General features: G+C 39.2%; 1 protein-coding gene across 1 annotated transcript; it reads left to right on the forward strand.

Moving 5' to 3' along the window:
- The first annotated feature begins 9,149 nt into the window (after positions 1 to 9,149).
- Positions 9,150 to 89,926, forward strand: SERPINB5 (serpin family B member 5). The gene is made up of 7 exons (XM_053713087.1): positions 9,150 to 9,301; positions 47,601 to 47,770; positions 67,854 to 67,991; positions 72,229 to 72,346; positions 74,281 to 74,423; positions 86,633 to 86,800; positions 89,305 to 89,926. Exons 2-7 carry the CDS (start codon positions 47,603 to 47,605, stop codon positions 89,707 to 89,709), a joined length of 1,140 nt encoding a protein of 379 aa, XP_053569062.1. The 5' UTR covers positions 9,150 to 9,301; positions 47,601 to 47,602; the 3' UTR covers positions 89,710 to 89,926.
- The last annotated feature ends 54,253 nt before the right edge of the window (positions 89,927 to 144,179 follow it).

Raw genomic sequence — 144,179 nt, forward strand, 5'->3', positions numbered from 1 at the left:
AAATAAATTAAATTAGCTAAATCACAAAACAAACAAACACTAAATTACAGAAAATAAAAAACAAATTTCAGATCTTTAAACTAATTACACCTAATCTAAGCCCTATCAAAATAAACCCCCCCCCAAAATAAAAAACCCTAGCCTAAACTAAACTATCAATAGCCCTTAAAAGGGCCTTTTGCAGGGCATTGCCCCAAAGTTATCAGCTCTTTTACAAAAAAAATACAAACAACCCCCAACAGTAAAACCCACCACCCACACAACCAACCCCCCAAATAAAATACTAACTAAAAAACCTAAGCTCCCCATTGCCCTGAAAAGGACATTTGTATGGTCATTGCCCTTAAAAGAGCATTTAGCTCTTTTGCAGGCCCAAAGCCCTAACCTAAAAAAATAAACCCACCCAATACACCCTTAAAAAAATCCTAATACTAAGCCCCGAAAATTCACTTACCGGGAGAATTCTTCATCCCAGTTGCAAGATGTCCTCAATGAAGCCGGCAGAAGTGGTCCTCCAGACGGGCAGAAGTCTTCATCCAGACGGCATCTTCTATCTTCATCCTTCTGGCGCGGAGCAGGTCCATCTTCAAGACATCCGACGCGGTACATCCTCTTCAAATGACGGCTTCTTCTGTTTAAGTGATGTCATCCAAGATGGGGTGCCTTAGATTCCAATTGGCTGATTAATTCTATCAGCCAATCAGAATTAAGGTAGAAAAAATCCTATTGGCTGATTGTATCAGCCACTACGATTGAACTTCAATCCTATTGGCTGATTGCATCAGCCAATAGGATTTTTTCTACCTTAATTCCGATTCTATCAGCCAATTCTATCAGCCAATCAGAATCTAAGGGACGCCATTTTGGATGACGTCACTTAAAGAGATATTCATTACGAAGAAGTCGTCGTTTGAAGAGGATGCTCCGCGTCGGATGTCTTGAAGATGGACCCACTCGGCACCGGAAGATGAAGATAGAAGATGCCGTCTGGATGAAGACTTCTGCCTGTGTGGAGGACCACTTCTGCCCGTCTGAAGGACCACTTCTGCCGGCTTCGTTGAGGACATCTTGCCACTTGGATGAAGACTTCTCCCGGTAAGTGAATCTTCGGGGGTTAGTGTTAGGATTTTTTTAAGGGTGTATTGGGTGGGTTTATTTTTTAGGTGGGTTTATTTTTTAGGTTAGTTCTTTGGGCCTGCAAAAGAGCTAAATGCCCTTTTAGGGGCAATGCATATCCAAATGCCCTTTTCAGGGCAATGGGGAGCTTAGGTTTTTTTAGTTAGTATTTTATTTGGGGGTTGGTTGTGTGGGTGGCTTTTACTGTTGGGGGGTTGTTTGTATTTTTTTTTTACAGGTAAAAGATCTGATTACTTAGGGGCAATTCCCCCGCAAAAGGCCCTTTTAAGGGCTATTGATAGTTTAGTTTAGGCTAGGTTTTTTTTTTATTTTGGGGTCCTTTTTTATTTTGATAGGGCTCTTAGATTAGGTGTAATTAGTTTAAAGATCTTTAATTTGTTTATTATTTTCTGTAATTTAGTGTTTTTTTTTGTAATTTAGCTAATTTAATTTATTTAATTGTATTTAATGTAGGGAATTTATTTAATTGTAGTGTAGTGTTAGGTGTTAGTGTAACATAGGTTAGGTTTTATTTTACAGGTAAATTTGTATATATTTTAGCTAGGTAGGTATTAAATAGTTAATAACTATTTAATAACTATTCTACCTAGTTAAAATAAATACAAACTTGCCTGTAAAATAAAAATAAATCATAAGATAGCTACAATGTAACTATTAGTTATATTGTAGCTAGCTTAGGGTTTATTTTATAGGTATTTAGTTTTAAATAGGAATAATTAAGTTAATGATAGTAATATTATTTAGATTTAGTTAAATTATATTTAAATTAGGGGGTGTTAGGGTTAGGGTTAGACTTAGGTTTAGTGGTTAATAAATTTAATATAGTGGCAGCGACGTTGGGGACGGGAGATTAGGGGTTAATATATATATAATGTAGGTGGCGGTGATGTTAGGGGCAGCAGATTAGGGGTTAATAATATTTAACTAGTGTTTGCGAGGTGGGAGTGCGGCGGTTTAGGGGTTAATATGTTTATTCTAGTGGCTGCGATGTCCGGAACAGCAGATTAGGGGTTAAAATTTTTTATTTTAGTGTTTGCAATGCGGGAGGGCCTCGGTTTAGGGGTTAATAGGTAGTTTATGGGTGTTAGTGTACTTTTTAGCACTTTAGTTATGAGTTTTATGCTACGGTGTTGTAGTGTAAAACTCATAACTACTGACTTTAGAATGCGTTACGGATCTTGGAGATAGAGGGTGTACCGCTCAGTTTTTGGCCTCCTAGGACAGACTCGTAATACCGGCGCTTTGGAAGTCCCATAGAAAAAAGGGTTTACAAAGTTTACGTAAGTTGGTTTGCGCTAAGGCCAAAAAAGTGTGCGGGGCCCCTAAACCTGCAAGACTCGTAATAGCAGCGGTAGTGAAAAAGCAGCGTTAGGACCTATTAACGCTGCTTTTTCAGCTTAACGCAAAACTCGTAATCTAGCCGATTGTTCTTTAAAATGGACATAAAACCAACATTTCTTTCTAATGGCAGTGAGAGACCACAATTACATTTATTACCTGTGGGAATTCAACACCTGGCCACCAGGAGGAGGCAAAGACACCCCAGTTAAAGCTTTAAATATCGCTCCCACTTCCCCTACCCTCCCAGTAATTCTTTGCCTCGTCTACTAGGAGGTAGGCAGAGAGTGGTGCTTAAGAAGATGGATATTTCCTTTGATGGATTGTTTCCTGCAAGAAAGGACTGGGGTAAAGTGGTAGCCATGTAAACCTCTAAGTAAGAGACTTTGGTGAGAGTTAGTCTCTGGATGTCGCAGGGAAGGTTTCCATGCCTCCTTACCAATATCGGTTCCTCCGATCAATAGTGGAGGTACTTAGAACACTACACGCCACTTATTGGGACTAATCTGTGTGTATATGCGTCACAAAGAAGATGGGCTCAGCCTTTATTTAAATCTTTTTTTTATGCTACAAGTTTTTCTTTTACTTTATGGGCGCAATTGCCATGACAGGTGCTTGAGGCCTGAAGTTGGACCTAATAGCAGAATTTTTTTTAAGCGATTCGATAGTGCTGTAGCAGGGGGTAGAGTCAGCTCGGGAATCACCTGACATGCAGCTCGCATTGTTGCTATCTTCTCAGGAGCGACAGTCGTCCGGATCATTTTAGTCTTCTTCATGGTATACCGGGAGGTGGTGAGTCACTCCGGTATTAGCTTTGGGGGTCGGAGTGTGCCTTGAAGAATTTGTTTTCTTTAGTTATTACTTAAGGTCCTTATCCACAGCATGGAGGACCCAGAATTTTCTATCTCCTCTGAGGAGGTTAATATTTCAATTATGTTGGACTCAAACAAATGTATGTTATGCAAGGTTACCAAAGTATGCCCCCCTGCTCAACTGTGTGCCACTTGTTTAGGTTCTGTGCTGCAGTTTCATTCTGTGTCCAACCCTAGCACTCCTTTATTTTCTTCTCAGGACTCTGCTAGTACTGAAATGCCAACGCTTGTCCCCCAGTACCCTCTCCTGAAATTTCACAAGCAGTGCCCTGGGGCACAACCTCCAACTCAACTGCTGGGATGGTTTGTCTCCCTACTGATTTTGCATGCAGCTCCAATCTGCAGTATCTGTTGCACTTAAATAACTGTGAAATATAGAACATTTCAGAATAAAAATAAAATAATCTATTAAAATGACATGCTGCCATGGGTAATCCCCTGGATACTGCTATGGTCAGCCATGTCCCTCTTTCTGATGGTGAACATTCCTCTGTGGCATCTGAGGGGGAGCTGTCTTCCTCTGATGAATCTATAGAACCTTCTACTGAAACGGAGAAGGTTAATTTTAGATTCAGGAACATTTGCGTTTTCTTCTAAAGAAGGTTTTATCTACTTTAGATATTCCAAGTTTGATATGGTTTTTCAGACTAGAGCCAAGGCTCCTCCTGACGTCTTCCCGGTTCCTGCGCGAATGGTGGACATAATTTCTAAGGAATGGGAAAATACAGGAGTTCCTTCATCTCCAAGTTTTAAAAAGATGTTTCTGATTCTTATCTGGAGTTGTGGAGTACAATTCCTAAAGTGGATGGTGCTATATCTACTTTGGCTAAGAGAACTACTATTCCTTTAGCGGATAGTACTTCAAGCTCCCTCTTTAGCAAGATCTTACATGGAGAGATTTTTGTGGCTCCTTCGATTTCACGGATAGAAAATCAATCTAGGAAAGAGCTCTCTCCTTCCCAGCACAAGAGTGTGCTTCCTGGGAATCATTGTAGATGACAAGCTTCAAGTTGCCTGCTGTTTGTTACAGCCTTCTCCTCTACCCTGAGTGACTCATGGAGGTAGTCTGACTTATGGTAGCGGCTATGGACATGATTTCTTTTGCTTGTTTCCATCTGCGGCCTCTTCAACTGTAATCTCTGGCAATGGAACAGCAATCACTCCAACCTGTCTTAGTTAATCCATTTGGATCCCTAAGTAAGGGAGTTCCTGTCTTGGTGGATTTCTCAGGAATATCTGTCTCAAGGGGTTTGACTACAGATGCAAGTTTGATAGGCTGGGAAGCTGTATGGGGGTCCCCTCAGAATCTAGAGGAATCCTCCTTTCCTATCAAAATTCTGGAACTGAGAGCCATCTTCAATGCTCTGATGGCGTGGCCTCAGCTTCATTCTGTCCGCTTTATTCAATTCCAGTCGGACAACATCACTACAGTGGCCTATATAAATCATCAGGAAGGGACTCTGAGCCCCTTGGTGATGAAAGAAGTCTTGCGTATCCTTCTATGGGCTGAATCTTTCAATTGTCACATATCTGCCATTCAAATTCCGGGAGTTGACAATTGGGAAGCGGATTTCCTAAACAGACAAACCTTTCATTTCGGAGAATGGTCTCTTCACCAGGGAGTGTTTTCTTTGATAACCCTCAGATGGGAATTCCAGAGATAGACCTTATGGCTTCTCGTCTAAATGCCAAGCTACCCAGATATGGGTCGAGATTGAGGGAGTCTCGGGTGGAGCTGGTGGACGCATTAGCAGTTCTGTGGAGGTACAGTCTTGTTTATCTTTTTCCTCCTCTTGCTGTTCTTCCTCGTGTGATCGCACAAATAAAGCAGGAAGGTGTCTCCGCAATTCTGATGATTGCTCTGGCATGGCCACACAGAACTTGATTTGCAGATCTCGAGAAGATGTAATCTGCTCCTCCCTGGAGACTTCCTCAGAGAACAGACCTTCTACATCAGGGTCCCTTTCTTCATAAAAACCTAGATTCTCTGAGGCTGACTGCATGGAGATTGAACGCCTAGTGTTGTCCAAGAGAGATTTATCTGACAAGGTCATTGATACTTATAAATTCAGGCTTGTAAACCTGTGACTAGCATTTATCACAGGATGTGGCGTACCTACTTATCCTGGTGTGATGCTCAAGGTTTTCCCTGGCAAAAGGGGAATGTTCCTCATATCCTTTTGTTTCTCCAAGAAGGATTGGAGAAAGGCCTATGGGCTAGGATCTCTGCCCTTTCTGTTTTACTTCATAAAAAGTTGGCTAGGTTGCCAGATGTTTTGTCTTTTGTTCAGGCTATTGCGAGAACTAGGCCTGTGTTTAAATTTGTTACTTCTCTATAGAGCCATAATTTTGTTCTCCAAGTTCTTCAGCAGGCTTCATTTGAGCATGCATTTTATTGACATTAAGCTTTTGTTGTGGAAAGTTTTGTTTTTGTTGGTTATTTCTTCTGTTTAAGAGTTTCTAAGTTATCTGCTTTGCAGTGTGATCCGCCATATCTTGTTTTTCATGCTGACAAGACGGTTTTGTTGACTAATTTGGGTTTTCTTTCTAAGATTATTTCTACCCTTAACATTAATCAAGAAATTGTAGTGCCTTCTTTTTGTCCCAGCCCTTCCTCCCAGAAGGATCGTTTGTTACAAAATTTGGATTTTGACAGAACTTTAAAGTTCTACCTTCATGCTATCAAGGATTTTCGTCAATCCTCTTCCCCGTTTATTATGTATGCTGGGAAGCACAGGGGTCAAAAGGTCACTGTGCCATTCCTTTCATTTTGGTTATGAAGTGTAATTGTATGGCCCATGTGGAGGCAGGCCAACAGCCTCCTTCTAGGATCACAGATCATTTTACCCATGCAGTGTCTTCATCTTGGCCCTTCAAGAATGAGGCTTCAGTGGAACAAATCTGTAAGGTGGCTATGTGATCTTCTTTACATACCGTTACCAAATTTTATAAATTTTATGTGTTTGCCCCAGCTGAGGCTGCCTTTGGAAGAAAAGTGCTTCAAGCAGTGGTACCTTCGGTTTAGGACTGGCTCTTGTTTTTTCTTTCCCTCCCTATTCATTCTGTGAAAATTAAATCATGGACTCTCACTGCCATTAGAAAGAAAACAAACTTTATGCTGATAAATTATTTTATTTCTTGGCAGTGAGAGTCCAAGATCCCTCGCTGATATTTTTGTAATGGCGGAAGTGTTTTGTCCTTCCTGCACCTCTATACCTCTTGTCTCTCTTTACTTTTCATTATCCTCTACTTGAATTACTGAGGGTAGGGAAAGTGGGAGGGATACATAAAGATTTTACTGGGGTGCCTTTGTGTCCTCCTGGTGGCCAGGTGTTGAATTCCCACAGTAATGAATGAAATTTTTGACTCTAACTGCCAAGAAAGAAAATAGTTTATCAGGTAAGCATACATTTAGTTTTTTCTTTCATGATTCAGATTGAGCAGGGGTCGCCAACCTTTCGAACCTCAGGGACCACTAAACTCACAAATTTGAATCCCGTGGACCACTAACATTATTTTTTTTTTAAAGATACAAACCTCTATAATGTGTGTGTGTGTATATATATATATATATATATATATATATATATATATATATTATACACACACACACACATATTATACATAACTAGTATAGCCATAGCTACGTTTACATTATGTATACACAGTATTAACACATTTTTAAGAATTATTTTTTGGAGTTAACTGAATGACAGAAATGAGAGAATACTTCCAAATGACAGATGAAGGGTGAGTGCCAACTTTTGAGCTGGAAACAGAGAGGTAGAACATGGGAAAAAAGAATTATGTTTAATAGGACCCCAAGACTTCCAATTTACCTCCCCAGTTAGGAATTATTAAAAACTACTTAAGATCATGGACAGACATTGGAGTCATAAATTAATGTTTATATAAGAAAGCTCTCAATATGGATGTGAGCTAACCACGACTGATGTTACTGGCAATTACTATAATACTGGTGGGATATGGCTGATCTGCTGGATGGCAATTACTGGAATTCAGGTGGAATGGCTTTGTGCGCGGGAAAATTATTAGAATGAAAAATAATTCATATTTAATAAAAAAAAAAAAGAAGATGGAGGGGAGGAAGACAAATATTGATGTAAGTCCATCTGAAGGAATTAGGAAAACTACTACAAAGAGACAGGTAAAGGGAAGAAAATAAATGAAATACAAGAGAGATTTTTTTTTTAGATTTTCTTTTTTTTATATACTTTAATTTTACTATTTCAAGCCAAGACTATACCAACCTCTGCTGGCTTTAGAATGGAAGTATTACTCAATGTGCGTAGGGAGATTGTAATTTAACTCCTCCTCCGTCGGTTTTCACTGATGTCCAGACAGGCACTGTAGGGAGTTGCGCTGCGACAGGGGAGGGGGGGGCAGAGGAAATTAATTTCTGCTTGATGGTGTCACGGACCACCAACATCTTTTTGGACCACCAGTTGGCGACCACTGAGATAGAGCATACAAATGTGAAAAACATTCAAATGTACTTCTTTTATCAAATTTTCTTGGTATTCTTTGTTGAAAGCAGGAAGGTAAACAGGAAGAAGCAGTTTAAAAAGAACGTTATACATTGGCAAGAGCACTAGATGGCAGCACTATTTCCTGTTTTGTAGGGCCCCAGATATGTGCATGCTACCTATCTAGATATCTCTTCATCAAAAAATAACACAAGATCAAAGCAAGTTTAAAGGGACATTAAACACTAAATACATGCTAGATAGAATGATGCATTCAAAGAAAAGATTAGTCCATGACTAACATGTAGATGTATTTTTTAAAGTTTCATTAGTTGTTTAAAAAGTGACAAAATAAGTGTAAAGTTTTAGTTTCTATAAAACACTGGGTGCTGCCATGTTGTAACTTGTGTTACCTTCTCTGCTGTAGCCAATTAGGGACAGTTATACATAGGTCACTAGAGTGTGCAGCCAATGGTTGTGCTGGATTTAACAGTGTTCTGCACTTCCATTTCTAACAGGAACTGAAAAGCTCACAATTTCAGAATGGAATTATATTGCAGAGTTGTTTTATATAAACAATTTATCATTTTATATTACCATCTCAAAGTGTTTAATGTCCCTTTAATAATAGAGGTACAATGGAAACTTTTTTTTTTAAATTGTATGCTCTATCTGAATCATGAAAGAAAAATGTTGGGTTTCATGCCCTTTTAATATATTCGTTTCTTACTGAAACTTTGGTGACTTGTTGTTCAATAAAATATTAGTACACTGTATTAAAACGTTCATGATGCAGACAGAGCATGCAATTTTTCACAACTTTCTAATTTACTTCTATTATCAAGTTTGCTTTTTACTGTTAGTATCCTTTATGGAAAAGCATACCTAGGTAGGCTCAGAGCAGCAATGCACTACTGGGAGCTAGCTTTATTTGCTTATTGTTATTGACTCACCTGATATGTACATCTAGCTCACAGTAGTGCATTGCTGATCCTCCAACAAAGGATACCAAGAGACTGAAGCAAATTTGACAATAGAAATAATCTGGAACGTTGTATAAAATTGTATGTTCTATCTGAGTCATGAGAGAAATAAATGGGTTTCATGTCCTTTTAAAATGTTCATATGCAATGGAAAGAGTCAAAAATCTGATTTGATGCAAAAACTATGTTTCAGATGATTGTTGCCAAAAGCAACAACCTTCTTGCTTGAGCATGTTCTCTTACTCAGGACTGAATCAACGTTAAGCCACTACCCTAGTGTTGTCGTATATGAGCTGCCAAAACTGTCATATTTTGAGGGCAGGAAAAGAACTGATTCATACATGCTTTCATACAGTCAAGTGGGAGTGGCATGTCTGCTTTGGTACAATCACAGATTATTTCACCTCTTAAGGGCATCAGGAAAATTCCACTTTTCCTTCTTCTCTCTTTTAGTTTTGGACTGCTGCTTCTCTTCAAATACAAGGTAAGCACTACTGTTAAATAAATCACTGTTTTTGTATCATCAATTAAAGTCAAAAGCTTTCTAGTTAGCAGTGTAGCAATTATAATATTAATACTATTACAAATAATATTCTCCCCTTACCATTAATAAGAGGGATGATCAGTAAATACTATAATTAGTATGAATGCTGATAACAAATGAATTTAAAAATAAAAAAAATGTGTTGATAAAGATAAATATGTTTAACTAACAATATTAATATTTAGCAGCTTGGGATTGGAGTTGTATTACAAATTGTGTACAAATTTAAGCCAAAGTGCATAAGATAAAACACTAGCTGTGAAATATATATGCATAGATATGAATACATTTATTTATAATATGATCAGTAGTTCTAAACAAGGGAGTCAATGTCTGTAGCTGAGGGGGTCATAGAAAATGAGTAAATTAATGGTAAGAGCCAGGAAAAAAGATGTTCTAGGTATCCTGCCTTGAGCATAAGTTGTGAAAATATTAATGGTTCACACAATCAGAAATACTGTTTCTATACTTCTGAGATCATAGTAGTTTATTTTTGATAATATATTACATTAAAGAAGTCCATGATATGACATAGGTATGCAAAAAAAAACAATGGGGTAATATAAACATTTTATGATTATGCCAAAGATAATGTAATAAAAAAAAAAAAAGATACATAAACTAACGTCAACGAAAGTAAAATTAATCTCTTCGTAATGTGGATAAACAACAAGCCGCGGACAGTATAAAGATGTGATAAATATGGTATGTATGTAGAAAGAATTAATTAATATCCTTATTCTAATATTATAAATTATTAGAATGCATGCATTTTGGTGACATTAAATATTGAGGTATCAAATGTGTTAAATACACGTCCAGTCACATTTAAAAAGCCAAAAACAAAGTGAAACTCATCCAAAGGGATACATTGTTACTAGATAATAAGACCTACACCATGGTTACTCATTTTGAGGGAGTTCATTTTAATTACAAGCTATAGTGTTCAATACGCTAGAATATGCAGCATTATAAAAAAGCATTATCCTCTATTGGCGGCAGATGAACAACTGAAACAAGTTGTCCAAAAAGGTGTACGATGTTCATATAAGAAGTGCTCTACTCTTGGCTCTCTTTTATCTCCTACACAATTAAAGGAATCTGACAGAGTAGGGAGCTCTTGGCTTACCCACATGGGCATGTTCAAATGTGGTTATAGGAAATGCAAGCCCTGTGAATTTGTTTAAATCACTGACACTTTTACCTCAGCTGTGACTGGCAAGTCTTACGATATTAAAGCATGTCTCAATTGTAGCACTTATGTCATATATTTGATCACCTGTGTCAAGTGCCAAATACAATATGTAGGTCTCACCTCAAGAGACATTAACGCAAGAATTAGAGAGCATATCTCTACAATCACCAGAGGCAGATCTACCACCCCTCTGGTTCAGCATTTTGCTACCCAACATGATTCCAAGCTGAATGCCTTCAGATGGGTAGCCATTGAAAAGGTGACTGTGCCTAAGAGGGGTGGGGACATTGATGCTCTATTAGCCAAACATGAGGTGTTCTTGATCTTTTAACATAGAACCAGAACCTCTAGGATTGAACTCCAAATATGATTTGATTATTTTTTGGGAATAATTCGACCTTTGGGAATGATCTAATTATGCTATGCTATATTATACAGCTCTTGTATATGTATTTTTGTATTTATGCTACCTCTGAGTTTAATACGATTTCTGCTCTGACACCCCTTATATACCTTCCTCATTAATAGAAGCAGGTACTATATGACATATGGCTTAAAGATTTGTAGATTATTCATATATATAGCAAGTACCCTTTGTTTTCATATTTATATTATTCTCAGATTTCTGCGTTCTATATTATGTGTGTTTAGGTTGTTACCTATCTTTTTTCCTGTCCATAATATTATCAATATTATTATAATCCTATGGGTTTATTTTGTGTTCCTCTGTACACATGCATACATGCTTCAACAGTGCTTTATGTAGGATTTGTCACTCTTATTTTCTGTTTAGGTTTAGTATGGTAAATAGGTCGTTCTTTGTTCTTAATTGATGGACCAATCAGTGAATTTTACACGCTTTTTAAACATGCTTTGTATGTTTGTAACCTAGGCTATGATTACGGCTTAACTGCCGAAACATGTCAGCTCAGGTATCACACCTGTTGTAAACTAACCTATTCTGGATGCGTTCATGCCTTTTACGCTTTTTTATGCTTTAATCAATAAAGGACTTTTATTTTTATACATTCCGGACCGTCTTCTTTGTTTTATCAAATGTATTAATTCCTACTTAAGAGAATAATATAATAGCCAAGTCTAACTTTTTTAAAACAAATTAACATTTGTTTGACTGCAATTATTTTTCAGTAGCTAAACTCCACCCACCATTTGGAGGAGCCAATCTGGGCTTTAGTCTGCTGACAACAAGGCTAGCCAGTGTCACAAAGTTAGTATAAAGGCAATTATTTTGCAGTTGCTATCTAATACAGTCAATTAGAGACATATATAACAGTGTTTATTTCAATCAAAGCTAAATTACAGGACAAGGGGCAAAATATATAATGAAAATATAGTGCAAAGTTTCATTATCCATAACTAAACATTTATAAAATCTCAAGATGTTTACTGTCCCTTTGACTAACTTCTTGATTTTATAAAACATTTGCTCAGTGCCAGTTCTATAATTTAATATTTAGGGGGCTAACAAAGGTGGTGAAGACACAAAACATAATATATAGATCCCTTTAAAGCTCAATGGGGGTGTTACATGTGCATTTGAAGGTGCATAGCACCCCTCAGCATTCCCATAGAACCGTTACTGCATATACAAGACCTACTTGCAGCCAATATATACTGATGTTGAATAAATTGCAATATTTATCATTTAGCACTTGTTTTAGCTCTTTAGAAACATGTCCTGAGGATGTTTCCTAATGAAAAATCAGATTTGATTAGGGCTAGTTAAGCATTTTAATCATTCTGAGCAGTGTTTAACATCACTAGGGAAGGTTCTGCATTTTAATCACAAGGGTGTGTCAGCTAAATGTAATAAAATACAGATCTGTAGCTTTATCATGGTTGAACTTTAATTAGACATTAACCAAGAATAATACAAATATGACTTATTACAGTTTGTTTGCTTGGCTATTCCAATTATTCTTACTATTAAATGTATTTTAAACACTAAATAAATGCTAGATAGAATAAAGTACTCAAGGAATAGAGTAGCCTGAGAATAATATGCAGGTGTATTTTTTTTAAAATTTTATTAGTTGTTTAAATATTGAAATAAAATGTAGTTTTAGTGTCCATCAAACAATGGATAACTTCAAGTTGTAACCTAAGTTTCCTTCTATGCAGAGGGTAAGTAGGGACAGTTATAAATGGGTCAATAGCGTGTGCAATGACAACATTTACACTTCCATATGCAGCTAGGGTTGCCACCTCAGCAATGTTTTCCTGTACACTTATGAGTTATACATGCTGCAGGGTGTGCAGGTAGGGACATTAATTTCAACCCAGGACAGCATACAAATAGTGACACTGGACAGCACTATTAATGTTCCCCTCTGCACACCTTGCAGTATGTATAACTCATAAGTGTCCAGGAAAACATGGCTGTAGCTGCAGCAGGACATATTAAAATGGGCAGGAGACCAACACTTTTCTTTCATGATTCAGAGTACACAATTGTAATCAACTTTCTAGTTTACTTTTTTTTTTTTTTTTTTTTTTTTTATAAATCAAATTAGCTTCATTCTCTTGGTATCCTTTGTTGAAGGAACATCATTGGAGTAGCTGAACACATTGGATAAGTCAATGCACCTGAGCCTACTTATGTATGGTATTCAACAAAGGATTTGATACCAATGTTTATAGGGATATGAAACCCAGAACATTTATTTTCTGATTCAGATAGACCATACAGTTTTTAAAAAAAAGCTTCCAGTTTACTCTTAGGATTCATTTTGGTTTGCTCCCACAGTATTCTTTGTTGAAGAGATACTTAGGTAGGTGACTAGAGCACTGCATGGCAGGAAATAGTGCTGCCATCTACTGCTCTTGCAAATGGATAACATTCTTGCAAAACTGCTGCCATATAGTGCTCCAGACATGTGCACACTCCTGAGTTTACATTCCTGCTTTTCAACAAAAGATACCAAAAGTACTAGGAAAATTTAATAAAAGAAGTAAATTAGAAATGTTTAAAATGGCATGCTCTATCTGAATTATGAAAGAGAAATGTCGGGGTTCCTTTCCCTTTAAATTGATACTTATACTGCAGAATTGATTTTTACTTCCTACTGGCTGATAAGGACTACTGTCACTGGTGGAGAAGGACACGCCTCTAGAGGTCTGAATAAGGACTACTGTCTTTGGTGGAGAGGGACACGCCTCTAGAGGTCTGAATAAGGACTACTGTCACTGGTGGAGAGGGACACGCCTCTAGATGTCTGAATAAGGACTACTGTCACTGGTGGAGAGGGACACGCCTCTAGAGGTCTGAATAAAGACTACTGTCACTGGTGGAGAGGGACACGCCTCTAGAGGTCTGAATAAGGACTACTGTCTTTGGTGGAGAGGGACACGCCTCTAGAGGTCTGAATAAGGACTACTGTCTTTGGTGGAGAGGGACACACCTCTAGAGGTCTGAATAAGGACTACTGTCTTTGGTGGAGAGGGATACACCTCTAGAGGTCTGAATAAGGACTACTGTCTTTGGTGGAGAGGGACACACCTCTAGAGGTCTGAATAAGGACTACTGTCTTTGGTGGAGAGGGACACACCTCTAGAGGTCTGAATAAGGACTACTGTCTTTGGTGGAGAGGGACACACCTCTAGAGGTCTGAATAAGGACTACTGTCACTGGTGGAGAGGGACACGCCTCTAGAGGTCTGAATAAGGACTACTGTCACTGGTGGAGAGGGACACGCCTCTAGAGGTCTGAATAAAGACTACTGTCACTGGTGGAGAGGGACACGCCTCTAGAGGTCTGAATAAGGACTACTGTCACTGGTGGAGAGGGACACGCCTCTAGAGGTCTGAATAAAGACTACTGTCACTGGTGGAGAGGGACACGCCTCTAGAGGTCTGAATAAAGACTACTGTCACTGGTGGAGAGGGACACGCCTCTAGAGGTCTGAATAAAGACTACTGTCACTGGTGGAGAGGGACACGCCTCTAGAAGTCTGAATAAAGACTACTGTCACTGGTGGAGAGGGACACCCCTCTAGAGCAGTGTTTTTCAACCAGTGTGCCGTGGTAGACTGACAACAGTGTGATATTTTTTTATACATTTTGCTTGTTTTTTATTCTGGGACGTTTTTTTATTTTGAGTGAGATGATGACTATATATACCATAGTCCAGAAGAACCCAGCACACTCATAAAGTACCAACTCCTAGGGTGCCCACCTGATTCGTACATAGAGAAGTTATTTCACAAAAGGCAAGCACTCGCCCGTCCTCAGACATGTCTGAGGACGTGCGGATTCCTGAAAAGGTTTACTGATTTGTTGTACAGTCAATACTGTTGTTTGAAAAAATACCAGCGAGTGCTTGCCTTTTGTGAAGTAACTTTTATATATACAATGTGTGATTTTGTAAAATTTTGGGATGGTGGTGTGCCGCAGGATTTTTTAATGTAAAAAAGTGTGCCACGGCAAAAAAAAGGTTGAAAATCAATGCTCTAGAGGTCTGACAGGAACATGTTTAAAAAAGAAAAACAATAAATGTTAGCCAATACTAAGATGTAGGCATACTTGGCCAGTGTTTTGTGAAGGGACCTAACTTTTCAAAAGAGCGAACCATGTCACTTCCTGTGACGTTTAGTCAGCTATTGCTCTCATTTTGCCCCTAATACGCATGCGTGCCAGCGTCATCACTTACCTGGCCGCATACGTCACGGTAAAACTATTTAGACTTGTGAAATTCTGAAACCATTGTATAGCGCATGCGTGGCATTTTCTATCATAAATGGGGGTGTTTTATTAAACAATGTTTATTCAACACTGTATGTGCATTATGGTGTGAAACAGAAATAAATGTATAGCTATTTAGAAATATTTATTTATATAACCTCAAACGCATACAAACATTCAAAGCACTTCACTTTATGTTTACTTTAAAATACGACATGCAGTGGTGATATCCAAGTGGCTGTTTGTCATGCAGGGAGTCAGGGACCAATAAACATCTTTCCATGTTTGAGGTTATATATAAATAAATATTTTTACAAAATATACATTTATTTCGGTTTCACACCATAATGCACATACAGTGTTGAATAAACATCGTTTAATAAAACACCCCCATGTATGATAGAAAAGGCCACGCATGAGCTATACAATGGTTTCAGAATTTCATAAGTCTACATAGTTTAACCGTGACGTATGCGGCCAGGTAAGTGATGACGCTGGCACCCATGCGTATTAGGGGCAAAATGAGAGCAACAGCTGATGAAACGTCACAGGAAGTGACATGGTTCGCTCTTTTACAAAGTTCGGTCCCTTCACAGAACACCGGCAGTACACTTTGTTTATCAAGTTACTGGTGTACTTATGTTATTTACTTAATCCCAGTCAAGTAGGCACCAATCCCTCTGTATATTGATTTATTTATTAGTATATTTATGCTCTAATCATTACAATAACGTCCCTTACTACATAACAAGCAAACTCAGCTCTACATAATACTAATCCATCAGCTTCTTTTGACTTTCTTATCATACGTCATAATGTCCTACCATTCTATATTATTAGATCATCTCATTTTATAAAATAGTTCCAACAGCTTTTCCCTATACTTCTTTTCATACCAAACGCCTCATCATCTGTACTGAGCCCATATTAAAGGGATATTCCAGCCAAAATTGGAAACCACATGGGTAATGAACAGAAGCAATTTTGTAATATACATGTATTAGCAAAAATGCTTCTAATAAAAGATATAGCTGTTTCAAAAGTGTATTTAACCCTTTCGTGACAGGGTTAAAGTGTCTACATCGGAACACCTGTGCATACGATCGCGAGATTTCAATTATTGGATCGCATCTGGGGGGCGTCCCTACAACCCTAGGAACGCCCTCCAGACCGCGATCAAGTCCTTGAAGCGCAGAAGGCTTCAGGACAGCCGTTTGATATGACGTTCTATTCCGTCATAACGGCTTTAAAGCCCAGTGTAAATATGACGGAATAGAACGGCATAACGGCGTTAAAAGGTTAAGTATGCACCGTGCACCAACATTTTTCGGGGAGCCTAAGGTGCTTGTATCATCTGGAAATTACTCAATTTGTTAATTGCTGATATGATACAAGCCCCCACTGATTATCTGAGCAGCTGCATTATTTAAAATGTGGGTGCACTGAGAATATCTAGCTATGCTTCACATGCACGTGCAGAGAAAAATATTAACACTAAAACAGTGATAACTTTTACTAGAAGCATTTTTGCCAATAGATGTATAGTGCAAATATGTTTCTATTCAAAGATGTAATAAATCTATGTGCATTTATATTTTCACTGGAATGTCCGTTTAAATGTGATCAGGTAATGTCTTCCTCGTGCCATATACTCTATTAACCCTTTCTTTATTAACATACAGGGAGTGCAGAATTATTAGGCAAGTTGTATTTTTGAGGATTAATTTTATTATTGAACAACAACCATGTTCTCAATGAACCCAAAAAACTCATTAATATCAAAGCTGAATAGTTTTGGAAGTAGTTTTTAGTTTGTTTTTAGTTATAGCTATTTTAGGGGGATATCTGTGTGTGCAGCTGACTATTACTGTGCATAATTATTAGGCAACTTAACAAAAAACAAATATATACCCATTTCAATTATTTATTTTTACCAGTGAAACCAATATAACATCTCAACATTCACAAATATACATTTCTGACATTGAAAAACAAAACAAAAACAAATCAGTGACCAATATAGCCACCTTTCTTTGCAAGGACACTCAAAAGCCTGCCATCCATGTATTCTGTCAGTGTTTTGATCTGTTCACCATCAACATTGCGTGCAGCAGCAACCACAGCCTCCCAGACACTGTTCAGAGAGGTGTACTGTTTTCCCTCCTTGTAAATCTCACATTTGATGATGGACCACAGGTTCTCAATGGGGTTCAGATCAGGTGAACAAGGAGGCCATGTCATTAGATTTTCTTCTTTTATACCCTTTCTTGCCAGCCACGCTGTGGAGTACTTGGATGCGTGTGATGGAGCATTGTCCTGCATGAAAATCATGTTTTTCTTGAAGGATGCAGACTTCTTCCTGTACCACTGCTTGAAGAAGGTGTCTTCTAGAAACTGGCAGTAGGACTGGGAGTTGACCTTGACTCCATCCTCAACCCGAAAAGGCCCCACAAGCTCATCTTTAATGATACCAGCCCAAACCAGTACTCCACCTCCACCTTGCTGGCGTCTGAGTTGGACTGGAGCTCTCTGCCCTTTACCAATCCAGCCACGGGCCCATCCATCTGGCCCATCAAGACTCACTCTCATTTCATCAGTCCATTAAACCTTAGAAAAATCAGTCTTGAGATATTTCTTGGCCCAGTCTTGACGTTTCAGCTTGTGTGTCTTGTTCAGTGGTGGTCGTCTTTCAGCCTTTCTTACCTTGGCCATGTCTCTGAGTATTGCACACCTTGTGCTTTTGGGCACTCCAGTGATGTTGCAGCTCTGAAATATGGCCAAACTGGTGGCAAGTGGCATCTTGGCAGCTGCACGCTTGACTTTTCTCAGTTCATGGGCAGTTATTTTGCGCCTTGGTTTTTCCACACGCTTCTTGCGACCCTGTTGACTATTTTGAATGAAATGCTTGATTGTTCGATGATCACGCTTCAGAAGCTTTGCAATTTTAAGAGTGATGCATCCCTCTGCAAGATATCTCACTATTTTTGACTTTTCTGAGCCTGTCAAGTCCTTCTTTTGACCCATTTTGCCAAAGGAAAGGAAGTGGCCTAATAATTATGCACACCTGATATAGGGTGTTGATGTCATTAGACCACACCCCTTCTCATTACAGAGATGCACATCACCTAATATGCTTAATTGGTAGTAGGCTTTCGAGCCTATACAGCTTGGAGTAAGACAACATGCATAAAGAGGATGATGTGGTCAAAATACTAATTTGCCTAATAATTCTGCACTCAGTGTACAGTAACACATCTCATCAGCTATTATCCTTTGTTATACTAAAGCCAAGCTCCATTTTTTGGTAGCTCTAGAATAGAAAATAGGAACAGTGATTACCTTATCTTCATCGTCCTTGGATTTAATGGACAATGTTTCTATGTCGCTGGGTGTAAATACACAGTATGTTTAAAAGTTCTCATGTTTACCTCCCTGTGTAAATTTAATGACAGCTTATGCATGCATGTGTTGCTGTAATTTACACAGTCTTAATAAAGCATTTTTTTAAAAAAAAAAAAAGAAAATTTGAATTACCCCCCCCCCACTCAAATGTAATTATGTCTACTTGAAAATGTTTATTGTTTAAAAAGATAGATAATCCGTGTTTTACCTATTCCCGAGTTTTGCATAACTAACATAACACTGTCATATTTATACAATTTTTGTCTCTGTTATTACCTTATATCTAACCCTCTGAAGACTGCATCCTTATCTCAGTTCTTTTGACAAACTTTTTATCCAATTAGTGCTGACTCATAAATAACTCCATGGGAATGAGCACGTTACCCATATGGCACACATGAACTCGCACTGTCTCACTGTGAAAACCTGTCAAAATGCATTGAGAGAAGAGGCGGATTCATTGGCTTAAAAATCAGTTTATGAGCCTACCTAGGCTTAGCATTCAACAATGAATACCAAGAGAACAAAGCACATTTGATGATAAAAGTAAATTGGAAAGCTGTTTAACATTGCATGCCCTATCTGAATCATGAAAGTTTAATTTTTGATTTGACTGTCCCTTTAGCTATATTTAGACTTATGCTAAATTGCGCCAAATATCTTATTCCAGCTTGATGGAAAAGAGCAGATGTACCCAGATTAATTTATACTGTAATGTTATTAAAATTACAGAGCTGTAGAGCTGGGAAATAAGATTTTGTTTCAATGGTAGAATTCTACTGGGACGCTCTATTATCTATTTATTCTCCAACCCTTGTGAATTGCACCCTAATTATGCTGAGTCGATGGCTGTGAGTTATTATATAATATGGCCTCCGTGTTTTTTCTTATTTTCCAATGCAAAATTATAATTCAGAGTTGAGATTCCTTTGTTATTTTATTAGACTTATATTACTTATATTTTAGTTCATGTAGTCATCCTTACTGTTCAAACTATGGTTTATTTATCTGTTTACACCTTTTCCTTTGTTTTTTTATTTGTATTGAATACTGTTTGAATGAGATATTTTTTCTTGCACTAATTTGCCACTTTACACTGGATTTTTAAATAATGTTATTTCTGAGTCTTGTTTATTTTGTCATCTATCTTCTTGTATTTGATAAATGTAATAAACAAATATTTCACTAAAATAAAAAATATATATAGCTAATGAAAGAAGAGTTATGGTTATACCCTCATGTGGTGTCTTTAACGGAACTGTAACGTCAAAATTAAACTTTTATGATTCAGAACATGTAATTTTAAACAATTTTACAATTTCTATTATCTAATTTGCTCCATTCTCTTGGAAGACTTAGGAGCAGCAGTGCACTACAGGAAGTAAGCTGCTGTTTGGTGGCAACACACATATTCTGCTTGCCATTGGCTCACCCAATGGCCTCTAGTTATCAAGGTCTGGTGGACCTGATCCGACAGTGCGGATCAGGTCCGCCAGACCTCGCTGAATATGGAGAGCAATACGCTCTCCGTATTCAGCATTGCACCAGCAGCTCACAAGAGATGCTGGTGCAACGCCGCCCCCTGAAGACTCGCGGCCAATGGGCCACCAGCAGGGGGGTGTCAATCAACCCGGTCGTACTCGATCGGGTTGATTTCCGGCGATGTCTGTCTGCCTGCTCAGAGCAGGCGGACAGGTTATGGAGCTGCGGTCTTTGTGACCGCTGCTTCATAACTGCTGTTTCTGGCGAGTCTGAAGACTCGCCAGAAACATGGGCCGTCAAGCTCCTTTCGGAGCTTGATAGATAGGCCCCAATGTGTTCAGCTAGCTCCCAGTAGTGTATTGGTGCTCCTTCAACAAAGGATACCAAGAGAATAAAGCAAATGTTTTAAAAAAAGTAAATTGGAAAGTTAATTAAATTGTTCTGTCTGAATCATGAAATAAAATAATTGTGTTTTAAGGTCTCTTTATTGTAGGATTCATTTTATCAGAATGTTTCATAACAAAATTTTTTTGTTAACAAAATGTGTTCCCATTATTTACAAGTGGAAGCAAAATATATAACTCATTTAAAAAAAATCTTATATGTCTTATAAAAACTTGCTTCAGATTTTCTGTAGCATAGATAATGCAGGTTTTAACTGACTCTTCTAAATTTAGGTAAATTTGGGAGTAAGTCTAACAAGTTACATACTAGCAATTTGGCAAAATACCATTTGAAGGGAGCAAAGAAAGAATGGTGAATGACTGGAGCACTCCAGGAGCACACAACTTTTCAGTTTCCATTTGTTCTAGTCAAAGTGATTGAGAATGGTTGGGCTTCCCCTAATCTCCCACCTCCCTTTGCTAGGTTAACGCATGATTGGATAAGCCTGTATGAAGTCAACATTTAGTGCCTGTGTTCTAAAATAAGTTGTCTATTGCGTAGGAATGTGACTACTACGTCACTTCCAGTGACGTAAATCAGCTGCTTGAGGTTTGTGGTGCTCACTGCGCATGCGCTAGAGGCCCAACTTCCTTAAAACAGCTGATGACAGACAGATGACATCGGGTTTCAGCTATGAAGTGTCACTATGAGATGCTTGGTGTTCTCAGGGAATGTATTGATGATGATATCAAGAAGGCCTACAGGAAGCTGGCCCTGAGGTGGCACCCGGGTAAGAGGAAGCTGGGTAGACACTATTATCGCGTAAACCCCTTGGCTGTCTGCTCACCCTGAATTAAGTAACAATAAATTAGCAAACCACAACCTCACAACTATCACTGACGTGGAGGCAATAAACAACAGCCTCATGTTTACCCAAGCCTTACATCTACCTCGGTCATAAGAACAGAATAGATTGCAACCTCACATCTTGTCCACTTTTAGAGAGGCAGTAGAAAATAGTGTCTACCCAGCTTCCTCTTACCCGGGTGCCATCTCAGGGCCAGCTTCCTGTAGGCCTTCTTGAGATCATCATCAATGCATTCCCTGAGAACACTGAGCATCTCATAGTGACACTTCATAGCTGAAACCCGAACCATGTTTCCCACGCTGTGTTTTAAAATAAGTTGTCTACCAATGAGGTAATGCAATTTCTGTTATCTCTGTATCTGTGAAGATGCAGCTCAGTCACCTATTGTGTCTTAAACAAATGTTGTAGGAGGTTGGGCCTCTAGTGCATGAGCAGTGAGCGCCACAAACCTCCAGCAGCTGATTTCACGTCACCGGAAGTGACGTAGGTCGCGCATTCCTATGGTAGACAACTTATTTTAGAACACCTGAATGGATGTCCAAATAATCATTAATTAGTAATACTATGATAGCATTGGATAGCAGAAATTGGACACATGAATGGTCCAACCCCCTGAACATCATTGCAAATGAAGTAACTGATAAGCCAAATTATATCAGTTCCTTCCCCCTTTCCTGACTCTTTGTATGGTGCCTAATTAATAAAGCAAATTGTTCACATATTTGTTCGTTTCATTCACTATTTTGTTAGTTGATTTGTTTTTTGGACGAATACCAATTCAAGCTTAAAGTGAAAGTCAATCCTAGCGTTGTACAAACGCTAGGATTGACTGTTGAAACAAATAAAGGGGACTTTCATTCATGAAGTATAAGATATTTCATGTAGAAAGCTCCTTTATTTGTTTCAACCAATCGCCGTTCTTAGCTGCTACAGCAGCCCACAGTTAAAAAATGTTTTGCTAAGAGGTGACGTTTTCACCTCTTAGCCAATAGCCGTGCGGTAAATCCGGCTTGGCGCCCATGGGAGCCGGATTTACTGCACAGCTATTGGCTAAGAGGTGAAAATGTCACCTCTTAGCAAAAAAATTTGTTAGCCGTGGCTTTGGCGTTGCTTTTTGGTAATTAGAAGGCCGCTAAATGCTGCTGAGAATCACACGTGTATTATGTCTAGCAGTAAAGGGGTTAATTAGGGAGCTTGTAGGGAGCTTGCAAGGTTAATTTTAGCTTTAGTGTAGCGATCAGCCTCCCACCTGAAACATCAGACCTCCTGATCCCTCCCAAACAGCTCTCTTCCCTCCCCCACCCCACAATTGTCCCCGCCATCATAAGTACTGGCAGAAAGTCTGCCAGTACTAAAATAAAAGGTATATTTCTTTTTTCTTTTTTTTTAAGCATATTTACATGCTGCTGTGTAGGATCCCCCCTTAAAGTCACTAAAAATAACAGGCACCTAAGTACTTGTCATCACTGCGAGAAATAACACATACAAACATCAGAGGCACCCAAATGCACAAACCAGACATCCAAAATCATACAAAATAAGAGCCCTTTATGAGGAGCTGCTTCTCTGTGACTGTTTTCCTTTTCTATTGGTTAGTACATGCCAGAAAATATGCATTTGCACAGCCTTCCTGTACAAATATGGTAGACGATTCATTAATTTTCAGTGTCTGTTTTGCAGGGGTGGGGGGCACACGTAGAGGAGTCTGTTTTGCAGGGGTGGGGGGCACACGTAGAGGAGGCCTTCCTGTAGGAATGCTACTACTGACTTAAGGGCCAGAAGAGGCTCTCAGATGTGTTGGCCAGATCTCAATTGAGACCTCTAAGACAACTGTAGTGACAAACCTGTCCAAAGGGCAGTTCACAGGTAAACCCAATATTTTCACAAGGTGATAACACAAAAGGGGCAACATGCAAATATATACTAGAGGACAGAAAACAGGCAGACACTAGGTGACAAGACACATGAAGACCCAAGAACAGTGCTATTTCGATATGAGCAGCAATAATCTATTCATATCCCGTGCCTGCCCTTTTGTTAAGCACCCGATGGACTAACATGGTCAAAATAACCCTTTAACAGGACATCTAAATCTAATCTAAAATCTAATCTAATCTAAAAATGTGAATATAGAATAAAAATAAGGGCACCTCATAGTGCAGAACATCCACCGTGGTGTCCAATAAATGGCAATAGGAGCAATAATACTCACAATCAAAACAGCACCCTATTATGCTGAATGGAGCATGTTGAGATAATTATTATTTTTTTGTTTGCTATTTGAAAGATTAAAGCTTATTTCTGCTGTCTGGGTTTATTATTTTGTGTATATATAATTGTATGGTTTATTTTGGTAATAGTTACACTAGTTTTTTCATGTTTGCTATACTGTTTGTTTCACAACATTTTTTTATGTGATATTTCCCATAAAACTGATCCCCACCCATGCTCTTTGTGGTCTATATAGAAAAACTACCATATTGCACCATTGTGTTAATGTCTGCATTCCAAGCCTTATACATCATAATGGGCTGTGGTCCCACCCCCTATTACTGTTTCCTACCTGTATTTTCAGACAGAAATAAAACATTTGTCAGAATTCTTTAGTAATTGCATAAAATCATATAAATGAATATTATTAAATAAAAGTAATAACATAACAGACACTGTTTTATAAATATGGATTTCCATATTTTAATTTAAAATTTGGAAACCCATATTTATAAAACATATTTTATTTTAGAAGTTTGACCAGGAATTTACCTTTTTGGTATGTGCTACTGTATAAATAGTCATCTACCTTTCTCTCCTTCACAAATATGAAGCAAATAAGTCTGGTAGTTGTGGCTGTAGCCATGTCTACACTTTTCTTCTAAGACTTATAAATGTTCCTTTTTTTAACTTTAAAATTGTAAAAACTAAAAACACTAACAAATGAATTTACTCTAGATTTGTGCCCTTATTATAAGCATTTAAAAACATGGCCTAAGAGTGCAATTTCTGGTAAAACTTAAGCTCTGGGCTACTAGAGAATATTCAAACATGTTGTAAACCAAAACATTATAGTCCTCTCTGTCCTTCAGTAAGACGAATTATTAACGAATAATTATATATCCACAATTTATTTGACTATCCAAATCTGTAAAGAACATTGTGCTCTATGTAATCAAAATAGATACTGTGCAATATGCAGTATTTAAGTGTAAAAATAGGCACTAATCTGAAGCTATTTTCAGGACCACAGCACTTTTCCATTTTCTGTCCGTTTGGGACCAGGGCTATTTTTACATTTTTGCAGTGTTTGTGTTTAGCTGTAATTTTCCTCTTACTCATTTACTGTACCCACACATATTATATACCGTTTTTCTCTCCATTAAATGGACTTTATAAAGATACCATTATTTTCACCCACAAAATCTGTTGCACATCTACAACCACTAAAACCACCCATGCTAAATAGTTTCTAAATGTTTTCCTGAGTTTAGAAATACCCAATGTTTACATGTTCTTTGCTTTTTTTGCAAGATATAGGGCAATAAATACAAGTACAGACATCCCAACCTGCAAAAACTCATTTCAGGGAGGTTCCCCCCCCCCCAGAAAAAAAAAAAAAATTACATATGCAATAAAAAAAAAAGCTGCCATGTTAAAGGGTATTATTTAGACCCAAGTTACATCCTACAGCCCTACACTACCATGCTACTATGCTAAAAGCAAATTATAACAAGAATAACTAGTGTATAAAAGGAGCAGTTATGTACTCATGATTGGCCATTGTAATCAACCTCCCAATTGGCTGCTTTAACATTGAGCTTCCTCGAAAATCATAGCAAATATATCATGGTAATAATATAATTCCAAAGCAAATGCGCTAAACAAACAAAATCTCCATTTGACAGGCTTCTCGAATACATGTGTTTTAAATCGATCTTGCAAACTTTACAATATCTACAGATTCTACACAAATAAAGAACAAATAACAGAATCTGTAGATATTGTAAAGTTTGCGAGATCGATTTAAAACACATGTATTCGAGAAGCCTGTCAAATGGAAATTTTGTTCGTTTAGTGCATTTGCTTTGGAATTATATTACCGTATTTGCTATATTTCGTGGTCGTTTACTACTTACTTCAATCCTCTTAGACAGTAGTATATGATCTGACTATAGGTGGTTTAGGTTACCGCAGCATTTACACTGGAAGTGTGGAACCAGGGGCGAAACTACAGGGGGTGCAGAGGTCGCAGGTGCGACTGGGCCCCTGAGGGTGGGGGCCCAGCTTAAAAAAAAAAAAAAAAAAAAATTTTTATAAAAAAACCTACCACTGCCTGCACTGATATCATGTGAGTGTGACATAACTTCAGGGGTTAGTGTTTCTGTTTTACCCATTGGTGTTTATGTGTGTGTGTATGGTGTGTGTATGTATGTGACTGTGTGTGTATTTATGCATGTATGTGTGTTTGTGAATGTTTGTGGAACCAGCAAATTACAGACCTTGTTACTACAGCATGGGGGGGCAGGGGGTAAACAGTGTCACTATACAGTACCACTATATACAGTATGGGGGGGTGGACCATGTCACTGACTACTGTGGTCACTTTATAAAGTACTGGGGCGGGTAGGGTCAGGCCAGCCATCTCATCGGCAGATTACAGACTACTGTGTCACTAACTTACTATATACAGTACTGGTGGGTGGGTTAAACAGTGTCACTATATACAGTAATAGGTGGTTAGACCATCTCACAGACTCTGGGCACAGGGTATCTCCTTTTGCAGACATGTAATCTGATTCACATTTTTTTCTGTGTTAAATGTAAAAAAAAAAAAAAATATGTATTAAATTCAGCTTTTTTTGGAGGGGGGAGGGGTGATGGGGGGGGCCCTTCTTAGATTTTTGCACCTGGGCCCTGTGGTTTCTAGTTACGCCTCTGTGTGGAACACATGAATGCAAATGAAGCAGCCAGCAGCCAATCACAAAACTGCTGAAGTTCAGAAAGCGATCACAGAGACCAAACAACCAGTTTAGTTACTGCCTAGTAACAGAGCGTGCATAACTATTTGTTTTGTGTGGTCATCACACAAAAAATCATTATGCACGCTCTATTACTAGCTGAAGAAATATTACTATTTAATAGTTAGTTGCCGTAGGTTGAACTTCCGGGATATCCAATTGATTTGCGGGCGTCAGGGAGCAGCTATTTGAATGCGGGAGACTCCCGGAGCTTCCGGGAGACTTGGAATGTCTGCAAGTAGCACTTTGCTATTTCCAAACCACTTTTTTTCAAAATTAGTGCTAGTTACATTGGGACACTGATATCTTTCAGGAATTCCTGAATATCCCTTGACATGTATATATTTTTATTTTTTTAGTAGACAACCCAAAGTATTGATCTAGACCCATTTTGGTATATTTCATGCCACCATTTCACCGCCAAATGCGATCAAATAAAAAAATGTGTTCACTTTTTCACAATTTTTTTCACAAACTTTCGGTTTCTCACTGAAATTATTTACAAACAACTTGTGCAATTATGGCATAAATGGTTGTAAATTCTTCTCTGGGATCCCCTTTGTTCAGAAATAGCAGACATATATGGCTTTGGCGTTGCTTTTTGGTAATTAGAAGGCCGCTAAATGCCACTGCGCACCACACGTGTATTATGCCCAGCAGTGCAGGGGTTAATTAGGGAGCTTGTAGGGAGTTTGTAGGGTTAATTTTAGCTTTAGTGTAGTGTAGTAAACAACCCAAAGTATTGATCTAGGCCCATTTTGGTATATTTCATGCCACCATTTCACTGCCAAATGCAATCAAATAAAAAAAATCGTTCCCTTTTTCACAAACTTTCACAAACTTTAGGTTTCTCACTGAAATTATTTACAAACAGCTTGTGCAATTTTGGCACAAATGATTGTAAATGCTTTTCTGGGATCCCCTTTGTTCAGAAATAGCAGACATATATGGCTTTGGCGTTGCTTTTTGGTAATTAGAAGGCCGCTAAATGCCGCTGCGCATCACACATGTATTATGGCTAGCAGTGAAGGGGTTAATTAGGTAGCTTGTAAGGAGCTTGCAGGGTTTATTTTAGCTTTAGTGTAGAGATCAGCCTCCCACCTGAAACATCAGACCCCCTGATCCCTCCCAATCAACTCTCTTCCCTCCCCTACCCCACAATTGTCCCCGCCATCTTAAGTACTGGCAGAAAGTCTGCCAGTACTAAAATAAAAGGTGTATTTTTTTTTTTTTCATTAGCATATTTACATATACTGCTGTGTAGGATCCCCCTTTAGCCCCCAACCTCACTGATCCTCCACCAAAAAGCTCTCTAACCCTCCCCCTCTACCTTAATGGGCGCCATCTTGGGTACTGGCAGCTGTCTGCCAGTACCCAGTTTAGAAAAAAAATGGGTTTTTTTTAATTATTTTTTTCCTTTTCTGTAGTGTAGCTCCCCCCACCCAAGACCAACCCAACCAAGATCCCTTAGTCCCTTTCTCCCACTATTTTTTTTGTGTGTAGCGTAGCGGTACCCATCCCCCGCCCCCGTACACGTGCGCATGTCCGTGCATGCCCCCGGCGGTCCCGCCCCCGATCCCCCCCTCCACATCACACGGCCCATCGATGGCCGCCTACCCGCCTCCCACATCGGCTCCCACCCATCAACGATACCGGCCATAGATGTCCGGTGCAGAGAGGGCCACAGAGAGGATGCCTCATTGCAATAACCGGAAAGCAGCTGGAAGCGAGCAGGATCGCTTCCAGCTGCTTTCCAGACCTAGGATGTGCAGGGTACGTCCTCAGGCGTTAACTGTCTTTTTTCAGAGGACGTACCCTGTACGTCCTCGGTCATTAAGGGGTTAAAGGAACACGGAACCCAAATTTTTTCTTTTGTGATTCAGATAGAGCATGCAATTTTAAGCAACTTTCTAATTTACTCCTATTATCAATTTTACTTCGTTCTCTTGCTTTATTTGAAAAAAGAAAGTCCAGTACCCTGGACAGCACTTGTTTATTGGTGGATGAATTTTTCCACCAATCAGCAAGAACAACCCAGGTTGTTCACCAAAAATGGGCCGGCATCTAAACTTACATTCTTGCTTTTCAAATAAAGATACAAAGAGAATGAAGAACATTTGCTAATAGCAGTAAATTAGAAAGTTGCTTTAAATTCCATGCTCTATCTGAATCACAAAAGAAAAAACTTGGGTTCAGTGAACTAAGAACTGATACTCTCCTTTAGATCAGACCGCAGCCTTCTTGCAGTCTCTCCTTTGTGACTGTATATAGATAGGTAGTGGTGATAGATGGCGCAGGTCTATTAGGTGATTTTCTCTAGTAAATGAAGAGAAAAAGGCTTGAGGCGTATGTAAAAGCCAATTAATATGGGTGCAGAATACTCACTCCATAAGATGTATCTGTTCAGCTGGTGTAACGTCAGATGACAAGAGTCCACAGGATCCTAGTGTTGAATGCCCAGGGTATCCAAATATAGGACTATAAATAAATGGAAACCCAAGTGACAAAGATATCCAATGTACAATAAAAAGATGTAGTAACTTACTCCATATATAAGAAGATTCCGGCCCGGCACAGCAAAGAAAGATCTTGACAGTCTTTCAAGTAAGGTAAAAAAGGTTTTATTTGCTCAACGCTTTTCAACGCATTATACGTCTTTATCAAGTGCATAAATTAAAACAAGTGATACAAGTAAGTAAAAACAAATGCTGAGTATGTCTGCTGTGACTGAAGAGCCGGTTTATATACAGAATGAACAAACGTTCCAATTTCCTGTTTGACACAAGAAATTGGACTCACAAAGTTTACAATCCTATAAATATGCATCAATATCAAACTATTACTATGATGGAATACAGTCAGTGCATACCTTGGTTTGGGGTACATCTATGACTATTGAAAATCACCATTCCAGGCATATGTGTTTTAAACTATCTGTTATACTGTAAGTCACAACTATGACAAATATGCAATTTAATAAAAAGTTATAGCAAATAAAAACTTGCCAAGCGTACAGAAAACTGTGTATTTGTGATTGTAAAAGATACCTGGAAAGCATATGAATGGCAGCAGAGTATGCCTACAAATCTCTATGAAGTCATTCTATAAAATAATCATGCCAATACATTTATTGAAATAAGACTGCTTGTATAATCTTTATTAAGGGTCATAGTATTAAAAGTTAACTGACATGATCTATATAAAACTACTGCAACGTAGTGCAGCTTCAGTTTAAAGGCAGAACACATACTAGACAAATGGATCTAGACCATTACATTTTAGAGTGCCACAAGCTAACTATCTAGGGTGTATGGGGTACTATATATATATATATATATATACATATACATGCTTTTTAATCTTTCATTGGGAACTCTGCTTTAGCAGTAGTATATTTTTTTGCCTTTGAATTTCCTATTTTTTATTGTACAAAAATTATATGAATTTGTGTACTGTGTGGGTTTAAAGTGTGTGTTTTGCTTGTGCGCGATGTAAGTAGTATGTGTGTGTGTGCACGTGCATATGTTAGCGCTGCGGAATCTGTTGGCACTCTACAAAATAAAGAAGGATGAGAACAGCTCTTCAAATATGCAATTCTTCTGCAGACAAACATATGTAACAGTCTATTTAGTTGTTCCCGGGACTTACCCCAAATGAGCTCTGCCGCCCCTGTAGTTGCGACTTGGCTGTGTAATCTTTACCATATAGAAGCTCTGGATATGCCGAAGGACCTCCGTGGTCAAACCGAAACTTTGTCGGTGGGCTGATAGCTCCAAGTAAACGGCACTCACATGAAACTCCGGCAGCGCTTCTAGCTTGCCATACGGACATTCAGCGTCGAACGTGACGTCACAGGGTTCGCCGGTCGGGGGGCGGTGCTCTCTGTCTTCACCCGGGTTTACAACTGGATACAGATGAACAGGGGCTAAAGCGGATCCCAAGCTGGTGTAGATACGTACAATCACAAAGAAGGCAGGATCCAGCTTTTGTATATAATAAAATCCAAATTTTATTCAGTATAATTTAAAACGCCAAACAGGCTATAGAAACAGCACAAACAAAGTAGGTGTGTGAGCGTGACACCAGGGCTTACATGTTTCGGCCAGCAGCCGTAATCATAGCCATAGGTGCCATGCTCACACACCTACTTTGTTTGTGCTGTTTCTATAGCCTGTTTGGCGTTTTAAATTATACTGAATAAAATTTGGATTTTATTATATACAAAAGCTGGATCCTGCCTTCTTTGTGATGGCACTCTACAAAAAACCGATAATAATAATAATAATAATAATATGTGGCAAATGCTGCTACTGAGCATGATCTAATCCTTAATATTTCAATGATCACTGTAGCATAAAAATTACAATGAAAAGAAAGAAGATAAAGAGGAAACTCATTTGGAAAAGAGGTGAGAACTGTTCTGGCCACCTGACCTGACTGTGCCCTGGGTGCTTGGGATATTAGATCACTCAATAGCAAGCCGGAGATACCTGACCTTTCCACAATAAGCCTGTAATATCTGGATTCTCTACAGAAACCCTGTGTTACTTGGCTTCTCAGCAACAACCCTGTATTACTTGGCTTCTCAGCAACAACCCTGTATTACTTGGCCTCTCAGCAACAACCCTGTGCTATATGGCCTCTCAGCAACAACCCTGTGCTATATGGCCTCTCAGCAACAACCCTGTGCTATATGGCCTCTCAGCAACAACCCTGTGCTACATGGCCTTTTGGCAACAACCCTGTGCTATATGGCCTCTCAGCATCAACCCTGTGCTATATGGCCTCTCAGCAACAACCCTGTGCTATATGGCTTCTAAGCAACAACCCTATGCTACATGGCCTTTTGGCAACAACCTAGTGCTATATGGCCTCTCAGCATCAACCCTGTACTATATTGCATCTCAGCAACAACCCTGTGCTATATGGCCTCTCAACAACAACCCTGTGCTATATGGCCTCTCAGCATCAACCCTGTGCTGTATGGCCTCTCAGCAACAACCCCTGTATTACTTGGCCTCTCAGCAACAACCCTGTGCTACATGGCCTCTCAGTAACAACCCTGTGCTACATGGCCTCTCAGCAACAACCCTGTGCTATATGGCCTTTTGGCAACAACCCTGTGCTATATGGCCTCTCAGCAACAACCCTGTGCTATATGGCCTCTCAGCAACAACCCTGTGCTATATGGCCTCTCAGCAACAACCCTGTGCTATATGGCCTCTCAGCAACAACCCTGTGCTATATGGCCTCTCAGCAACAACTCTGTGCTATATGGCCTCTCAGTAACAACCCTGTGCTATATGGCCTCTCAGCAACAACCCTGTGCTACATGGCCTCTCAGCAACAACCCTGTGCTACATGGCCTCTCAGCAACAACCCTGTGCTATATTGCCTCTCAGCAACAACCCTGTGCTATATTGCCTCTCAGCAACAACCCTGTGCTATATGGTCTTTTGGCAACAACCCTGTGCTATATGGCCTCTCAGCATCAACCCTGTACTATATTGCCTCTAAGCAACAACCCTGTGCTATATGGCCTCTCAACTACAACCCTGTGCTATATGGCCTCTCAGCATCAATCCTGTGCTGTATGGCCTCTCAGCAACAACCCTGTATTACTTGGCCTCTCAGCAACAACCCTGTGCTATATGGCCTCTCAGCAACAATCCTGTGCTATATGGCCTCTCAGCAACAATCCTGTGCTATATGGCCTCTCAGCATCAACCCTGTACTATATTGCCTCTCAGCATCAACCCTGTACTATATTGCCTCTCAGCAACAACCCTGTGCTACATGGCCTCTCAGCAACAACCCTGTGCTATATGGCCATATCGAGGCATCATTGCAATAACCGGAAAGCAGCTGGAAGTGAGCAGGATCGCTTCCAGCTGCTTTCCAGACATAGGTTGTGCAGGGTACGTCCTCAGGCGTTAACTGTCTTTTTTCAGAGGACGTACCCTGCACGTCCTCGGTCATTAAGGGGTTAAAGGAACACGGAACCCAAATTTTTTCTTTTGTGATTCAGATAGAGCATGCAATTTTCTAATTTACTCCTATTATCAATTTTACTTTGTTTTCTTGCTTTATTTGAAAAAAGAAAGTCCAGTACCCTGGACAGCACTTGTTTATTGGTGGATGAATTTTTCCACCAATCAGCAAGAACAACCCAGGTTGTTCAACAAAAATGGGCCGGCATCTAAACTTACATTCTTGCTTTTCAAATAAAGATACAAAGAGAATGAAGAACATTTGCTAATAAATTCCATGCTCTATCTGAATCACAAAAGAAAAAACTTGGGTTCAGTGTCCCTTTAAGTATTGACAACGAGTGCTACTCAGTGTATGGTACAAGCAATATACAGAGGTGCTAGATGGAATAAACACAATATTGGAAAAAACACAATATTCTGTAATGGATGAACTAAGAACTGATACTCTCCTTTAGATCAGACTGCAGCCTTCTTGCAGTCTCTCCTTTGTGACTGTATATAGATAGGTAGTGGTTATAGATGGCGCAGGTCTATTAGGTGATTTTCTCTAGTAAATGAAGATTAAAAGGCTTGAGGCGTATGTAAAAGCCAATTGATATGGGTGCAGAATACTCACTCCATAAGATGTATCTGTTCAGCTGGTGTAACGTCAGATGACAAGAATCCACAGGATCCTAGTGTTGAATGCCCAGGGTATCCAAATATAGGACTATAAATGAATGGAAACCCAAGTGACAAAGATATCCAATGTACAATAAAAAGATGTAGTAACTAACTCCATATATAAGAAGATTCCGTCCCGGCACAGCAAAGAAAGATCTTGACAGTCTTTCAAGTAAGGTAAGAAAGGTTTTATTTGCTCAACGCGTTTCAACGCATTATACGTCTTTATCAAGTGCATAAATTAAAACAAGTGATACAAGTAAGTAAAAACAAATGCTGAGTATGTCTGCTGTGACTGAAGAGCCGGTTTATATACAGAATGAACAAACGTTCCAATTTCCTGTTTGACACAAGAAATTGGACTCACAAAGTTTACAATCCTATAAATATGCATCAATATCAAACTATTACTATGATGGAATACAGTCAGTGCATACCTTGGTTTGGGGTACATCTATGACTATTGAAAATCACCATTCCAGGCATATGTGTTTTAAACAACCCTGTGCTACATGGCCTCTCAGCAACAACCCTGTGCTATATGGTCTTTTGGCAACAACCCTGTGCTATATGGCCTCAGCATCAACCCTGTGCTATATGGCCTCTAAGCAACAACCCTGTGCTATATGGCCTCTCAATTACAACCCTGTGCTATATGGCCTCTCAGCATCAATCCTGTGCTGTATGGCCTCTCAGCAACAACCCTGTATTACTTGGCCTCTCAGCAACAACCCTGTGCTATATGGCCTCTCAGCATCAATCCTGTGCTATATGGCCTCTTAGCAACAACCCTGTACTATATGGCCTCTCAGCAACAACCCTGTACTATATGGCCTCTCAGCATCAACCCTGTGCTATATTGCCTCTCAGCATCAACCCTGTGCTATATTGCCTCTCAGCATCAACCCTGTGCTATATTGCCTCTCAGCATCAACCCTGTGCTATATTGCCTCTCAGCATCAACCCTGTGCTATATTGCCTCTCAGCATCAACCCTGTGCTATATTGCCTCTCAGCATCAACCCTGTGCTATATTGCCTCTCAGCATCAACCCTGTGCTATATTGCCTCTCAGCATCAACCCTGTGCTATATTGCCTCTCAGCATCAACCCTGTGCTATATTGCCTCTCAGCATCAACCCTGTGCTATATTGCCTCTCAGCATCAACCCTGTGCTATATTGCCTCTCAGCATCAACCCTGTGCTATATTGCCTCTCAGCATCAACCCTGTGCTATATTGCCTCTCAGCATCAACCCTGTGCTATATTGCCTCTCAGCAACATCCCTGTGCTATATGGCCTCTCAGTAACAACCCTTTGCTATATGGCCTTTTGGCAACAACCCTGTGCTATATGGTCTCTCAGCTTCAACCCTGTGCTATATTGCCTCTCAGCAACAACCATGTGCTATATGGCCTCTCAGCAACAACCATGTGCTATATGGCCTCTCAGCAACAACCATGTGCTATATGGCCTCTCAGCAACAACCATGTGCTATATGGCCTCTCAGCAACAACCCTGTGCTATATGGCCTCTCAGCAACAACCCTGTGCTATATGGCCTCTCAGCAACAATCCTGTGCTATATGGCCTCTCAGCAACAATCCTGTGCTATATGGCCTCTCAGCAACAACCCTGTGCTATATGGCCTCTCAGCAACAACCCTGTGCTATATGGCCTCTCAGCAACAACCCTGTGCTATATGGCCTCTCAGCATCAACCCTGTACTATATGGCCTCTCAGCAACAACCCTGTGCTATATGGCCTCTCAGCAACAACCCTGTGCTATATGGCCTCTCAGTAACAATCCTGTGCTATATGGCCTCTCAGCAACAACCCTGTGCTACATGGCCTTTGTATGGGCATTGCCCTTATAAGGGCAATCAGCTCTTTTGCTGCTCATTAAAAAATAAAAAAAAGCCCTAATCTAAAAAATAAACCCTGCCAAAATAATAATAAAAAAAAACAAACACTAACCCCGACATAGGTACTCACCATTCCTGAAGTCTGGGGGTGAAGGTCTTCTTCCAGACGGCTCCATCTTCAATCTTCATCCTGGTGTCGCAGAGCCATCTTCCATCTTTATCCAGGGGTCGCGGAGCAGGCGGTAATAGGTTTTAAAATCAAACACCTTATACATGACAATCAGCATAAACACTATGAATGGTTCTTAACCATTCACAGTGTTTATGCTGATTGTCATTTATAAAGTGTTTGATTTTAAAATCCACTGCAGTCTGCAATACATGGTCTATACAGACGTTTGGTTACTGCAATCAAGCAACACTGAGATCCACCTGTCTGCAGTTCAGCTGAGGCCGCCCAGTGTGCTAACCACTGAGAGTGTTAGTCTGCCTGATAGCACCGGTCATAGAGCGGTGCAGAGCCATTTGGTAAGCCTTTTTGAATATTCTGCCTTCTGATTTTACAACAACAGAATCACGCTATGTGGCGTCCTCTTTTTCACTTATAATCTATTTAAAATGCTTGCAAAAAGCCAATATCGCTCACACACAACAGTTTGCACACCATTCTTGTTATTGATTGGTGTGCAGAGTAAATTTGCCATTTGGAAATGGTTTGCGCTACTGAGAATACCAATTACTTCCTCAAAGCTTGCATTATACACCTGCAACCAAGCACTGCATTCTAAACATCACATAAAAAGCATTTGAAACTGTCTGTTTGTTAGCAAAATGTTCCCATTTACTTCTGTTATAATGTTTGCTTTGTTCTCTTGGTATCCTTTGTTAAAGAGTAAATCTTGGTAGGTTTAGAAGCAGTAATGTACTACTGGGAGCTAGCTGAACATATTTAGTGAGCCTATGACAAGATATATATATATGCAGCCACCAATCAACAGCTAGCTCCCAAAAGTGCATTTCTACTCCTGAGCTTATGCTTTCTGATCGAGCATTAATTGTGCTAGAAGTAAGCTTTTTATATATAATTATATATAGTTAATTATACATAGTTACAGGCATAGATATATACAGATACATATAGGAATATATATTTATAAATACATAGAGCATATTCTGCTAGGTGCAGAACATTGGAATGTGAAATATTTACAGTAAATATACACTATAACACTTTGGGCTAGATTAAAAGTGGAGTGCTATTTTGACGTGCACCTGTTAAATAACCAGCTATTACAAGTGGCTGGCTAATGCTCCCAGGAGCTCTCAGGAGCACTTTCCGCTTAGGGCAATTAACCAGAGGTCAGACCTCTGGTTAATTAAAAAAATGTGCTCCAATTGCCCCCCAAATAAAGTGGACAGTTTATTTCTTAAAATAAAAATATGAGCATCTTTATTTTAAAAATCATTAAATAAATAACTGCACAAAGCAGTTATAAGGGGTCAAAGTGAGGGAAAAAGTGCCTTTATATTGAAGTCTATGGGGACTGTGTTGTTACTTAAAACATATATGTATATGCTTACATACATATATACTTATGTGTTTATATGTGTATATATACACATATTAACACACATATATATATATATATATATATATATATATATATATATATATTCATATATATTTTTAATTTGCTGCCGAACGCTGCTTGACATACCCCCTGCACTGCACTAGGTTCTTTACCATGTCTTATGGCATGAGAACGAGGCTCCCATTGGAGCCTATTAAAGCGCGCTATTGTGAGCGCAAGGTTTCCAGGCAATGCGAACACAAGGTCGTAATACCAGAGCACATTTGTCCTCCATTCGTAATCTAAGCCTTTATTAATTATGAATATTGCTTAAATATTTTTTTCAGGTTTTCATCTACTTGACTGCAAAGTGCTCCAATGCACTTATATATATTTATGTGTAAATCTGTAAACACATATAAATACATATGTACATACATATATTTATACATTTTAAAGATGTATGCAGTATATGGGGCCTATCTATCAAGCTCTGAATGGAGCTTGAGGGCCTGTGTTCTCGCCAGAAACAGCAGTTATGACCGCTGCTCCATAACCCTGTCCGAAGGAAACAATGTACAGATATTGTAAGATGGTAAAAAACAACAATCTGTTACAAATGGACTGAGAACTAATACTCTCCTTGTGGTTAGACCGCTACCTTCTTTCAGTCTCTCCCCAGGGACTGTGGTTAAGGTAGAATTTCAGTGGTAGATGGTGCAGATCTTTAGTATTAAATTCAGGCTGGATATATAGTAATCCTTATGATGACAAAGAGAAAAGGGCTTGGTGTGTATGTAAAAGGCAATTAATAAGAGTGCAATATACTCACTCCATAAGTTGCATGATATCTGCTTGTCTGGAGTATGCCACACAGATGTCTAGTAGCAGTGATCCACATTTTTTTACTGGAGTTTTTTTCTTGCTCTCAGTTTGTTAAACCACTATTGTTACAAGACATCTGTGGATCACTGCTACTAGACATCTGTGTGGCATACAGCCAATGGAATGCAAGCTCAATGCATCAGCCAATAGGATTTTGTTAACTTTAATTCCGAATGACTGATAGAATTCTATCAGCCAATTGGAATCTAAGGGACGCCATCTTGGATGATGTCACTTAAAAAAAACCTTCATTCGTCGGGAGTCGTCATAAGAAGAGGATGCTCCGTGCCGGATGTCTTGAAGATGAACCTGCTCTGCGCCGGATGGCTGAAGATAGAAGATGCCGTCTGGATGAAGACTTCTGCCCGTCTGGAGGACCACTTCTCCCGGCTTGGATGAGACTTCTCCCGGCTTTGTTAAGGACTTCTTGCCGCTTCGTTGAGGACATCTCCCGGCTTCGTTGACGATGGATGTCCGGTCTTCAAAACTGTAAGTGGATCTTCGGGGGTTAGTGTTAGGTTTTTTTTAAGGGTTTATTGGGTGGGTTTTAGTTTTAGATTAGGGTTTGGGCAGCAATAGAGCTAAATGCCCTTTTAAGGGCAATGCCCATCCAAATGCCCTTTTCAGGGCAATGGGAGCTTAGGTTTTTTTAGTTAGGGTTTAATTTGAGGGGTTGGTTGTGTGGGTGGTGGGTTTTACTGTTGGGGGGTTGTTTGTACTTTTTTACAGGTAAAAGAGCTGATTTCTTTGGGGCAATGCCCTGCAAAAGGCCCTTTTAAGGGCTATTGGTAGTTTAGTTTAGGCTAGGGTTTTTTTTTATTTTGGGGGGGGGGCTTTTATATTTTGATAGGGCTATTAGATTAGATGTAATTAGTTTAAATATCTTGTAATTTGTTTTTTATTTTGTATAATTTAGTTTTTTTTGTAATTTAGGTATTTGTATTTAATTTAGTTAATTGTATTTAATTTAGGTAATTTATTTAATTGTAGTGTAAGGTTAGGTGTTAGTGTAACTCAGGTTAGGTTTTATTTTACAGGTAAATTTGTATTTATTTTAGCTAGGTAGTTACTATAACTATTCTACCTAGTTAAAATAAATACAAACTTGCCTGTAAAATAAAAATAAACCCTAAGCTAGATACAATGTAACTATTAGTTATATTGTAGCTAGCTTGGGGTTTATTTTATAGGTAAGTATTTAGTTTTAAATAGGAATTATTTAGTTATTAATAGTAGTTTTTCTTTAGATTTATTTTAATTATATTGAAGTTAGTGGGTGTTAGGGTTAGACTTAGGTTTAGGAGTTAATAACTTTAGTACAGTGGTGGCGACGTTGGGGGTGGCAGATTAGGGGTTAATAACTGTAATGTAGGTTGCGGCGATGTTAGGGCCAGCAGATTAGGGGTTAATAATATTTAACTAGTGTTTGCGAGGCGGGAGTGAGGCGGTTTAGTGGTTAATATGTTTATTATAGTGGTGGCGATGTCCGGAGCGGCAGATTAGGGATTAATAATTTTATTTTAGTGTTTGCGATGCGGGAGGGCCTCGGTTTAGGGGTTAATAGGTAGTTTATGGGTGTTAGTGTACTTTTTATCACTTTAGTTATGAGTTTTATGCTACAGCTTTGTAGCGTAAAACTCATAACTACTGATTTTAGAATGCGTTACAAATCTTGCGGGATAGGCTGTACCGCTCACTTTTTGGCCTCCAAAAAAAAGCTTGTATTACCGGCACTATGGAAGTCCAATTGAAAAAAGACTTTACGAAAATTGCGTAAGTTTATTTGCGGCACGGCCAAAAAAGTGTGCAGGACATCTGTACCTACAAGACTCGAAAAAGCAGCAACTCGTAATTTAGCCATAAATGTGTTAATATTTTGTCTGGTAGGTAGTGGAGGCAGGTTCCACTGTGTATAGATCCACAATATAAATATACTGCTGATATATGAACATCAATAAAAAATTTCCAACAAGTGTAGGGTACAACTTTGTAATGACAAAAAAACTTTTAACCTGATAATAGGAATTGGATAAACTGTTCGTATACCAGAAACAGGTTGCAAGCAAAAATTAACAATATCCTTTGACACTAATTTTCCAAATTATCTTTAGACTTCAGACCGCTAAGTCTTCATATAAAGGTCCATTCTTTAGCTAGGCATCACAGAGATTCCTGGTAGGCTGCCTTGGGTGTAAATAGGGACCCAAGGCAGACACAATAGTAGGATAATGTAGGAGCAGCCTATTAATTTGCTCACAGTTTGTCCGATAGGCTGTGACAGTAAGTTTGGCTATATAGAGGGTTGTCAGCCAATTCCCCTTCTATTAGCATCTGGTACAGGATAGATGCCATAGTAAAGAGGATCCAGGAAATAGATATGGAACCTTTTGGTAACCATAGGGCTGTCCCTCCAGTATGTCGCCACAGTGACTGTCTCTGTTATCACTCTCATAAGGCCGGGATTTTCCTTTTTTCTTACATTCATTGCGGCGAGTGCAGGGTCAGTGCTGTACCCGTCGTTAATTGTTGCCATAATAGTGCCTTCCGACCGTGCCACCGACTCAATTCTGCTCTTAGCCTTAGATCGGATTGGTTCTACCTAGTCCAACTGTGTTTGCGATGAACGTAGGTTAGACTGGGCAACTGATAAGTCTTGAGTGGGTAAGTCTCTAATGAATAAAGAATGCCTACAGTCTTACCACGCTCTTCTAGGGTCTGGGTGTCGGTTTTCACTGCCCAGTAGTCAATAGGACTTATCAAATCCAGTGGTAGTTTGGCGCCATCTTGGGGAGCAGGTCGCATAGTTAGCTTCTCAAAACTCTGTGCAATGAATGTCCGGAGCCCAGAAAGATGACTTTTCAGCAGGTCACATAGCTCTTCCTCTAGCAGCATTATCAGGCGTGAGTTTCTTCCACTCAATCCTACTATATAGATGGTGCCCTCAATGCCGGTTACAGACGCCTCATGGTCGATGGAGACTGCTTTCCTGATAATAGCTATAAAGGAAGCTCCTTGGTTATTAGAACCTACAGTATAGGTCCACGATTTGGGATTTAAGAAATAGCCCACAAATATCTCAAGTATAAAACCCCCTAAAAGTTATGTTTAAGCCTGGAGCTCCTTCACTCTGTGTCTGTTCTCTTTGGCAGTCACCACTGCCCCCCAAAAGGATTTAAACTTTTTTAAAGCTGTAAATCATGATCCCACTGCCTTGCTGCATTTTATCTTTCATTTTATCTTTCTAAGAGACCCTTAAACGAGATTGCTCCCTTGTGAATGGGTTTTATACTTGTTCATGACAGTGACTACATTACTAAACTTGTAAACTTGAAAAAACATTTGTGACTGTGAGTTAGTAATATTGTCCTCTTCAGGGGCTTTTTCAGTTGAAATCACGTTCGCGGTGGCAATTTGTTTTTTAACATATAGCGATATAGCATTCTGATCACTCAAGAAACTTGGCTTTCAATTCCATCCGAAAACCAAAAGCTTGTGATCAAGGCCTACTGTAGGTGTTTATCCCCTGCAAATTAGTTAATATTAAAGTTTACGTGAAAACAAACCTGATTACAAACAAATTAGAGAGTCATAGTACTGGATCAATTAGCCTCATGTTATACTTTTCCTGTAGACATCTATCTTTTGCTTTCAAGAAGCTCTGAGGAAACCCCTATAAAAACTACATGGAAAAGCCTCTTTCTTACAGGGTTTTTCTGTGTTAATCTAAATTTATCTGTACACATAGTTCTAGTAGTTTTTCCAATTAATACAATGGGGCCTATCTATCAAGCTCCGAAAGGAGCTTGACGGCCCGTGTTTCTGGCGAGTCTTCAGACTCGCCAGAAACACAAGTTATGGAGCAGCGGTCACAAAGACCGCTGCTCCATAACCCTGTCCGCCTGCTCTGAGCAGGCGGACAGGAATCGCCGGAATTCAACCCGATTGAGTACGATCAGGTTGATTGACACCCCCCTGCTGGCAGCCCATTAGCCGCGATTCTGCAGGGGGCGGCATTGCACCAGCAGCTCTTGTGAGCTGCTGGTGCAATGCTGAATACGGAGATTGCTCTCCGCATTCAGCGGTGTCTTGCGGACCTGATCCGCACTGTCGGATCAGGTCCGCAAGACATTTGTTAAATTGGCCTCAATAGCTCTTATAACAGATAGTTAATGTTTTGAAAATAAAAGTAATTTAATTCTCAAAATTGTAGTGTTTCCACTCCCCTACATAGGCTAGAGTACAATCACGGGAATGCAAAGCCTTAAAGGACCAGTCAACACAGTAAATTTGCATAATCAACAAATGCAAGATAACAAGACAATGCAATAGCACTTAGTCTGAACTTTAAATGAGTAGTAGATTTTTTTTCTGACAATTTTAAAAGTTATGTATTTTTCCACTCCCCCAGTACCATGTGACAGCCATCAGCCAATCACAAATGCATACACATACCATGTGACAGCTATCAGCCATTCACAAATGCATACACACTTATTCTTGCACATGCTCAGAAGGAGCTGGTGATTCAAAAAAATTAAATATTAAAAGACTGTGCACATTTTCTTAATAGAAGTAATTGGAAAGTTGTTTAAAATGGCATGCTCTATCTCAATAATAAAAGTTTAACCCCTTAATGACAACTGACGTACCAGGTACGTCATGCATTAACAATCAGTTAATGACAATAGACGTACCTGGTACGTCAGTTGTCTAACAGAGTGCTGGAAGTGATCACAATCACTTCCAGCAGCTCTGAGGGTATTGCAGTGATGCCTCGATATGGAGGCATCCTGCAATACCCCTTTACAAGATTCCGATGCAGAGAGAGCCACTCTGTGGCCCTCTCTGCACCGGTAGTGATGGTGCCGATGGTGCCTCTGACCGGTGGGAGGAGGGAGCGTGTGCGCGCGCGTGCACGTGCACATTAGCCACACTGACACCAATGAAAAAGTAAGGGGAAAAAAAGTTATTTTATTTTTTTATATTTAAAAGGATCTGTGAGGGGGAGGGGGTGTTGGTATTGTGGGGGGGCTGCTACACTACAGAAATAATTAAACACAAATAACAGTTATAAATACAATTAAAATAAGTTTGGTTTGTGGGGCCAAACTGGGTACTGGCAGACAGCTGCCAGTACCCAGGATGGCGGTAATTAGGTAGGGGAGAGGGTTAGAGAGCTGGAGGGGGGGATCAGGGAGGTTGGTGCTAAGGCAGGGGTCCATCACAACTAAAATATTTTATAATTTTTATTTAAAAAAAAAAAAAAACTCTTTTATTTAGTACTGACAGACTTTCTGCCAGTACTTAAGATGGCGGTAACAATTGTGGGGTGGGGAAGGGAAGAGAGCTGTTTGGGAGGGATCAGGGGGTGGGATGTGTCAGGTGGGAGGCTGATCTCTAAAATTAACCCTGCAAGCTCCCTACAAGCTACCTAATTTAACCCCTTCACTGCTGGGCATAATTCACGTGTGGTGCGCAGCATCATTTATCGGCCTTCTAATTACCAAAAAGCAACGCCAAAGCCATATAAATCTGCTATTTCTGAACAAAGGGGATCCCAGAGAAGCTTTTACAACAATTTCTGCCATAATTGCACAAGCTGTTTGTAAATAATTTCAGTGAGAAACCTAAAATTGTGAAAAATGTAAAGTTTTTTTTTTATTTGCTCGCATTTGGCGGTGAAATGGTGGCATAAAATATACCAAAATGGGCCTAGATCAATACTTTGGGTTGTCTACTACACTACACTAAAGCTAAAATTAACCCTACAAGCTCCCTACAAGCTCCCTAATTAACCCCTTCACTCCTGGGCATAAAACACATGGGGTGCGCAGTGGCATTTAGCGGCCTTCTAATTACCAAAAAGCAACCACAAAGCCATATAAGTCTGTTATTTCTGAAAAGGGGATCCCAGAGATTCATTTACAACCATTTGTGCCATAATTGCAGAAGCTGTTTGTAAATAATTTCAGTGGGAAACCTAAAGTTTGTGACAAAATTTGTGAAAAAGTGAACTTTTTTTTTTTTTTTTTATTGCATTTGGCGGTGAAATGGTGGCATGAAATATACCAAAATGGGCCTAGATCAATACTTTGGGATGTCTTCTAAAACAAAATATATACATGTCAAGGGATATTCAGATATTTCTGACAGATATCAGTATCCCAATGTAACTAGCGCTAATTTTGAAAAAAAGTGGTTTGGAAATAGCAAAGTGCTACTTGTGTTTATTGCCCTATAAATTGCAAAAAAAAGCTAAGAACATGTAAACATTGGGTATTTCTAAACTCAGGACAAAATTTAGAAACTATTTAGCATGGGTGTTTTTTGGTGATTGTAGATGTGTAACAGATTTTGGGGGTCAAAGTTAGAAAAAGTGTGTTTTTTTCCATTTTTTCCTCATATTTTATCATTTTTTTTTTTTAGTAAATTATAAGACATGATGAAAATAATGGTATCTTTAGAAAGTCCATTTAATGACGAGAAAAACTGTATATAATATGTGTGGGTACAGTAAACGAGTAAGAGGAAAATTACAGCTAAACGCAAACAGTGCAGAAATGTAAAAATAGCCATTGTCATTAAGGGTAAGAAAATTGAAAAATGGTCCGGTCATTAAGGGGTTAATTTTGATTGAGTGTCCCTTTAACATTCCCAAATGCTGTACAGTGATTGGTTAATGTGCATAGGAGGTTGATTATTAGTGTGTTCCTAATTCACAATGACAGACATTAGAAAAACAAAATTCAAGAGGCTTTTCAAAGGATATGTCTTGGGACTGCAAATAATAAATCTGTTTCTTAAAAGGTTTAAAATATTGTTGTATTCAGATCTACTGTAAAAAGTGAATTATTTCTTATGCATTAATAAAAATGAGTTTAATGTCCTTTAATATTTTTTCGTTTGCAATAAGCCTCTTAATAGGAGGACTTACAATGGGTTGGCTGATAAAGCAATTGCAAGAACAGACTGCTCTGTCCACAGCAGGGGATTTACCTGGTTTTATACTGCAGCACCAGATGTATTTCTGCAGAAGGGGAACTCACCTAGTCGGGCAGCAGTGTTTGTAACTAGGTATAACATTGCTGCAAACAATGCTGCAAAGACATCTGTCAGATGGCTAAAGACACGTTCCTGAGCTCACTTAGGATTTTGATTATTTACAGTAGTACTGTACTTACTCTCATTGTATTATCTTGTTAAATAGACTACAGGACTCTGATGCCATCTAGTGGATTTCTGAAAAATCTCTTCTCATCATTAGAGATACATCAGAAAACTGAGGAATCCACTATACAATACACAAAAACAAACTTGGCAGGGGCGGGGGATATAGTATGTATACCTATCTTCTCTGAACAGGATTGGAAGACACTGTAATACAGCTCTTTACTTATGTGCTAATATGATTGATATAACACTCTAAATATATTTCTTTGAGGATTAGTGAAACAGAGGCTTGGAGAGTTATTTAAAATGATTTAGTTACTATTTGATGTTTAATATTTTACTGCAATATCCAACTAGATATATTATATTTTACAGCATGCCCTAAAAGCTTTTAAAAACATGGTGACAAACAAAAACCATCATGGCTAGAAAGCTTAAACATGTGGTAGAAGTACATAAAAAACATACAGGGCCAGATTACAAGTGGAGTGCTAAATATCGCTTCGTGAAATCGATATTAGCGTTCCACTAAGTAATACCAGTGCAAGATAATATTACAATTTGGTATTACAAGTTGACAGCAATGCGAACGCGAACTTGCGTTCGCATTGCTGGGAAACATTGCGCTCATGAGAGCACACTTCGATTGGCTCAAATGGGAGCCTTGTTCTCATGCCGTGAGACACAGCATTAGAACTATCGCAGCGCAGGGGGTAAGTAGCGCATCGATGGGCAGCAAATTGTAAGTATATATGTATATGATTATATACATAAATATTTATGTGCTAATATGTGTATATACGCATATTAACATAATTGATATGTATATAAGCAGATAAATATATATTTACTGGGAACACAAAGTACCGCAATGTAAAGGCACACCCCACACCCGCCAGCTTAAGCCCCCAAAAACTGCCTGGTGCAGTTATTTTATAAAAAAATAAAAATGCTATTTTTACTTTTTACTATTTTATTTGGGGGCATTTGGGGCCATTTATAAAATTAACCAGAGATCTTATCTCTGGTTAATTTTATAAGTGCTAATTGCTACCAGAAGCTCGCAGTAGCAATAACCAGCCACATTTGCGGGCGTGCAATAAATTAGTGGACGCGCAATAAATTAGCACTCCACTTGTAATCTGGCCCACAGTACAATAGTTACATGATGATTTGCAAGAATATGGACAACAGTTAACAGACAGACTTTCTACCAATAGAAATTGTTTTCTATTGGATAGGGCCAGGTAGAACAGCATATTTTCAATACATTGAAATCATTATGTTCACGTCTCTCATCTCAAAAAAAAAAGGCAAAATTTCAGGGCTAGAAACATTGTTCCCTACACAGTAATGCATAATCAGTCTGTCTCTGTGAGAAGGTTCTGAGGAAAGGACCTGTTGGAATTTGTATCTTGGACCCTGCAAAAATGACATCTTGGAAGGTCAGATTCCTTGCCATGTGAAAAGAGTCTATAGGCTCTTTAAAGATAAGACATTGCTGATAAAAGCACATAGAAAATTGCCAAATTGAATATATGAAGGAAATGTATCCATCCAGCGGTGGTTCTATTGGGGTGCTGAGGGGTGCTATACACCTCCATATACATGTGTATAAACACCATTTAGCTGTGAAGGGTTCTATATTATGTTCAACACCTTTCTTAGTCCCCATTTAGCCCTCCTAAATATTAAGTTATAGAACTACCACTGGATCTATGTTTCTCAAGATTATTCAGCAGAAGTATCAAAACATCAGACAGAATTCTCGCCTCTTTGAAGCTCTCTAGCTCCAGCTGGCTTACACTTACAGATGACCAATGGCCTGAACTAAAGATTGCACAAAATCAAGAGCTTAAAGGGATTGTAAAGTTTAATCAATGAAAGCCCAGTATCTAAAAATACTCTTAAAAACAAGGGCACTTTAATTAATTAAACTTTACAAACACGCTTTAAAAAAAAATAAAAAAAAATACCTTTTTGTTATGGTAAACAGACCGCTGATCCTCCACCCGCATTATCTTCTGTATTTTACAGATTGATGACGAATCCGGCTTCCTCCAATCGTTCCGTGCCCCCGTTGGTGTCCAGCTCATGGGTCCCCTGTTTTTAAAAGTATTTTTAGATACTGGGCTTTAATTTATTAATAATTAAACTTTACAATCACTTTAAAACTGATATTCAACCCCCCCCCCCCTGGAATGTGTCAGACTGCTTTTAGATTAGTTTATGACAACTGTTATTTTGTGAAAGCAGTAATTGATAGAATAATGGTTCTGACTGAGTTTAACCATGATAGGCTGGAGGAGTTTAAATATTTCTGTAGCTTTGCTATGTTATATTGGAGAAGTTCAGTTTTATATTTTTGTCTATATCCTAACTCCATCTCTTTTTAGATTCATGAGCATCTTCTTTTAGAAAGAACAAACCATTATGTTGTTGAAGGGAATACACTATAAAAGCTTATATACAGTATAATAAGAACATTGTTTGCTGATTTGGTCAGGCCTGTTCTACCTGTAGTCTGTAGACCACAATCTGTGATAAAGGGGAGGGATGAGCAGACTTGGGTTCTGCCACACAACCTCCATTTCTGCACACTCTGTCACTACTCCTTCCTGTCTCACTGCCATTGTTTTGTGGTAGTCAGAGTTGGTAAACTGTCTCTTCTCCTCAATCTCATTTCCTTGACTTCTCATCTCAACCTATTCATCCAGAAGCAAGTCATAAGCAAGTCAGGGGTTGTTGGGGTCATGCACCTGGTATAATGTCTGATGAGGGCATAAATAGGGTTTTCTGAGGGGGTCTGTCAAGCATGTATCTGGCAAGTCTTTTAGAGGCATTTAACTGGTACTCCACTTGGTCTGAAGAACGTATCTGATTAATAAAAATTAAATTAATAAAGCTTGTGTTAAACAGGATTTCATAATCCAGACAGACAGCTTCTATTGCTAACTTACATAAATGATGATGATGTTCTTGAAAAAAATAATTTGCAGATATTTCTTCTCAAATCTTAGCACTGACATCTAATTATATTTTTGACCCTAGCAATGGATGCCTTTCGTCTAGCAAACACAGCCACCGCAGTGGACATTTTCAAGAAACTGTGTGAGAAGAACAAAACAGATAATATCATATTCTCACCAATATGCATTTCTTCTTCTTTGGCTCTGGCTTACAAAGGATCTAAAGGAAACACTGCATCTGAAATAGAAAAGGTGAGTAACTTGCACGGCGCACACATATACAGCAGCACGTCTAGTTTTGATAATACTGTTTTCATATGTAACAATTCATTTGTGTGGGATTATGAGTTTGACTCACATTTCAAATGTCTATGATAAAGTTATAATCATGTTATAGGTTGCCACCTTTCTTGGAAATAAATACTGTGCTAATTAGTATAAATAATTATTCAGCATATGCCATAAACTGACTAATATTAAATGACAATTTATATCAAATTAGATTCTTGTGTAAGATGGTTTACTGTAATGGGTTCTTTATTTCTATATTTATTCTCTGTTATTTACCTTGACCGTAACCTTGAAAATACTGACCAAACAGGTAAAATTCTGGCTGGGTGGGTGGTAACCAGAGGAAAAGCTAAAGCTGCCCTTAAAGCGGAGCCTCTTGGCTGATAGTTTGACTTGACTTGTCAGAAAACGGCAACAGAATTCAAGTAGATCACTTTGAAACTAACACATCAGAAGCAGCTCCTGAAGTGAATGAGACATTAACAATTATGTTCAGAGCTAGAAAACAATATTAAAATGAGATTTTAAAAATCATACATTCATCAATAAACATTTGGCTAGATTACGAGTTGTGCGTTATGAGTGAAAAAGCAGAGTTATGGCTCTTTTTCACTACTGCTGGTATTACAAGTCCTGCAGGTATTTCTGCACCGCACACTTTTGGGGCGTAACACAGCGTAACTACCGCAGCTTTCAAAAAGTCCTTTTTCAATGGGACTTCCATAGCGCTGGTATTACGAGATTGCCTGTCCAGCCAAAAAGTGAGCGGTACAGCCTATAACTAGAAGATCCATACCGTAAACTGAAAGTCAGTAGTTATGGGTTTTACGCTACAAAGCTGTAGCATAAAACTCATAACTAAAGTGCTAAAAAGTACACTAACACCCATAAACTACCTATTAACCCCTAAACCGAGGCCCTCCCGCATCGCAAACACTAAAATAAAATTATTAACCCCTAATCTGCCGCTCTGGACATCGCCGCCACTATAATAAACATATTAACCCCTAAACCGCCGCACTCCCGCATCGTAAACACTAGTTACATATTATTAACCCCTAATCTGCTGTCCCTAATATCGCCGCAACCTATATTACTGTTACTAACCCCTAATCTGCTGCCCCCAATGTCGTCGCTACCTACATACACTTATTAACCCCTAATCTGCTGTCCCTAACATCGCCGCAACCTACATTACTGTTATTAACCCCTAATCTGCCACCCCCAACGTCGCCGCCGCCACTATACTAAAGTTATTAACCCCTAAACCTAAACCTTAGTCTAACCCTAACACCCCCTTCTTTAATATAATTAAAATAAATCTAATTAAAAATTCCTATCATTAACTAAATAATTCCTATTTAAAACTAAATACTTACCTATAAAATAAACCCTAAGCTAGCTACAATATAACTAATAGTTACATTGTAGCTATCTTAGGTTTTATTTTTATTTCACAGGCAAGTTTGTATTTATTCTAACTAGGTAGAATAGTTAGTAAATAGTTATTAACTATTTACTAGCTACCTAGTTAAAATAAATACAAATTTACCTGTAAAATAAAACCTAACCTGTCTTACACTAACACCTAACCTTACACTACAATTAAATAAATTAAATACAATTAACTAAATTACAAAAAACAAACACACACTAAATTACACAAAATAAAAAATAAATTATCAGATATTTAAACTAATTACACCTAATCTAATAGCCCTATCAAAATAAAAAAAGCCCCCCCCAATAATAAAAACCCTAGCCTAAACTAAACTACCAATAGCCCTTAAAAGGGCCTTTTGCTGGGCATTGCCCCAGAGAGATCAGCTCGTTTGCCTGTAAAAAAAAATACAAACAACCACCCACACAACCAACCCCCCAAATAAAATCCTAACTAAAAAACCTAAGCTCCCCATTGCCCTAAAAAGGGCATTTGTATGGGCATTGCCCTTAAAATGGCATTTAGCTCTTTTTCTGCCCAAACCCTAAGCTAAAAATAAAACCCACCCAATAAACCCTTAAAAAAAACCTAACACTAACCCCCGAAGATCCACTTACAGTTTTTGAAGACCGGACATCCATCCTCAACGAAGCGGCAGAAGTCCTCATCATCAAAGATTGCATCAGCCAATAGGATTTTTTCACCTTTAATTCCGATCGGAATTCAAGGGATGCCATCTTGGATGACGTCATTTAAAGAAACCTTCATTCTGCAAGAAGACGTCGATTGAAGAGGATGCTCCGCGCCGGATGTCTTGAAGATGGAGCCGCTCCGTGCAGGATGGATGAAGATAGAAGATGCCGTCTGGATGAAGACTTTTACCGGCTTGGATGAAGACTTCGGCCGCTTGGATGAAGACTTCTGCCAGCTTTGATGAGGACTTCTCCGCTTTTTTAAGGGTTTATTGGGTGGGTTTTATTTTTAGCTTAGGGTTTGGGCAGAAAAAAAGCTAAATGCCCTTTTAAGGGCAATGCCCATCCAAATGCCCTTTTCAGGGCAATGGGGAGCTTAGGTTTTTTAGTTAGGATTTTATTTGGGGGCTGGTTGTGTGGGTGGTGGGTTTTACTGTTGGGGGTTGTTTGTATTTTTTTTACAGGTAAAAGAGCTGATTTCTTTGGGGCAATGCCCCGCAAAAGGTCCTTTTAAGGGCTATTGGTAGTTTAGTTTAGGCTAGGGTTTTTTTATTTGGGGGGGGGGGCTTTTTTATTTTGATAGGGCTATTAGATTAGATGTAATTAGTTTAAATATCTGATAATTTATTTTTTATTTTGTGCAATTTAGTGGGTTTTTTTTTAAATTTACGGCTAGATTACGAGTTTTGCGTTATGAGGGGTGCGGTGCTAACTTGCACGTTATTGTCACCGCTCACTAACCTACAGCGCTGGTATTACAGGTTTTCCTAAACCCGGCGTTATTAGGCAAGAAGTGAGCGTAGAGCAAAATTGTGCTCCATACCGCACTCCAATACCAGCGCTGCTTAAGTCAGCGGTGAGCTGGTTGTACGTGCTCGGGCACGATTTCCCCATAGACATCAATGGGGAGAGCTGAAAAAAAGCTCAACACCTGCAATAAATCAGCGTAAAGCCCGGTAATGCAGCCCCATTGATTCCTATGGGGAAACTAAATTTATGTTTACAACTAACACCCTAACATGAACCCCGAGTCTAAACACCCCTTAAATCTTACATTTATTAACCCCTAATCTGCTGCCCCCGACATCGCCGACACCTACATTATATTTATTCACCCCTAATCTGCTGCTCCAGACATTGCCGACACCTACATTATATTTATTAACCCCTAATCTGCTGCTCTGGACATCGCTGATACCTACATTATACTTATTAACCCCTAATCTGCTGCCCCCAACATCGCCGACCCCTACATTATATTTATTAACCCCTAATCTCCTGCCCCCAATGTCACCACAACCTACCTACACTTATTAACCCCTAATCTGCCGCCCCCAACGTCGCCGCCACTATACTAAATTTATTAACCCCTAAACCTAAGTCTAACCCTAACCCTAACACCCCCTAACTTAAATATAATTAAAATAAATCTAAATAAAAATTCCTATCATTACCTAAATAATTCCTATATAAAATAAATCCTAAACTAGCTACAATATAACTAATAGTTACATTGTGTCTAGCTTAGGTTTTATTTTTATTTTACAGGCAAGTTTGTATTTATTTTAACTAGGTAGAATAGTTATTAAATAGTTATTAACTATTTACTAGCTACCTAGCTAAAATAAATACAAATTTACCTGTAAAATAAAACCTAACCTGAGTTACACTAACACCTAACATTACACAACAATTAAAAAAATTACATAAATTAAATACAATTACCTAAATTACAAAAAAGGGAAATTTATTCTTACCTGATAAATTTGTTTCTTTTACGATACGATGAGTCCACGGATTTCATCCTTACTTGTGGGATATCGGCTTCTGGTCAGCAGGAGGAGGCAAAGAGCTCCACAGCAGAGCTGCATATATAGCTCCTCCCTTCCCTCCCACTCCAGTCATTCGACCAAAGTTAGGAAGAGAAAGGAAAAGCCAAGGAGCAGAGGTGACTGAAGTTTAACAAAAATAAAAACCTGTCTCACAAAAGCACAGGGAGGGCCGTGGACTCATCATATCGTAAAAGAAACAAATTTATCAGGTAAGAATAAATTTCCCTTTTCTTTTACAAGATACGATGAGCCCATAGATTTCATCCTTACTTGTGGGATACATTACCAAAGCTATAGGACACGGATGAAACGGGAGGGACAAGACAGGGAACCTAAACGGAAGGCACCACTGCTTGAAGAACTTTCCTCCCAAAAACAGCCTCAGACGAGGCAAAAGTATCAAATTTGTAAAAATTTTAAAAAGTGTGAAGAGAAGACCAAGTCGCAGCTTTGCAAATCTGTTCCACAGAAGCATCATGTTTAAACGCCCATGAGGAAGCCACAGCCCTTGTGGAATGAGCCGTAATTCATTCAGGAGGCTGCTGTCCAGCAGTCTCATATGCAAGACGGATGATACTCTTCAGCCAAAAAGAAAGAGAGGTAGCCATAGCTTTCTGACCCCTACGCTTCCCAGAAAAAAACAATAACAAACAGGGAAGAAGATTGACAAAACTCCTTAGTTGCCTGTAAGTAAAACTTCAAGGCACGGAACAAGTCCAAATTATGTAACAGTCGCTCCTTCTTAGAAGAAGGATTAGGACACAAGGAAGGAACAACAATTTCCTGATTAATATTTTTATTAGAAACAACCTTAGGAAGAAACCCAGGTTTGGTACGCAACACTACCTTATCTGCATGGAAAATAAGATAAGGAGAATCACATTGTAATGCCGAAAGCTCAGAAACTCTGCGAGCAGAAGAAATAGCAACCAAAAATAAAACTTTCCAAGATAAAATTTAATATCTATGGAATGCATAGGTTCAAACGGAACCCCTTGAAGAACATTAAGAAATAAATTCAAACTCCAAGGAGGAGCAATTGGTCTAAACCCAGGCCTGATTCTAGTCAGAGCCTGACAAAAAGTTTGAACATCTGGAACATCTGCCAGACGCTTGTGTAGCAAAATAGACAAAGCAGAAATCTGTCCCTTTTAAGGAACTTGCTGACAACCCTTTCTCTAATCCTTCTTGGAGAAAAGCTAAAATCCTGGGAATCCTAACCCTACTCCATGAGTAGCCCTTGGATTCACACCAATAAAGATATTTACGCCATATCTTATGGTAATGGTACATTTTTCTAGTAACAGGCTTACGTGCCTGAATCAAGGTATCAATGACCGAATCAGAGAACCCACGCTTAGATAAAATCAAGCGTTCAATCTCCAAGCAGTCAGCTGCAGAGAAGTTAGATTCGGATGATGGAAGGGTCCCTGAATGAGAAGGTCCTGCCTCAATGGAAGCTTCCACGGTGGCAGAGATGACATGTCCACCAGATCGGCATACCAAGTCCTGCAAGGCCATGCAGGAGCGATGAGAATCACTGAAGCCCTCTCCTGTTTGACTCGAGCAATCACCCGGGGAAGGAGAGCAAATGGAGGGAACACATAAGCTAGGTTGAACGACCAAGGCACTGCCAAGGCATCTATCAGTTCGGCCTGAGGATCCCTGGACCTGGATCTGTATCTCGGGAGCTTGGCATTCTGATGAGACGCTATAAGATCCAGCTCCGGCCTGCCCCATCTGAGAATCAGGTTGGCAAATACCTCCAGATGGAGTTCCCATTCCCCCGGATGAAACGTCTGTCTGCACAAAAAATCCGCCTCCCAGTTGTCTACTCCTGGAATATGGATTGCCGACAGATAACAAGAGTGAGTCTCCACCCACTGAATCATCCTGGCTTCTTCTGTCATCGCTAAGGAACTCCTTGTTCCTCCCTGATGATTGATGTAAGCTACAGTCGTGATGTTGTCCGACTGGAATCTGATGAATTTGGCCGAAGCCAAATGAGGCCAAGCCTGAAGTGCATTGAAAATTGCTCTCAACTCCAGAATGTTGATGGGAAGTAGAGACTCTGATCGAGTCCACATACCCTGAGCCTTCAAGGATTTCCAGAATGCACCCCATCCTATCAGGCTGGCGTCCATTGTCACTATCACCCATGAGGGTCTGCGGAAGCATGTCCCTTGGGACAGATGATCCGACAACAACCACCAAAGAAGAGAGTCCCTTGTCTCCTGATCTAGATCTATTTGAGGAGACAAATTTGCATAATCTCCATTCCACTGTCTGAGCATGCTCAGTTGTAGAGGTCTGAGATAAAAACGAGCAAACGGAATGATGTCCATTGCTGCCACCATCAATCCAATTACCTCCATGCACTTAGCCACTGACTTCCGTCAAAAAGATTTTCATGGATAGAGAGTCGATCAGAGTTCCCAGGAAGGGAACCCTTGTCTGTGGAATTAGTGAACTTTTCTCAAGATTCACCTTCCACCCGTGAGTCCTTAGAAAGGACAGAACCATGTCGGTATGGGACTTTGCTAGCTGATAAGATGATGTCTGGATCAGAATATCGTCCAGATAAGACGCCACAGCAATGCCCCGCGGTCTTAGAACCGCCAGCAGAGACCCCATAACCTTTGTGAAAATTCTGGCCAGGCCGAAAGGAAGGGCCAGGAACTGAAAATGTTTGTCTAGGAAGGCAAACCTTAGGAACTTGTGATGATCTCTGTGGATAGGAATATGAAGATATGCATCCTTTAGATCCATGGTAGTCATATATTGACCTTCCTGTATCAATGGAAGAATGGTCCGAATAGTCTCCATCTTGAAGGATGGAACTCTGAGAAACTTGTTTAGACTTTTGAGGTTCTAAAATGGGTCGAAACGTTCCCTCTTTTTTTGGGAACTACAAAGAGATTTGAATAAAACCCCTGCCCCTGCTCCTGAATCGGAACAGGACATATTACTCCCATGGGGGAGAGATCTCTAACACAGCGTAAGAACGCCTCTCTTTTTATCTGGTCGACAGATAATCGTGAAAGAAGAAACCTTCCTCTGGGGAAGGAATTTTTGAACTCCAACTGATACCCTTGAGACAAGATTTCTAGTGTCCAGGGATCCTGAACTTCTCTTATCCAAGCCTGGACAAAGAGAGAAAGTCTGCAGTCACAGTCGTCCAGAGTCACCAAAGTCACCAAAACCTCCCTTAGTAACAGGCAGAGGTGTTCAAGCTTAAATCTGAAAGACATCACTTCCGAATCTGTCTGAGGCAATGCACTGCCTGAGTCTCCACACCCCCCAAATCAGAGCCCTGGGAGGGTACATCGGAGATCGCCATCAAAACATCAGAAGTCGCAGGGACCACCTGGGCCTCCTTCCTACTGCGTTTGCCTTGCAAAACTGGCAACTTTGATAAAACTTCTGAAAGAGTGGATGACATAACTGCAGCCATATCCTGCAGAGTAAATGAAGCAGATGCAGTTGAAGAACATGGCGTCGCTTGAGCGGGCATTAAAGGCTGTGACACTAGGGGAGAAAGATGCGGCATACCCTGAATCTCATCAGTCTGAGAACATTCCTTAGATACATCTTTATTAAAGAAAATTTGTTCTTTACACTGTAAAGTCCTTTCAATGCATGAGGAACAAAGCGTAACAGGGGGTTCCACAATGGCATCTAAACACATAGGACATGTACTTTGTTCAAGGTCATCCATGATAACAAAAGCAAATGCAAGCTTGGTCAAATACTGAAAATATAATGTAAAAATTCAGTCAACTGAGTTTATAATAAAAATCTTTTGGTGTACTGTGTCTTTAAGAAAAACCTTCTAATTAAAGACCGATATATAATGTGCAGAGATAAAACTGTATATATTTATATCCCACTCCCTGCACGTGTTATAAAAATCACACTGGATTCCAGCAAAAAATGAAACAGTCATCCTGCCACAGCTCCGCTGCAGCTCCTACCTGCCTCCACGAGACCAATCATTAAACCCTTAAGAATGGCTCCCCTAAGATCGCTTGTAAGATACTACAACAAGCAAGCTTAGGAGCCGTGAGGAGATGCTGCCAGAACTCAGTCGAAAAGAAACTGCGCGGCTAAGCGTGCAGCACAAAGCCCCGCCCCTCGTGGGGGGAAACATGTCACACAAACCCCGGGAAAATAAAGTACAGTACCGCCATGTACCAGAGTCTAGTAAAAACACTCATCACTCCAGCACTACCCCCAGCATCAGCCATCTCTATACCATAATAAAAATAATAGAGACAAGCCCAATAATACAGGTACATACCCACATAATGACCCAGCGCTTCTAGGCTAATTCTAAATGCCAGAGTGTCTGGATGATAAGCAGTATGTTGGTTCTCCTTCATTTTCTTTAGCTAATGAGAACCTACATACTGTTTAATATCAAAGGCAGAGTACAGTCGAATCTGAGATATGCTGCAGAGCCCCAGAGTAAAAGACTGCACTTACCTCCATGCTGAGGAACAGCATGATATTCTCACAGTGTTAAGAGGTCTACTGAAGTCCTATGAAGGCAGAAGGGTCTTAGTTAACATTCTCTAAGACCACACACTGAAGAGCAGCACAAGTATGGGAGGCGCAGTGAAGCTAAAACTCCGCCAGCTCCCACAGCCTGAAAGGCTATCACTCCAGAGTAAAATAGTAAACTTTGGCACCATTTAAAAAAAAAACAACAACTCTTGATTGAAGAATCCAAATAAACACCTCACTTTATCTCTTCCTATCACTAACGCAGGCAAAGAGAATGACTGGGGTGGGAGGGAAGGGAGGAGCTATATATGCAGCTCTGCTGTGGAGCTCTTTGCCTCCTCCTGCTGACCAGGAGGCGATATCCTACAAGTAAGGATGAAATCCGTGGACTCATTGTATCTTGTAAAAGAAACCCCCCACTAAATTACACAAAATAAAAAAACAAATTATCAGATATTTAAACTAATTACACCTAATCTAATAGCCCTATCAAAATAAAAAAGCCCCCCCAAAATAAAAAAAAACCTAGCCTAAACTAAACTACCAATAGCCCTTAAAAGGGCCTTTTGTGGGGCATTGCCCCAAAGAAATCAGCTCTTTTACCTGTAAAATAAAATACAAACAACCCCCCCAATAGTAAAACCCACCACCCACACAACCAACCCCCCAAATAAAATCCTAACTAAAAAAAAAACTAAGCTCCCCATTGCCCTGAAAATAGCATTTGGATGGGCATTGCCCTTCAAAGGGCATTTAGCTCTATTGCTGCCCTAACCAATTAACCCTAAAAAAACCTAACACTAACCCCTGAAGATCCACTTACAGTTTTGAAGACTGGACATCCATCCTCAACGAAACCGGGAGAAGTCCTCAACAAAGCGGCAAGAAGTCCTCAACAAAGCCGGGAGAAGTCTTCATCCAAGCCGGCAGAAGTGGTCCTCCAGACAGACGGGCAGAAGTCTTCATCCAGACGGCATCTTCTATCTTCATCCATCTGGCGCGGAGCGGGTCCATCTTCAAGACATCTGGCACAGAGCATCCTCTTCTTCCAACGTCTAACGAAGAATGAAGGTTCCTTTAAATGACGTCATCCAAGATGGCGTCCCTTGAATTCAGATTGGCTGATAGAATTAAAGGTGAAAAATTCCTATTGGCTGATGCAATCAGCCAATAGAATTGAGCTTGTATTCTATTGGCTGTTCCAATCAGCCAATAAAATGCGAACTCAATCCTATTGGCTAATTGGATCAGCTAATAGGAATTTTTCACCTTTAATTCCGATTGGCAAATAGAATTCTATCAGCCAATCGGAATTCAAGGGACACCATCTTGGATGATGTCATTTAAAGCAACATTCATTCGGGAAGAAGACGTCGAAAGAAGAGGATGCGCCGCACCGGATGGATGAAGATAGAAGATGCTGTCTGGATGAAGACTTCTGCCTGTCTGGAGGACCACTTCTGCCGGCTTGGATGAAGACTTCTCCCGGCTTCGTTGAGGACTTCTTGCCGCATCGCTAAGGACTTCTCCCGGCTTTGTTGAGGATGGATGTCGGCTCTTCAAAACTGTAAGTGGATCTTGATGGGTTAGTGTTAGGTTTTTTTAAGTGTTTATTGGGTAGGTTTTAGTTTTAGATTAGGGTTTGGGCAATTGAAAAAGAGCTAAATGCCCTTTTAAGGGCAATGCTTACCCAAATGCCCTTTTCAGGGCAATGGGGAGCTTAGGTTTTTTTTAGTTAGGTTTATATTTGGGGGGTTGGTTGTGTGGGAGGTGGGTTTTACTGTTAGGGGGGTGTTTGTATTTTTACATGTAAAAGAGCTGATTTCTTTGGGGCAATGCCCCGCAAAAGGCCCTTTTAAGGGCTATCGGTAGTTTAGTTTAGGCTAGGGTTTTTTTTTATTTTGTGGGGGCTTTTTTTATTTTGATAGGGCTATTAGATTAGGTGTAATTAGTTTAAATATCTGATAATGTCTTTTTTTATTTTGTGTAATTTAGTGGGTTTTTTTTTTTGTAATTTAGGTAATTGTATTTAATTTAGGTAATTTATTTAATTGTAGTGTAAGGTTAGGCGTTAGTGTAACTCAGGTTAGGGGCGCGATGAAATATATGGCGCAGGTTTCGGCGCAAGCGTGGGAACTTGCGCCATCCGTAATTTCACCTCGCACATCGGGGTATTACATAAACCGCCGGCAGTTCATAAAGTGCTGTAAGTCTGATAAACTAGCGATGTCCAGAAAAGAGCGTAAATACAAATTTCTGGAGTCGCCAGTGACTTACGGCACTTTAGAAACTGCTGGCGCATAAGAAAACGAAAGAAAATAACAGATCTACGTAAAAGTCTAACACGCCTCCCCGACACGTAAAACCCCTATATCCGCAATCACCCCCTCTCATTACTAATATTAAATGTATTAACCCCTAGACCGACAACCCCCCACAACGCAATATGCCTATTTAAACTATTAACCCCTATATCCGCCATCAAACCCACACCGCAAGTAATAACTAAATTATTAACCCCTAAATCCGCCAACCCTAACATCGCAAACTACCTATTAAAAATATTAACTTAATAAACCTAATCAAGTATTAACCCCTAAACCGCCATAGCCCACAACGCAATAAACCTAACCCCTAACCTAACCCCCCTAACCTAACCCCCCTAACCGAACCCCCCCTAAATAAACTAAAATTACCAAATTTACAAAATACTAACGTTACCATTAAAGGAACAGTCAACACAGTAGATTTGCATAATCAACAAATGCAAGATAACAAGACAATGCAATAGCACTTAGTCTGAACTTCAAATTATTAGTAGATTTTTTTTCTGACAATTTTAAAAGTTATGTCTTTTTCCACTCCCCCTGTACCATGTGACAAGCCATCAGCCAATCACAAATGCATACACGTACCATGTGACAGCCATCAGCCATTCACAAATGCATACACACTTATTCTTGCACATGCTCAGTAGGAGCTGGTGACTCAAAAAGTTTAAATATAAATAACTGTGCACATTTTGTTAATGGAATAAATTGGAAAGTTGTTTAAAATTGCATGCTCTATCTGAATAATGAAAGTTTAATTTTGATTGAGTGTCCCTTTAAATATAAAAATATTTACACTACTTCTAAAATACAAATAAACTAAGTATAAATTAAAGGAGCAGTCTAATCAAAATTCAGGAGTAGACTGTCCCTTTAAGCAAGAATTACAGAAAAAAAAAATCTAAGATTACAGAAAATAAAAAATAAAATGACAAAATGTTAAATAAATTACACCTAATCCCTATCGGCTAGATTTAGAGTTTTGTCGGTAACGACCCGCGTAGCTAACGCTGGCTTTTTTCTGGCCGCACCTTTAAAATAACTCTGGTATTGAGAGTCCACAGAATGGCTACGTTAGGCTCCAAAAAAGGAGCGTAGAGCATATTTAACGCAACTTCAACTCTCGATACCAGAGTTGCTTACGGACGCGGCCAGCCTCAAAAACGTGCTCGTGCACGATTCCCCCATAGAAATGGGGCTGATCGGAACAGCCAATAGAATGCAAGCTCAATCTGATTGGCTGATAGAATCCTATCAGCCAATCGGAATTCGAGGGACGCCATCTTAGATGACGTCATTTAAAGGAACCGTCATTCGTCGTTCAGTCGTCGGCCAGGATGGATGTTCCGCGTCGGAGGTCTTCAGGATGCTGCCGCTCCGCTCCGGATGGATGACGATAGAAGATGCCGCTTGGATGAAGACTTCAATCGGATGGAAGACCTCTTCTGCCCCGCTTGGATGAAGACTTCTACCGGATGGAGGACCTCTTCTTGCTCCTCTTGGATGAAGAATTTGGCTCGGCTGGGTGAAGACGACTCAAGGTAGGGAGATCTTCAGGGGCTTAGTGTTAAGTTTATTTAAGGGGGGTTTGGGTTAGATTAGGGGTATGTGGGTGGTGGGTTGTAATGTTGGGGGGGGGTATTGTATGTTTTTTTTTACAGGCAAAAGAGCTGAACTTCTTGGGGCATGCCCCGCAAAGGGCTCTGCTCAGGGCTGGTAAGGTAAAAGAGCTTTGAACTTTAGTAATTTAGAATAGGGTAGGGCATTTTTTTATTTTGGGGGGCTTTGTTATTTTGTTAGGGGGCTTAGAGTAGGTGTAATTAGTTTAAAATTGTTGTAATATATTTCTAATGTTTGTAAATATTTTTTTATTTTTTGTAACTTAGTTCTTTTTTATTTTTTGTACTTTAGTTAGTTTATTTCATTGTATTTATTTGTAGAAATTGTATTAAATTAATTTATTGATAGTGTAGTGTTAGGTTTAATTGTAGATAATTATAGGTATTTTATTTTATTTATTGATAGTGTAGTGTTAGGTTTAATTGTAACTTAGGTTAGGATTTATTTTACAGGTAAATTTGTAATTATTTTAACTATTTTAGCTATTAAATAGTTCTTAACTATTTAATAGCTATTGTACCTGGTTAAAATAAATACAAAGTTACCTGTAAAATAAATATTAATCCTAAAATAGCTATAATATAATTATAATTTATATTGTAGCTATATTAGGATTTATTTTACAGGTAAGTATTTAGCTTTAAATAGGAATAATTTATTTAATAAGAGTTAATTAATTTCGTTAGATTAAAATTATATTTAACTTAGGGGGGTGTTAGTGTTAGGGTTAGACTTAGCTTTAGGGGTTAATACATTTATTAGAATAGCAGTGAGCTCCAGTCAGCAGATTAGGGGTTAATAATTGAAGTTAGGTGTCGGCGATGTTAGGGAGGGCAGATTAGGGGTTAATACTATTTATTATAGGGTTAGTGAGGCGGATTAGGGGTTAATAACTTTATTATAGTAGCGGTGCGGTCCGCTCGGCAGATTAGGGGTTAATAAGTGTAGGCAGGTGGAGGCGACGTTGAGGGGGGCAGATTAGGGGTTAATAAATATAATATAGGGGTCGGCGGTGTTAGGGGCAGCAGATTAGGGGTACATAGCTATAACGTAGGTGGCGGCTCTTTGCGGTCGGCAGATTAGGGGTTAATTATTGTAGGTAGCTGGCTGCGACGTTGTGGGGGGCAGGTTAGGGGTTAATAAATATAATATAGGGGTCGGCGGTGTTAGGGGCAGTAGATTAGGGGTACATAAGTATAACGTAGGTGGCGGTCGGCAGATTAGGGGTTAAAAAATTTTAATCGAGTGTCGGCGATGTGGGGGGGCCTCGGTTTAGGGGTACATAGGTAGTTTATGGGTGTTAGTGTACTTTAGAGTACAGTAGTTAAGAGCTTTATGAACCGGCGTTAGCCCAGAAAGCTCTTAACTACTGACTTTTTTCTGCGGCTGGAGTTTTGTCGTTAGAATTCTAACGCTCACTTCAGACACGACTCTAAATACCGGAGTTAGAAAGATCCCATTGAAAAGATAGGATTTGCAATTGACGTAAGGGGATCTGCGGTATGGAAAAGTCGCGGCTGAAAAGTGAGCGTTAGACCCTTTTTTGAATGACTCCAAATACCAGCGGTAGCCTAAAACCAGCGTTAGGAGCCTCTAACGCTGGTTTTCACGGCTACCGCCAAGCTCCAAATCTAGGCCTATGAAAATAAAAAAGCCTCCCCAAAATAAACCCCCCCCCCTAATCTAATCAACTACCAGTAGCCCTTAAAAGGACTTTTTGCAGGGCATTGCCCCAAGATAATCAGCTCTTTTGCAAAAAAAATACACACAGCCCCACCCACCAACCCCCCCAAAAAAAATACTAACACTAAAAACGCTAAACTACCCATTGCCCTGAAAAGGGCATTTGTTGGGCATTGCCCTTAAAAGGGCATTCAGCTCTTTTGCTGCCCACCCTATCTAAATAAAATAAATCCCCTCAAAAACCCCTTCAAAAACCCTAAGTCTAACCCCCAAGTGGTCCTCACCTGTCCTGAAGTTCAGCGGAAAAGGTCCTGTTCCAGGCGGTGAAGTCTTCTTCCAAGCGGCGACCTCTTCTTTCTTCTTCCAGGAACCAGCCGGCGCGGAGCGGAGGGCGGAATTTTTAGACCGTTGATGCTGGAACTGAAGACCGGCGACCGCGGAGCCATGGAGCGTGGAGAATCCTTTTCATACAATCTCCGCCGTACACTGAATAGGAATTCAATGTACGCAATTAAAAATGGCGTCCCTTGAATTCCTATTGGCTGATTTGAGCCTTCAAATTCAAATCAGCCAATTGGATGAGAGCTACTGAAATCCTATTGGCTGTTCAAATCAGCCAATAGGATAAGAGCTACTGATTTGAACAGCCAATTTGATTTTAGTAGCTCTCATCCGATTGGCTGATTTGAATTTGAAGGCTCAAATCAGCCAATAGGAATTCAAGGGACGCCATTTTTAATCGCGTACCTTGAATTCCTATTCCATGGCTCCGTGGTCGCTGGTCTTCAGTTCCAGAGTTGCCGGTCTTCAGTTCCGGCGTCGCCGGTCTCCAACTCCGCCCTCCGCTCCACGCCGGCTGGTTCCTGGAAGAAGAAAGGAGAGGTCGCCGCTTGGAAGAAGACTTCACCGCCTGGAACAGGACCTTCTCCGCTGAACTTCAGGACAGGTGAGGACCACTTGGGGGTTAGACTTAGGGTTTTGTAAGGGTTTTTTGGGGGGATTTATTTTATTTAGATAGGGTGGGCAGCAAAGAGCTGAATGCCCTTTTAAGGGCAATGCTCAACAAATGCCCTTTTCAGGGCAATGGATAGTTTAGCGTTTTTAGTGTTAGTATTTTTTGGGGGGGGGGTTGGTGGGTGGGGGGGGTTTACTGGTAGGGGGGCTGTGTGTATTTTTTTTGCAAAAGAGCTGATTATCTTGGGGCAATGCCCTGCAAAAAGTCCTTTTAAGGGCTACTGGTAGTTGATTAGATTAAGGGGTGTTTTTATTTTGGGGGGCTTTTTTATTTTCATAGGGATTATGTGTAATTTATTTAACATTTTGTCATTTTATTTTTTATTTTCTGTAATTCTTGCTTAATGGGACAGTCTACTCCTGAATTTTGATTAGACTGCCTCTTTAATTTATACTTAGTTTATTTGTATTTTAGAAGTAGTGTAAATATTTTTATATTTAATGGTAACTTTAGTATTTTGTAAATTAGGCAATTTTAGTTTATTTAGGGGGGGTTAGGTTAGGGGTTAGGTTTATTGCGTTGTGGGCTATGGCGGTTTAGGGGTTAATATTTTTAATAGGTAGTTTGCGATGTTGGGGTTGGCGGATTTAGGGTTTAATACACTTTATTAGTTATTGCGGTGGGGGATTGCGGTTGACAAGTAGATAGACATTGCGCATGCCTTAGGTGTTAGTTTATTTTTTCAGGCATTTTTGGGAGTTTTGGTGCTCCCATACTCGGAGCAAGGCCTGCTGCGGCTGCCTTTTATGGCGAGGTAAAAATGGAGTAAGATTTCTCCATTTTCGCCACGTAAGTCCTTGCGCTGGATATTGGATACCGATTTACGACGCGGTCCCATGTTAGCCTATGGGAGTAATAATTGCGAGCGACGGGTGAAATATATGCACGTAACTTGTATGCTACGCCGTATAAGTAATACCAAAATCGCGTAAAATCTGGCGGCGGAGGATTTTGTGGGCGACGCTGCATATGTAATGGAGGCCTAGGTTTTATTTTACAGGTAAATTTGTATTTATTTTAGCTAGGTAGTTAGTAAATAGTTAATAACTATTTAGTAACTATTCTACCTAGTTAAAATAAATACAAACTTTAGCTGTGAAATAAAAATAAAACCTAAGATAGCTACAATGTAACTATTATTTATATTGTAGCTAACTTAGGGTTTATTTTAAAGGTAAGTATTTCGTTTTAAACAGGAATTATTTAGTTATTAATAGTAGGTTTTATTTAGATTTATTTTAATTACATTAAAGTTAGGGGGTGCTAGGGTTAGGAGTTAATAACTTTATTATAGTGGCAGCGACATTGGGGGCGGCAGATTAGGGGTTAATAAGTGTAGGTAGGTGGCGGTGACATTGGGGCGGCAGATTAGGGGTTAATAAGTGTAGGTAGGTGGTGGCGACATTGGGGGCGGCAGATTATGGGTTAATAAATGTAATGTAGGTGGCGGCTATGTCGGGGGCGGCAGATTAGGGGTTAATAAGTGTAATGTAGGTGTCGGCGATGTCGGGGGTGGCAGATTAGGGGTGTTTAGACTCAGGGTTTATGTTAGGGTGTTAGGTGTAAACATACATTTAGTTTCCCCATAGGAATCAATGGGGCTGTGTTACGGAGATTTACGCTTCTTTATTGCAGGTGTTAGGCTTTTTTTCAGCCAGATCTCCCCTTGATGTCTATGGAGAAATCGTGCACAAGCATGTAAAACCAGCTTACCGCAGCTCACCGCAGCGCTGGTATTGGAGTTTTGGTATGGAGCTCAATTTTGCTTTACGCTCACTTCTTGCCTGCTAACGCCGGGTTTATGAAAACCTGTAATAGCAGCGCTGTAGGTAAGTGAGTGGTGACAATAACTTGCAAGTTAGCACCGTGCCGCTCATAACGCAAAGCTCGTAATCTAGCCAATTGTTTATTATAGACACTAATGCAGGCTCTTCAGAGAGTTTAGAATCAGTGGTTGTGCTCTAAACGTAAATGTTTCCATTCCACAATTACCCTCACATGATTATTATGAGCACTTATTTTTAATATTTCCCTTCATACCTCTTACACATACAGTGGTGTCTCAAACCTTTTGGGTTAAATAACACGTGGTGCACTATTGTTAGAGCTTGTTAAGGCTTTCTAATGGTTAAAAGGTATATGGTATATAACAAGGTGTTTGATTGGAAAGGGCTACAATGTGTATATAGATATATATATATATGTGTGTGTGTGTGTATATATATGTTTATACATACATACATATAAACACATGTATATGCATATATACACATACAGTATATATATATATATATATATATATATATATATATATATAAACACTTTGGAGCCCTCTCCACTCAAATACATTTAAACATATAAAAATAATTTTTAATATTTTTACATTCCAAATGTTCTTCACTTAGAAGAAAATGTTATTTGTATTTCAAAATAGATATTTCTATATATATCATATATATTGGGAATTATCTATATTCTAACAATACTGAGTAAACTATAACAATGACACCCCCATTATATCATCCGAGCAGCACCATGTGGGACACATGCATAACTAATAGGCATTTTCAAGTTGGTTAACCCCTTAATGACCACAGCACTTTTCCATTTTCTGACCGTTTGGGACCAAGGCTATTTTTACATTTCTGCAGTGTTTGTGTTTAGCTGTAATTTTCCTCTTACTCATTTACTGTACCCACACATATTATATACCGTTTTTCTCGCCATTAAATGGACTTTCTAAAGATACCATTATTTTCATCATATCTTATAATTTACTATAAAAAAAATATAAAATATGAGGAAAAAATGGAAAAAAACACACTTTTTCTAACTTTGACCCCCAAAATCTGTTACACATATGCAACCACCAAAAAACACTCATGCTAAATAGTTTCCAAATTTTGTCCTGAGTTTAGAAATACCCAATGTTTACATGTTCTTTGCTTTTTTTTGCAAGGGCAATAAAATACAAGAAGCACTTTGCTATTTCCAAACCACTTTTTTTCAAACTTAGCGCTAGTTACATTGGAACACTGATATCTTCCAGGAATCCCTGAATATCCCTTGACATGTATATATTTTTTTTTAGAAGACATCCCAAAGTATTGATCTAGGCCCATTTTGGTATATTTCATGCCACCATTTCACCGCCAAATGCGATCAAATAAAAAAAATTGTTCACTTTTTCACACATTTTGTTACAAACTTTAGGTTTCTCACTGAATTTATTTACAAACAGCTCGTGCAATTATGGCACAAATGGTTGTAAATGCTTCTCTGCAATCCCCTTTTTTCATAAATAGCAGACATATATGGATTTGGTGTTGCTTTTTGGTAATTAGAAGGCCGCTAAATGCCACTGCGCACCACACGTGTATTATGCCCAGCAATGAAGGGGTTAATTAGGGAGCATGTAGGGAGCTTGTAGGGTTAATTTTAGCTTTATTGTAGTGTAGTAGACAACCCTAAGTATTGATCTAGGCCCATTTTGGTATATTTCATGCCACCATTTCAACGCCAAATGCGATTAAATAAAAAAAAAAGTAAAATTTTTCACAATTTTAGGTTTCTCACTGAAATAATTTACAAACAGCTTGTGCAATTATGGCACAAATGGTTGTAAATGCTTCTCTGGGATCCCCTTTGTTGAGAAATAGCAGACATATATGGCTTTGGCGTTGCTTTTTGGTAATTAGAAGGCCGCTAAATGCCGCTGCGCATCACACGTGTATTATGGCTAGCAATGAAGGGGTTAATTAGGTAGCATGTAGGGAGCTTGCAGGGTTAATTTTAGCTTTAGTGTAGAGATCAGCCTCCCACCTGACACATTACACCCCCTGATCCCTCCCAAACAGCTCTCTTCCCTCCCCCACCCCACAATTGTCCCCGCCATGTTAAGTACTGGCAGAAAGTCTGCCAGTACTAAAAAAAAAGCTATCCTTGATAAAACATAAATAAAAAAAAATGCATATTTACATATGCTGCTCTGGAGGATCCCCCCTTAGCCCCCAACCTCCCTGATACCCCCCAAACAGCTCTTTACCCATCCCCCTCTAACTTATTAGTAGCCATCTTTGGTACTGGCAGCTGTCTGCCAGTACCCAGTTTATAGTAAAACATTGTTTTATTATTTTTTTAAAATAATTTTCTGTAGTGTAGCTTGCCCCCCCCCAAAAGACCAACCCACCACCCCTCCCAGATCTCTTAGATCGATATATATATATATATATTTGGCAATCACTGCCACTTTTCCCCCATAAATGTTCTGTAGTGTAGCGGTTCCCACCCGCTTCCTACCCCCCCCGCGCGCGCGCACCCTCGTGCACGCGCGCGCACCCGGCGTTCCCGCCCACGATCCCGCCCCCCGCCACATCATACGGCCCATCGATGGCCGCCCACCCGCCTCCCAGACTGGCTCCCACCCACCAACGAAACCGGCCATCGATGTCCGGTACAGAGAGGGCCACAGAGTGGCTCTCTCTGCATCGGATGGCCAAGGGGGGTTATTGCAGGATGCCTCGATGTTGAGGCATCACTGCAATAACCGGAAAGCAGCTGGAAGCGAGCAGGATCGCTTCCAGCTGCTTTCCAGACCAAGGACATACGCCACACGTCCTCGGTCATTAAGTGTATTTTTTTAGAGGACGTGTGGCGTACGTCCTTGGTCGTTAAGGGGTTAATAACAATTACTAATTTGTGTCTTATAGGGGCACCTATGTCAAAATTACATTTTTGTGATTTAGACAGAGAATGTAGCTCCTACTACAGTGTATATGTATATGCATCTTTGATTTACTGCTATTTCATTGTCTTTTTACTATGCATTTTTTATCATACAATTCTACTGTATATAATGATCCTTTAAGCAAGTGCTATTTTTTAATGTATCCCATTATTCAGGAAATTGCTATTTCTCTTAACAGGTTCTTCATTTTGAAAAAGTCAACAACTGTGATTTTGGATTTCAGACTCTAACTTCAGATATATCTAAAATTACTTCACCATACTCATTGAAACTTGTGAAACGTCTCTATGTAGACAATGGTATGGAATGCACAAAGGTAAGAGGAAATCCACTGCATGTCTTAATGTATGTAATGTCAATAAAGAAACTTCCAGTATCATAAAGGGGCATAGGGAATATCTGGTGTATAATGTGTCACCAACTAGAATTCAGTTTTATAGTCTGATAGAGCTGGTGGACCAAACAAAGACTCGCCAATAAAAATAAATCTGCACACAATTAAAGGGACATGAGTCCTCAATGTCGAATCACTTGAAAGTGATGCAGCATATCTGTAAGGATCTGACTAGAAAATATCACATGAACATTTCTATGTGAAAAGGAAGCTATTTTCCCTCAAAATTTTCTCAGCAGTCATATCCCAATCATGATGCTCGTCTTGGGACTTGCAAGGGAGTGTGCATATGACATGTGCAGGCACAATCACTTTATTTCCCTCCTCAGTTTAAAGAAATTCACTGTGAATTATCATGGCAGGTCATGTAATTTAATAGACTTCATGGTTAAAGAGAACTGTTTCCTCAAATGTTAAATTAATTCCATGGATTATGTAATTTTTAAAAGGATGGATCTGTTTCTCCCTATATAATATAGTTGTGGTTGATAATTGTCTCTGGTTATTTTTTATGTATATTTGTTTTTAGTTTGTTGTTCCATGTAATATCTTTATATACATGTAGCAGTTTGTATATCATTTTATGTGTGCAAATAATATATACAGTACATACAAAGCACTCAAATATACCTTATAGACCTATACTCCCATCCATGGACATCCAAAGTGTGGGGGGGGGGGGGGCAAGCAGGGTAAAACCTAGAATTGTGCCTATTTCTTTTCTTGAGTTTTAGCCAGACCTACTGCAACACAGATAACATAGTCCTCTTACACACTGTTGCAATAAGTGTTGGCTGTTGTCAGGTTACACATAGAGTAAGATGGAATGAATAAAATAAATCAGCTTACTTTAAATCAGCTTACTAAAAAATCTAACTCCCAACTATATTTCCTCTCTTATCGTGAAATATTCCCCATCCCGTCCTCTTCGATCAACCTCTGACCTACGTCTCTCCACTCCTGTTATCTCTACGTCCTACTCATGCCTCCAAGACTTTGCATGTGCTGCTCCTGTCCTCTGGAACTCTCTACCCCGCTCCATAAGACTGTCTCCAACCTTGTATAGCTTCAGACGCTCCTTGAAAACAGCTGGTGTTCGGCAATTTAAAACCTGTCACTGTTTTGTCCTCTCATAAACCCAACGCGTTTCCTTTGCAACGAGCAAACTTCTTCAGGGGTATTGTTCTTTTTTACTTCACTCAAAGAGGACAAAACAGTGACAGGTTTTAAATTGCCGAACACCAGCTGTAATAAAAGATTACACAAGCCGCTGACATTGGGTAACATCGAACGCTGCTGTGAGAGAGCAGCTGAGGCGGTAAATTTCACAAACAGAGATCTAAGACGGGATTTCAAGTTTGAATCAGCTTCTGGTGGATAATGGACATTAGCTGACACTTATATGAAAGGCGTTATTAACACTACAATCTTGTAAGTGTAAACTTTTAACTTTATGCGCACTAATAAATTGTTTTAAAGCTACCTTGATTTGGTGGGCACTGTGTGTTCGAACCAAATTAATACATGAACTGCCTGACTCACTGCTGCAACTACAACCAATGTAACAAGCTACCCCAACCTTATGTCTCTGCACCCTAAACCTGTAGACTGTGAGCTCTCCGGAGCAGGGCCCTCTTCCTCCTGTATTAGATTTATTTAGTTTTATGTTTTGTATTTTTAGCAAAAATATTGTCATTGTATACCCCCATCATTGTACCCAGCGCTACGGAATTTGGCGGCGTTATACAAATAAATGATAATAATAATCAGCACTGTTGATCAGAACTGATTTCCAGGACCAAGTACATAAGTTTTGTATTTAGTAAACAGAGGGTGGTGAACACTATGATGAATTCCTAATTGTAGATACATGAATTACCACAAAACAGCAACTTCCATAAGCAAATAAAGCACATATGTTCTGCTTGTTCCCTGCAAACCTTTCAGGTGATGCTGGGAGGAATTTGTTCACTAAATTGGTAAGTAGGACCTGCATTTATTCTGCTGTAATGAGCACCATTGGGACAGCTAAATCAAGTCCAACTTGCACTTATACAGGGCTCCATGTACTAAGTTGTAAAGTTAGGTATAGTACCTATAACCATGCATGCACCTTATAGCAAGTGATCCTAAAACATATGCAGCATTGACTGATGACATTGGTTAACAGAAAAACACAGCCCAATATCAAAAGAAGAGACTAAGCAAGCAAAATAATGGCCATACAGTTTGAGTTCCAGGCATGTAGCAGACGTTTGGCAACAGAGACTAAATATGTGAGACATACATCAGAGGTTACAGTCTGGGATGATAAGCTTAAGGCCAGAAATATTAGAATCTAGTCAGGAAAAATAATAAAACAAAAGGGTAGAGGCAAGACAAGTCTGGACAACTCAGCTTAATCCAATCGCGCAATGTTATGAAACTTATATACTGTTTCAGCTCTAAAGATGTATTGTTCTGCAATCTCACAGATTTCACACACATAAATTCACAAGCCATATATTGGTACACTAACTTCTTTATCAGTACCCTAGAAAATCATATCCCGTTAGTCCATGCTGCAGATACAGAGACGTCTTTTATGTCATCTTAATTGTTCCCACAATACAGATGGTATTTTACACTCTCTGCTGTCTCACGTCTTAATCGAAATCTGTTTTATGACTGCTGAGATGTCTTTCTGTCACCTAAATAATTTACACGCCATCGAGATGTTAAAGGAAAACCTGATAGGGATAGTCATGAGGTGTTCCTGACATTTCACACTGTTAATCCACTAAAACATAATCCATTATATCAATACAAATAGAGCTCAAATAAAGTCACTTGTTCCTCTAATCGGAAATACTGTCTGAATTGTGACTGTAGTACAGTTGTCCTTGATATTCGGTATCTCTATGGGACTAGTATGATTTAATGGTATAGTCCTTGTCTGAAAATATTATTTTGGTGGATCCTGTGTGGGATGGATTATCCTTGGTTTTTAGTGCTAAATTGTAGGCTTTGCATCATCAATCATTTACCCTGAGTGTCAAAATATGAAATTAATAAACCTTCTACACAGCCAGGAAAATAAGACTGACATGCCTCTACTATATGTACCTTTACGATTTTAGTCAGATGTCAGATAAAATTGATACAACACAAGAGACTAGGAAGCTGTCACATATGTTCTCTCATAGGGTCTGATGATCTAAAGCTCTCCACTCAGATGAAATTATATAAAATGATCCCCCAGCACTACAATATCCCTCACAAGATTCTAAAAAGGCAGATTTTGAGGGGCATTCCCTGCATTTCTGGTTGTAAAGAAGAGACAAGCCAAGAGCCATATAGCACTGCATGACATGAGAGTTCTGCTGCATTTACATTTTGAATTTTGTATTTTATATTATTTTAGACTTCAGATTTTTGGGCATATTTATCAAGCTCCGTATAGAGCTTGAAGTCCTGTGTTTCTGGCGAGCCTACAGGGTCACCAGAAACACAATTTATGAAGCAGCGGTCTAAAGACCGCTGCTCCATAACCTGTCCACCTGCTCTGAGGCAGCAGACAGACATCGCTAGAAATCAACCCGATCCGATATGATTGGTTTGATTGACACCCCATGCTAGCGGCTGCGAATCTGCAGGAAGCGGCGTTGCACCAGTAGTTCACAAGAACTGCTGGTGCAATGAAAAATGCCAACAGCATATGCTGTCGGCATTTATCGATTTGCAGCGAACATAATCCGCAATATCGGATCATGTCTGCTCGCACTTTCTTAAATAGGCCCCTTTGTGTTTTAAATTGTATTACATTTAAATTTTGCACTTTCTATTTTGTATTTTAATGCTAATAGATTCTGTATACATCTGCATATTTAGGATTGTGATATTAAAAATTATGATTATGCTTTGACAGTTTCAGCAATAGCCTACGGTGTTGTTGCTGGGAAATACCATGCCTTTACCAGCAAGAGAAAAAATCTATTACCATATTCCTAAAAGTAAAGACTGGATATAGCATGGCCAAATATTGCCAAGAATCTGCTGCAAACAAAAGAAAACAACAGTATTTCTTATGACAAATTCATAAAACTGTAATGAGAAAATCAATGTATTTTACATGTGTTAAGAATACAGCTGTTTTAAATACACAATATCTGCTTTATAGGATTTCATAAATTCAACTAAAAAGCCATATCCTTCAGAACTGGAAGAAGTTGATATTAAAAATAAAGCGGAAGAAGTGAGGACCCAGATAAATACATCAGTAAAAGAACTCACTGATGGTATGTACATTTTTCTTAAAATTTTAAAGGACTAATAAATATTGTACAATTAAATCATCATAAAGTGCACAATAAAGACAATACAATAGCACTAAATCTGAATTTGAAATGAGCAATAGATTTTTTTTCTAATGAAGTTCAAAACTTTTTTTAATTTGCTGGCACCTGTATCATGTGACAGCCATCTCAGCCAATCACATACTTGTATACATAAACACTGTGAACTCTTGCACATGTTGAGTAGGAGCTGGTGCCTTATAAATATTGCATTTAAAAAGACTGTGCAATATTATAATGGAAGTAAATTAGAAAGTCTCAAACAGTTTCATGCTCTATCTGAATAATGAAAGTTTAATTTAAGTGTTCCCTTAATTTATTTCTGTTGAAAAGCATTCAGGAGCAGTAATGCACTTTTTGGAGCTAGCTGGAGATTGGAGGCTGTGCACATATGCCTTTTGTCATTGGCGCAGCAGATGTTTTAAAGGGACATGAAAGCCAATTTTTTTCTTTCGTGATTTAGAAAGAGCATGTCATTTTAAACAACTTTCTAATTTACTTCTATTATCTAATTTGCTTCATTCTCTTGATATCACTTGCTGAAAAGCATATCTAGATATGCTCAGTAGCTGCTGATTGGTTGCTGCACCTAGAGGCCTTGTGTGATTGGCTCACACATGTGCATTGCTATTTCTTTAACAAAGGACATCTAAAGAATTGAGCAAATTAGATAATAGAAGTAAATTGGAAAGTTGTTTAGAATTGCATGCCCTATCTGAATCATGAAAGTTTAATTTTGACTAGACTGTCCCTTTAATATAGGCACCAGTGCATAGCTGCTCTTGAGCTGACTTTTATTATGTGTTTAAATCCTTTGCAGGAGTTCAATACAAAGTATTATGCAGGCATCAGTACACTGATAAACAGCATTTTCTTTTTTCTGTAATATGTTTGCAGGATATAATGAATATATGCACATGTATACACACACACATATATATATAAAGATAGATATAGACTTCTGTTTATATATAGACATCTGTTAATGTTGTTATTTCATATACATGCTATAAAATAAGTGTTACAAGCCTTTAATTAACCACTTAACTAATACATATAATTACAATATATATGAACATGTACTTTAGCTAGTCTGAGAATTACAAAATAGATTAAACTGTGATTTGTTAAAACAAAAAACTTTTGTATTAGGCAAACCTTATAACATATTTTTCAAGATTCAGCCTCCACAGACAATGTACAATGGGACACAGGAGAAGCTATTAGAAAGAATAATAAGTAATTATAACAAGAAAATTATTGACAAGAAATCGATGCTTTATTCAGGACAGGGCCATTAGAAACGAAAAAAAAAAATGATGGTGTTTCTTTCATAAATTATGTTTGAATAGTTTATATACAAGTCTGTTACTTTACCAAGTAAAAAAGTATATTACATATTTCTAAAATACATTTTTATAACTATTGAGTACTTAGTTTAGATTGAAACAGGGACTTATTTGCCTAATGTTTAGCAGGATTTGTAAAGCAGGGCAGCAAAGTTTGTCCTAGTTTCAATTGAGGAGGTAAAGTTTGGAAACTGGTGGTAAAATAAAAAATCTCAATATACTTTGATTGAAATACATGTTTTTATCACCAGTTTCTAAACTTTACCACTTCAGTGGAAACTAGGCCTTTGAAGGGTAGTTCTATGGCAGAATGCCCTCCCACTCCTTTGTTCTCCAAATGTTTTATTAAAAATGACCCTTTCATACATTGCTGACTTCTGGTTCAGAGAAAAAATAGTTCACATTGTTTGGGGGGGATCTGGGAGGCTCTGGGGGAACTAGATTTCACAGTGCCTAGGGCAGCACAAAAGCTACATCACTGTATTGAATGAATTTATTTCACTATAGACAATATTCAATTTCCTACAGGTAACATTGAGACTGTATTAAGTGAGGATGTATGTGATGAAAGCACTAAAATGCTATTGCTTGGGGCAGCATATTTCAAAGGAAGCTGGTTATATAAATTCAATGAGACTGAAACAAAAGAAGTGGATTTCCACATTAATAAGGTATGTACAGTGAATTGTATTTAGATGACAAACTAGTAAGTTGTTTTTTTTTAATATTTATTCTTTCAGTTTATCTATCTTGCCATACATAAATTGCACACATGCTCAAATGGACACATTCTGGGCAGTGATGGTTTTGTACTGTATGTATACAAATGGGAAATGTATAAAGCATTCACTCATTTTTATTAAAGGGATATTAAAATCTTATATGTGCATGACGCAGACTGCTCTTTCAAAGGAAGGGTCACATGCTCAGATGGCTATCCGCTGATCATTGAGTAAACAATGATCACCTGACAGAACCATAAGCATTTGGAACAACAGCAGGGGGGCGGGGCATCTGTTATCATACAGAAATGAGTGGTCCTTTGTCTGACCACTGTTATCTGATTGTTAAAACAATGACAAATACCGCTGAGCATTGATTCTATTTTGGGGGTTATGGTGCATCTTAAGAGGCCTTTATTATCCCCTTACCATAATAATATATTTACAAAGAGTGAGGTTTCTGAATTCAAACAATGGGCTTCATGTCATTATAACTATGAAGTGATATATCATAGTAATTATGATGACATAGCAGTAAACGCAGGCTTCATTTTTCTTACTGCTCAAAGATCTTTGTTTCTCTGAACTAATAAAAAATGTAGGAATAAAATAAAAAGGAGAATTAAGTGAATGTAAAAATATGTGATATTTTTTTAACAAAATGTTACTCGCCACTTGTAATCCCACCCCCACCACACTCACTACTTCACCTCCTCTTTGCATTTGTTTAGCCATTGTGAAACATTTTGTAATATTGTTTTTATTTTATACCATAATAAATTAAATAATGCTACATACAGTAAAGTAACAAAATAAGTTCATAGCAGTTCTAAAAATCAACTAGAGATTTTGGGGAAGACAACAACTCGGTAGAAAAAGGAAGTTGTTTAAATGAGAGAATGCAGAGTGCTGACAGTCATGAAAGGTCATAGCAGACCTGGAGTTTATTTTTTATAATAATCTCTCCCTTCTCGCTCTTAACTATCTCTCTTGACTTCCTCCTCTCTTCAATCTCTCTTTTTACCCTCATCTTCTGCCTTAATGCAGCCTGTCCAAGGTTCTTCTCTTTACACTGTTTCTTTCCCCTTTCTCGTAGCTCTTCATTCTTTTTTTCTCCATTCTACCTTCTCCACTCTCACTTTTCCACTGCAATATCTCTCTCTGACCAGTTTACCCTCTCAGAAGTAACAGTCTAAGCACTAATGGGGTCCCTACAGCCCTAGAGGAATAACATATCCTTGCACTTTCATGGCTATTTAAAGAGACAGTCTAGTATAAATTAAACTTGCATTATTCAGATAGGACTTATAATTTTAATCAACTTTCCAAATTACTTTTATCATCAAATTTGCTTTTTTCTCTTGGTATTCTTAGTTGAAACTAAACATAGGTAGGCTCATATGCTAATTTCTAAGCCTTTGAGGGCTGCCTCTTATCACATGCTTTTTAAATCTCTTTTCAACACAAAGAGACAGAAAGTACACGTGGGCCATATAGATAACACTGTGTTCAGGCACAGGGGGTTATTTAAGATCTAGCACAAAACAATGCTAAATGCAAGACAATACATAATAAACAGTCACAGTCATGTGATCAGGGGGCTGGAAGAAGGTTCCTAGATACAAGGTAATCACAGAGGTAAAAAGTATACAGGGAGTGCAGAATTATTAGGCAAATGAGTATTTTGACCACATCATCCTCTTTATGCATGTTGTCTTACTCCAAGCTGTATAGGCTCGAAAGCCTACTACCAATTAAGCATATTAGGTGATGTGCATCTCTGTAATGAGAAGGGGTGTGGTCAAATGACATCAACACCCTATATCAGGTGTGCATAATTATTAGGCAACTTCCTTTCCTTTGGCAAAATGGGTCAAAATAAGGACTTGACAGGCTGAGAAAAGTCAAAAATAGTGAGATATCTTGCAGAGGGATGCAGCACTCTTAAAATTGCAAAGCTTCTGAAGCGTGATCATCGAACAATCAAGCGTTTCATTCAAAATAGTCAACAGGGTCGCAAGAAGCGTGTGGAAAAACCAAGGCGCAAAATAACTGCCCATGAACTGAGAAAAGTCAAGCGTGCAGCTGCCAAGATGCCACTTGCCACCAGTTTGGCCATATTTCAGAGCTGCAACATCACTGGAGTGCCCAAAAGCACAAGGTGTGCAATACTCAGAGACATGGCCAAGGTAAGAAAGGCTGAAAGACGACCACCACTGAACAAGACACATAAGCTGAAACGTCAAGACTGGGCCAAGAAATATCTCAAGACTGATTTTTCTAAGGTTTTATGGACTGATGAAATGAGAGTGAGTCTTGATGGGCCAGATTGATGGGCCCGTGGCTGGATTGGTAAAGGGCAGAGAGCTCCAGTCCAACTCAGACGCCAGCAAGGTGGAGGTGGAGTACTGGTTTGGGCTGGTATCATCAAAGATGAGCTTGTGGGGCCTTTTCGGGTTGAGGATGGAGTCAAGCTCAACTCCCAGTCCTAATGCCAGTTTCTGGAAGACACCTTCTTCAAGCAGTGGTACAGGAAGAAGTCTGCATCCTTCAAGAAAAACATGATTTTCATGCAGGACAATGCTCCATCACACGCGTCCAAGTACTCCACAGCGTGGCTGGCAAGAAAGGGTATAAAAGAAGAAAATCTAATGACATGGCCTCCTTGTTCACCTGATCTGAACCCCATTGAGAACCTGTGGTCCATCATCAAATGTGAGATTTACAAGGAGGGAAAACAGTACACCTCTCTGAACAGTGTCTGGGAGGCTGTGGTTGCTGCTGCACGCAATGTTGATGGTGAACAGATCAAAACACTGACAGAATCCATGGATGGCAGGCTTTTGAGTGTCCTTGCAAAGAAAGGTGGCTATATTGGTCACTGATTTGTTTTTGTTTTGTTTTTGAATGTCAGAAATTTATATTTGTGAATGTTGAGATGTTATATTGGTTTCACTGGTAAAAATAAATAATTGAAATGGGTATATATTTGTTTTTTGTTAAGTTGCCTAATAATTATGCACAGTAATAGTCACCTGCACACACAGATATCCCTCTAAAATAGCTATAACTAAAAACAAACTAAAAACTACTTCCAAAACTATTCAGCTTTGATATTAATGAGTTTTTTGGGTTCATTGAGAACATGGTTGTTGTTCAATAATAAAATTAATCCTCAAAAATACAACTTGCCTAATAATTTTGCACTCCCTGTATTAATATAACACTGTTGGTTATGCAAAACTGGGGAATGGGTAATAAAGGGATTATCTATCTTTTAAAACAATAACAATTCTATGGTAGACTGTCCCTTTAATATCCATTTAGATAATAGATTTAGCACATAGCCCAAAATGTCTGTTTGTCAATGTTGCAATAGGAATGTACATTCTGCAAATACAATGTGCCAATTTGCTACTTACATCATGCCACCAGACTTCAGACTCAACATTCACTAACTAACTTTCACTCGCCACCATTAAATTTCCACTCGCCAATGGCTAGTGGGCTGGTTGAAATTTTGAGCCCTGTATATATACATACATATATATACGTATTCTACTCTAATTGAGTTTGGACAGGGGTAGAAACATCCATACATTGGGGCCCATTTATCAAGCTCCGTAAGGAGCTTGTGGGCCTGTGTTTATGGCGAGTCTTCAGACTCGCCAGTAACACAAGTTATGGAGCAGCGGTCTAAAGACCGCTGCTCCATAACCCTGTCCACCTACTCTGATGAGGCGGACAGGAATCGCCGGAAATCAACCCGATCGAGTACAATCGGGTTGATTCACACCCCCCTGCTGATGGCCAACTGGCCGCGAGTCTGCAGGGGGCGGCGTTGCACCAGCAGCTCACAAGAGCTGCTGGTGCAATGCTGAATATTGAGAGCGTATTGCTCTCCGCATTCAGCGATGTCTGTCGGACCTGATCCGCAGTGTCGGATCAGGTCAGACAGACATATGATAAATAGGCCCTGTTCTGTCTATTATATGCTTATTATGTTCATGTTGATGACATCTGGTGGTTTCATGTTGCAATTACAGCTTGGTTCCTCTCAAGAATAAAACAGGAAGTGTTAATAAAGTTTGTTAATAAAAAGTCTTACTTTCAGTTTCTCAGCAGCCATCTTAGCTTCAAGAAGCATGGAAATCAGCTCTTAACATTTGCCTCTAAATATACATATGCCTGTAAGTTATTTGTTGTTTGCTAAGAGTTCATTGTACATTTGAATTGCATTGCTATTTGCTGTAAGGATTAAATGTAAGCTCTCTGTGTTAGAAACATGTATTATTGTATGTATTGCAAGCACCATGTGTAACTACATATTGTAATTTCAGCTTTTCCTATTGTATTGCAGTTTTACAAAATAACTATTCAGAAGTAAAATCAGTTTGGAATAAACACAAAGCTATTTCTGTCTGGTTTGTTAACTAGCTGTCTAACTATCAGTAGTGAGGACAGTACAGTAAAAAGGCAGGCTATATCAGGGGAAGATACAGAGCTGCATTGTAAAGTAAAAAGGCAGGCTATATCAAGGGAAGATATAGGAGCTGCATTGTAAAGTGAGAAGCAATAACAAGCAAGATACAAAGGCTGCATTTTAAAGTAAAAAGCAGTAAATAACAAGCAAACATACAAGACCTGCAATTTAAAGTGAAAGGCAGTAAAAATAATTTGCACAAGAACTGCATTTACTACTTTAACCTGATCACTATGAACCAAGATAAGAGTGTTGATATGACGCAGCAAACTTTAGAGACCAGATCCTATGCCTCTGGCTCTAAATATTCCATGCGCTCCAGCAGATCCTCAGCCAGTTCTGCAGGACTCAGAGCCCGTGCTAAAGCGCAAGCAGCCCAGGCACAAATTTCTTATGCTGAAAAAGAAGCAGATATGATAAAGCAAAAAGCATCATTAGAAGCAGAGGCAGCTAGGTGCAAAGCAGATATGGAAGCAGAGGCAGCTAGGTGCAAAGCAGAGACAGCAAGGTGTGAAGCTGAAACAGAGCAATGCAAGGCAGAGTTAGAAGCTAATATGCATGTGCTAAAGATTCAAAGGGCAGCAGTTGCAGCATCTGCAGAAGCAGCAGTCTATGAAGCAGCAGCTGAACTAGACGAGGAACCACTCCAAGATTTTTCAGAAATAACTACCCATGATTCAGTACAAAGGACTCGTGAGTATGTACAGAACCATGCTCTGGACCAAGATAAAACAGAGCATGCTCCTATCCAACCTATGTCCAGCATAATACCACAGTTTCCTGACTCAACATATTTACAGTCCCCTCCAAATATTCCTGACTTGCACCCTCCTTCCCAGACTGACACTCCAAATGTCTCAACACCAAGGGTGCGCTTTCAAGAAAACAGAGGCTATGCTGATGCACAACATCCATCACATTATATGGACTCTCATATATCCCCTCTCAGAAATAGCACATTAGGAACTTCAGAGACAACTGACCTAGCAAAGCACCTGATTCGTCGAGAGTTAGTGAGTACAGGGCTACTAACATTTGATGATCGACCAGAGAACTACTGGGCATGGAAGACATCATTCCAAGGTGTCACCAGAGATCTTAATCTTACAGCCAGAGAAGAGCTAGATCTTTTGACTAAATGGCTTGGACCAGAGTCATCTCAACAGGCTAAAAGAATCAGGTCAGTGCATGTTCATAACCCACTGGAGAAAACAAAGGGTTTGCAACCGCACTACACAAGTAAATGGGGAGTGCCAATATGTATCTACTGTTGGTTCAGAAGTGGATATAGGCTGGAGTGCTTATGCAAGAATCAGTGATTCAAAAGAACTTAAGCCAAAAATATAGATTTTTGGCTAGGCATAGGATGCATTTATTTAGCACTTACTGACCCCTATGTATGGTTTGAGACCTGGAGTAGGAATGGGGTAAATGTGGAGTTACGTAATGCTTTAGAATGGTGGTATTTTATAAGGATACACAACTGTCTAACATCCTTTGCATTATAATAACTAAATATCCTAGTATTAACATACTCATACTATTCCAATTGTTTACTCTCCTACGAATGTTTAATTATTTTTATTGCCCAGTCTCTTTCAGAACATGTTCTATGCCAATTTGTGTTTTTAAATTGTATGTGGAATTTTGTTTTTAAGTGTTGAAATAAAAGTTAGATTTTAAACAAGGCATTACGTAACTCCACACTTACCCCATTCCTACTCCAGGTCTCAAACCATACATAGGGGACAGTAAGTGCTAAATAAATGCATCCTATGCCTAGCCAAAAATCTATATTTTTGGCTTAAGTTCTTTTGAATGTTCATAACCCAATTGATGGAGTTAAAATGGTATGGCAGAGACTAGAATAATGTTATGGCAGCCCTGAAGCTATTGAGAATGCACTGTTAAAGAAGCTAGAAAACTTCCCCAAAATCTCAAACAAAGACAACATAAAGTAAAGAGAACTTGGTGACATGTTGTTGGAGGTGAATGCAGCTAAGGCAGGAGGCTTTTTGCCAGGACTGGCATACCTAGACACAGCTCGTGGCATCAAACCAATTATTGAAAAACTGCCATATAGCCTGCAAGAAAAGTGGATTTTTCAAGGTTCCAAGTACAAAGAAGACCATCATGTCTCCTTTCCACCATTCAGTTTCTTCACCAGATTTATTGTCAACCAAGCAAAGACCAGAAATGATCCAAGCTTCATATTCTCAACATGCAGCAACAAATTTCCAGTAAATACAGAGAAGTCCGGAACAAGGTACAGTAACAGACCAACGGTGTCAGTAAGAAAGACAGAAGTGTCAGCTACTAATGCAACTCCACAAGTGAAAAGCCCTACGTGGAAATCCATGGAATCAGACAGTCCATGTCCAATTCATAATAAACCACACCCACTGTCAAAGTGTTGTGGGTTCAGAAGCAAGCACATTGATGAACGTAAAGCTTACCTGAAAGAGAATTCTATCTGCTTTAGATGTTGTGCATCCACCAGACACATTGCCAAAGACTGCAAAAATAACATAAGATGCAGAGAATGCAACAGTGACCAGCATACTTCAGCTTTGCATCCAGGTCCAGCTCCCTGGGCAGTAGAGAATCCTTTACCAAAGGGAGAGCAAGGCGGGGAGCAAGAGGAAGCTACTCCACCCACTATTGTATCCAAGTGTACAGAGGTATGTGGGAAAGGGACAAGGTCCAGATCATGTTCCAAGATTTGTTTAGTGACTGTATATCCCTCTAATAAACCTGACTGTTCTGTAAAGATGTATGCAGTGTTAGATGTAACCGTTCTTTAGCCAAATCAGAGTTTTTTGATGCGTTTAACATTAGTGGTGAAACATTTTCCTACACTCTAAGAACATGCTCAGGCATTACAGAGAAAACATGGCGTAGGGTATCCAACTTCACTGTTCAGTCTATTGATGGGAAAACACACATAAAACTCCCCACACTCATTGAATGTGACATGATACCTGATGACAGGTCAGAAATTCCAACAACTGAGATTACACAGCATTTCCCTCATCTGAAATCCTTAACAGACAAGATCCCAGCACTTGACCCTAACGCACAAATACTTCTCTTGTTAGGAAGAGACATTCTGAAGGTGCACAAAGTATGTGAGCAGATTAATGGGCCTCACAGCAGTCCTTATGCACAACATTTAGACTTAGGTTGGGTCATAGTTGGGGAAGTATGCTTAGGAGGAGCTCATAGACCAGCAGATGTGAACTCTTTCAAGACAAATGTGCTGCCTAGTGGGCGCACTTCTCTGTTCAGCCCATGCACTAGCTATATACAGGTAAAAGAGACTTTTAGTGCTTGTAAACAACAGTCATACACCCCCTCATTGTGTTATTTAGGAACTGCAACTCACAATGTGGGCAGTTTAGATGATAATGTGTTTGTTACTACTCCAAACGATGACAAACCTGCTATGTCTATTCAAGATGGTATGTTCCTTGATGTAGTTGAAAAAGAGATGTTTATTGATGAAGCAAATTACTGGGTAGCACCCCTACCATTTCGCTCACCTCGTCTTAGACTACCAAACAACTTAGAGCAAGCTCAGAATAGACTACTTGCTCTACAGCATTCCTTTGTGAAAAAACCTGAAATGAAAGAACATTTTGTTAACTTTATGCAAAAGATCTTTGACCATGACCAAGCAGAACCTGCCCCACCATTGGAACCAGGTGAGGAGTGTTGGTACCTACCAATCTTTGGTGTTTATCACCCTCAGAAACCAGGACAGATCAGAGTAGTTTTTGACTCAAGTGCTCAGTTTGAAGGCATCTCACTGAATGACACACTCCTCAGTGGGCCTGATTTAAATAATACACTACTAGGTGTCCTTTTACGTTTCCGCAAAGAGCAAGTTGCAATTACCACTGATGTACAACAAATGTTTTACTGTTTCATGGTTAGAGAAGATCACCGTAACTATTTGAGATTTCTTTGGTTTCGTGACAATGACCTTAACAAAGAAATTACAGAGTTCAGGAAGAAGGTACATGTCTTTGGAAACAGCCCTTCTCCAGCCATAGCCATTTATGGTCTAAGACAAATAGCAAAGCAAGGAAAGAGTGAGTATGGCGAAGATGTAGAACAGTTTATCTTGAGGAATTTCTATGTAGATGATGGACTCGCATCTGTGCCTACTGAAGCTGAAGCAGTCAGTCTCCTGCAGAGAGCTAAGGACATGCTCGCAGGATCAAATCTCAAGCTACACAAAGTGGCATCCAACAAAAGTCCAGTAATGGAAGCATTTCCTGTAGATGACAGAGCTAAAGATCTAAAGGACCTTGTTTTAGGTGTCGATCCTCTACCCCTCCAAAGGATCTTAGGAGTAAGTTGGAACTTACAGACCGACAGTTTCACTTTTCAAGTGTCTAAAGAGGTAAAACCTTTCACACAGAGAGGTATCCTGGCTACAGTAAACAGTCTTTATGACCCACTTGGGTTAGCATCTCCAATCACTATGCAAGGTAAATCTTTAGTCAGAGAACTCTCAACAGACCAATGTGACTGGGATTCCCCACTCTTACCAGATAGAGAAGCTTAATGGAGATTATGGACAGAAGACCTGATCCATCTTGAAGAACTCAGTATTCCCAGACCCTATGTGCCAGTGTCACTATCGTCCACAGTAAGAAAGGAGGTATGTGTTATTTCTGATGCTTCTACTGTAGCGATAGCAGCTGTGGCATATCTCAGAGTCATAGACAGTAGCGGTCAATGTCATGTAGGCTTTATTATGGGCAAATCTAAACTAGCTCCAAGACCAGCCCATACAGTGCCACGTCTAGAATTATGTGCAGCTGTTTTGTCAGTTGAGCTAGCTGAACTTATTACTGAAGAAATGGACATTGAACTTTATGCAGTTAAATATTACACTGATAGCAAAATTGTGTTAGGTTATATACACAATACTTGTAGGAGATTTCATGTATATGTCTCAAACAGAATAATTCGTATTAGAAAATCTACTAATCCAGATCAGTGGCATTATATTAACACCAGTCATAATCCAGCAGATCATGGTACTAGACCAATTCAGGCAGCTCACCTAAAACATACCAACTGGTTCTCAGGCCCAGATTTCTTACATCAGGCAGATACAGGTGATCAATCTGAAGCTAAAGCATTTGACCTCATTGAACCAGATTCTGACAGTGAGATCAGATCTGAAGTGACAGCTTTAATAACTGAAGTGTATGAATGCCAGCTAGACTCACATAGATTTCTCAGATTCTCAAAGTGGAAGTCCCTTGTGAGAGGTATAGCAACACTAATTCACATTGCCAAGTCATTTTCCAGCAGCACTCAAAATGAGTCATGTATAGGCTGGCATTGCTGCAAAGGGTTATGCCATTCATTAGATTTCTTGCAAGCTGAAACAGTGACTATCAAATGTATCCAAACATTGAAATATAGAAAATGGAAGGAGAAACAAAACGTTCAAGAAGCAGATCTTGTATTGTTGAAAGACTCTCAAGTAAAGCGCAATGGATGGACAATGAGTCTTATTGTAACAGCCATTCCTAGTGGTGATGGTAGAGGTCAAAATCATTAAACAAGAGACTGCTAAAGTATACCTCAGACCTGTGTCAGATTTGATTGTTCTTTTTCAAAGTAAAAAGTTATCTGGTTGAATTTAATAATTTATAGATCATGTAATAGTGGTATATTTTTATACCAGGCGGGGAGTGTTCTGTCTATTATATGCTTATTATGTTCATTTTGATGACATCTGGTGGTTTCATGTTGCAATTACAGCTTGGTTCCTCTCAGGAATAAAACAGGAAGTGTTAATAAAGTTTGTTAATAAAAAGTCTTACTTTCAGTTTCTCAGCAGCCATCTTAGCTTCAAGAAGCATGGAAATCAGCTCTTAACATTTGCCTCTAAATATACATATGCCTGTAAGTTATTTGTTGTTTGCTAAGAGTTCATTGTACATTTGAATTGCATTGCTATTTGCTGTAAGGATTAAATGTAAGCTCTCTGTGTTAGAAACATGTATTATTGTATGTATTGCAAGCACCACGTGTAACTACATATTGTAATTTCAGCTTTTCCTATTGTATTGCAGTTTTACAAAATAACTATTCAGAAGTAAAATCAGTTTGGAATAAACACAAAGCTATTTCTGTCTGGTTTGTTAACTAGCTGTCTAGTTATCAGTAGTGAGGACAGTACAGGCCCCATTGTCTAAATGGATTAAATTATCCCTCTGCAAAATCAGAATTTTGTGTAATTTTAAAATGTATGTTATATTTGAATGGTTAAGTACCTACTCAATTTCTGCACACATTGCAAGATGGTGCAAAGTGACAAAATAATCAAAAAAAGTTCTCTTCTGATTTTTAATTGTTAATTTTAATTGAACATTATAGATATAAAATCCTAATTTTTGCTGTTTTGGGAAGGTGAACTATTGCTAAATGTGAAACAGTAAAATAGGGAGAATCCATTTAGTAGCCATTTATATATAAGTCAAAAAGGGGAAATAATTTATATATAAGGGAAAATAATTGTCATACACTGCTGTCTGGATACACATATTCTACTGTAATAATTTATAATTAAATTAATTTTAGGTAATGTTTTCAGTAATATTTCATTCATACATACTAGAGTTATATTATTATAAGAAACAGTAATTGACCATGCAGCAATTTTCCTACACTACTAAACGGACAGTCAAGTCAAAATTAAACTTTTATGATTCACATATGGCATGCAGTTTTAAACAACTTTTCAATTTACTTTTATCATCAAATTTGCTTTGTTCTCTTGGTATTCTTTGTTGAAAGCTAAACCTAACTATGCTCATATGCTAATTTCTAAGCCCTTGAAGGCCACTTCTCATTTTGACAGTTTTTCACAGTTAGACACTGCCAGTTCATCTGTCCTCATTACCATGAAGTTTTTTATGAGTCAGCACTGATTGGCTAAAATGCAAGTCTGTCAAAAGCACTGAGATAACAAGGCAGTCTGCAGAGGCTTAGATTCAAGGTAATCACAGTGGTAAAAAGTATATTAATATAACGGTGTTGGTTTTGCAAAACTGGGGAATGGGTAATAAAGGGATTATCTGTCTTTTTAAATAATAAAAAAATTGGTGTATACTGTCCCTTGTAAGTCATTCTTTATTGAAATATTTATACTTTTGTCATCTCTCTGATGTTGCAGACCATCCATGCTTGACATTTTTAAATGAATATGATTGTTAGCAATTCTAAATGAAAATGACAACATTTATAAATTAAACATAAATGTGTAAAATGTATCCATAGCTTGAGGTACTGTGTACTGTTAAAATTCTTCATATAAAAAAATATATATTTTAGTTTACGTACTACTTGTAGGTAGAGGAATCAACCAACTAGGACATTGCTGGATTGCAATTGGATAAGTGTAGAACTTTGAAGTTGTAACTGCATGAAAGAATGAACTAAATTTTGTGTTGCATTTATTCATTTGTCTGTTAAGTCGTTAAATGGGATATTTTGATTTTTTAATCATATGCATAGAATACAGCAAAATTGATGATTTTTTGTATTTGTCCAAATCTGGATGCACATTTCTAGTTATTAAAATTATTATTAATATTTAGCAAATTCACACTGTTTTTGTAATCTTTTCTCTTATTGTTGATTTCAGAATGAAACAAAGCCAGTGCAGATGATGTATTTAGAATCGCGTTTGAGCATTGGATACATAAATGATTTGAAAACTATGGTTTTAGAGATTCCTTACACAGGGAAGCACTTGAGTATGCTCATTTTATTACCTAAAAATATTGAAGATGATTCAACTGGTCTCGAAAAGGTAACTGTATTGATTTACTTGATATAACACCAATTATTTTTTTAAAAAGGGATAAACGTTAGCACTAATTAATATCCTATATTGTCACTCTTGATACTTATCTCATTCCTAGATAAGAAATAATATAAATGGTTTTAATAAAAATAAGAGGGCGCTAAATCAGCTTATAGGAGAACACCAATAAAAATGTCAGTATCATTACAGAACCCATTGTGAGAAGATGTATATTTTAGAATTAGTTCACACATTAAGTTCGTTCACACAATAGTAAGTGGTTCTGATTAATTTCACAGTAATAAATAATACATTTATTTATACATATAAGATGAACTCTAAACAAATCTTAAAAACAAATCTTAAAAACTTATAAGTCTAATTCACTTTTAGAATCTATGCATAGATAATATAAATAGGTTATAATTCATTGATAAAGCTTCTTTGGCGACAGTCCAAACATATTGAGACTTATCCGAGTCAAAACAGTTCCACAAGGAATATTTATCCTGTACGTATGTGCTTCTTCGTTAGCTAACCGTGTTGTACCAAGAGTTAGTATCATTGATGCCTCTTGTAACAAAAGTCTTTTAAGATTTGTTTAGAGTTTACCTTATAGGTATAAATAAATGTATTATTTATTACTGTGAAATTAATCAGAACCACTTACTATTGTGTGAACGAACTTATTGTGTGAAGTTCTGAACTAATTCTGAAAATTACGTCTTCTCACACTGGGTTCTGTAATCATACTGACATTTTTATTGGTGTTCTCCTATAAGCTGATTTAGCACCCTCTTAATTTTATTAAAACCATTTATAACACCAACATTTATTTTATCATTATTTATTGTTACTTGATAAGGGATAATTGAGATGGAAAATAATTATTTTCTACCAATGCAGAGTCTTGTTTAATCCACAGATCTTATTCAGATATTTACAAGTAGAGATCCAAGCACCTCATCTGCTTGTTCTCATAGGCATATTGTTATTGTTTTTTTAATTAAATGTAATTTTATATGTATGATATACATAAATTAAAAAAAGTGTTGCATATATATTAAATGTCTTTATGACTTTAACCAGCAGTTTAACAGTTAATACTACAACTGATTAGAGTCACCAATACACTTTTTGTGTGTGAGAGTTTCTTTCAAGCATTATGAGAATCATTGGGGTCAGTGAGTGAATGGATCAGCTTAAAAGTCCCACGAAGTCTCACAGCTGCAGAATAATAACCTCCTCTCTGATCCATGTCTCACAGTAGGTGCTGGAACATGGCTCTAGCCTCAGTCTGCCCTAACAAATGACCATAGGTTTTAGCATACCTAGTGCTGCTTATCTGCCTTCAGTCACTAACAGTGACACACTGAAGCTAGAAGAGGGAGGAGCCTTGCCCTGGCCTGGACTTGCCATGCTTGACAGGGAAAGTAGCAGCTGCTACTGTCCCATCCCAGCCCATGCTGTGAACATAGAAAACTTAGCTAGTACTCCCCTGCTGCTTCCTCCTCCCCACTCACTCTTGTGCAGTTCTGGGCGGGAGCTCCATCCTCCACCTCTGATTTGTTGGTATGTGCTGCATGGCATTCTGGAACATGTAGTTTCCAGCCATTTAGCAGAGAAACACCAGATTAATGGCGTTCTGGCACTGTCAGGGGTCCAGGCCCCTCCCAGTCCAGGGCCCCTGACTGGAGTCACAACTTTCACCCCCTGATGGCAGCATAAAAGTTGAAAAAAATATTTATTTATTTTTGCTGAAGATGCCGCGGCTGCCCAGTCGCAGTTGTGAATGTTCCACCCCTGGACATAAGTGTCCAGGGAGGGGGAATTTTGAATCTTTTATAAATAACGATAAGCACCCACTTTATTTACTTTTTTGATACTAACGAGACAATGCTAATTATAAGCGTAATACATAATAAAGAGAAGCACTGAAGCATTGAATTCCTATTCTATTACTAAAAAATATATCTGAACAATTTACAGTTTATAAAAATACTTTTTCTAGCATTCATACTGAAATACTGTACTTTTAATGAAACTAAAATCCAAAACTTCAGTTATTATATGCAAAGATTAAACAGTCCCACTAAGGATAACCATGCTTCAAAACTGAGCTAAAAGTGTTTACTAAGATCTTTTTGTTGGATAAAACAATAGATTTCTCATATTGGACATAGTGTACGCAGACTCCCAACTGTCCCTATTTGAGAGGGACAGTCCCTAATTCTGAGCTCTGTCCCGCTGTCCTTCTAAGACAACCATATGTCCCTATTTGCAGAATTTCCCTTAGATCCAACCTATAATTTGTACAGATACATCCACAAACTGCACAGACACACCTACAGACCTCAACACGGCCAGCCCACAGAACAGTGACGGCTACCTCAACCACCAGAGGGCCTAATACCTAACCACAAATGTTGGGAGTAATACTGTATGCTATTTTTGCTTAGTAATTATTGGATAGCTCATAATATTATTATTTTTTTTCATTGTTATTTTAGCTGGAACAGGACATGACATATGAAAAGTTTGTCCACTGGACAAATCCGAGCATTATGGCCAATAGCAAAGTAAAAGTTTGTTTGCCCAAGTTCAAGTTGGAATGCACATATGATCTCAAAGATACGTTGAAGAGTCTTGGAATGAATGATGCATTTAATGAAGAAGCTGCTGACTTCTCCGGAATGTCAGAATGTAAAGGCATTCATATATCTCAGGCAATACAGAAGGCTTGTATAGAAATAAATGAAGATGGCACTGAGGCTGCAGATGTATCAAGAGAGAGGCTTCTGATGCACAAAGAGGAGTTCCTTGTTGACCACCCATTTATTTTTACAATAAGACATAATAAAACACGCAATATCATCATGTGTGGAAGGTACTGCGGCCCTCCAGAATCTTGTTAGATGTTACAATTGGCAGTAAATGTGTGTACTATTTGTGGTGAAGCTTGTCTACATCTTCCATAAAGTGATACAACTTAGTATTAACTACCAGTTTTCTCTTAGCTGTTTTTTTTATCATTGATCCTTGTTTAACCACGTTTTGCTCTTCTTAATTAGCAGCTCTAACAAATTGTGTTTCTGTTGGAAAAGTGGCAATAAAATGAGTGTATATTTCGAATGACTTGTGTTATACTTAATATTTTTTTGTATTTATTTTTATCAACCCTTTTTTTTTATTGCAGAGCTCTTTTAATTGTAAGCCCAAAAAGTAACCTTAACAAGAACCTTAGTATATATACATTATTATACAATTCAATGTTTAATCAAGTAATCGCCCAAAAACAAATCAGAAATATTACTTAAAGGGACATGAAACCCATTTTTTTTTTCTTTCATGATTCAGAAAAAAATATGCAATTCTAAACAACTTTCCAATTTACTTCTTTTATAAAATTTGCTTCATTCTCTTGATATCCTTTGTTGAATAGGCTTAGTAGCTGCTAATTGGTGGCTTCACATGGATGTCTCACCTGATTGGCTCACCCATGTGCATAGCATTAGCTATTTCTTCCACAAAGATACCTAAAGAATGAAGCAAATTGAATAGCAGAATAAATGAAATAATGTTTAAAATTGTATTTTCAACATGAATCATGAAATAAAATTTTTTATTTCATGTCCCTTTAAATCATTATCAACCCACATATGCCCACTTCAGTCATACGCAGATAACAGGGCTTGCACCACCTGTATTTATTTGAATAATATTGTACTGTCTATACTGTTTGTAATATACCTCATATATCTACAGGGAGTGCAGAATTATTAGGCAAGTTGTATTTTTGAGGATTAATTTTATTATTGAACAACAACCATGTTCTCAATGAACCCAAAAAACTCATTAATATCAAAGCTGAATATTTTTGGAAGTAGTTTTTAGTTTGTTTTTAGCTTTAGCTATTTTAGGGGGATATCTGTGTGTGCAGGTAACTATTACTGTGCATAATTATTAGGCAACTTAACAAAAAACAAATATATACCCATTTCAATTATTTATTTTTACCAGTGAAACCAATATAACATCTCAACATTCACAAATATACATTTCTGACATTCAAAAACAAAACAAAAACAAATCAGTGACCAATATAGCCACCTTTCTTTGCAAGGACACTCAAAAGCCTGCCATCCATGGATTCTGTCAGTGTTTTGATCTGTTCACCATCAACATTGCGTGCAGCAGCAACCACAGCCTCCCAGACACTGTTCAGAGAGGTGTACTGTTTTCCCTCCTTGTAAATCTCACATTTGATGATGGACCACAGGTTCTCAATGGGGTTCAGATCAGGTGAACAAGGAGGCCATGTCATTAGATTTTCTTCTTTTATACCCTTTCTTGCCAGCCACGCTGTGGAGTACTTGGACGCGTGTGATGGAGCATTGTCCTGCATGAAAATCATGTTTTTCTTGAAGGATGCAGACTTCTTCCTGTACCACTGCTTGAAGAAGGTGTCTTCCAGAAACTGGCAGTAGGACTGAGAGTTGAGCTTGATTCCATCCTCAACCCGAAAAGGCCCCACAAGCTCATCTTTGATGATACCAGCCCAAACCAGTACTCCACCTCCACCTTGCTGGCGTCTGAGTCGGACTGGAGCTCTCTGCCCTTTACCAATCCAGCCACGGGCCCATCCATCTGGCCCATCAAGACTCACTCTCATTTCATCAGTCCATAAAACCTTAGAAAAATCAGTCTTGAGATATTTCTTGGCCCAGTCTTGACATTTCAGCTTGTGTGTCTTGTTCAGTGGTGGTCGTCTTTCAGCCTTTCTTACCTTGGCCATGTCTCTGAGTATTGCACACCTTGTGCTTTTGGGCACTCCAGTGATGTTGCAGCTCTGAAATATGGCCAAACTGGTGGCAAGTGGCATCTTGGCAGCTGCACGCTTGACTTTTCTCAGTTCATGGGCAGTTATTTTGCGCCTTGGTTTTTCCACACGCTTCTTGCGACCCTGTTGACTATTTTGAATGAAACGCTTGATTGTTCGATGATCACGCTTCAGAAGCTTTGCAATTTTAAGAGTGCTGCATCCCTCTGCAAGATATCTCACTATTTTTGACTTTTATGAGCCTGTCATGTCCTTCTTTTGACCCATTTTGCCAAAGGAAAGGAAGTTGCCTAATAATTATGCACACCTGATATAGGGTGTTGATGTCATTAGACCACACCCCTTCTCATTACAGAGATGCACATCACCTAATATGCTTAATTGGTAGTAGGCTTTCGAGCCTATACAGCTTGGAGTAAGACAACATGCATAAAGAGGATGATGTGGTCAAAATACTCATTTGCCTAATAATTCTGCACTCCCTGTATAAAAGATGTATATAAGAAGACTTGCACGTTATAGTAAACCAAAATGTTTTTAAAAATGTACCACTCATGACTTACACACTCGGCACTCTTCATGCAACCTAATAATAATACTACTACAAAGAGTGGGATAAAAAGGCTGCAGCCCGCATTTATTAACTGAAACAGGTAGTTAACAAATATAACATCCACTTAACCATTGCGGTTATAACCTAGGGTGCCGCCTACCAACTAGCCACACACGCCTTCCACTGGCTACTGCCAGGAACGCCCCCATTCTTTAAACTCTCCCCCATTGTCCGATGAAGTACCACTTCCTCTTCAACTCACCTCATAACTCACCCGCCACAGCTGCGACAACCTCGTCCTCAAATTATACAGGGAGGGAGGGAGCTTTTCCCGCTCCAACAACTAACTGCTGACAGTTTCTGCTGTCCACTCCCTTTTAACCCTTCTCCCACAGAACCTCCCCTAGCAACCCCTACCTAGCTACCTTACTGCTATGGCCTGCAGTGTGGTCATAAGCCCCTGCCCTCAAGTTCTTTCCTTCCGAGGGGTCCCTTGACTCACACACTCGGCACTCTTCATGCAACCCAATAATAATAATACTACAAAGAGTGGGGTAAAAAGGCTGCAGCCCACATTTATTAACTCAAACAGGTAGTTAACAAATATTACATCCACTTAACCATTGCGGTTATAACCTAGGGTGCAGCCTACCAACTAGTCACACGTGCCTTCCACTGGCTACTGCCAGGCACGCCCCCATTCTTTAAACTCTCCCCCATTGTCCGATGAGGTACCACTTATACTTCAACTCGCCTCATGAGGCCAGCACCCATCACCTACAATCAGGCACTGCCCACCCGGGCTAAGGCCTTTTCTACCCCTTCCTTCAAATTGAAATGAAACAGGTGCAACCCAACCTCATTGAGATGCACCCCATCCTTAAGGAAAAAACACTTCCCTGACTCCCCTTCCAACTCAACATGGCAAATGCCAAAACCCCCCAACTGGGCTACAAAACTCGAAATAGTCCGGTTAACCTTTCATCCAAAGCTGATCTCCACATTAGTCTGGACTCAATCTCCGACCAAATAATAACCACTTTCGGAAACAAAGCCTTCAGCCTTCTCCCCCTTTAATCCTGTCCACCAGTTCTTTCTGAGCCATGAACCCTAAATCATTTCCTCCCGCATGGATCACTAGTATGTCAGGAGGCCTGTACAACCTAGCATAATCACACACTGTAGCCACTACCCCAGCACATCTGAACCCTCTAACCCCAAACCATTTAAGCAAAACTTGCTCATGGGGAAGGCTTAACTGGATCCCCACATCCTTCACTGCTGCTGCCTTCCTCGTCCAATAAATGTATGAGTGGCCCACTATCCAACACTGTACTATCATGTTCAGTCATATATAACGTCTGAAACACCCCGATTTCCAGCTCCCTACCTTCTTCACCACCTCTTCACTCAAATCCAATTAATACGCCTCTGTTGCCATGCCTATTCTAAACAAGTGGCACCCAAAATCCCTTGGGTCTCTTGAGTACCGCCTCCACCTTCTCCATAGGCAGCGAGCATTCAATCAACATCAAATCAATCTGGATACCCAGAAAGCTCAACTTAGTCACCAGCGCTTCCGTCTTCCTCAGTGCAATCGAAATCCCAAATATCCCCGCCACATATTCAAACATCCCCAGCAACAACTCACAATCCCCAGATTCCGCCTCTCCCACAAACAGAAAATCGTCCAAGTAATGGACAATGGAATCCCAGGCCGCCTTTTCCTTTACAACCCACTCCACGAAGGTACTACATTTTTCAAAGTACACGCAGGAAATGGAACAACCCATGGGTCAGCATAAATCTACAAATAACTTCCCTTGAAAATGGCAACCCAACAAATGGTGACATTTTGGGTGAACCGGTAAAAGTAGAAAGGCTGCCTCTACATCCATCTTCACCAACAAGGCGCCCACCCCGCCCTCTTGACCACGCTCACCGCCTTATCAACGGATGCATAGTGCACAGCGGTCAGGGCCGGGTCAATCCCATCATTTACCAACAATCCTTTTGGATGAGACAGATGATGAATCATCCTGAATTGCCCCGCTGTTTTCTTTGGGACCACCTCCAATGGAGAAACTCATAAATTTTCCAAAGGAGAGTCCCTAAAAGGACCCGCCATCCTCCCCAACGCCACCTGCTTTTCCAGCTTCCCGCGCACCACCTCCGGAAATTGCTCTGCCGATTTTAAATTGCCTGGAACCCCCAAAACCCCTGCCTCAGAAAAAGGGATACGGAACCATGAACTGAAACCCAAAAGCAACAGCTCCGCATCCCCCGCCCTACAGTACCGCTTTAGCCATGGGAGCATCTCTCTTACCCTCACTGGGGTCCGAGCCCATAGTAGCACCCTCTCCACTTTTCCCGCTTTCTTTCCCCTTTTTGGAAACATTTTGCTCCTGATTGGGCTCCCCCACACCCGAACACTCATGCTTGTACTTGCACGCCGCCCCAAACCTACATGACCCTTCACTGAACTGGAAGCACAGCCCTTGTTTAATCGCCACCGCTGTGGTCCCCCCTCCAGTCCCGCTTCCCCCGATTCCCCCGCTCCGAAAGGACTGGGCCCTCAATGGAGTCATCAGCTCTAACCACACCCCCATCTCACGGTCATCCCAACGCATCTCCGGCTGCACTGCCAGCCTCTGGCGAAACTGCTCATCGTACCACCACCAAGCTAAGACCCCATTTGTCCTCTGAGCACCTGCAATTTCATCGAAATAACAGAACATGGCCGAACTCTGCTCAGGGAACTTCTCCCCTATCACGCTAGCCAATATACAAAAGGCCTTAGACCAATTGGAGAAAGTTTTTGGCAAGTTCCTCCATTAATTCTTTCTCTCCACCTCCTCTTTTTTGCCTTGCTCTACCTTGGGATTCTCCATTAACACAATAAAGTGATCCAAAGGGAGCAAAGAGAATAACTCCACAAACTCCCCTTTCCATATCTTCTCCTTAATCTCTTTACCTAGATGTATCCCTAAAGGCCCCACCAAACATAGACAAGGCCTCCATAATGCCTGGTCCGCCACATTCAGTACCTCCCCTGCTGGTGTCGTGGTCGGACCCCCGTTTTCCACCCCGATCGTGGGGACCCCCCCCAACCTCTGGTCTAGCAACCACCGCTCCCTCACTAACTGGTGGGACCCACACCCCGGCCACTCGTTCTGTACCACTACTGTACCACTACTACCAGCCACTCCCTCTTTTTCCCTTCCTTTCAACTGGGCCACCAGCTTCTTCAACCCTTTCAGCACCACATCATGCACTCCTCCCCTACCCATATAGTCCCCCACCCCTTGCAAGGGACCCGCTGTCTCACCTGGTGGCCTTACGCCTTGCTGCTTGTCCACCCATTCCTTGTTCCTCTCAGCCATGCCCACACTTCTGTTCCTTTCTTCCATGCTCCCCGGGGCCCTCATCCTTGAACCTTCCCTCCTCCTTGTTCGATCCATGTAATTTTCCAGCCTGCCCCATGTGGGGGACGTATACACCTCTCGCTCTCTGTAGCCCCTCCTCGGCATCTGAGATCTCTCTCTCTCTGCCGTCCACACCTGCTCCTGTCCGCCCTCACTTGTCTCTCTGCACCACAATTTGTTCTCTGTGAAGAATGAGGGGCATTAGACCTCTGATCCCTAAGGAGATCCCCACCACCCCTTTCTGTACCCCTACCTTGCCTAATGCTCCTGACCCCTACCTGCTCCCTAACATTCTCCCCTTGCCCCCCCCAGGGAGTGAAGCAGCTGCATCAACGCAGCCATATCTACTACCTGTACTGAGTTCTCCGGTTCTGTCCGTTTCACCACTGTGCTCTCCTCCCCCGCAAAGTCACTGTAGGACTCATTCACCCACAGGACGTCCTCCTCCAGCTCCTGCAATGAAGACTGCGCCAAAGGCCGCTCCCCAGGGATGCCGTCTAACTCCTCTTGATCTGTAATAGAAAAATCAGGCAATGTTTCATGCCTGATTCCCACCTGCCAACCACCCATCCCCTTCAATGTTCGCCTCCTCCCTACTTATCCTCTACTCCTGCCCATTGCTTCCCCTTTTTGCTTCCCTGCCCCTAGCACTCTTTCCCCCCTACCCCCTCCTAGTCCCCGTATATCCTGAACCAACACCTCCACTGCTCTATCCATGTTCCCCTGTCCCCCAGTCCCCTCTTGGTTCATATTCCCCGTACCTAACCTCCTACCCTGCGCACCATTGTCTTTTCCCCTCTGACCTTTTTTCCCCTTCTGTGCCACCGCATCATCCCCTTGGCCCCCCTCTCCCCCTGCCTCATCCTTATATCCTGCCAAGATCCCTCCCCACCTGGGCCCACATATGTCTCCTCTCCCCTCCCTCCTTCCCCCCACTCTCCCACCCGCACACTACTTGCAACCGCCACATCCTCACACACCCTCCTACCCAATGCAGCTTCCTGCTCCCTGCCGCCTCCCATAGTCAACACCTCACCCATGACGTCACCGCTTCCGGCTACTCGATATCTCTGACGCCCTCTGCTGGCCTCCGCTACCAGTGCGGGTGACATAGTCTGGGCCCCAGCACTCCTCTTCTGTTCCCCGGACCTCCAGCCCACCGCTCTTCGTCCAGCCAACTCCGGCATACCCCGCCTCCTAGACCGCCTCTGGATCACAGGACTAAGCCGCTCCGGCAGCCTTGAACGCCTCACCGGCCGGCCATGCTGCCACTCCTGATCAGATGGTCCCACCGGCTCATCCATAGCCGTCACATCACCTGCTCCAATGTTTGCTTCCCCTACCCAGAGCCTTTGCTGCAGCCAGGTAAGCCCCTTATTCGCCACTAGGCCCATCACCTGCTCCAGCAGCAAACTCACGCTGTCCATCCTGATGCTTCTAGCTTTTCCCGCTCCAACAATTAACTGCTGACAGCTTCCGTTGTCCCCCCTTTTAACCCTTCTCCCACAGCACCTCCCCTAGCAACCCCTACTTAGCTACCTTACTACTATTATGGCCTGCAGTGTGGTCATAAGCCCCTGCCCTCAATTTCTCTTTTTCTGGGGCTCCCTGTATTTTGAAAATTAGAAATGCCATAAGGGAAGAGGCCTGCATGTCAACAGCCAACTGTAGTCTTTTAATAGCTCTGTAGGATGGTTAGGGTTATAGCTAAACGTATAGTAGCAAACAGATCCATAATAGGGAGATTAATGCATAATATAATCTTGATTGCACATCAAATCACAAATAAAGTGCAGTTAGAAAAAATAATCGACTAGATTACGAGTCTTGCGTTAGGGTTAAAAAGCGTTGAGAGGTCCCAATGCTGCTTTTTAACGCCCGCTGGTATTACGAGTCTTGAAGGTACAGGTGTACCGCTCACTTTTTTGGTGCGACTCAAAGATACCGCAAATTCACTTACGTCAATTACGTATCCTATATTTTCAATGGGATTTTCCTAACGCCGGTATTACGAATCTTCCTCAAAGTGAGCGGTACACCCTCTACCTCCAAGATCCCTAACGCATTTGAAAGTCAGTAGTTAAGAGTTTTATGGGCTAACGCCGTAGTATAAAACTCTTAACTAAAGTGCTAAAAAGTACACTAACACCCATAAACTACCTACTAACCCCTAAACCAAGGCCCCCCACATCGCAAGCACTAAAATAAAATTTTTAACCCCTAATCTGCCGAACCGGACATCGCCGCCACTATAATAAATATATTAACCCCTAAACCGCTGCACTCCCGCCTCGCAAACACTATTCAAATATTATTAACCCCTAATCTGCCACCCCCAACGTCGCTGCCACTATAATAAATATATTAACCCCTAATCTAAGTCTAACCCTAACCCTAACACCCCCCTAACTTAAATATAATTTAAAGAAATCTAAATAAAATTACTATAATTAACTAAATTATTCCTATTTAAAACTAAACACTTACCTATAAAATAAACCCTAAGATAGCTACAATATAACTAATAGTTACATTGTAGCTATCTCGGGGTTTATTTTTATTTTACAGGCAACTTTGTATTTATTTTAACTAGGTACAATAGTTATTAAATAGATATTAACTATTTAATAAGTACCTAGCTAAAATAAGTACAAATTTACCTGTAAAATAAAACCTAACCTAAGTTACAATTACACCTAACACTACACTATAATTAAATTAATTACCTAAATTAACTACAATTAAATACAATTAAATAACATTATCTAAAGTACGAAAAAAACCACTAAATTACAGAAAATAATAAAATAATTTCAAGTTTTTTAAACTTATTACACCTAATCTAAACTAAATTACAAATAGCCCTTAAAAGGGCTTTTTGCGGGGTATTGCCCCAAAGTAATCAGCTCTTTAAGCTGTAAAAAAAAATACAATACCCCCCCAACATTAAAACCCACCACCCACACACCCAACCCTACTCTAAAACCCACCCAATCCCCCCTTAATAAAACCTAACACTAACTCCTTGAAGATCACCCTACCTTGAGAAGTCTTCACCCAACTGGGCCGAAGTCCTCAACGAAGCCGGGCGAAGTGGTCCTCCAGACAGGCAGAAGTCTTCATCCAAGCCGGGAAGAAGAGGTCCTCCAGATGGGCAGAAGTCTTCATCCAGACTGCATCTTCTATCTTCATCCATCCGGAGCGGAGCGGGTCCATCTTCAAGACATCCAACGCAGAGCATCCTCTTCTTTCTTCATTCGACGACTAAATGACGGTACCTTTAAGTGACGTCATCCAAGATGGCGTCCCTTCAATTCTGATTGGCTGATAGAATTCAATCAGCCAATCGGAATTAAGGTAGAAAAAATCCTATTGGCTGATCCAATCAGCCAATAGGATTGAGCTCACATTCTATTGGCTGTTCCAATCAGCCAATAGAATGCAATCAGCCAATCGGAATTGAAGGGACGCCATCTTGGATGACATCACTTAAAGGTACCGTGAACAAAAAAATGCTGAAAATAAAAAATGGAGTTTAATTTTTGAAGTTTCATGCTTTGCAATGTTTTAATGGGAATCAAGCTAACACATTAATTGGTATATTTATCAAGCGTCAACTGATAATACGCTGGAATCCTGCGTCGAATTTAATGTGAGATTGATCCGCTGTAGTTAACAAAGCGTCAAGATTGTCCAATGTTGAAATGTATGACATAATATATGCTCCCGCAATCTCAATCCAACGCAGATCGATGCTTGTGTTATGCGGATGGAAAACTGTGGTATTCGAGTGGAATTCTGATTATTTACCCTCCTAATCGACTATATTTGAACGTCTTACAAAGTTATCAAAAATTCAACAGTTACGCTCACATCTACTCCAACGCAGCGTACCTAATGTTCAAACCGCCACCTCCTAGACCGCGGATGCAATAGAAATCGATGGGTTTGAAAAATCTGAAAGGTTTGTGATCCTTTTTAGACGCTAAGACAAATATAACCAACACAAAGTTTTTAAATAGCATTGTCTTTCTAAGTCATGTTTGACAATGTTCAAACACCACATTATTCTTCAATTCACTCTGTAAATATTTTACAACAAAGGATAGCAAAGACAATGAAAACTGTTGCAAAAAAATACATGAAAATGCCTTTAAAATGGCATTCTCCTTCCCACAAAGGATATCAAGAGACTGAAAACTAATGCACACTAATTACATTTAAATATGTTCAACATTGCATTGTCTTTCTAAGTCATGTTTGGCAATGGTAATACACCACATTGTTCTTTAATATGGGAGTCTCAAAACACCATAATCACTGACCTTTAAGCTGCTGCCATCCAAAAACAGAAAAGCAGAGTAATGATTTTATCTATAGCAAAATACTCATTTGTTGCACATAAGTAATTTACGCCTAAATTACGAGTTTTGCGGTAACAGGGGTGCGGTGCTAGCTTGCAGTTTATTCTCACCGCTCACTTACCTGCAGCGCTTGTATTACGGGTTTTTATCAACCCGGCATTAACAGGCAAGAAGTGAGCAAAAATGAGCTCCACACTGCACTCCAATACCAGCGCTGCTTAAGTGAGTGGTGAGCTGGTTATACGTGCTCGTGCACAATTTCCCCATAGACATCAATGGGGAGAGCCGGTTGAGAAAAAGCAGCGTAAAACTTAGTAAAGCAACCCCATTGATTCCTATGGGGAAACAAATTTTATGTTTACACCTAACACCCTAACATGAATCCCGAGTCTAAACACCCCTAATCTTACACTTATTAACCACTAATCTGCCACCCCCGACATCGCCGACACCTACATTATACTTATTAACCTTCAATCTGCCGCTCCGGACATCGCCGCCACCTACATTATACTTATTAACCCATAATCTGCTGCCCCCAACATCGCTGACACCTACATTATATTTATTAACCCCTAATCTGCCGCCCCCTAACATCGCCGCCACCTACCTACATTTATTAACCCCTAATCTGCCGCCCCGACATCGCCGCCACCTACATTATACTTATTAACCCCTAATTTGCCGCCCCTAACATCGCCGCCACCTACCTACATTTATTAACCCCTAATCTGCCGACCCCAACATCGCCGACACCTACATTATACTTATTAACCCCAAATCTGCCGCTCCGGACATAGCCGTCACCTACATTATACTTATTAACCCCTAATCTGCTGCCCCCAACACCGCTGACACCTACATTATATTTATTATCCCCTAATCTGCTGCCCCTAACATCGTCACCACCTACCTACATTTATTACCCCCTAATCTGCCGTCCCCAACGCTGCCACTATTCTAAATTTATTAACCCCTAAACCTAAGTCTAACCCTAACCATAACACCCCCTAACTTAAATATAATTCAAATAAATCTAAATAAAATTCCTATCATTACCTAAATTATTCCTATTTAAAACTAAATACTTACCTATAAAATAAACCCTAACGGCTAGATTTAGAGTTTTGTCGGTAAGGACCCGCGTATCTAACGCTGGCTTTTTTCTGGCCGCACCTTTAAAATAACTCTGGTATTGAGAGTCCACAGAATGGCTGCGTTAGGCTCCAAAAAAGGAGCGTAGAGCATATTTAACGCAACTTCAACTCTCGATACCAGAGTTGCTTACAGACGCGGCCAGCCTCAAAAACGTGCTCGTGCACGATTCCCCCATTGTTTTGAGCTGAAAAAAAACCTAACACCTGCAAAAAAGCCGCGTTCAGCTCCTAACGCAGCCCCATTGTTTGCTATGGGGAAACACTTCCTACGTCTGCACCTAACACCCTAACATGTACCCCGAGTCTAAACACCCCTAACCTTACACTTATTAACCCCTATTCTGCCGCCCCCGCTATCGCTGACCCCTGTATATATTTTTAACCCCTAATCTGCCGCTCCGTAAACCGCCGCTACTTACATTATCCCTATGTACCCCCTAATCTGCTGCCCCTAACACCGCCGACCCCTATATTATATTTATTAACCCCTAATCTGCCCCCCACAACGTCGCCTCCACCTGCCTACACTTATTAACCCCTAATCTGCCGAGCGGACCGCACCGATATTATTATAAAGTTATTAACCCCTAATCCGCCTCACTAACCCTATAATAAATAGTATTAACCCCTAATCTGCCCTCCCTAACATCGCCGACACCTAACTTCAATTATTAACCCCTAATCTGCCGACTGGAGCTCACCGCTATTCTAATAAATGTATTAACCCCTAAAGCTAAGTCTAACCCTAATACTAACACCCCCCTAAGTTAAATATAATTTAAATCTAATGAAATTAATTAACTCTTCTTAAATAAATTATTCCTATTTAAAGCTAAATACTTACCTGTAAAATAAATCCTAATATAGCTACAATATAAATTATAATTATATTATAGCTATTTTAGGATTAATATTTATTTTACAGGTAACTTTGTATTTATTTTAACCAGGTACAATAGCTATTAAATAGTTAAGAACTATTTAATAGCTAAAATAGTTAAAATAATTACAAATTTACCTGTAAAATAAATCATAACCTAAGTTACAATTAAACCTAACACTACACTATCAATAAATAAATTAAATAAAATACCTATAATTATCTACAATTAAACCTAACACTACACTATCAATAAATTAATTAAATACAATATCTACAAATAACTACAATGAAATAAACTAACTAAAGTACAAAAAATAAAAAAGAACTAAGTTACAAAAAATAAAAAAATATTTACAAACATTAGAAAAATATTACAACAATTTTAAACTAATTACACCTACTCTAAGCCCCCTAATAAAATAACAAAGCCCCCCAAAATAAAAAAATGCCCTACCCTATTCTAAATTACTAAAGTTCAAAGCTCTTTTACCTTACCAGCCCTGAACAGGGCCCTTTGCGGGGCATGCCCCAAGAAGTTCAGCTCTTTTGCCTGTAAAAAAAAACATACAATACCCCCCCCCAACATTACAACCCACCACCCACATACCCCTAATCTAACCCAAACCCCCCTTAAATAAACCTAACACTAAGCCCCTGAAGATCTTCCTACCTTATCTTCACCATACCAGGTTCACCGATCGATCCAGAAGAGCTCCTCCGATGTCCTGATCCAAGCCCAAGCGGGGGGCTGAAGAGGTCCATGATCCGGCTGAAGTCATCATCCAAGCGGGAGCTGAAGAGGTCCATGATCCGGCTGAAGTCTTCATCCAAGCGGGAGCTGAAGAGGTCCATGATCCGGATGAAGTCTTCTATCAACGGCATCTTCAATCTTCTTTCTTCGGGAGCCATCATCTTCCATCCGACGTGGAACATCCTCTTCTCTCGACGCCTACTAGCTGAATGACGGTTCCTTTAAATGACGTCATCCAAGATGGTGTCCCTCGAATTCCGATTGGCTGATAGGATTCTATCAGCCAATCGGAATTAAGGTAGGAATATTCTGATTGGCTGATGGAATCAGCCAATCAGAATCAAGTTCAATCCGATTGGCTGATTCAATCAGCCAATCAGATTGAGCTTGCATTCTATTGGCTATTCCGATAATAGCGGTGCAGTCCGCTCGGCAGATTAGGGGTTAATAAGTGTAGGCAGGTGGAGGCGACGTTGAGGGCGGCAGATTAGGGGTTAATAAATATAATATAGGGGTCGGCGGTGTTAGGGGCAGCAGATTAGGGGTACATAGCTATAATGTAGGTGGCGGCGCTTTGCGGTCGGCAGATTAGGGGTTAATTATTGTAGGTAGCTGGCGGCGACGTTGTGGGGGGCAGGTTAGGGGTTAATAAATATAATACAGGGGTCGGCGGTGTTAGGGGCAGCAGATTAGGGGTACATAAGTATAACGTAGGTGGCGGTCGGCAGATTAGGGGGTTAAAAAAATTTAATCGAGTGGCGGCGATGTGGGGGGACCTCGGTTTAGGGGTACATAGGTAGTTTATGGGTGTTAGTGTACTTTAGAGCACAGTAGTTAAGAGCTTTATGAACCGGCGTTAGCCCAGAAAGCTCTTAACTACTGACTTTTTTTCTGCGGCTGGAGTTTTGTCGTTAGAATTCTAACGCTCACTTCAGACTCTAAATACCGGAGTTAGAAAGATCCCATTGAAAAGATAGATACGCAATTGACGTAAGGGGATCTGCGGTATGGGAAAAGTCGCGGCTGAAAAGTGAGCGTTAGACCCTTTTTGACTGATTCCAAATACCGGCGGTAGCCTAAAACCAGCGTTAGGAGCCTCTAACGCTGGTTTTCACGGCTACCGCCAAACTCCAAATCTAGGCCTAAGATAGCTACAATATAACTAATAGTTACATTGTATCTAGCTTAGGGTTTATTTTTATTTTACAGGCAAGTTTGTATTTATTTTAACTAGGTAGAATAGTTACTAAATAGTTATTAACTATTTACTAACTACCTAGCTAAAACAAATACAAATTTACCTATAAAATTAAACCTAATAATGATGCAAAAATACAGAAAACCTGTCAATAATTTGTCTATGTAATGTGTGGCGTGTAAGTTATTCAATCAATTACTGCAATTATTTACACCTAGGGTTGGTCTTCATGCCTTCCGTGATCAAGAGGTGATCCGTCAATTTCAACTCAATAGGGCTTCTATTGAGAGGCTCTATGTCGAAATCAAGGACTCTCTCGAACCACTGACTGCACGGACTAGGGCAATCCCTGGGATGGTAAAGTTACTATCGGTTCTCTATTTTTTGGCAACTGGATCGTTCCAGGTTGTGATAGGTCTAGGTGTAGGTATGAGCCAGGCAACCTTCTCCCGTCATCTGAAGGTTGTTTTAATGCCTTGCACCAATGCCTAGTCCAAACATGTCCACTTCCCAATACACCTGAGGAGTGGCTTGCTGGGTTGCCAAGAGTATTGGGGGCCATAGATTGCCATGCATATATTGGTGCAGCCTCCCAGGTGAAGAGAGGATCCAGACCGGGACAGGAAGCATAACCACTCGAATATCCAGGTCATCTGTGATGCCAGGTTGAGGATAATGAGCGTCCGCTCTGGATTACCTGGTTCCAACCATGATTCCTTCATCCTGCGGAATTCTGCCATATACGATTGGTTCCAGGAGGGGACAAAATGCCCGAGGGAATCCTCATAGGTAAATATCTCTTTTTACACATATGTATATTATAGATTTGAGTCATTCCTATTGCTAATATCAATGCTCTATTTCTTTTACGTGGGTGATTCTGGATATTCTTGTCTGCCGTGGCTGTTCACACCCGTCAACAACCACAACAGAGTGGAAGAGGTACACTACAACGTGGCCCATATTGCCACACGATTAAGGATTGAGCGCACCTTTGGCGCATTGAAGAGCCTTTTACGATGCTTGGACATCTCCGGCAGGGTCCTTCAGTACGCCCCCCCCAAAAGCCTCTTTGATTTTCCTTATATGCTGTATGTTACACAAGATTGCCATTTAAATCCCTGATATAGATCTGGAGAGCTTGGATGTATGGCGATCATTTAGCTCTTTTAGAGGAAAATGATGCAAGGGGAGTCCAAGCTCGAGCAGTCTATATACAGGCGGTTTTTGGCCAAAAATGTTGTCAGTATTGACAGTGTAACATACAGTATTTTTATTACTGCAATATTATTTTACACTATTTTTTTAATTCCAAAAGATGTTATATTTTGGATATTTTGCAATTATTGTCTTTTAAATATTGACTAAATTATATTTTATTTTACTGTCTTGCTATTGACCAAAAGGTGTTCATTTTGGCTATCTTGCAATTGTTCAATGTAAAGGTTTGTCAAAACAGATCTTTAAATAAAGATCTTAAAACAAAATAAATATTTCGTACACTTGACTCAGTTTTTCATTTTAAAGTCTTTCTATGATTGTCTATATATATATAATATATATATATATATATATATTATATATATATATAATATATTTTACATTTACAAAAAAATGGTAACAAGGTTTTAATCTCTTGTGTTTGGTAATGTTAAAGTGACAGCATAGTCACAGTTAAACCTTCATGAATCAGATAGGGCATGTAATTTGAAGCAACATTCCTATTTAAAATTCTTATATATCCTTCTTTCTTCTCTTTTTATTCTTATTTGAAAGATCAAACTAGGTAGGTTCATCTGATAATATCTAAGTACTTCAAGGTTACCTCTTATCACATTCAATATGTAGCTTTTTGAAACAGGAGAGTGCTTTTCATGTGAGCCTTATAGATAACATTATTCTTACGCACGTTGCTTGTGGCAGACACTAGCACTAATTGGCTAATATGCAAGTCAAAAAATATTAAATTAAATATCATGGAATCAGAGGTCTGTCATGAGATGCTTAGATACAATGTAATAAGAGGTCAAATTTATAATAATCGGAAATTAAACAAAAAATATGTTATTTAAGGATTTATGTGGAAAAAACAACTTTACATTTCACTCATACAACAAAATTTCATTCATTCTGTTGGTATCATTTGTTGAAGGAGCAGCAATGCACTACAGGTTTCCAAATGAATACATGTGTGAGCCAGTGACAGTATATATATATGTGTGTGTGTATATATCTATCTAATCTCTCTCTCTTTATATATAAAGAGAGAGCTTACAAAAAATGGAAGGGGTTAGTTACCTGTGCACCCTTGTTGGATTGAGAGCTTGCATTGTGTGGCTGCTTTAGGGACCCAGGTTTTGGAAGGGACCTTGACCAGGTACCTGGGCTTGTCCCATTTGGTCAAATGTGGTAACTAACCCTTCCATTTTTTATTTTAATATTATTTGAGAGCTTGTACGTGAGTGCTGGACTTTCTCTGTGTTGTTGTATTAATTTTTTAATTTTCCCTATGGGCCTTGTCAGGGCCGGACTTTGACCAAAATAGGCCCCGGTCATTTTAAAGGCAAAGTGGCCCTCCCATACACACAAATACACTCATATGGAGGCACACTACATATATACACACACAATCATATGCACACACACCACAGATACACAACAATTGCACGCAAACTAGATATACCCACACACATACCAACTCTTATATGCATGCACACCACACATACACACATTCATATGCATGCACACCACACATACACACATTCATATTCATGCACACCACACATACACCACATACATACATTCATATGCATGCACACCACACATACACACATTCATATGCATGCACACCACATGCGCACAACACATACACATATTCATATGCATGCACATCCACATATCACCACACACACACATTCATATGCACGCACACTACACATACACACATTCATATGCATGCACACCACATGCGCACAACACATACACATATTCATATGCATGCACACCACACATACACCACACACACACCTTCATATGCACGCACACTACACATACACACACTCATATGCATGCACACCACATACACACACATCACACTCATATGCATGCACACAACACACACTACACATACTCCAAAAACACACACTGATATGCACACCACACACTCATATGCACACACACTACACATACACACACACTCATATGCACGCACATCACACACACAATCATATGCATGCACACCACAAACACACTACACATACTCCACATACACACACTACACATATTACCTTCTGTGAGGGTTTGGTGCCTCACTGCCTTACTGCCTAATTTGGCCCTTTGCAGCAGAATCCTTTCGGAATTGGGCAAAACTCACAACTCCTATCCTGGAGACTGCCCAGCTGCTCTAAATATCCCGCGGCCACTAGAGCCAACAGACAGCTGTCTTTCTACAGGAACCGTCTACCTGCTGTGACTTCGCTGATTCCGTGGCCCACGCTGCTCCTTCCGCTTCCAGCTCCAATCAGTGCGTGTGGCGTGGTATATCACCCACATTAGTTAGGAACCTTCATCTCTCTCACATTTAGATTGCTTCATCACGGCAGCGTACCCGATACCGTGACCTACAGAGGAGTGGGTTTTCTTATCCGGGCAAAGGCAAAGATCAGTGGCAGTGCCTAGGGATACACTCAGGTGGTGAGCTTGAACCACACTCCTTTTTCGTGTGCTCAGCATCACACCTTCCACCGGAAGCCCTTCAATGGTGGGCAGGGCGGGGCTAAGTTAACCTGCGGCCAACAACTGCAACATCATTTAAGAATAAATACAGTTTTTGCAGCAAACACAGTGAAAGCACTTAGTAGGCAGGGCTAAAGTAACTGGCGGCCCACCAGGCATATACCCAGTATATCCTATGGCCAGTCCGGGCCTGTTGAAGATAGAAGACCACTGCCGGAATGAAGATGGAGCACTGCCGGGATAAATTGGAGTGTCGGGTGGGTTTTTAGAATAGGCATAACAGTTTTTTTTTATTTTTGTTAATTTGTTTTTTTCTGTAATTGTATTTTATTCTGTATTGGTAGTTTATTTTATTTAGGTTTGTTTGTTTTTTTAAGGAAAAGTTAGAGTTTTGTTTAAGGTGAGGTTAGGTTTTTTTAGTATACAGCAAGAATCTCAATAGTAGAGATCCCAATAGGGGGCGCGCTAATGGAATGCAAAACAAGCAATATCAATAAGGGGTATCAATGATCTAGATACTCTCACATATGTACACACACAAGTATACGTGTATATACAAACACAGTTATGTATATGTATATTGGTATACAAACACAGGTGTATATAAAATAATAATAAGATGTGGATATATAAGTGGGGGAAACCAAATAGTCAGTTTCTATTAATTAGTATACTAGAAAAAACAAATCAAATCACATCACATATGTGAAATAATCATAATAAACATAAGAAACTTAAAAAATAAAATAGAACCAAAAAGTCTCTCTCAAAGTGATAAAGTCCCAATGTGGATTTCCAAAACCAAGGGATACTGAGAGAAAAATCCGGAAGTGAAGGTCAATGAAGCAGCTCTCTCCTCACATCAAAAACAGAGTGACATCTAAAAAGCAAGAAGGGAGAAAAAGAGAGGCGCTTGTGTGTACCAGTAGAATCAATACAGATAGTAATGTGTATCCACAACAGGGTACTCACATTCTCTTGAAGCACTCATACAGTGCTATCAGGCACGTACTGGGTAATCTTGTGATCCAGCTTTTGGGATACAAAGCACAAGTGTTCCTGTACGCATTGGAAAGTCAGCAAGCTGGGTTGCTGAGATTACCCAGTACGTGCCTGATATCACTGTATGAGTGCTTCAAGAGAATGTGAGTACCCTGTTGTGGATACACATTACTACCTGTATTGATTCTACTGGTACACACAAGCGCCTCTCTTTTTCTCCCTTCTTGCTTTTTAGTTTTTTTTTAGGTATGGTTGTTTTTGTTTTTTTAAGGTAAGGTTAAGTTTTTTTTAGGTAATGTTACTTTTTTTATTTTTAAAGGTACTGTAAGGTTTTTTACTTTCAGATAAGTTCAGTTTTTTGGGGTGGTGAATTAGGGGGTGTTAGGTTAGGGAGGTTAGCTTGATAGGGGATTTAGATGTTAGTGGGTATTTTGTAGTGGGGGTTGTGACGGTTTAGGGGTTAATATCTTTTATATGTCTCTGCACTCACATATGTCTCTTTAAGTTCAGTAAAAAAAAAATGCTTAAAATAAAAAATGGAGTTTAATTTTTGAAGTTTCATGCTTTGCAATGTTTTAATGGGAATCAAGCAACACATTAATTGGTATATTTATCAAAGCGTCAACTGATAATACGCTGGAATCCCACGTCGAATTTAATGTGAGATTGATCTGCTGTAGTTAACAAAGCGTCAAGATTGTCCAATGTTGAAATGTGTGACATAATATATGCTCCCGCAATCTCAATCCAACGCAGATCGATGCATGTGTTATGCAAATGGAAAACTGTGGTATTCCAGCGGAATTCTGATTATTCACCCTCCTAATCGACTCTTTTTGAACGTCTTACAAAGTTATCAAACATTCAACAGTTACGCTCACATCTACTCCAACGCAGTGTACCTAATGTTCAAACCGCCACCTCCTAGGCCGCGGATGCAATAGAAATCAATGGGTTGGAAAAGTCTGAAAGGTTTGTGATCCTTTTTAGATGCTAAGACAAATATAACCAACACAAAGTTTTTAAATAGCATTGTCTTTCTAATTCATGTTTGGCAATGTTAAAACACCACATTATTCCTCAATTCACTCTGTAAATATTTTCCAACAAAGAATAGCAAAGACAATGAAAACTGTTGCAAACAAAATACATGAAAATGTCTTTAAAATTGCATTCTCCTTCCCACAAAGGATAGCAAGAGGCTGAAAACGATTGCACACTAATTACCTTTAAATATGTTCAACATTGCATTCTCTTTCTAAGTCAAGTTTGGCAAAGGTAAAACACTACATTATTCCTCAATTCACTCTGCAATTATTAAGGATAGCAAAGACAATGTTAATATACCACTTTGTTCTTTAATATGGGAGTCTGAAAACACCATAATCACTGACCTTATAAGCCTCCACGATGCTGCCATCCAAAAACAGAAAACCAGAGTAATGATTTTATCTATAGCTAAATACTCATTTGTTGCACATAAGTAATATAGTTAATTGCACAATCAATATCAAGCATACACCTGCATTTACAGCTGGTAAACTCACCTGGAACGTGCTTCCATACACATTTACCTTTTAAACAACAACTTTGTGCTCGTACAATGACTCATTCATGAATAAATGATGTAAACTTGTCATTTTATATACCGTGTGTCACAGAAGTAATTCAGTTAATCCATCATATATATACAATCATATATCAATCGTCCACAGATGATTTTCAGCTGGTTAACTTGTCATGTGGGAGGTGCTTGCATACATTTTCAGCTGGTCAACTTGTTATCTGGGAGGTGCTTCCATATATTTTACCTTTTTAAAAACCACTTTGTGCTCGTATAATGATGCAAAAATACAGAAAACCTGTCATTAATTTGTCTGTTATGTAATGTGTGGCGCTTAAGTTATTCAATCAATTACTGCAATTATTTACGGCTGGAGAACTTGGCACTATAAAAAGGGTTTGAGTATGGGTGAGTAGAGCGCTGGAAGTACAAGGATTCCAAACACCTCACTAAGGGAAAAGATCCTTCTGTCTTTTCAAATGCTGTAATTGGTTATGTGTGGGGAGTGAGGGCGCTAAATATAGCTAAAGGAATCTGGCGAATAAAACAAAAAAATAATTTGTGCAAAAAAATGTGTAAAGTGCTTTCCTACGGTAATTTCAGTAGAATATTTTAAAGTGCAAAGTGCATTTGTGGCAAATATGGTATTGAAATTTCGAATAAATATAGTTTACAAAAATATTTTTTGCAAACATAAAAAATTCTTTTTTTTTTTTACAAAAAGTGTTTTTTTACAAGTTATAATGTACAATGTGTCATCATCAAATGTATAATCTGAGAAATATTTGATAGTGTTGCGCCATTTGCGTATCCTATCTTTTCAATGGGATCTTTCTAACGCCGGTATTTAGAGTTGTGGCTGAAGTGAGCGTTAGAAATCTAACGACAAAACTCCAGCCGCAGAAAAAAAACAGGAGTTAAGAGCTTTCTGGGCTAACGCCGGTTTATAAAGCTCTTAACTACTGTGCTCTAAAGTACACTAACACCCATAAACTACCTATGTACCCCTAAACCGAGGTCCCCCCACATCGCCGCCACTCTATTAAATTTTTTAACCCCTAATCTGCAGCTCCGTACACCCGCCGCCAGCTACGTATCCCTATGTACCCCCTAATCTGCTGCCCCTAATACCGCCGGACTACCTATATTATATTTATTAACCCCTAATCTGCCCCCCCAACGTCGCCGCCACCTACCTACACTTATTAACCCCTAATCTGCAGAGCGGACCGCACCGCTACTATAATAAAGTTATTAACCCCTAATCCGCCTCACTCCCGCCTCAATAACCCTATAATAAATAGTATTAACCCCTAATCTGCCCTCCCTAACATCGCCGACACCTAACTTCAAGCATTAACCCCTAATCTGCCGACCGGAGCTCACCGCTACTCTAATAAATTTTTTAACCCCTAAAGCTTATTCTAACCCTAAACCTAACACCCCCCTAATTTTAATATAATTTTTATCTAACAAAATAAATTATTCCTATTTAAAGCTAAATACTTACCTGTAAAATAAACCCTAATATAGCTACAATATAAATTAAAATTATATTGTAGCTATTTTAGGATTAATATTTATTTTACAGGCAACTTTGTAATTATTTTAACCAGGTACAATAGCTATTAAATAGTTAATAACTATTTAATAGTTACCTAGTTAAAATAATTACAAAATTACCTGTAAAATAAATCCTAACCTAATCCAGATTGAGCTTGCATTCTATTGGCTGATCGGAACAGCCAATAGAATGCGAGCTCAATCTGATTGGCTGATCGGATCAGCCAATCGGATTGAACTTGATTCTGATTGGCTGATTCCATCAGCCAATCAGAATTTTCCTACCTTAATTCCGATTGGCTGATAGAATCCTATCAGCCAATCGGAATTCGAGGGACGCCATCTTGGATGACGTCCCTTAAAGGAACCGTCAATCGTCGGGAAGTCGTCGGTGAAGATGGATGGATCCGCTCTGGAGGTTTGAAGATCAGCAGGTCGTCATCAGATTGAAGAACATAGAAGATGTGGCTTGGATGAAGATGTTTGCCGGTCCGGATGTCCTCTTCTGCCCCCTTGGATCAAGACTTCAGCCGGAGGATGGACGTCACTCTTTAGCCCCCACCTGGGCTTGGATGAAGACATCGGAGGCTCTTCTGGATCGATCGGTGATACCTGGCATGGTGAAGACAAGGTAGGAAGATCTTCAGGGGGGTAGTGTTAGGTTTATTTAACCCCTTAATCACCGGACCATTTTTCAATTTTCTTACCCTTAATGACAATGGCTATTTTTACATTTCTGCGGTGTTTGTGTTTAGCTGTAATTTTCCTCTTACTCATTTACTGTACCCACACATATTATATACCGTTTTTCTCGCCATTAAATGGACTTTCTAAATATACCATTATTTTCATCATGTCTTATAATTTACTACAAAAAAAAAAAAAAATATGAGGAAAAAATGGAAAAAAACACACTTTTTCTAACTTTGACCCCCAAAATCTGTTACACATCTACAATCACCAAAAAACACCCATGCTAAATAGTTTCTAAATTTTGTCCTGAGTTTAGAAATACCCAATGTTTACATGTTCTTAGCTTTTTTTGCAAGTTATAGGGCCATAAATACAAGTAGCACTTCGCTATTTCCAAACCACTTTTTTTCAAAATTAGCGCTAATTACATTGGAACCCTGATATCTGTCAGGAATACCTGAATATCCCTTGACATGTATATATTTTTTGTTAGAAGACAACCCAAAGTATTGATCTAGGCACATTTTGGTATATTTTATGCCACCATTTCACCGCCAAATTGCGAGCAAATAAAAAAAAAAACTTTACATTTTTCACAATTTTAGGTTTCTCACTGAAATTATTTACAAACAGCTTGTGCTATTATGGCACAAATTGTTGTAAAAGCTTCTTTGGGATCCCCTTTGTTCAGAAATAGCAGACATATGGCTTTGGCATTGCTTTTTTGGTAATTAGAAGGCCGCTAAATGCTGCTGCGCACCACACGTAAATTATGCCCAGCAGTGAAGGGGTTAATTAGGTAGGTTGTAGGGAGCTTGCAGGGTTAATTTTAGCTTTAGGGTAGAGATCAGCCTCCCACCTGACACATCCCACCCCCCTGATCCCTCCCAAACAGCTCTCTTCCCTCCCCCACCCCACAAATGTCCCCCGTCATCTTAAGTACTGGCAGAAAGTCTGCCAGTACTAAATAAAAGGAGTTTATTTTTTTTTTATACAAAAAATAAAATATTTTAGCTGTGATGGACTCCTGCCTTAGCCCCAACCTCCATGATCCCCCCCCCAGCTCTCTAACCCCTCTCCCCCTATCTAATTGCGGCCATCTTGGGTACTGGCAGCTGTCTGCCAGTACCCAATTTGCCCCAAAAACAAAAGTGTTTTTTGTTCTTTTGCTTTTTTTTTATGTTTTCTGTAGTGTAGCAGCCCCCCACAATACCCCTATCCCCCTCCCAGATCCTTTTATATTATTTTAAAAAAAAAATCTTTCCCCCCTCTCTTCCCTCCTCATTGGTGTCAGTGTCAGTGCCAGCTAATGCGCGCGCGCACATGCACGTGCACGCGCGTCCCCCGCACGCTCCCGGCACCCGGCGTGCACATTGCACTTCTAGGAACCGGATGCCGGGTAGCGATGGGCCGCCCACCCGCCTCCCTGTTACGCTCCCACCCACCAACGAACCGGCACCATCGCTACCGGTGCAGAGAGGGCCACAGAGTGGCTCTCTCTGCATCGGAGTCTTCTAAAAAGGTATTGCAGGATGCCTCCATATGGAGGCATCACTGCAATACCCTGAGAGCTGCTGGAAGCGATTGCGATCGCTTCCAGCACTCTCTTAGACAACTGACGTACCAGGTACATCCATTGTCATTAACTGCTTGTTAATGCATGACGTACCTGGTACGTCAGTTGTCATTAAGGGGTTAAGGGGGGTTTGGGTTAGATTAGGGGTATGTGGGTGGTGGGTTTTAATGTTGGGGGGTATTGTATGTGGTTTTTTTTACAGGTAAAAGAGCTGAATTCTTTGGGGCATGCTCCACAAAAGGTCCTTTTAAGGACTGGTAAGGTAAAAGAGCTTTGAACTTTTTTAATTTAGAATAGGGTAGGGCATTTTTTTATTTTGGGGGTCTTTGTTATTTTATTAGGGGGCTTAGAGTAGGTGTAATTAGTTTAAAATTGTTGTAATATTTTTCTAATGTTTGTAAATATTTTTTTATTTTTTTGTAACTTATTTTTTTTTTTTTTTGTACTTTAGTTAGTTTATTTAAATGTATTTATTTGTAGGTATTGTATTTAATTAATTTATTGATAGTGTAGTGTTAGGTTTAATTGTAACTTAGGTTAGGATTTATTTTACAGGTAATTTTGTAATTATTTTAACTAGGTAACTATTAAATAGTTATTAACTATTTAATAGCTATTGTACCTGGTTAAAATAATTACAAAGTTGCCTGTAAAATAAATATAAATCCTAAAATAGCTACAATATAATTATTATTTATATTGTAGCTATATTAGGGTTTATTTTACAGGTAAGTATTTAGCTTTAAATAGGAATAATTTATTTAATAATAGTTAATTTATTTCGTTAGATTTAAATTATATTTAAGTTAGGGGGGTGTTTGGGTTAGGGTTAGAATTAGCTTTAGGGGTTAAAAAATGTATTAGAGTAGCGGTGAGCTCCGGTCGGCAGATTAGGGGTTAATGCTTGAAGTTAGGTGTCGGCGATGTTAGGGAGGGCAGATTAGGGGTTAATACTATTTATTATAGGGTTATTAAGGCGGGAGTGAGGCGGATTAGGGGTTAATAACTTTATTATAATAGCGGCGCGGTCCGGTCGGCAGATTAGGGGTTAATAAGTGTAGGCAGGTGGAGGCGACGTTGAGGGGGCAGATTAGGGGTTAATAAATATAATATAGTGGTCGGCGGTGTTAGGGGCAGCAGATTAGGGGTACATAGCTATAATGTAGCTTGCGGTGGTGTACGGAGCGGCAGATTAGGGGTTAATAATAAAATGCAGGGGTCATCGATAGCGGGGGCGGCAGATTAGGGGTTAATAATTGTAAGTTTAGGGATGTTAAGACTCGGGGTTCATGTTAGGGTGTTAGGTGCAGACTTAGGAAGTGTTTCCACATAGGAAACAATGGGGCTGCGTTAGGAGCTGAAAGCTGCTTTTTTGCAGGTGTTAGGTTTTTTTTTCAGCTCAAACAGCCCCATTGTTTTCTATGGGGGAATCGTGCACGAGCACGTCTTTGAAGCTGGCCGCGTCCGTAAGCACCGCTGGTATCGAGAGTTGCAGTGGCGTTAATTATGCTCTACGCTCCCTTTTTTGGAGCCTAACGCAGCCCTTCTGTGAACTCTAAATACCAGCGGTATTTAAAAGGTGCGGGGGAAAAAAAGCACGCGTAGCTAACGCACCCCTTTGGCCGCAGAACTCTAAATCTAGCCGTTAGGCTATTGGCAATATTAAAACTAATTTTATATAACCAATCCTATATAAAATAAAATTAAAAAGATGAAAGTTAGGCTGGAATGTATGATACAAATATTGATACAATAGAAGAGCTTAAAACAAAGTATATGTGAGTGAACGATAAATTCAAACGTTACACATGAGCTACGGGACGTCTCCCCAGAAGTGTTAGAAACAAAGATTACTGACAAATATACAGATATTATTATCAGAATCTTGTATCTGAATTATACATTATTTATTGCACACAGTTCCCAGTATTAAAAATATCGTATTGGTATGGCTCAGTTTTAGTTACTTCATAGAGGTTTTGAACAACAGGAGGTTAAGCCGTATCTGAAGGGCTCAGTGTTAATCACTTAATATAAATTTCTAGCAGCAAAAGATTAAGCCGTATTGAGTAGAGTCCTTCTATTGTACAGGACAAAAGTCTCTATAGTACACCTTGGGTAAGAGTTACCTTGTTTTCTTTACAGTTGTGGTTTCACTCGTAGCTTGTTTGTTCCGATAGTCACTTTCAGCAACACCATATGTGTCTTGGGGGCCTAGTTATCAAGCCGTCAACCTCAAATACGCTGGAATTCCGCAGCGTATTTGTGGCGAGGCTGATACGCCTTAGTTATCAAAGGCTCGAGACCGGCAAAAGTAGAATTTTGTGACATAAGCATCGATCCGCCAGACTCAGTCCGACACAGATCGATTCTTACGTCACTCCAGATGTTCCGCACACAAGTGCGGCACATTCTCACTACTTTTGCTAGTTATCAAAAAACTAGCAGGTACGCTCGGCACTTTTCCGGCCCAGCGTACCTGGTTTTCAAACCGCCACCCCTGGAGGCGGCGGATCCCATAGGAATCAATGGGAGTCTGACCATAGCGAAAGTACAAGTTCGCTGCTGACAGACATCCCATTCATTCCTATGGGAGCTGTCTACACCTAACACCCTAACATGTACCCCGAGTCTAAACACCACTAATCTGTCCCCCCTACACCGCCGCAACTAAATAAAGTTATTACCCCCTAAACCGCCGCTCCCGGAGCCCACCGCAAGCTACTCTATACATATTAACCACTAAACCGCCGCTCCCGGAGCCCACCGCAACTATAATAAATGTATTAACCCCTAAACCGCCGCTCCCTGAACCCGCCGCAACCTATATTAAATGTATTAACCCCTATCCTGCCCCCCCCTACACCGTCGCCACCTATAATAAATTTAATAACCCCTAATCTGCCCCCCCTACACCATCGCCACCTATAATAAATTTATTAACCCCTATCCTGCCCCCCACTACACCGCCGCCACTGTAATAAAATTATTAACCCCTAAACCTAAGTCTAACCCTAACCCTAACGCCCCCCCTAACTTAAATATTAATTAAATAAATCTAAATAAATTAACTCTTATTAACTAAATGAATCCTATTTAAAACTAAATACTTACCTTTAAAATAAACCTTAATATAGCTACAATATAAATAATAATTATATTCTAGCTATCTTAGGATTTCTTTTTATTTTACAGGTACCTTTCAATTTATTTTAACCAGGTACAATAGCTATTAAATAGTTATTAACTATTTAATAGCTTACCTAGCTAAAATAAAGAGAAATGTACCTGTAAAATAAATCCTAACCTAAGTTACAATTACACCTAACACTACACTATACTTTAATAAATTATTCCTATTTAAAAATAAATACTTACCTGTAAATAAACCCTAAGATAGCTACAATATAATTAATAATTATATTATAGCTATCTTAGGATTTATATTTATTTTACAGGTAACTTTGTATTTATTTTAGCTAGTTAGAATAGTTATTAAATAGTTATTAACTATTTAATAACTACCTAGCTAAAAGAAATACAAAATTGCCTGTAAAATAAATCCTAACTTAAGTTACAATTAAACCTAATACTACACTATCATTAAATTAATTAAATAAACTACCTACAAATAACTACAATTAAATACAATTACATAAACTAACTAAAGTACAAAAAATAAAAAAAGCTAAGTTACAAAAAATAAAAAAATAAGTTATAAACATGTTAAAAATATTACGACAATTTTAAGCTACTTACACCTAATCTAAGCCCCCTAATAAAATAACAAACCCCCCCAAAATAAAAAAATGCCCTACCCTATTCTAAATTAAATAAATTTCAAAGCTCTTTTACCTTACCAGCCCTTAAAAGGGCCATTTGTGGGGGCATGCCCCAAAGAAAACAGCTCTTTTGCCTGTAAAAGAAAAATACAACCCCCCCCAACATTAAAACCCACCACCCCACATACCCCTAATCTAACCCAAACCCCCCTTACAAAAACCTAACACTAATCCCCTGAAGATCATCCTACCTTTAGTTGTCTTCACTCAGCCGAGCCACCGATGGAACTGAAGAGGACATCCGGAGCGGAAGAAGTTAATCCTCCAAGCGGCGCTGAAGAAATCTTCCATCCGATGAAGTCATCATCCAGGCGGCGCTGAAGAAAAGTCTTCGATCCGGCCGATGTCATCTTCAAAGAGGCGCTGAAGAGGTCTTCTATCCGGGCGAAGTCATCTTCCAAGCCGGGTCTTGAATCTTCCTTCCGCCGACGCGGAACCACCTTCTTCACCGACGGACTACGACCGAATGATGGCTCCTTTAAGGGACGTCATCCAAGATGGCGTCCCCTCAATTCCGATTGGCTGATAGGATTCTATCAGCCAATCGGAATTAAGGTAGGAAAAATCTGATTGGCTGATGGAATCAGCCAATCAGATTGAGCTCGCATTCTATTGGCTGTTCCGATCAGCCAAATAGAATGCAAGCTCAATCTGATTGGCTGATTGGATCAGCCAATCGGATTGAACTTGAATCTGATTGGCTGATTCCATCAGCCAATCAGAATTTTCCTACCTTAATTCCGATTGGCTGATAGAATCCTATCAGCCAATCGGAATTGAGGGGACGCCATCTTGGATGACGTCCCTTAAAGGAGCCGTCATTCGTCGTAGTCCGTTGGTGAAGAAGGTGGTTCCGCGTCGGCGGAAGGAAGATTCAAGACCCGGCTTGGAAGATGACTTCGCCCGGATAGAAGACCTCTTCAGCGCCTCTTTGAAGATGACATCGGCCGGATCGAAGACTTTTCTTCAGCGGCCGCCTGGATGATGACTTCATCGGATGGAAGATTTTCTTCAGCGCCACTTGGAGGATTAACTTCTTCCGCTCCGGATGTCCTCTTCAGTTCCATCGGTGGCTCGGGCTGAGTGAAGACAACTAAAGGTAGGATGATCTTCAGGGGATTAGTGTTAGGTTTTTGTAAGGGGGTTTGGGTTAGATTAGGGGTATGTGGGTGGTGGGTTTTAATGTTGGGGGGGGTTTGTATTTTTCTTTTACAGGCAAAAGAGCTGTTTTCTTTGGGGCATGCCCCCACAAATGGTCCTTTTAAGGGCTGGTAAGGTAAAAGAGCTTTGAAATTTATTTAATTTAGAATAGGGTAGGGCATTTTTTTATTTTGGGGGGGTTTGTTATTTTATTAGGGGGCTTAGATTAGGTGTAAGTAGCTTAAAATTGTTGTAATATTTTTAACATGTTGTAACTTATTTTTTTATTTTTTGTAACTTAGCTTTTTTTATTTTTTTGTACTTTAGTTAGTTTATGTAATTGTATTTAATTGTAGTTATTTGTAGGTAGTTTATTTAATTAATTTAATGATAGTGTAGTATTAGGTTTAATTGTAACTTAGGTTAGGATTTATTTTACAGGTAATTTTGTATTTCTTTTAGCTAGGTAGTTATTAAATAGTTAATAACTATTTAATAACTATTCTAACTAGCTAAAATAAATACAAAGTTACCTGTAAAATAAATATAAATCCTAAGATAGCTATAATATAATTATTAATTATATTGTAGCTATCTTAGGGTTTATTTTACAGGTAAGTATTTATTTTTAAATAGGAATAATTTATTAAAGTATAGTGTAGTGTTAGGTGTAATTGTAACTTAGGTTAGGATTTATTTAACAGGTACATTTCTCTTTATTTTAGCTAGGTAAGCTATTAAATAGTTAATAACTATTTAATAGCTATTGTACCTAGTTAAAATAAATTGAAAGTTGCCTGTAAAATAAAAATAAATCCTAAGATAGCTAGAATATAATTATTATTTATATTGTAGCTATATTAGGGTTTATTTTAAAGGTAAGTATTTAGTTTTAAATAGGATTCATTTAGTTAATAAGAGTTAATTTATTTAGATTTATTTAATTAATATTTAAGTTAGGGGGGCGTTAGGGTTAGGGTTAGACTTAGGTTTAGGGGTTAATAATTTTATTACAGTGGCGGTGGCGTAGTGGGGGGCAGGATAGGGGTTAATAAATTATTATAGGGGGCGACGGTGTAGGGGAGGCAGATTAGGGGTTAATAAATTTATTATAGGTGGCGACGGTGTAGGGGGGCAGGATAGGGGTTAATAGGTTTAATATAGGTTGCGGCGGGTTCAGGGAGCGGCGGTTTAGGGGTTAAACTATTTATTTAGTTGCGGAGAGGTGCGGGATCAGCAGGATAGGGGTTAATAACTTTATAATAGAGGGCGACGGTGTAGGGGGGGCAGGATAGGGGTTACTAGGTATACTGTAGGTGGCAGCGGTGTCCGGGAGCGGCGGTTTAGGGGTTAATACATTTATAAGAGTTGCGGGCGGGTCTAGGAGCGGCGGTTTAGGGGTTAGTAACTTTATTGAGTTGCGGGGGGCTCCGGGGGCGCCGGTATAGGGGGTAGAACAGTGTTGTTTAGTGTGAGTGCTTAGTGACAGGCTAGCAATAAAGCTGGGAAAAAGCCGAAGGGCAGCGAGATCGGATGAGTGATAACTGTCACAGTCCGCTGCTCATCGCCCCGCGGCTTTTTGACAGCTTTATTTGATAACTTAGGCGTATTTTTTCAGGTCCGCGGCGGCGATGTGAGGCGAGCTTAGGCGGGCGTATTGGGCCGGCGAAGCCAGAAAAGTAGACGGCTTGATAACTACCCCCCTTGGCATCTGACGTCACCCTCTCTAGTCAGAGGTCAAGTTCCGGAGATTTTTACCTTGTTTGTTTAAACAGTTTCTTATTCACCAAATGGCACATCGGAAAAGTCCTGCACTTAGTGCTATGCACGCAGGTGTGGGATAACTTTAGCAGCCAAGTATAAGGCAGTAGTGGTGCGTGGAGATAGATGGATAAACAGATAACCTGGGTTATATAGCCACAATCTTATTCTTAGATTTGCAAAGATGATGATCCCTCACTTTGAAGTTTGCAGACAAGTCACACAGCTCGACGCGTTTCGCTCTATACAGAGCTTTATCAAGATGCTTGTGACTTGTGATTTTTAGACTTTTAAATGTGATGCCAGATTCTGATTGGTAATTTTCAATTCTGATTAAAGGTGGATTTGTAGGTAACTCATACCGGTGTCTATGCTATTTCAGGAAATAGCATAGACACCGGTATGAGTTACCTACAAATCCAGCTTTAATCAGAATTGAAAATTACCAATCAGAATCTGGGGAGACGTCCCGTAGCTCATGTGTAACGTTTGAATTTATCGTTGACTCACATATACTTTGTTTTAAGCTCTTCTATAAGATTTTAATAAATTGTATCAATATTTTTATCATACATTCCAGCCTAACTTTCATCTTTTTAATTTTATTTTATATAGGATTGGTTATATAAAATTAGTTTTAATATTGCCAATAGCCTAAGTTTTTTTGTGAATATTCACACAATACCTTTTATTTATGAGAACCAATATACGCGATCACCTATTATTTTTGTTATCACTATATCAACACTATCAAATATTTCTCAGATTATAAATTTTATGATGACACATTGTACATTATAACTTGTAAAAAAACACTTTTTGTAAAAAAAAAAAAAAAAAGAATATTTTTTTTTTTTTTTTAAGTTTGCAAAAAATATTTTTGTAAACTATATTTATTCGAAATTTCAATACCATATTCGCCACAAATGCACTTTGCACTTTAAAATATTCTCTTGAAATTACCGTAGGAAAGCACCTTACACATTTTTTTGCACAAATAATTTTTTTGTTTTATTCGCCAGATTCCTTTAGCTATATTTAGCGCCCTCACTCTCCACACATAACCCACTATAAAAAGGGGTTTCATTTGACACTTCATTTCATTATTCTTTTGCAATGGATATAATTAACATAGTACAGTTTGTCCTGTTTCTACAGAGACACAGAGGAAGATGGGTGATGATAGCTGCGGAGCATCAAAGAAGACGCCAGCGGGTGCCGAGGGTTTTCCTGCCTAGGGTTGGTCTTCATGCCTTCAGTGATCGAGAGGTTATCCGTCAATTTCGACTCAATAGGGCTTCTATTGAGAGGTTCTATGTCGAAATCAAGGACTCTCTCGAACCACTGACTGCAAGGACTAGGGCAATCCCTGGAATGTAAAGTTACTATCGGTCCTCTATTTTTTGGCAACTGTATCGTTCCAGGTTGTGACAGGTCTAGGCGTAGGTATGAGCCAGGCAACCTTCTCCCGTCATCTGAAGGTTGTCCTTAATGCCTTGCACCAATGCCTAGTCCAACATGTCCACTTCCCCAATACACCTGAGGAGTGGCATGCTGTCAAGCTCCAGTTTCATCATCTTGCTGGGTTGCCAAGAGTATTGGGGGCCATAGATTGCACGCATATATTGGTGCAGCCTCCCAGGGGAAGAGAGGATCCATACTGGGACAGTAAGCATAACCACTCGAATATCCAGGTCATCTGTGATGCCAGGTTGAGGATAATGAGCGTCCGCTCTGGATTACCTGGTTCCAACCATGATTCCTTTGTCCTCCAGAATTCTGCCATATACGATCGGTTCCAGGAGGGACGAATGCCAGAGGGAATCCTCATAGGTAAATATCTCTTATATTTTTACACATATGTATATTATAGATTTTAGTAATTCTGATTGCTAATATCAATGCTTTATTTCTTTTTTTTACGCCCGTCAACAACCCCAACAGAGTGGAAGAGGTGCACTACAACGTGGCCCACATCGCCATATGATTGGCGATTGAGCGCACCTTTGGCGCACTGAAGAGCCGTTTACGATGCTTGGACATCTCCGGCAGGGTTCTTCAGTACTCCCCCCCAAAAGTCTCTTTGATTTTCCTTATATGCTGTATGTTACACAACATTGCCATTACAATCCTTGATATAGATCCGGAGAGCTTGGATGTCCCCGAGTATGGCGATCATTTAGCTCTTTTAGAGGAGTCCAAGCCTGAGCAGACTATATACAGGCGGTTTTTGGCCAATAATGTTGTCAGTATTGACAGTTTAACATACAGTATTTTTATTTCTGCAATATTATTTTACACTATTGGTTTAATTCCAAAAGATGTTATATTTTGGATATTTTGCAATTATTGTCTTTTAAATATTGACTAAATTATATTTTATTTTACTGTCTTGCTATTGACCAAAAGTTGTTCATTTTGGCTATCTTGCAATTGATCAATGTAAAGGTTTGTCAAAACAGATCTTTAAAGGGACAGTCAACAGCAGAATTTTTGTTGTTTTAAAAGATAGATAATCCCTTAATTACCAATTCCCCAGTATTGCATAACCAACACAGTTATAATTATACATGTTTTACCTCTGTAATTACCTTGTATCTAAGCCTCAGCAGACTGCCCCCTTATTTCAGTTATTTTGACAGACTTGCATTTTAGCCAATCGGAGCTGTCTCCATGGTAAATTCACGTGCATGAGCTAAATGTTATCTATATGAAACACGTGAACTAATGCCCTCTAGTGGTGAAAAACTATCAAAATGCATTTAGATTAGAGGCGGCCTTCAAGGTCTAAGAAATTAGCATATAAACCTCCTAGGTTTAGCTTTCAACTAAGAATACCAAGAGAACAAAGCAAAATTGGTGATAAAAGTAAATTGGAAAGTTGTAAATTACATGCCCTATTTGAAACATGAAAGTTTTTTTTGGACTTGACTGTCCCTTTAAATAAAGATCTTAAAATAAAATAAAAATTGTGTACACTGGACTCTGTTTTTCATTTTAAAGTATTTCTATGATTGTCAATATATATATATTTTTTACATTTACAAAAAATTGGTAACAAGGTTTTAATCTCTCATGTTTGGTAATGTTAAAGTGACAGCATAGTCACAGTTAAACCTTCATGAATCAGATAGGGCATGTAATTTGAAGCAACATTCCTATTTAAAATTCTTATATATACTTCTTTCTTCTCTTTTTATTCTTATTTTAAAGATCAAACTAGGTAGGCTCATCTGATAATATCTAAGTACTTCAAGGTTACCTCTTATCACATTCAATATGTAGCTTTTCGAAACAGGTGAGTGCTTTTTCATGTGAGCCTTATAGATAACATTATTCTCAGGCATGTTGCTTGTGGCAGATATGCAAGTCAAAAAATATTAAATGAAATTTCATGGAATCAGAGGGCTGTCATGAGACGCTTAGATACAATGCAATAAGAGGTCAAATTTATAATAATCGTAAATTAAACAAAAAATATGTTATTTAAGGATTTATGTAGAAAAAACAACTTTACATTTCACTCATACAACAAAATTTGATTCATTCGGTTGGTATCATTCTGTTGGTATCACAGGTTTCCAACTTAATACATGTGTGAGCCAATGACAATATAAATATATATATATATATATATATATATATATATATGTGTGTGTGTCTCTCTCTCTCTCTCTCTCTCTATATATATATATATATATATATATATATATATATATATATATATATATATATAACACAGAGAGAAAATCAAACACTCACAAGCTCTCAGCTAAGATTAAAAGCAAAAATGGAAGGGTTAGTTACCTGTGCACCCTTCACCTGTTCCGAGATTGTTGGATTGAGAGCTTGCATTGTGTGGCTGCTTTAGGGACCTAGGTTTTGGAAGGAACCTTGACCAGGTACCTGGGCTTGTTCCATTTGGCCAAATGAGGTAACTAACCCTTCCATTTTTTATTTTAATATTTGTTCTGTCTATTATATGCTTATTATGTTGATGACATCTGGTGGTTTCATGTTGCAATTACAGCTTGGTTCCTCTCAAGAATGAAACAGGAAGTGTTTATAAAGTTTGTTAATAAAAAGTTTTACTTTCAGTTTCTCAGCAGCCATCTTAGCTTCAAGAAGCATGGAAATCAGCTCTTCATATTTGCCTATAAATATACATATGCCTGTAAGTTATTTGTTGTTTGCTAATAGTTCATTGTGCATTTGAATTGCATTGCTATTTGCTGTAAGGTTTAAATGTAAGCTCTCTGTGTTAGAAACATGTATTATTGTATGTATTGCAAGCACCATGTGTAACTACATATTGTAATTTCAACTTTTCTTATTGTATTGCAGTTTTACAAAATAACTATTCAGAAGTAAAATCAGTTTGGAATAAACACAAAGCTATTTCTGTCTGGTTTGTTAACTAGCTGTCTAGCTATCAGTTAGTGAGGACAGTACAGTAAAAAGGCATGCTATATCAAGGGAAGATACAGAGCTGTATTGTTCAGTAAAAAGGCATGCTATTGTAAAGTGAGAAGAAATAACAAGCAAGATACAAAGGCTGCATTTTAAAGTAAAAAAAATCACTAAATAAGCAAACATACAAGACCTGCAATTTAAAGTGAAAGGCAGTAAAAATAATTTGCACAAGAACTGCATTTAAAATATTGCTTAACCTGATCACTATGAACCAAGATAAGAGTGTTGATATGACGCAGCAAACTTTAGAGACCAGATCCTATGCCTCTGACTCTAAATATTCAATGCGCTCCTGCAGATCATCAGCCAGTTCTGCAGGACTCAGAGCCCATGCTAAAGCGCAAGCAGCCCAGGCACAAGTTTCCTATGCTAAAAAAGAAGCAGACATGATAAAGCAGAAAGCAGCACTAGAAGCAGAGGCAGCTAGGCGCAAAACAGATATGGAAGCAGAGGCAGCTAGGCGCAAAACAGAGACAGCAAGATGTGAAGCTGAAACAGCGCAACACAAGGCAGATTTAGAAGCTAATATGCATGTGCTAAAGATTCAAAGGGCAGCAGTTGAAGCATCTGCAGAAGCAGCAGTCTATGAAGCAGCAGCTGAACTTGAAGAGGAACCACTTCAAGATTTTGAAGAAATAACTACCCATGATTCAGTACAAAGGACTCGTGAGTATGTACAGAACCATGCTCTGGACCAAGATAAAACAGAGCATGCTCCTATCCAAACTATGTCCAGCATAATACCACAGTTTCCTGACTCAACATATTTACAGTCTACTCCAAGTATTCCTGACTTGCACCCTCCTTCCCAGACTGACACTGCAAATGTCTCAACACCAAGGGTGCGCTTTCAAGAAAGCAGAGGCTACGCTGATCCACAACATCCATCACAGTATATGGACTCTCACATATCCCCTCTCAGAAATAGCACATTAGGAACTTCAGAGACTACTGACCTAGCAAAGCACCTGATTCGTCGAGAGTTAGTGAGTACAGGGCTACTAACATTTGATGATCGACCAGAGAACTACTGGGCATGGAACACATCATTCCAAGGTGTCACCAGAGATCTTAATCTTACAGCCAGAGAAGAGCTAGATCTTTTGACTAAGTGGCTTGGACCAGAGTCATCTCAACAGGCTAAGAGAATCAGGCCAGTGCATGTTCATAACCCAGTTGATGGAGTTAAAGTGGTATGGCAGAGACTAGAAGAATGTTATGGCAGCCCTGAAGCTATTGAGAATGCACTGTTAAAGAAGTTAGAAAACTTCCCCAAAATCTCAAACAAAGACAACATAAAGTTAAGAGAACTTGGTGACATGTTGTTGGAGGTGAATGCAGCTAAGACAGGAGGCTTTTTGCCAGGACTGGCATACCTAGACACAGCTCGTGGCATCAAAACAATTATTGAAAAACTGCCATATAGCCTGCAAGAAAAGTGGATTTTTCAAGGTTCCAAGTACAAAGAAGACCATCATGTCTCCTTTCCACCATTCAGTTTCTTCACCAGAAAGCAAGGACTAGAAATGATCCAAGCTTCATATTCTCAACATGCAGCAACCAAGTTCCAGCAAATACAGAGAAGACAGGAACAAGGTATAGTAACAGACCGAAAGTGTCAGTAAGAAAGACAGAAGTGTCAGCTACTAATGCAACTCCACAAGTGAACAGCCGTGCAAGGAAATCCATGGAACCAGACAGTCCATGTCCAATTCATAATAAACCACACCCACTGTCAAAGTGTCGTGGGTTCAGAAGCAAGCACATTGATGAACGTAAAGCTTACCTGAAAGAGAATTCTATCTGCTTTAGATGTTGTGCATCCACTAGACACATTGCCAAAGACTGCAAAAATAACGTAAGATGCAGAGAATGCAACAGTGACCAGCATACTTCAGCTTTGCATCCAGGTCCAGCTCCCTGGGCAAATAGAGACTCCTTTACCAAAGGGAGAGCAAGGCGGGGAGCAAGAGGAAGCTACTCCACCCACTATTGTATCCAAGTGTACAGAGGTATGCGGGAAAGGGACAAGGCCCAGATCATGTTCCAAGATTTGTTTAGTGACTGTATATCCCTCTAACAAACCTGACTGTTCTGTAAAAATGTATGCAGTGTTAGATGATCAAAGTAACCGTTCTTTAGCCAAATCAGAGTTTTTTGATGTGTTTAACATTAGTGGTGAAACATTTTCCTACACTCTAAGAACATGCTCAGGCATTACAGAGAACACAGGGCATAGGGTATCCAAGTTCACTGTTCAGTCTATGGATGGAAAAACACACATAAAACTCCCCACACTCATTGAATGTGACATGATACCTGATGACAGGTCAGAAATTCCAACACCTGAGATTACACAGCATTTCCCTCATCTGAAATCCTTAACAGACAAGATCCCAGCACTTGACCCTAACGCACAAATACTTCTCTTGTTTGGAAGAGACATTCTGAAGGTGCACAAAGTATGTGAGCAGATTAATGGGCCTCATAATAGTCCTTATGCACAACATTTAGATTTAGGTTGGGTCATAGTTGGGGAAGTATGCTTAGGAGAAGCTCATAGACCAGCAGATTTGAACTCTTTCAAGACAAATGTGCTGCCTAGTGGATGCACTTCTCTGTTCAGCCCATGCACTAGCTATATACAGGTAAAAGAGACTTTTGATGCTTGTAAACAACAGTCATACACCCCCTCATTGTGTTATTTAGGAACTGCAACTCACAATTTGGGCAGTTTAGATGATAATGTGTTTGTTACTACTCCAAACGATGACAAACCTGCTATGTCTATTCAAGATGGTATGTTCCTTGATGTAGTAGAAAAAGAGATGTTTATTGATGAAGCAAATTACTGGGTAGCACCCCTACCATTTCGCTCACCTCGTCTTAGACTACCAAACAACTTAGAGCAAGCCCAGAAAAGACTCCTTGCTCTACAGCGTTTCTTTGTGAAAAAACCTGAAATGAAGGAACATTTTGTTAACTTTATGCAAAAGATCTTTGACCATGACCAAGCAGAACCTACCCCACCATTGGAACCAGGTGAGGAGTGTTGGTACCTACCAATCTTTGGTGTCTATCACCCTCAGAAGCCAGGACAGATCAGAGTAGTTTTTGATTCAAGTGCTCAGTTTGAAGGCATCTCACTGAATGACACACTCCTCAGTGGGCCTGATTTAAATAATACACTACTAGGTGTCCTTTTATGTTTCCACAAAGAGCAAGTTGCAATTACCACTGATGTACAACAAATGTTTTACTGTTTCATGGTTAGAGAATATCACCGTAACTATTTGAGATTTCTTTGGTTTCGTGACAATGACCTTAACAAAGAAATTACAGAGTTCAGGATGAAGGTACATGTCTTTGGGAACAGCCCTTCCCCAGCCATAGCCATTTATGGTCTAAGACAAATAGCAAAGCAAGGAAAGAGTGAGTATGGTGAAGATGTAGAACAGTTTATCTTGAGGAATTTCTATGTAGATGATGGACTCGCATCTGTGCCTACTGAAGCTGAAGCAGTCAGTCTCCTGCAGAGAGCTAAGGACATGCTCACAGGATCAAATCTCAAGCTACACAAAGTGGCATCCAACAGAAGTCCAGTAATGGAAGCATTTCCTGCAGATGACAGAGCTAAAGATCTAAAGGACCTTGTTTTAGGTGTCGATCCTCTACCCCTCCAAAGGAGCTTAGCAGTAAGTTGGAACTTACAGACAGACAGTTTCACTTTTCAAGTGTCCAAAGAGGTAAAACCTTTCACACAGAGAGGTATCCTGGCTACAGTAAACAGTCTTTATGACCCACTTGGGTTTGCATCTCCAATCACTATGCAAGGTAAATCTTTAGTCAGAGAACTCTCAACAGACCAATGTGATTGGGATTCCCCACTCTCACCAGATAGAGAAGATCAATGGAGAGCATGGACAGAAGACTTGATCCATCTTGAAGATCTCAGTATTCCTAGACCCTATGTGCCGGTGTCACTATCGTCCACAGTGAGAAAGGAGGTATGTGTTTTTTCTGATGCTTCTACTGTAGCGATAGCAGCTGTGGCATATCTCAGAGTCATAGACAGCAGTGGTCAATGTCATGTAGGCTTTATTATGGGCAAATCTAAACTAGCTCCAAGACCAGCCCATACAGTGCCACGTCTAGAATTATGTGCAGCTGTTTTGTCAGTTGAGCTAGCTGAACTTATTACTGAAGAAATGGACATTGAACTTTATGCAGTTAAATATTACACTGACAGCAAAATTGTGTTAGGTTATATTCACAATACTTGTAGGAGATTTCATGTATATGTCTCAAACAGAATAATTCGTATTAGAAAATCTACTAATCCAGATCAGTGGCATTATATTAACACCAGTCAGAATCCAGCAGATCATGGTACTAGACCAATTCAAGCAGCTCACCTAAAACATACCAACTGGTTCTCAGGCCCAGATTTCTTACATCAGGTAGATACTAGTGATCAATCTGAAGCTAAAGTATTTGACCTTATTGAACCAGATTCTGACAGTGAGATCCGACCTGAAGTGACAGCTTTAAGAACTGAAGTGTATGAATGCCAGCTAGACTCACATAGATTTCTTAGATTCTCAAAGTGGAAGTCTCTTGTGAGAGGTATAGTAACACTAATTCACATTGCCAAGTCATTTTCCAGCAGCACTCAAGAGGAGTCATGTACAGGCTGGCATTGCTGCAAAGGGTTATGCCATTCATTAGATTTCTTGCAAGCTGAAACAGTGACTATCAAATGTATCCAAACATGGAAATATAGAAAATGGAAAGAGAAACAAAACGTTCAAGAAGGAGATCTTGTATTGTTGAAAGACTCTCAAGTAAAGCGCAATGGATGGACAATGAGTCTTATTGTAAAAGCCATTCCTAGTGGTGATGGTAGAGGTCAAAATCATTAAACAAGGGACTGCTAAAGTATACCTTAGACCTGTGTCATATTTGATTGTTCTTTTTCAAAGTAAAGAGTTATCTGGTTGAATTTAATAATAATTTATAGATCATGTAATAGTGGTATATGTTTATACCAGGCGGGGAGTGTTTTGTTTATTATATGCTTATTATGTTGATGACATCTGGTGGTTTCATGTTGCAATTACAGCTTGGTTCCTCTCAAGAATGAAACAGGAAGTGTTAATAAAGTTTGTTAATAAAAAGTTTTACTTTCAGTTTCTCAGCAACCATCTTAGCTTCAAGAAGCATGGAAATCAGCTCTTCATATTTGCCTCTAAATATACATATGCCTGTAAGTTTTTTATTGTTTGCTAATAGTTCATTGTGCATTTGAATTGCATTGCTATTTGCTGTAAGGTTTAAATGTAAGCTCTCTGTGTTAGAAACATGTATTATTGTATGTATTGCAAGCACCACGTGTAACTACATATTGTAATTTCAACTTTTCTTATTGTATTGCAGTTTTACAAAATAACTATTCAGAAGTAAAATCTGTTTGGAATAAACACAAAGCTATTTCTGTCTGGTTTGTTAACTAGCTGTCTAGCTATCAGTTAGTGAGGACAGTACAATATTATTTGAGAGCTTGTAAGTGAGTGCTGGACTTTCTCTGTGTGTTGTATTAATTAGTTTTTTTAATTTTCCCTATGGGCCTTGCCAGGGCCGGACTGGGACCAAAAATAGGCACAGGCATTTTAAGGCAAAGTGGCCCTCCCATACACACAAATACACTCATATGGAGGCACACTACATATTTACACACACAATCATATGCACACACACTACAGATACACAACAATGCACACAAACTACATATACCCACAACACACATACCAACACTTATATGCATGCACACCATACATACACACATTCATATGCATGCACATATTTATTTTATTTTTGGTAATTTGTTTTTTTCCTGTAATTGTAGTTTTTTTTTCTGTAATTTTTCTGTAATGTTAGGTTATTTTATTTTTCAGATAATGTTAGGTTGTTTTTTTTTAAGGTAAAGCTAGTTTTTTTTTTAGGTAAGGTTAAGTTTTTTTTTTTAGGTAATGTTACGTTTTTTATTTTTAAAGGTACTGTAAGGTTTTTTTACTTTCAGTAAAAAAGTTTAGTTTTTTGGGGTGGTGAATTAGGGGGTGTTAGGTTAGGGAGGTTAGCTTGTTAGGGGATTTAGATGTTTGTGGGTATTTTGTAGTGGGGGTTGTGACGGTTTAGGGGTTAATAGAGTAGTGTCGTATTTTGCAACGTGGTGTGGCAGTTAGGGGTAATTAGGGCAGAGGAGACTTTGTGGGGGGCTATAAGTGGGTTGAGGGGTAATACAGAAGTGGGGTATTTTGCAATGTGGTGGTGTGGTGGCTTAGGAGTTAATAGTGTAGAGGGGTAGTTTGCAATGGGGGTTGTGGTAATTTAGGGCTTTATAGTGTAGAGGGGTAGTTTGCTATATGGGGGTGTATCCGTTTAGGGGTTAATAGAGTAGTTTAGAGCAACTATTTCCTCCGGCCAAACTCTTTACCTTTCAGGTAGCATTAGAAGTTTGAGCGTAAAATATGATTTTGTTCAAGCAATCGCATTTACTTTCAACTTGTAATACGAGCGGACATTGCCACTATCTCACGGTCGCTTTTATGTTCCTTGCGCTAACGATAGCACTCCACCTGAAGTCTGTCCCTTGATAGGCCCAATATGTTTCCCTGTATTATTTCCAATGTTTTTTTTAATACCCTTTTCTTCTTTTATTCCCATTTGTTATGTTGAGTTCTCTGTATCTCTACTTTGTTTTACTAGTACTACATTTTTTTCCTTTCTTCCTCCAGTGGTAAATATAATAATCTTCCTTTATCTTCTATTTGTAGTATTTCTTATTTTTTCCTTTTAGTTGTTGTTTTTATTTTCTTTAAGTCCATTAAGTTTCTCATAGTTTTTAGCTGTTATAACTATATTTATTATTATAAATTTATAAAGAGCTGCCAAATCCCGTAATGCTGGGTACATGAGCAGGGGGTAACACATGAACACTGACTATAAAAACAAATATATGTGTACAATAAAATGTATGTGTTTATGTCATGATTCACCTGTACCTGTAAGAGATCAGTGGGAGTGTACTTACCTCAAGCTATGCTATTTAGCAAACACCTGAACAGTTCAGCACTGCTTGAGTATTGAAGTCAATCCTATGCTTGTTTAACCAGGACAAGCAATCCTCCCTTCACAGGTTTACACTATTCCTAAAGGATTTCAAGCCTACTGTTCCTATACAGATTCTACGTATTACCATAAGGAGGATTTCTAGCTTCTTGTAAGACTTTGGACCTCCTACATTCCTTTGCTGCAATCCAAACATTCCCTGATATATTCCTCCTCTTACTTCCACTCTTATGGAAGGTTAAAGGGAGAGTCAAGTCCAAAAAAAACTTTTATGATTTAAATAGGGCATGCAATTTTAAACAACTTCCCAATTTACTTTTATCACCAATTTTGCTTTGTTCTCTTGGTATTCTTAGTTGAAAGCTAAACCTAGGAGGTTCATATGCTAATATCTTAGACCTTGAAGACTGCCTCTAATCTGAATACATTTTGACCACTAGAGGGCATTAGTTCACATGTTTCACGTAAAGTGACCTAGGAGTGAGCACTGACTGGCTAAACTGCATGTCTGTCAAAATAACTGAAATAAGGGGCAGTCAGCAGAGGCTTAGATACAAGATAATTACAGAGGTAAAACGTGTATTATTATAACTGTGTTGGATATGCAAAACTGGGGAATGGGTAATAAAAGGATTATCTTTCTTTTTAAACAACAAAAATTCTGGTGTTGACTGTCCGTTTAAAACCTTTTTTCAATCGTAATCTGTTGACTTTGAATACTGAAACGTTCCAAGAGAAATTATATTGCTACTGACCACCAGAGGGAGCTTGTGCTCTTGCTCTTATATTAAAGCAGCTACACATAAAATAGCTGCTGTAGGTTTTTTCAGTACATATTACCATTTACATACAAACTATATACAAGTCAAATTCTTGCAGTTGTGGTTCACTTTAAATTTCTTTAAAAAATAGTGCTGACAGTTCCTTATTATCTCCTTCCCTTTTATTTTCCTTTCCTTACACTTTCACATCCTTACAGTTTCTCACCCATTTTTGTTAACAAACTTACGGCTAGATTATGAGTTGTGCGTTAGGGTACAAAAGCAGCGTTAAGAGGTACCAACGCTGCTTTTTTACACCCGCTGGTATTACGAGTCTTGAAGGTTTAGGGTCACCGCACACTTCTTTGGCCTTACTGCAAAACGACTTAAGTAAACATCGTAAAGTTTTTTTTCTATGGGACTTCCATAGCGCCGGTATTACGAGTCTGCCCTGGGAGGCCAAAAAGTGAGCGGTACACCCTACCCTGTCAAGATCCGTAACGCATTTAAAAGTCAGTAGTTATGAGTTTTATGGTACAACGCCGTAGCATAAAACTCATAACTAAAGTGCTAAAAAGTACACTAACACCCATAAACTACCTATTAACCCCTAAACCGAGGCCCTCCTGCATCACAAAGACTATAATAAAAAAATGTAACCCCTAATCTGCCGCTCCGGACACCGCCGCCACCTACATTATATTTATTAACCCCTAATCTGCCGCCCCCAATGTCGCCGCAACCTACCTACATTTATTAACCCCTAATCTGCTGCCCCCAACGTCGCCGCCACTATATTAAAGTTATTAACCCCTAAACCTAAGCCTAACCCTAACCCCCTAACTTAAATATAATTACAATAAATCAAAATAAATATTACTATCATTAACTAAATTATTCCTATTTAAAACTAAATACCTATAAAATAAACCCTAAGCTAGCTACAATATAAATAATAATTACATTGTAGTTAGCTTAGGGTTTATTTGTATTTTACAGGCAAGTGTGTATTTATTTTAACTAGGTTGAATAGTTATTAAATAGCTATTAACTATTTAATAATTACCTAGCTAAAATAAATACAAAAGTACCTGTAAAATAAAACCTAACCTAAGTTACACTAACACCTAACACTACACTATAATTAAATAAATTAACTAAATTAAATACAATTACCTAAATTAAATTAAATTAGCTAAAGTACAAAAAAAACAAAACACTAACTTACAGAAAATAATAAACAAATTACAGATATTTAAACTAATTACACCTAATCTAATAGCCCTATTAAAATAAAAAAGCCCCCCCCCAAATTAAAAAAAAACCCTAGCCTAAAATAAACTACCAATAGCCCTTAAAAGGGCCTTTTGCGGGGCATTGCCCCAAAGTAATCAGCTCTTTTACCTGTAAAAAAAAATACAAACAACCCCCCCAACAGTAAAACCCACCACCCACACAACCAACCCCCCAAATAAAATACTATCTAAAAAAACCTAAGCTCCCCATTGCCCTGAAAATGGCATTTGGATGGGCATTGCCCTTAAAAGGGCAGTTAGCTCTTTTGCAGGCCCAAAGTCCCTTACCTAAAAATAAAACCCACCCAATACACCCTTAAAAAAACCTAACACTAACCCCCTGAAGATTGACTTACCAGGAGACGTGTTCATCCAAGCCAGGCCGAAGTCCTCAACAAAGCCGGGAGAAGTCTTCATCCAAGCAGGGCAAAGTGGTCCTCCAGACGGGCAGAAGTCTTCATCCAGACGGTATCTTCTATCTTCATCCATTCGGTGCGTAGCGGGTCCATCTTCAAGACATCTGACGCGGAGCATCCTCTTCATCTGACGACTAAAGCTGAATGAAGGTACCTTTAAGTGACGTCATCCAAAATGGCGTCCCTTAGATTCCGATTGGCTGATAGAATTATATCAGCCAATCGGAAATAAGGTAGAAAAAATCCTATTGGCTGATGCAATCAGCCAATAGGATTGAACTTCAATCCTATTGGCTGATCCAATCAGCCAATAGGATTGAGCTCGCATTCTATTGGCTGTTCCAATCAGCCAATAGGACTGAGCTTGCATTCTATTGGTTGTTCCAATAAGCCAATAGAATGCGAGCTCAATCCTATTGGCTGATTGCATCAGCCAGTAGGATTTTTTCTACCTTAATTCCGATTGGCTAATATAATTCTATCAGCCAATCGGAATCTAAGTGACGCCATCTTGGATGACGTCACTTAAAGGTACCTTCATTCAGCTTTAGTTGTCAGATGAAGAGGATGCTCCGTGTCGGATGTCTTGAAGATGGACACGCTCCGTGCCGGATGGATGAAGATAGAAGATGCCGTCTGGATGAAGACTTCTGCCCGTCTGGAGGACCACTTCACTCGGCTTGGATAAAGACTTCTCCTGGCTTCGTTGAGGGCTTCGGCCCGGCTTGGATTAAGACGTCTCCCAGTAAGTCGATCTTCAGGGGGTTAGTGTTAGTTTTTTTTAAGTGTGTTTTGGGTGGGTTTTATTTTTAGGTTAGGGACGTTGGGCCTGCAAAAGAGCTAACTGCCCTTTTAAGGGCAATGCCCATCCAAATGCCATTTTCAGGGCAATGGAGAGCTTAGTTTTTTTTAGATAGTATTTTATTTGGGTAGGTTGGTTGTGTGGGTAATGGGTTTTACTGTTGGGGGGGTTGTTTGTATTTTTTTTACAGGTAAAAGAGCTGATTACTTTGGGGCAATGCCCCGCAAAAGGCCCTTTTAAGGGCTATTGGTAGTTTAGTTTAGACTAGGGTTTTTTTATTTTGGGGGGCTTTTTTATTTTAATAGGGCTATTAGATTGGGTGTAATTAGTTTAAATATCTGAAATTTATTTATTATTTTCTGTAATTTAGTTATATTGTAGCTAGCTTAGGGTTTATTTTATAGGTAAGTATTTAGTTTTAAATAGGAATTATTTAGTTAATGATAGTAATATTTAATTACATTTATTGTAATTATATTTAAGTTAGAGGGTGTTAGGGTTAGACTTAGGTTTAGGGGTTAATAACTTTAATATAGTGGCGGCGACGTTGGGGGTGGCAGATTAGGGGTTAATAAATGTAGGTAGGTTGCAGCGACATTGGGGCAGCAGATTAGGGGTTATTAAATAGTATGTAGGTGTCGGCGATGTTGGGGGCAGCAGATTAGGGGTTAATACATATAATGTAGGTGGCGGCAGTGTCTGGAGCGGAAGATTAGGGGTTAATAATTATAATGTAGGTGTTGGCGATGTCAGGGGCGGCAGATTAGTGGTTAATAAGTGTAAGATTAGGGGTGTTTAGACTCAGGGTTAATGTTAGGGTGTTAGGTGTAGACATAACTTTTGTTTCCCCATAGGAATCAATGGGGCTGCGTTAAGGAGTTTTACGCTGCTTTTTTGCAGGTGTTAGACTTTTTCTCAGCCGGCTCTCCCCGTTGATTCCTATGGGGAAATTGTGCACGAGCACGTACGATCAACTCATCGCTGACTTAAGCAGCACTGGTATTGGAGTGCGGTAATGAGTAAAATTTTGCTCAACGCTTACTTCTTGTCTTTTAACGATGGGTTTGTAAAAACCCGTAATACCAGCGCTGTAAGTAAGTCAGCGGTGAGAGAAAACTGCTCGTTAGCACCGCATAGCCTCTAACGCAAAACTCGTAATCTGGGCCTTATATTTTATCTAATCTTACATTTCTTGCACATAGGTGACCTTTCTGACTTAATATTTAAAAAAATTACCTATAAATAAATATGATGCCATTGTCCTATTCCACCAAGTAAGTAGTTTGCAGATTATGCAAAACAAATAAATAAAAAATAAAAAAAAAATATATATATATATATATATATATATATTCTCTTGCTTTTATTAAGGGCTACAAGGGGAGGGCTAATTTTTTGAGCACCCACAAATGGGCAAATTTGCACGTAAACAGCCATTGCACGTAGATCAATTCTTTGTTTAATTTCTAAATGTGCCCCAATTGGCCCCAAAAGAAAGTGTGGTTTACTTTATTAAAAATAAAAATAGTAGCATTGTTATTTTTTAATAAAATAACGTCATGAAGCCGTTATAAGGGGCTAAAGTTGGTGGGTGTAGGGTGCTAGACAACAAATGGAACTGAAAAGTGCCTTTACATTGTGGTCTATGGGAAATTTGTATTCCCTGTAAATATATATGTATATTCTTATATAAGCATTTACATATATATTTCAATGTGCTGCCCATCACTGTTTGACTTACATCCTTCACTAGTTCTCATGCTGTGTTTAACAGCATGAGAACGAGGCTCCCACTTGAGCCTATGGAAGTGTGCTCTCGCATTCCACCTTACTTGTAATACCAGCTCACATTTGCCACCAATCAGCAAGCCCTACCCAGGTGCTAAACCAAAGATGGTCCGGCTCGTAAGCTTACATTCCTGCTTTTTCAAATAAACATACCAAGAGAACGTAAGAAAAATTAATAAGAAGAGTAAATTAGAACGTTGCTTACAATTCCATGCTCTATCTGAATCATGAAAGAAAAAAATTGGGCTCAGTATCTCTTTAAGTAATTTGAGATAGTTCCAAACCCCTATATCTCCCTATTCTTTTACATTAGTACACAAATGTTCACATGATAGGATTGGTGGAATATTAAGCATACCGCTATACCAATAGCAATTAAAAAATGCATTGATAATGTTAGTCATTTTAATTGATAATTTGCTTTAGAACTACTCTTAAATCAGCCATTCATGCAAATTTTCACTGTAACCATGAGCCTGATGATCAAACACTCAACAGCATGGAGAAAAATCAAATAAAATCTTTTTTGAGCACTATATTGTGATGTGCGTCTCTCTTCTTCACATCCAGAACCCTGCTCAGCTAGATAAATAGTTCTCAAGGTAAACTTTGCTTTGCTAAAATTCTTTGAAGGACCTTGCAAGACTCCTTAGATAATTCCAACAGACCAGATAGCTTCACATCATTGAGCTCTACGTCTCCTATCTTCCATCATTAAGCAATCATTTTTTTTTTTTTTTTTTAACTTTTGGTTTTATAGTAAAGAAAATATATTACAATAATCAGATGTAAAAAAATACATCACAATGAATAAAATATTCCATATACAGTTTAAACATTAACAATCCGTGTCAAGGTAAGGGCCAGCAATCCCCCTTACAATAGTGGATTACATAATAAAGATAACCCAAAAATTAGACAATCAACCAGAGTTTATCCTATGTGTAACAAAGTCTAAAAAACATAATAAACTTGTGACAAATTTGTGGTAATTTTTCATCTTTACTTCTTTTAGTAATTAATATCTCTCCCAGGCATACACACATCACACAAAACGAAAAAAAAAAAAAAAAAAATATATATATTCCCGACTCTCTCGTCTCCCGCCCCGCCTAATCACCTCACCCAGAATCTGACGCCCATTCTCCAGGGAAGTGGCCAGCTAGAATGTTTACCATAACATACTCCGTGTCTCTAAGAGGTTTAATCAGCTTTTTCTGAAGTGCAAGAGGAAAAGATCTCACAAGTATTTCCCATTTTTTGAAGAATGTAGGCAGATATTTATCTTGTGGATAGGGAATATTGAATTGCTCTGTTGTGAAATGATTAATCATAGCACTTTTAAATTGTATCATTGTAGGTGCAGAAGAAGCTTTCCACTGTTTAAAGATAAGATTCCGAGCCGTTAGGATTATAGTGTTTATCAGATTGTAATTCTTGGTTATTCCCTGAAATTTCACCAGAAAGAAAACATCTATTGGGGATAATTTATGATCCAATTTCAGAGTTACTGTCATCCAGTAGGATATTTTCTTCCAGTATTGATGGATTTTGGGGCAACTCCAGAGACAGTGGAATAGATCTGCACTTAATGAAGAACATCTAGGACAAAGGACTCTTGATTTATACCATTTGGAGAGAACAGCAGGAGTAAGATATCTTTTAAGGCCAATTTTTATCTGTGACTCTCTCCACGAGGTTGGTACCCAGCTTTGTTGGATTATTTGGAAACTCCCTGTAATGGTCTGTTCGTCTATATCTGGGAAATATGTGTCCCACATTGCCACCATCTCAGTTACCTGTGTCTTTGACGTTTTCTGATTTATGAGAAGATATAGTGGGGAAATTATATAGATTCCTGCCGCATACAGGGAGATCTTGGCCTGTAGCTCGCCCCGGAACCAATTATTCCCGTATTTTGAGCATAGCTCATGCAGATAGTGTCTAGCTTGGAGATAAGCATAGAATTCACGTGGCTGTAGATCGTATTGCATTGCAATATCCTCAAACAGTCACGGATATCCGTCTGTGTCTAGTAGTTGCCACATATTTTGAAGGCCCTTTGACGCCCAAGCTTTGAATATCTGATTGGTTAAGCCCGGCCCAAACTCGGGATTACCACATATAGTTAAATATTGTCATATGTGGGGGGAGCAATCGTTTTCCACACAAAGCCTCTGCCAGGCCACAAGGACGTTCTTAAAGGTGGCCATATAGAATATATTGGAGGGCAGGGAAGTGAGGGGACAGTGTAAAAGTGCCTTCAAGTTGAACGGGGCCACAATTTGATTTTCCCAGATAACCGAGGAAATTTGGTCTTTCCCAGTTAGCCAGTCTAGAGCAAATCTGGCTAAAATGACCAGATTATATGATTGAATATTAGGGAGAGCGAGGCCTGCTGAAAGCTTAGAATTCATAAGTCTATGGGGCGCAATGCGTGGTCTCTTACCATTCCATAAGAATTGAGAACATGCCCTATTATACATGATAATATCTTTTTTATGTAGAAAACACGGGATATTCTGCATAATATAAAAAAGTTTTGGAAAGAGGACAGATTTAATTAAAGTTACAAGCGCCGTTAATGATATAGGTAACGAAGTCCACTCCACTAACTTCTTTCTGCAGTAGTCTAGACTTGGCCTATAATTTATTTTGTACCACTCTTCTGGATTTCTAGATAGACAAAGGCCGAGATAAGTAATCTGGGAGACCTCAAGGAAGGGATGATTACAATAATAAGGAGGATTTCTATATAGCCACATTAGTTCTGATTTTGAGATGTTTATCTTAAATCCAGAGATCTCCCCAAATTCTTGGATAATCGTTTGAAAGATGGGTATAGTGACCTTAAGATTAGAAAGAAATATTAGAAGATCATCCGCATATAGGAGCAACACTAGCTTTTCATCTGCCATGAGGATCCCGTCCAGTTCTTGTCTTAATCGAATGGCAAGGGGTTCTATACTCAGGTTGAATAGAAAAGGAGAAAGAGGGCATCCTTGTCTAGTCCCTCTGGAGAGCTCAAAGCGTTGGGTAGATGTATTATTTATGATGACCGCCGAGGAAGGGGTACTATAGATTAATTGAATATAATTAATAAAATATTCAGGAAATCCGAACCGATCTAGCGCGGTGAACAAATGGGCCCAGTCAACGCGATCGAACGCTTTCTCCGCGTCGATCGTTAGGATAGCCTTATCTTCCGTTTCCCGTGCTCGTAAAGACTTATATTTAATCCAGAAGGATTCGATCAGGATTAATAATTTCCTTGTATTTCTTACAGGTTTCCGGCCCGACATGAAACCAGATTGGTTCTCATGGATTAAATCACCCATGTATGGTTTCAACCGGGAGGCTATTATAGATGCGAGCAGCTTATAGTCGGTGTTTAGGACTGAGATCGGTCTATAGGAGCTAGGTAATTCCGGGTCTTTACCCTTTTTTAGGATTAATGAGATATTTGCGGTTGTAAAAGAGGGAGAACAATTGGTGTTCTCTGAAAAATAAAAATTAAATAGCTTATTCAATATTGGGGTCACCTGTGTCTGTAAAATCCTATAGTACTCAATGGGGAGGGCATCAGGTCCAGCCGCTTTATTAGTTTTCGCATTCTTAATTGCTATTGTGATTTCCTCCTCAGTAATAGAGGCATTAATCGTGTCTCTGGCCTCAGAAGATAACCTTGGGATCTCAATCTTTTCCCAGAATACCAATCTCTTATCGGGGTTAGTAGGCTCTCTTTTGTATAAATCTTGAAAAAAGTCAAAGAATACTTTTTCAATGTCAGTATGTTTGGTATATCTCATATCTCCCTGTTTAATAGCAGATATTGGATGTCTGGGAGAAGATTTAGTAGTTCTGGCCAGAAATTTCGCCGATCTACCCGTAAAGCCACCGTATATTGCTCTCATTCTCATTTCTTCCTGAACGCTACTTTGCTTAATATGCGTGTCACGGAGCGTTTTTGCAGTCACATATGCATCCCAGCAAACTTTAGTGTGGTTTATAATATAAGCCCTATATGCGTTCTTAACCCGATTAGCAAGTTGTCTAGTTGTTAGGGTCCAATTTTTTTTCAGATGTAGGGAGTATTAAGCAATCATTTTATAAATACGTATTCTACATAAGTGATGGGTTCTTAGTAAAACTCAAGTGGTCACTTATACTGCCCATTAGTTCTCAAAGCAAAAGTGTTTTCTATCCACTGTGTGTTTAGGATAGAGCAAACTAACAGGGAAAGGAGAGTATAGACGAATAATGATCCTAATTCATGGTACAGCAAATGAAGCAGACGGTAGCCATGAGCCCACTAATTTTCCACACAACAGAGTCAGTTGGTCCTTCATCATGTGAACCTGCATTGTGTGTGCCAGCTATATCTAGGGATGAATCTCAGGAAATTTCAGCAGTGAGAAGAGTGATTATGTATTGTCTCTGGAAAATAGCAGTAAATCATTATATCCAGAAAACAGCACTGATCCATCATCTCTAGAAGACAGTGGTTATTTACCATCTTTGTGATGATTCATCAAAGGGGATCACTTGTGATAAAACATCAGAGGAGGAGTGCTGTGATGATAACACAACCTAGGCAAGTCTAGAGAAAAAGAGTTAAAGGGACACTGGTGCAGCAATTCTGTGGCAATTTTGAAGCTTTAGCAAAATGTTTCCAGATTGCACAAATGTTGCGCAACTTTGTACAGGTTATCTGCTTAGTGTACTGTGTTGTGTACTAATGGGTACTGTGTAAAAACAAAAGTTACTTTTAGGTTAGGAGGAAAAAAGAAAAGCCCTTAAAGCATAAAGTTTATAGCACTGTATCTACTGCTTTTAAAGTGCCATAAAACATGTTGAGATCTGTGCATATCCTAAAAGGGCTAATTAAGTAAACATAGTTTGCATATTTTTTTTTTTTTAAATTGCTGGTAAATATTTTAACATAATTTTCAATTATAAGCAAAATTACTTACATAACCATGCTGTCTGGAGTAGTCTGATCTACCCCCTTATCAGTGTTTAGCTTCAGGAACACAGTCAGGCATTGTACTTCAACTGAGTTCACAGCAGCATTTTCCAGCAGATAATGAGTGTGTACTTATGCATTCGTAGATATAGATGCAGCTATAGAAGGAATTGTGTGTGGGGGAGTAAGAGCTGTACAATTCGGAAACTTAAAAGATAGGGTTAATTGTGAGGCAATGTAGTATACATTTGCAGGTAAAGTAATAAAAGTACATATTATTATATTTTGGGGCTGAATTATCAAGCTCTGAATTATCAAGCTCTAAAAACAACTGCTCCATAACTTGTCTGCCTGCTCTGAGGCAGCGGACAGAAATCAACCAGATCGAATACGATCGGGTTGATTGAAACCCCCTGCTAGCGGCCGATTGGTTGTGAAATGATAAATGCTTACAGCATATGCGTATTCATAAATACTTAGAACATATCTGTTATGTGCAGAACATAGGAATATGAAATATTTACAGTTAATACATAGTTAAAACCTTTATTAAAAATGAATATTGCATAAACATATTTTTTCATGTTTTCATCTACTTAAAGTACTTTAATTCATCAAAACTTACATTTCACTCCTGTTGAGAAAAAAAACGTACCTTTTAATCTTGACAGCAGCTCCAGCTTCCTCCGGTCGTTGTTCTGACGTCAGAAATGATGGATAGGTAACCTCCAATCACGGCTTCCCCCCCTGGGGGAATCAGTGTCTGATTCAATGCCATGATTGGAGGAAGCCGTATTCCTCATTTTAGACCCAGGAACAGGCTTTGCGACGGGTGGAGGAAGCTGGAGCAGCTGTCAAGTTTAAAAGGTAAGTTTTTTTTCTCAACAGGAGTGAAATATAAGTTTTGATGAATTAAAGTACTTTAAGTAGATGAAAACATGAAAAAATATGTTTATGCAATATTCATTTTTAATAAAGGTTTTAACTATGTATTAACTGTAAATATTTCACATTCCTATGTTCTGCACATAACATATATGTTCTAAGTATTTATGAATACGCATACGCTGTCAGGAGTGAAATGTAAATTTTGATGAATTAAAGTGCCCCTGTTTTTAATCAAATTTTTAATCAAATTTTTAAAAACCGGGCACTTTAGCATCAAAATTGACATTCAATTTAACTGCAAATGGTTCCAATGCATTTATATATACTGTATATGTTTATATATGTATATATGTCTGTAAATACATCTATACGCAAATAAATATTTAATATATAAATATATACATACACATAGACATCCTTAGACATGTATAAATATGTATCTCTATGTCTATGTTAAAGTTCTTTGTCTGCCTTTTTTTTTTCTAACACCTGAGATCTCATATCTTTGAGTCCTTATACATTTTTTTGTGCAATATTTTTTTTAAATAATTCTTATTAGATTGTGTTATTATGAGTGTAAGTGTACTTTGTAATATATTTTGTGCCACTTTTTTGTTTTGCGAAGAAGTTAACCAGGGTTCAGAGGATGCAGTAATCATTCTAACGTAAATTACGATTGCACTCAAGCGATCGCGTTTACTTTCAACTTGTAATACGAACGGAAACACCCGCGATATACCCCTTATCGCTCATGTATAGCTGTTAGCACTCTACTCGTAATCTGGCCAATTGTTTTATATAAACCACTATGCAATAATGTA

The sequence above is a fragment of the Bombina bombina genome, chromosome 5 (assembly GCF_027579735.1).
Source record: "Bombina bombina isolate aBomBom1 chromosome 5, aBomBom1.pri, whole genome shotgun sequence".
In the NCBI taxonomy this organism is placed as follows: domain Eukaryota; kingdom Metazoa; phylum Chordata; class Amphibia; order Anura; family Bombinatoridae; genus Bombina; species Bombina bombina.

Coding starts and splice junctions, on each gene's coding strand:
- SERPINB5 (XM_053713087.1), top strand. CDS start 47,603: ATGGATGCCTTTCGTCTAGCAAACACAGCCACCGCAGTGGACATTTTC. Junction 67,992..72,228: donor ATGGTATGGAATGCACAAAG/GTAAGAGGAAAT, acceptor TCTGCTTTATAG/GATTTCATAAATTCAACTAA. Junction 86,801..89,304: donor ATTCAACTGGTCTCGAAAAG/GTAACTGTATTG, acceptor TTGTTATTTTAG/CTGGAACAGGACATGACATA.